At 53.6% G+C, this 130,159-nt stretch overlaps 13 protein-coding genes, 1 non-coding gene and 1 pseudogene across 15 annotated transcripts; 7 read left to right on the top strand and 8 right to left on the bottom strand.

Annotated features, from left to right (window-relative positions):
• Positions 1–21,578: 21,578 nt before the first annotated feature.
• On the top strand, positions 21,579–27,897 carry SYVN1 (synoviolin 1). Its single transcript, XM_049780124.1, has 16 exons — positions 21,579–21,716; positions 22,655–22,803; positions 22,980–23,072; positions 23,157–23,309; positions 23,399–23,447; positions 23,777–23,880; positions 24,321–24,447; positions 24,537–24,636; positions 24,807–24,872; positions 24,971–25,087; positions 25,177–25,340; positions 25,531–25,659; positions 25,737–25,865; positions 25,950–26,136; positions 26,590–26,747; positions 26,833–27,897. The coding sequence occupies exons 2-16, from the start codon at positions 22,672–22,674 to the stop codon at positions 26,976–26,978; spliced, it is 1,854 nt and encodes a 617-aa protein (XP_049636081.1). The 5' UTR covers positions 21,579–21,716; positions 22,655–22,671; the 3' UTR covers positions 26,979–27,897.
• Positions 27,898–28,621: 724 nt separating this feature from the next.
• Positions 28,622–32,980, bottom strand: MRPL49 (mitochondrial ribosomal protein L49). Its single transcript, XM_049780144.1, has 4 exons — positions 32,848–32,980; positions 30,651–30,801; positions 29,090–29,214; positions 28,622–28,997 (listed from the first exon to the last, which is right to left on the bottom strand). The coding sequence occupies exons 1-4, from the start codon at positions 32,923–32,925 to the stop codon at positions 28,851–28,853; spliced, it is 501 nt and encodes a 166-aa protein (XP_049636101.1). The 5' UTR covers positions 32,926–32,980; the 3' UTR covers positions 28,622–28,850.
• A 104-nt stretch (positions 32,981–33,084) lies between these two features.
• On the top strand, positions 33,085–34,557 carry FAU (FAU ubiquitin like and ribosomal protein S30 fusion). The gene is made up of 5 exons (XM_049780145.1): positions 33,085–33,173; positions 33,765–33,847; positions 33,951–34,095; positions 34,219–34,274; positions 34,386–34,557. The coding sequence occupies exons 2-5, from the start codon at positions 33,773–33,775 to the stop codon at positions 34,509–34,511; spliced, it is 402 nt and encodes a 133-aa protein (XP_049636102.1). The 5' UTR covers positions 33,085–33,173; positions 33,765–33,772; the 3' UTR covers positions 34,512–34,557.
• A 2,864-nt stretch (positions 34,558–37,421) lies between these two features.
• On the top strand, positions 37,422–38,762 carry ZNHIT2 (zinc finger HIT-type containing 2). The gene has a single exon (XM_049780128.1). It carries the CDS (start codon positions 37,422–37,424, stop codon positions 38,712–38,714), a length of 1,293 nt encoding a protein of 430 aa, XP_049636085.1. The 3' UTR covers positions 38,715–38,762.
• A 412-nt stretch (positions 38,763–39,174) lies between these two features.
• Positions 39,175–44,007, bottom strand: TM7SF2 (transmembrane 7 superfamily member 2). Its single transcript, XM_049780129.1, has 10 exons — positions 43,818–44,007; positions 43,478–43,674; positions 43,307–43,361; positions 42,772–42,966; positions 42,584–42,687; positions 40,440–40,559; positions 40,197–40,365; positions 39,952–40,032; positions 39,756–39,878; positions 39,175–39,536 (listed from the first exon to the last, which is right to left on the bottom strand). Exons 1-10 carry the CDS (start codon positions 43,867–43,869, stop codon positions 39,376–39,378), a joined length of 1,257 nt encoding a protein of 418 aa, XP_049636086.1. The 5' UTR covers positions 43,870–44,007; the 3' UTR covers positions 39,175–39,375.
• A 165-nt stretch (positions 44,008–44,172) lies between these two features.
• Positions 44,173–57,899, bottom strand: VPS51 (VPS51 subunit of GARP complex). Its single transcript, XM_049780122.1, has 10 exons — positions 57,643–57,899; positions 57,056–57,185; positions 47,555–47,701; positions 47,249–47,468; positions 46,452–47,169; positions 46,010–46,225; positions 45,673–45,891; positions 45,075–45,196; positions 44,909–44,996; positions 44,173–44,522 (listed from the first exon to the last, which is right to left on the bottom strand). Exons 1-10 carry the CDS (start codon positions 57,871–57,873, stop codon positions 44,262–44,264), a joined length of 2,352 nt encoding a protein of 783 aa, XP_049636079.1. The 5' UTR covers positions 57,874–57,899; the 3' UTR covers positions 44,173–44,261.
• A 3,280-nt stretch (positions 57,900–61,179) lies between these two features.
• Positions 61,180–61,755, top strand: TMEM262 (transmembrane protein 262). The gene is made up of 3 exons (XM_049780146.1): positions 61,180–61,353; positions 61,479–61,578; positions 61,679–61,755. The coding sequence occupies exons 1-3, from the start codon at positions 61,180–61,182 to the stop codon at positions 61,753–61,755; spliced, it is 351 nt and encodes a 116-aa protein (XP_049636103.1).
• A 43-nt stretch (positions 61,756–61,798) lies between these two features.
• Positions 61,799–67,492, bottom strand: ZFPL1 (zinc finger protein like 1). Of its 2 annotated transcripts, none has more exons than XM_049780135.1 (8): positions 67,382–67,492; positions 67,006–67,115; positions 66,571–66,682; positions 63,144–63,337; positions 62,901–62,973; positions 62,684–62,830; positions 62,438–62,564; positions 61,799–62,181 (listed from the first exon to the last, which is right to left on the bottom strand). In XM_049780135.1, the coding sequence occupies exons 2-8, from the start codon at positions 67,105–67,107 to the stop codon at positions 61,995–61,997; spliced, it is 942 nt and encodes a 313-aa protein (XP_049636092.1). In that variant the 5' UTR covers positions 67,108–67,115; positions 67,382–67,492; the 3' UTR covers positions 61,799–61,994. The 2 variants fall into 2 exon arrangements, with proteins under 2 accessions (XP_049636092.1, XP_049636091.1); XM_049780134.1 differs by having other exon boundaries at positions 67,366–67,486.
• On the top strand, positions 67,438–71,956 carry CDCA5 (cell division cycle associated 5). The gene is made up of 6 exons (XM_049780872.1): positions 67,438–67,653; positions 67,787–67,922; positions 68,040–68,263; positions 68,358–68,396; positions 70,999–71,451; positions 71,557–71,956. The coding sequence occupies exons 1-6, from the start codon at positions 67,438–67,440 to the stop codon at positions 71,635–71,637; spliced, it is 1,149 nt and encodes a 382-aa protein (XP_049636829.1). The 3' UTR covers positions 71,638–71,956.
• A 1,331-nt stretch (positions 71,957–73,287) lies between these two features.
• LOC126018777 (ATP-dependent 6-phosphofructokinase, muscle type-like) lies at positions 73,288–74,410 on the bottom strand (annotated as a pseudogene).
• A 16,131-nt stretch (positions 74,411–90,541) lies between these two features.
• On the top strand, positions 90,542–97,321 carry NAALADL1 (N-acetylated alpha-linked acidic dipeptidase like 1). The gene is made up of 18 exons (XM_049780123.1): positions 90,542–90,726; positions 90,821–90,993; positions 91,087–91,208; positions 91,363–91,485; positions 92,255–92,538; positions 92,632–92,736; positions 93,075–93,160; positions 93,245–93,364; positions 94,338–94,423; positions 94,512–94,575; positions 94,659–94,726; positions 95,164–95,255; positions 95,375–95,465; positions 96,156–96,237; positions 96,326–96,499; positions 96,590–96,674; positions 96,775–96,867; positions 97,135–97,321. The coding sequence occupies exons 1-18, from the start codon at positions 90,542–90,544 to the stop codon at positions 97,319–97,321; spliced, it is 2,220 nt and encodes a 739-aa protein (XP_049636080.1).
• A 414-nt stretch (positions 97,322–97,735) lies between these two features.
• On the bottom strand, positions 97,736–101,284 carry SAC3D1 (SAC3 domain containing 1). The gene is made up of 2 exons (XM_049780132.1): positions 100,668–101,284; positions 97,736–98,263 (listed from the first exon to the last, which is right to left on the bottom strand). Exons 1-2 carry the CDS (start codon positions 101,212–101,214, stop codon positions 97,761–97,763), a joined length of 1,050 nt encoding a protein of 349 aa, XP_049636089.1. The 5' UTR covers positions 101,215–101,284; the 3' UTR covers positions 97,736–97,760.
• A 1,853-nt stretch (positions 101,285–103,137) lies between these two features.
• Positions 103,138–112,390, bottom strand: SNX15 (sorting nexin 15). Its single transcript, XM_049780133.1, has 8 exons — positions 112,228–112,390; positions 109,954–109,989; positions 109,668–109,788; positions 108,460–108,575; positions 108,204–108,366; positions 107,253–107,396; positions 104,398–104,637; positions 103,138–103,385 (listed from the first exon to the last, which is right to left on the bottom strand). Exons 1-8 carry the CDS (start codon positions 112,324–112,326, stop codon positions 103,279–103,281), a joined length of 1,026 nt encoding a protein of 341 aa, XP_049636090.1. The 5' UTR covers positions 112,327–112,390; the 3' UTR covers positions 103,138–103,278.
• Positions 112,391–116,929: 4,539 nt separating this feature from the next.
• On the bottom strand, positions 116,930–123,786 carry ARL2 (ADP ribosylation factor like GTPase 2). The gene is made up of 5 exons (XM_049780142.1): positions 123,683–123,786; positions 121,632–121,742; positions 119,641–119,803; positions 118,255–118,335; positions 116,930–117,351 (listed from the first exon to the last, which is right to left on the bottom strand). Exons 1-5 carry the CDS (start codon positions 123,745–123,747, stop codon positions 117,217–117,219), a joined length of 555 nt encoding a protein of 184 aa, XP_049636099.1. The 5' UTR covers positions 123,748–123,786; the 3' UTR covers positions 116,930–117,216.
• A 5,291-nt stretch (positions 123,787–129,077) lies between these two features.
• On the top strand, positions 129,078–129,210 carry LOC126019307 (small nucleolar RNA SNORA51). Its single transcript, XR_007499035.1, has one exon. It is a non-coding gene; the product is annotated as a small nucleolar RNA SNORA51 (small nucleolar RNA).
• Positions 129,211–130,159: the final 949 nt, after the last annotated feature.

Genomic DNA, 130,159 nt, shown 5'->3' with positions numbered 1-130,159 from the left:
ATTCATCTTACTTGGGGTGGGGGGATGCAGGGGGCGGGACCTGCAAAGGAAATGATCCCAGGGCTTACACCTTCCTTTCACCCACCTTCATCCCACCCTGCCAGGAGTGGCTAGACCTGAAGGGGTTTCCAGAAAGCCAACAGCTGGTCACTTGGGGCGCAGAGCAAAGGCAACCGGCATCAGATGAGAGGGGAAGGCAGAGAAGAAGCCAAGTCCTTGAGGGCCCCAGGCACCCCAGACCAGGCCAAAAGGGCAGCCCCAAGTACTGGGAGGCTCCTAAGAGTTGGACCCACAGAGTCTCTCTGTCAGCAACCTCAGGTGCACTTCTTTTTTTGTTTTTTTGGGTCACACCCGGTAATGCTCAGGGGTTACTCCTGGCTCTGCACTCAGAAATCACTCCTGGCAGGCTCGGGGGACCATATGGGAAGCCGGGAATCAAACCACCATCTGTCCTGAGTTGACTTCCTGCAAGGCAAACACCCTACCGCTGTGATATCTCTCCGGCTCCAGGGGTGGGGGGTGGGGGGTGCCTTTTACCCCAGACAAGCCTGCAAGTCTCCAGGCCAGAAACTGGATCCTGTAGGTGGACCCCCAAAGTCAACAAAAGTCCTACAGTGCCACTTCCACCCAGTGACCCGCACTAGAGCGGCAGACTGGCAAGGACCCTTTCAAAGAGGGGAAACTGAGGCCCAAGAGGGAGGAAGAAAGGGCCATCTGGCAAATGCTGGGGTTAGGGGCAAATTGGGGGTGGCGTCCTTGAATCTTTGAAGCTACTTGGAGACAGAGACCTGAGCTCAGGGACCAAGGGACCAAGAGACCCAGGGACAGACGCCCAGAGACACAGCTGCCCGCCCGAAGCCTACCTGGATGCCGGGGAGCTCCCGCTGCGGCCTTCCCCATCGGCAGGTGTCTCGGCCCTTGCGCTGCCCAGCTCCGTCCTGGGCCTCCACCAATCAGATCCCTTACCTGGGCGGTGGGCATGGCTTTCTCCATCAGCTTATACCTGGACCAAACTCACCTCCCGCACATCTGCAGCTGCACCTGCTCTGAGTCCCACAGATTGGGGCCAGCAGCTGGACCCGGGGCCCAGATGGCCGCAATGCCCTCGCCCCGCTTCCCCAATGAGCCAACGGGTGAGGCTGTGAGGGGCCTCAGGTGCATGCACCGTACTAGGAAGGGGCCCGATCCTGAACCCCAAATACCCCAAACTCCGGGATCTGGAGATGGAAGGTCTTGGTTGATCTCAGCGTGAGAGCTCTGGGGGGCTCACTCCCTTCCCAATTCAAGTAGCAGGTTGGGGGGTGCTGGGGTGGGATGGAAGACCCTGGGTCAGGCCCGAGAGTGTTCCCTGAGTCCCCTCCTCAGCCTGTTACCCTGGGAGTCAGTAACAGCCCCCCACAGTTCACCCCAGATTTAAGGGTCACCCCCCTCCAATGTGGACGTTGGTGATGGGTGTGTGTTTCCAGAATTATATTCACGAGAAACCATTATTCATAGTACTGTAAGACAAATAAATATACATGTATGTATATATATATATATATATATATATTTAACTTTGGGGCCAGAGAGATAGCACAGCAGTAGGGCGTTTGCCTTGCACGCAGCTGACTCAGGACCGATGGTGGTTCAAATCCCAGCATCCCATATGGTCCTCTGTGCCTGCCAGAGGCGATTTCTGAGTGTAAAACCAGGAGTAACCCCTGAGTGCCACCCGGTGTGACCCCCCCCCCAAATAAACAAATTGGGGTTTGGGACCACACTCGGCGGTGCTCAGTGGTTACTCCTGGCTCTGCACTCAGAAATTGGTCCTGGTAGCTCAGAGAACCATATGGGATGCCGGGGGAGTTAAACTGGGGTTGAACCAATCCCTGGTTGGCCGCGTGCAAGGTAAACACCTTACCGCTGTGCTATCACTCCAGCCCCCCAAAATAAGTAAATAATTTTTGGTTTGTTTTTGGTCACACCTGGCAGCACTCTGCACTCCTGGCAGACTCTGGGGACCATATGGTATGCCGGGAATCGAACCACCTTCTGTCCTGGATCGGTCGCATGCAAGCCCTATTGCTGTGCTATCTCTCCAGCCCAAGTAAATAATTTTAAGATTTAAAAATAATGTAAAAGTAATTGAGTAAACTGCACCCCCAATTCCACTCACCTTGCTCTTCAACTCCCACCCCTAAACCAAGTCTCTCTACCACTGAACACCACTCACTTTGTTCTGTCTTGTTCTGCTTTCTGTGGGGTCCGACATGGACTCCTCTGTCCTTTGGGGGCCTCAACACATCCTGAGGATTCCCTGAGTGCTGACACCTAAGCTCTGCTAGTGTCTCTTTTTTTTTGGGGGGGGGGATTTTGGGCCACACCCGGTGACGCTCAGGGGTTACTTCTGGCTATGCGCTCAGAAGTCGCTCCTGGCTTGGGGGACCATATGGGACGCCGGGGGATCAAACCGCGGTCCTTCCTTGGCTAGCACTTGCAAGGCAGACACCTTACCTCTAGCGCCACCTCACCAGCCTGAGGAAAATTGTTGACATTGGTGGTGGTGAGAAATTTTATTTCCTCTTTTCTCTTAATACAATGTATTTACAAGAAAGGGAGGCGTGGGTGGGAAATGGGACCCCCTGGGTTCAATCCCATCGCCAGAAGTGGCATCGCAAGTATGTAGCTACCTCATGGAAACTTGTCAACCGTTTACTCCAGTGAGATAAAGTTTCAGCACTGGCAGCAACAGACAGGTCACACACAGCAAAGGAACATTTATTTTTTTGCTTTGTTTTGTTTTGGTTTTTGGTTTTTGGGCCACACTCTCTGTGATGCTCAGGTGTTAGTCCTGGCTATGTGCTCAGAAATTGCTCCTGGCAGGCTCAGGGGACCATATGGGATGCCAGGGGATAGAACCACAGTCTGTCCTGGGTCACTGCGTACAGGCAAATGTGTTACTACTGTGCTATGACTCCAGCCCTGTTCCTTTTATTTATGTATCTATTTTTTTGGTTTTTGGGCTACACAAGGCAATGCTCAGAGGTTATGGCTACGTGCTCAGAAATTGCTCCTAGCTCTCGGGACCATATAGGACACCGGGGCTCCAGCTAAGGTCTGTCCTGGATCAGCCGTGTACAAAGCAAATGCCCTACGGCTTTGCAAGTGGGTCTGTGTCTGTTGATGTAATGGCAATTGGACTTGGACACGCCCTTTGGATACCCTCACTGTAATGAGGGATGAACATGGTTATGCCCCTGGACATGCTCTTTGGACACGCCCCTTGTCATGCTGGGGATAAAAGGAAGTTGCTGCCTACTTTGTATCTCTCTCTCTATCTCTTTCTCACTCCCTCTTTCTCTCACCTGGGACTACGGGCCTCCCTTAGCCACCTCTGGCCTGTGAATTTCAATCTCCCTCTCTCTGAACTAGTGGCAGGCCTCAGACTACAGAAGGAATACAAATGGGCACTTGGTCCTCAGGTTCCCCCCTCCTTCCGTACTCCAGGGGGGAGGTGCATGGGGAGGAGGGCAGGCAGACATCTGGCTTCGGGTTTCCTCTTTGATTCTGGAGACCAGCTCTTGCCAGGTATAGGGTTTTTCTCTCCTAGATTTCAGTCTTTCCCTGGGCACCGGTCTAGGTGGACTCTATAGGGGTCAACAGGCTTTCTTTCCCCTTATCTCTCCCTACACTAATGGGAATGTGCTCTGGGAGGTGGGCAGGCTGTTCTAGCACTGGTTTATGTTGGGACAGTCAGTGGAAATTTTTTCTCTTTGTTTTCATATTGATAGTATTGTGTGCATTTATTCTATATATCCATAATATCCATCTTGTATTGGGACCTTGATACTGCCCTACTAAGCTCATTTCTAATATTTTACTGCCTCAGTCCCCACCCTTACTTCCCCCCATCCTCCCATGTAGGTGCAGCTAATGACATGAAGCTCACCACATAGAGTGATAAGTGCAGTTAGAGAAATAACTACACTGAAAACTATCATAACAATGTGAATGAATGAGGGAAAAAGAAAGCCTGTCTCGAGTACAGGTGTGGGTGGGGTGGGGAGTAGTTAGATCTGAGAAATTGGTGGTGGGAATCCTGCACTGGTGAAGGGGGGTGTTCTTTACATGACTGTAATCATACAACTACAATTATATTTGTAATCACGGTGTTTAAATAAAGATAATTAAGAAAAGGGGGCACTTGGGGGGGGGGCGGAGCAATAGCACAGCAGTAAAATCTTTGACTTGCACGAGACCAACCCAGCAGGACAGACCCAAGTTCGATTCCCAGCATCCCATATGGTCCCCCGAGCCTGCCACAAGTGACTTTTGAGCGCAGAGCCAGAAGTAACCCCTAAGTACCACCGAGTGTGACCCAAAACAAAACAAACCAAAAAAAAAAGGATGCTTGTGTAGTGTACCCAAGACCCACCCATTTCTGGGAGGGGTCTTGGGAACCGGATATAGGTGTAACCCTACCTGCAAGATCCGGCCCATTCCTGGGAGGTTCCTGGGAGGGGTCTTGGAAAGAATAGATAAACCTCTGAGCCAGGGGATTCGGCCTTTTGCCGTTCCTCTCTTTGCCCGGCTGGGCTCCCTGGCTTTTGGACCTTGGCCCTTTGGCTCTTTGGGCCGCATGGAGCCCAAAGGGAAGATGGCTGAAAAGAGGATAAGATGCAGGGCAAGCCTAGAATGGCTGAATGCTTGAAAGGTTATGAATAGGCCACACACATGTGGTGGCTAGGGCATGAATAAAGCTGATGCTTCCTGAAGCCTGCGTGTGAGTGAGTGATTTCACCTGGGCCTGGAACCCGCTGGCTAAATGGGGATGCGGAGCCACGTGGCCTGGGATGGCAGAAAGAAATCCATCGCCATCCACCGCCATCCAGCCCCATCCTTAATTATGTAATACAACATGCTTGGTTTTTAGCTCGATTTCTGTCTGTCGTTCTCTCTCCTCGCTTTCTATCTTCTCTGTCTCTGACTCTGTCTCTCTCTCTTGGCGGACGGTTGCTACAAGTTGGCATCCCCCACTTGGAATTCCAGCCCCACGAGCTCCTGCCAGCCTTGTAGCACTGGACCCTAACAGCTTCGTGTGCCTGCAGTCTTGCAGCAGCCTTGCAGCAGGTGGACTTGCATCTTACTGCAGTAACCTGCAGATGCCCAGCAGCCTTGTAGGTTATGGCAGTAAATCCTACACACGTGCAGGGGGGCTTAAAGCCACTGGTCTACCACGGCGGCGGTTCGAGGACAGTCTGGACCGGCACAAGGGGTGGACACAGGCCCATACAAAGGAAGGTGGAGGACCCTGTGCTCACAGCTCCTGGTCCATCCTGGGCCAGTGCTTTGCCTCCCTCTGGAGGCGCTCAAAGCTCACCGCACCCACTGGCTGCCTCTTTTTCCTGAAGGTAAGAAGGTCGGTTATTGTTTAATCAGCTGCAGAAGAAGAAAAAAAAAAAAAAAAAGGCTCTTAAATATAACAAGAAAGCAAGTTGGGCCACAGAGAGAGATAGCACATCTGGGAAGGCGTTTGCCTTGCACACAGCCCACCCAGGTTTGATCTGGGGCATCCCATATGTTCTCCGGAGGACTGCCTTGAATGACCCTTGAGCACAGAGCCAGGTGTAACCCCTGAGAACTGACTGGAATGGCCCCAGAACCAAAAAAAAAAAAGGAAGGAAGGAAGGAAGAGAGGGAGGGAGAGAAGGGGAAAGGGAAGGGGAAGGGAAAAAGAGAGAAAGAAGGAAGGAAGGAAGAAAGGAAAGAAGGAAGGAGAAAGACAAAAGTCATCTTGGGCCGAAGTGATAGCTCCAAGGGTAGAGCATTTGCCTTGAACATCCCATATGGTCCCCTGAGCCTGCCAGGAGCTGTTCTGAACACAGAGCTAGGAGTAATTCCTGAATGTCACTGGTCCTGTCCCAAAAATCAAAATGAAAAATAAAGTCGGGGACGGAGAGATAGCATGGAGGTACGTAGAGCATAGAGCCAGGAGTAATCCCTGAGTGCTGCCGGGTGTGACCCAAAAAAAACAAAAAAATTAAAATGAAAATGAAAAAAAAAACAGTCTTTTTATAATTAAAGTCCAGGTCAATTAGAGGCCATCCAATGAGCCTTTTAGTTTTTGGGTTTTTTTGGGGTCACACTTAAGAATACTTAGGGTAACTCCTGAGTGATTTTGCCCACTTCCACTTGTAGTTTGGAGGTTTTTGTTGTTGTTGTTGTTGTTTGCCACACCCAGAAATGCTCAGGAGTTACTCCTGAAAGTGCTGGGACACTATATGGGATGGCAGGTGGGCCACAGCAAGGCAATCGCTCTATGTGCCGTGCTATTGCTCAGCCCCTCCTTTTTCCACTCTTTAAGAACCTTGTGATGGGACCCTCCTGGATAGACCAGTTTCTCCCCCACCCCCAAGCTCTAGTATCTTCAGTGAATTACTTTTTTTTTTTTTTTTTTGGTCATACCCGGCAGCACTCAGGGGTTCCTCCTGGCTCTACGCTCAGAAATTGCTCCTGGTTGGCTCAGGGGACCCTATGGGATGCCGGGATTTGAACTACCGTCCTTCTGCGTGAAAGGCAAATGCCCTACCTCCATGCTATCTCTCCGGTCCCTTTTCACTAAATCACTTCTGCAAAACCCCTTTGACCACATTCACAGGCTCCTTAAATTGGGGTTTGGACATTTCAGGTCTTACTCCTGGTCCTGCACTCAGGAATTACCATATTTTTTGTACCATAAGACTCACTTTTCCCCAAAAAAGATGGGGGTAAAGTATCATGCCCCCTTATCGCACAGACAGAACACTCAGTACGAGCAATCAGATTAACGCATTTTCATCATCACATATAGAGCTTTTGTTTAAGACCATTTGAGCGTGCTGCAACTTTTTTTTCTTATTTTTCTCGTCTGAAAACCATGTGTGTCTTATGGTGAGATGTGTCCTATAGAGCAAAAAAAAAAAAAATACAGTACTTCCTGGTGGTGCTCACAGCACCTTATAGGTTGCCTGGAATCGAACCAGGATCTTCTGAATGCAAGGCAAGCATCTTACTTGTTATACTCTCGCTCCTGCCCCATGTGAGCTTACTCTTGTGCCTGGAACAGCACTGCAGAACTTTGTTTTCATTTTTTGGGGTGGCCACACTGGCAGCATTCAGGGGTTATTCCTGGCTCTGCACTTAGAAACTGGTCCTGGAAGGCTCTGGGGACTACTATATGGGATGCCGGGGATCGAACCCGGATCCATCCCTGGTCAGCAGTGTGCAAGGCAAATGCCCTACTGCTGTGCTATCACTCCGGCCCATTGCAGCATGATTTTTTTTTTTTTTTTTTTGGTTTTTGGGCCACACCCAGCAGTGCCCAGGGGTTACTCCTGGCTGTCTGCTCAGAAATAGCTCCTGGCAGGCACGAGGGACCATATGGGTCGCCAGGATTTGAACCAACCACCTTTGGTCCTGGATCGACTGCTTGCAAGGCAAACACCGCTGTGCTATCTCTCCAGGCCCTGCAGCATGATTTATACTATCTACAAAATAGTCCAACCGATTCTTCTATTCATAAAAGAGGTATTAACAAGTTAGTGGGGCCGGGCGGTGGCGCTGGAGGTAAGGTGCCTGCCTTACCTGCGCTACATTTGGACCGCGGTTCGATCCCCCGGTGTCCCATATGGTCCCCCAAGCCAGGAGCGACTTCTGAGCGCATAGCCAGGAGTAACCTCTGAGCGTCACCGGGTGTGGCCCAAAAAACAAAAAAAAAACAAGTTAGTAATACAGGGATAGGGGAAATAAAGTCAAACATGAAAGAGGGGCTGGAGAGATAGCATGGAGGTAAGGCGTTTGCCTTGCATGCAGAAGGTCAGTGGTTCGAATCCTCGCATCCCATATGGTCCCCCGAGCCTGCCAGGAGCAATTTCTGAGCATAGAGCCAGGAGTAACCCCTGAGCACTGCTGGGTGTGGTCAAACTGCCAGGTTTGAAAGAAAGAAGAAAGAAAGAAAGAAAGGGAGGGAGGGGGAGAGAGAGAGAGAGAGAGAGAGAGAGAGAGAAAGAAAGCTGGAATAGCAACATTGATTATCAAGAAAAATAAAGTGTGTTTGATTCAGAACATTCTAAGTGGGTCAGAGAATGTCACATAGGTCTGAGGCCCTGGGCCCAAGCTTTGACATAAATAATAGAAATAAAGGTCCGTAAAGTTTTCCCTGTCTATGAATAGAGCTTCAGAAAGAGAGTGAGATCCAAGTCACAGATGTGATGATATCTATAGGCAAACAAACAGCAGCTAGGAATATAAAGGAGAATAAACATATCAGCAGTGGCAAGACGCATAGTACAACAGGGAGGGTTTTTGCCTTGTACACAGCCAACCCGGGTTCAATCCCCTATATCCCACATGATCCTTTGAGCACTGCCAGAGTAATCAGAAGTAATTCCTGAGAGTAGAGCCAGGAGTAAACCCCTGAACTTTGTCAGGTGTGGTTCAAAAACAAGAGAGAGGGCTGGAGCGGTAGCACAGCGGTGGGGCATTTGCCTTGCACACAGCCAACCTGGGACGGACCCAGGTTCAATCCCGGGCATCCCATATGGTCCCCTGAGCCTGCCAGGAGTGATTTCTGAGCACAGAATCATGAGTAACCCGAGTGCTTCCACACTGGGTGTGACCTAAAAACAAACAAAGACCACCAGGGAGACAGGCAGTAATGTAAATGCAAGGGAGTTTATTCCACCATGCTGGGATCCAACATCCCTTAAGAAATGAGGACGTTGGGGCCGGCATGGTGGCGTTAGAGGTAAGGTGCCTGCCTGCCTTGCCTGCGCTAGCCTAGGACAGACCGCGGTTCAACCCCCCGGTGTCCCATATGGTCCCCAAGCCAGGAGCGATTTCTGAGCTCAGAGCCAGGAGTAACCCCTGAGCGTTACCAGGTGTGGCCCAAAAAACAAAAAAAAAAATGAGGACCCCAAGAATGGCTCATAGACCAAACTGAACACAGTGTTGTTTTAAATATTAAATATAGAGTCCTTGAGTGGTGCATGGAGTCAGCCTGCCTGGCTGAATTTGGTCTGACAGGCCTAAGGGTTCAGGGTGATGGCGAGGAAATGACCCACAGCAGTCATGAAGTTTTAGGAGACAAGGGTTTTTTCTGGGTCACACCGGCAGCGCTCAGGGATTACTCCTGGCAGGCTCGGGGGGACCATATGGGATGCCGGAATTCGAACCACCGTCCTCTTATATGCAAGGCAAATGCTTTACCTCCATGCTATCTCTCCAGCCCATTCTTTTTTTCATTTTTTTCTTTCTTTTTTTTTTTTTTTTTGAGGAGACAAGGTTTTATTACTAGGCCCTAACTGAGATGGGCTTCTCTCACAGAGCTAACCCTTTTTTTGTTGTTGTTGTTTTTAGGTCACACCCAGCAATGCTCAGGGGTTACTCTTGGCTCTGCACTCAGAAATCGTCCCTGGCAGGCTCAGGGTACCATATGGGATGCCAGGATTCGAACCACCTTTGGTCCTGGGTAGGCCACTTGCAAGGCAAACACCCTACCTCTGTGTTATCTCTCCAGCTCCCTAAACTAACCTTTTAAGCAGCCTCCTTCAGCTGCCCTTCATCCATCCTGTCTCTGATCTCTCCCTGTAGCCACTTCTTGCTCAGTACTCCTCTTACCCCAGTGGCCACCCTTTTATTAGCCACCACAGACCCCTCCCACCCAGGTAAGATAAGCAGGAAGTTGGGGTAGGGGTTACATCCAGGGCTCACTCCAGGGGATTCCCGCTTCTGGGTATTGATCTTTTTTTTTTTTTTTTTTTTTTTTTTTTTGGTTTTTGGGTCACACCCGGCATTGCTCAGGGGTTACTCCTGGCTGTCTGCTCAGAAATAGCTCCTGGCAGGCACGGGGGACCATATGGGACACCGGGATTCGAACCAACCACCTTTGGTCCTGGATCAGCCGTTTGCAAGGCAAACGCCGCTGTGCTATCTCTCCGGGCCCGGGTATTGATCTTTTAAAATGATTGGTCGAGGGCCCGGAGAAGTAGCACAGCGGCGTTTGCCTTGCAAGCAGCCGATCCAGGACCTAAGGTGGTTGGTTCGAATCCCGGTGTCCCATATGGTCCCCTGTGCCTGCCAGGAGCTATTTCTGAGCAGACAGCCAGGAGTAACCCCTGAGCATCGCTGGGTGTGGCCCAAAAACAAAACAAAACAAAACAAACAAAAAATAAATAAATAAATAAATAAATAAATAAATAAATAAATAAAATGATTGGTCGTAAAAAAAAAATGATTGGTCGTTCAGCAACAGTCTGCATGCAGGGCAGACCGCTCCGCATTGAATGGTATGCTGAAACTAGAGGATGCTCCACATCAGCCTGAAATCGATGAAAGAAATGCACAGAATTCAGAGTCTTTAAATATAAGAATCTGATACCAACAATAGCTAAAGTGTGAAAAAGTTTCACCGGGAACTTGAGAATGACTGGAGTTGGATGGACTGGTATGCCTGGAACCCAGAGTCTGTCTTATGTCAATAAACTTCTGGAGTGAGGCCTTTTTGTAATCAGGTCAAGGATTTTTTTTTCATTTTCCCCATTTTTTGGTGGTTTTTTGTTTGTTTGTTTGTTTGTTTTTGTTTTGGGGCCCACAGCCACACGGCAGGCACGGGGGACCATATGGGATACCGGGATTCGAACCAATCACCTTTGGTCCTGGATCAAGGACCTGGATCAAACAAGGCAAACGCTGCTGTGCTATCTCTCCGGGCCCCTGATCCTGTATCTTTATTTAGTTAGTAATTTACTGCTTTGGAGACCACACCTGGCAGTGCTCAGGGGTTACTCCTGGCTCTCCACTCAGGAATGGCTCCTGGTAGGCTCAGGGGACCATACGGGATGCTGGGGATCAAACCCGGATAGGCTGTGTGCAAAGCAAGCGCCCTCCCCACTTCCCACTGTACTGTCTCTCAGCCCTCTTCCTGTATGGATCAAGAGCTGCGCCCATCTCCAGGAGTCACCTCAGGTCACTCTTTGTGCCTGATATGCAGCAAGCACAGCACCGACAAGAGACTAGAATGTGGTGCACGAATGTCTAATGCAACCTGGCTGCCACATTCCTTCATAGGGGTGGTCAGAGAAGAGACACAGAAATACATATGGATTGTCCAAACTTTAGGTTCACCTGGGCAGTGGTCTCTCAGTGTGCCTTTTATTTATTTAGGTTTTTTGGGGTCACACCAGGCAGTGTTCAGGGGTTATTCTTGTCTCTGCACTCAGAAATTACTCCTTGCTCAGGGGACCATATGGGATGCCGGGATTCCAATCACCATCCATCCTGGGTTGGCTTCGTGCAAGGCAAATGCTCTACCACTGTGCTATTTCTCTCTGGCCTGGCCTTTTAATCCATTCATTATCCTCCCCTAACTGAGGCTCCCAACACCACAAGCCTTTGCTTTATTAGAGCAAAGAGACATTAAGGACTTCAACAGATCATGCATACCTGATGAGCAGAAGCTGAGAGCATTTCACAGGCTAATCACCTTGAAAAATAAATTCCTGGGGCCAGTGAGGTGGTGTTAGAGGTAAGGTGTCTGCCTTGCAAGCACTAGCCAAGGAAGGACCGTGGTTCGATCCCCCGGCGTCCCATATGGTCCCCCCAAGCCAGGGGTGATTTCTGAGCACTTAGCCAGGAGTAAGCCCTGAGCATCAGATGGGTGTGGCCCAAAAAAACAAAAAATAAATTCCTCGGGACCGGAGAGATAGCATGGAGGTAAGGCATTTGCCTTTCTTGCAGAAGGTCGTTGGTTCAAATCCCATATGGTCCCCTGTGCCTGCCGGGGGTGATTTCTGAGCATAGAGCCAGGAGCAATCCCTGAGCACTGCCTGGTGTGACTCAAAAACCCAAAAAATAAATAAATAAATAAATAAATAAATAAATAAATAAATAAATAAATAAATAAATAAATAAATAAATAAATAAATTTCTGACCATTTCCTATTCATTTGTTTTTGTTTTGGGGTCACACAGGCAGTGCTAGGAGGTTACTCCTGAGCTCAGGAATTACTCCTGGCAGGCTCTGAGGACCATATGGGATGCTGCGGATTGAATCCAAGTAGGTCGTGTGCAAGACAAATCTGCTCCCTGTTATGCCAGTCTCCTATTTGATTTTTTTTTTTGTTTTGGTTTTTTGGGCCACACCCTGTGACGCTCAGGGGTTACTCCTGGCTATGTGCTCAGAAGTCGCTCCTGGCTTCTTGGGGGACCATATGGGACGCCGGGGGATCGAACCGTGGTCCGTCCTAGGCTAGCGCAGGCAAGGCAGGCACCTTACCTCCAGCGCCACCGCCCGGCCCCTGATTTTTTTTTTTAAGTTTTTTTTAGGTCACACCCGGCTCGTGCTCAGGGGTCACTCCTGGCTGTCTGCTCAGAAATAGCTCCTGGCAGGCACGGGGGACCATATGGGACACCGGGATTCAAACCAACCACCTTAGGTCCTGGATCGGCTATTTGCAAGGCAAATGCCGCTGAGTTCTCTCTCCGGGCCCCTCCTATTTGATTTTTGCCCCTGTTGTTCCTACATCTAAAAGACCATAAGCTGTCTTAGTTTTCTTCTCTACTTGCAAGGGGTGTACATTTGCAGCTATTTATGGTCTATTTTTTTCTGCTTTTCTATTGTTTCCTGGAGACTTTTTTGAAAACCTTTTGTATTTTTTCGTTTTGGTTTTGTTTTTGGGTCACACCTGGCAGCACTCAGGGGTTATTTCTGGCTCTACACTCAGAAATCGCTCCTGGTAGGCTCGGGGGACCATATGGGATGCCGGGATTCGAACCACCTTCCTTCTGCATGCAAGGCAAACACCTTACCTCCAGGCTATCTTTCTGGTCCCAAACCTTGTGTATTCTAAGAAGCTAAACTATTTTACCCAGAGAATATACAATCTCAAGGTTTTCTGCTAAGGGGAAGTATTCCCGGATAAAATAAGACAATTAGGGGCCCTAGAGATAGGATAGTGGTAGGGCGTTTGCCTTGCACGTGGCCAACCCAAAAGGGAAGGTGATTCCATTCCTGGCATCCCATATGGTCCGCTGAGCAGAGCCAGGGGTAACCCCTGAGCACCGCTGTGTGACCCCAAAAAAACAAACTACAAATTTAAAAAAAAAAAAAAAACAGAAAAGAAAATTCTAGGGTCCTAAGCGATAGCACTGCAGGTAGGATGTTTGTCTTGCATGCAGCCAACCTGCTGCATCTAACCAAGTGCTGGTTAGATCCCCAGCATCCCATAATATTCCTGACATCCTGTCAGGAGTTATTCCTGAGTGCAGAGCCAGGAGTAACTCCTGAGCACCACTGGGTGTGACCCAAAACCAAATAAAAAAAAAAAAAGAAAGGAAAAAAAAGAAGAAGAAGGGCCGGAGAGATAGCATGGAGGTAAGGCCTTTCATGCAGAAGGTCATTGGTTCGAATCCCAGCATCCCATATGGTCCCCCAAGCCTGCCAGGAGCGATTTCTGAGTGTGGAGCCAGGAGTAACCCCTGAGCACTGCCGGTATGACCCAAAAAACCAAAAAAAAAAAAAAGAAAGAAAGAAAGAAAGAATAGACAACTCTAAGAATCAGAGCAATAGTATAGTAGGTAGGGCAGGTAGGGTGTTTGCCTCGAATGTACCTACCAAGGTTTGATTCCCTGGCACCACATATGGTCCCTGAGCACTGCCAGGAGTAATACTTGAGTGCAGAGCCAGGATTAACTCCTGAGCATCAGCTGTGGCCCCAAAATCAGAGTAAAGAAACAAACAAATGTAGACAGGCAAAAATAGAATAGGAATTTGTCCTGTTTGTATTATATACTTCTAGGATGTTTGCTGGTTGTGAGAAATGTCCCAGACATTCGATGTTCATGTACTTCTTAACTATCCTTAATGTCAATGTAAGCAATGACTCATGGGATGGGAACCAGAATGGGGGAACCATCTTGCCCTGAAGAAATGACCAGCCTGTGACCTCACGCAGGGCTGCCCAAGCCACCCTAAAGTTTGGGCAGTCCTTATGACTGTCTCATTCTCTATGACCAAGCCCCGTTGGACAGAGGTTGAAGATGCCAATCTGACTGACTGTAGTGGTGGTGAATGCAGTAAAGTTGTTTTTTGTTTTTGTTTTCTGAGCCACACCCAGCAGCATTCAGAGTTTCCTTCTGCCTCTGCACTCAGAAATCACTCCTGGGGGCCAGAGAGATAGCACAACGGTGTTTGCCTTGCAAGCAGCCGATCCAGGACCAAAGGTGGTTGGTTCGAATCCCGGTGTTTCATATGGCCCCTCGTGCCTGCCAGGAGCTATTTCTGAGCAGACAGCCAGGAGTGACCCCTGAGCACTGCCGGGTGTGGCCCAAAAAAACAAAACAAAACAAAAAAAGAAATCACTCCTGGCAGACTCAGGTGAGCATATGGGATGCCGGGGATCAAACCTGGTAGGCCATGTGCAAGCCAAATGCTCTACCCACTATGCAATCACTCCAGCTCCTATGTAGTAAAGTTTTCACCCAAAGCAAAAAAACGAGAAATTGCAATGAGTTCAAGAACAAAGGATAGGGGCTGGACATACAGTACAGCAGGGACGAGAGACTTGCACAATATTTGCCTTGCACATGGCCAACCTGAGTTTGATCCCTCAAGTCCCATATGGTCTCCTGAACCTGCCAGGCCTGATACCTGAGTGCAGAGCCAGGAGTAATCCCAGAGTACTGCCAGGGTAACCCAAAAAGAATAATAATATAAAAGAACAAAAATTTGGAGACATAGGACAGTAGATGAGAAACAAGTCCTGTACACAGTCAACTCAGGTGCAATCCATCACCCCACAGCGTGAACAGAAGTGAATCTTGAGCACAGCTGGATGTGGCCCCAAACAAAAACCACAAAGCATGGTCATTTTTTTTGTACTAAGGTGTTGAAAAAAAAAAAGTCCTAGATAAAAGAAATCGATTAGAAGCATAGTCAATGTAGAAAAGACACCAGAGATTTACTATTTGCAGGTAACAGAATACATCTGTAAGACCCAAGGGAATTTATGATGAAACAGAGACATAACCTAGCTCAATAAATTGACAGGATATAAAGAGCACAACAGAGAGGCTCACAAGTAGGTAGGGCACTTGCTTTGCATAGGCGAACCTGAATTTGATTAGAGTTTCCCATATGGTCCTCATCCACATTCTCCTGGGGCTGGCTGAGGTTGGTCTCAAGCCCAGGGCATATAAATCTCATAGGGTTTCTATCTGGGGCTAGTCTCCCTTTCTCTCTTGGATGGCTAGTTCCCAACAAGCCATAGGATGAGCAATCCCCTCACGGGGACAGGGGCTCCAGGGAAGAGCTGAGACACAGCTCACAGCCACCGAGGTCCACAGAGGTTGCTAGAAGGTGGCAGGCTGCAGTTGCAGGCTCCTGGGAACATGAAAGGCTGCAGCTGTCTGAGGTCACCTGCTTCTTACTCAAGAGTCAGATTTCTAGGTCACGCCTGTGGCCTGGGGCTGCTAGAAGCTGGATCAGATACTAAGGATTGTTGAGTTGCTGACACCACAGCAAGCCTTTAGTCATTGATGGTTCTACTGAGACCTAGCCTATAGATTCTAGAACATTCCAGCAGGTGTCTGGCTCTTTTGTTTTACACCACTCCCTGTGGAGTTCAGGGGGATCTGTGCTCAGGGGTTGTTTCAAGGATGATTGCAGGGATTGAACCCAGAGCTTCTGCATGCAAAGCTCCTATTCTAGCTTTTTTTTTTTTTTTTTTTTTTGTGGTTTTTGGGTCACACCCGGCAGTGCTCAGGGGTTATTTCTGGCTCCAGGCTCAGAAATTGCTCCTGGCAGGCACAGAGGACCATATGGGGCGCCGGGATTCGAACCGATGACCTCCTGCATGAAAGGCAAACGCCTTACCTCCATGCTATCTCTCCGGCCCCCTATTCTAGCTTTTAAGTGATAGCCCGGCCCTATTCAGTTCTGGAGCTCCAGGACAGTACAGTATTTCATAGTCTACTACATAATTGGGGACAATGAGAAGTTCCCCATCCTGAATTTCTTCTTTAAAAATGTCTTATCATGCTTTATGGGTCAAGAGAGTGAGCTCAGAGGACTGGAAATCAACCCTGGCATGCCGGAGTGTTCTTCCAAATTGTTTTGTTTCTAAGATATTTTTATTTATTTTATTTATTTTGATTTTTGGGTACCCAGCAGCACTCAGGGGTTATTCCTGACTCTATGCTCAGAAATCCCCCCTGGCAGGCTCGGGGGACCAAATGAGATGCAGGGATTTGAACCAACGACCTTCTGCATGCAAGGCAAATGCTTACCTCCATGCTATCTCTCCAGTCCCATTGTCTCTAAGATCTTTTGGTGGGGACTAAATGTGGTGCTGGGAATCAAATGCCGGCAAGTCAAGTGCCTTACCTGATCATATATATATATATATATATATATAAAACGTGTGTGTGTGTATATATATATATATATATATATATATACTTTTTTTTTTTTTTTTGGTTTTTGGGCCACACCCAGCAGTGTTCAGGGATTATCCCAGCTCTTCACTCAGAAATCACTCCTAACAGGGTTGGGGATGCCAGAAATTGAACCCAGGTTCGTCTCGGGTCAGCTGTGTGTGCCCTACCACTATGCTATTACTCCAACCCCCCTTACCTGATCTTTTGCTTATTTGTTTTAGGGTCACACCGGTAGCGCTCAGGGGTTACTCCTGGCTCTACTCTCAGAAATAGCTCTTGGCAGGCTCGGGGGACCATATGGGATGCCAGGATTCGAACCTCCATCCTTCTGTATGTAAGGCAAACGCCCTACCTCCATGCTATCTCTCCGGCCCCTTACCTGATCTTAACTCTAGTTCAACATTAACTTTTGGGGTCAGGAGAGATAGCACAGCAGGAGTATGTTTGCCTTGCACACAGTCAATCCAGGTTCCATCTCTGGCATCCCATTTGGTCCCCACAGCCTGCCAAGAGTACAGAGCCAGGAATAAGCTCTGATCTTTGCCAGGTGTGGCCCCAAAACAAAACAAAACAAAACAACAAAACTGTTGGCTTGTTCTTTAAGCCCATTTTCCCTGGAACAATTGTTTGTCTGCTTCATTGCTGTTTTCACTCTGGATAGAACATGTCAGTCTTTCTCTCCCTCACAGCTTTCTAAATAGGTTTCAGTAAAAAGTACCTTGCTTTATTCTCACATCCCCCAAAATATATATGCTATTAAGTGTCATTTAAAAAAATTTGATTATGGAGCTAGAGCAATAGTATAGTGGGTAGGCTCTTGCCTCATATGTAGCTGACTTCACTTCGATCCCTGGCATTCCATATAATCTCTTGGGTCTGCCAGGATTGATTCCTAAGCATAGAGCCAGGAAGGAATGACCCTTGAGCATCACTGGGTATGCCCCCTCCCCCACAAAAAAGCCTTTAGATAGTGACTGTTTTTTTATTTTTTATTTTTGGATTTGGGTCACACCTGGCAGCGCTCAGGGGTTCCTCCTGGCTCTATGCTCAGAAATCGGTCCTGGAAGGCTCGGGAGACCATATGGGATGCAGGAATTTGAACCACCATCTTTCTGCATGCAAGGCAAACACCCTGCCTTCATGCTATCTCTCCGGCCCCTGTAACTGTTTTGTCTTTTTTAGATTAGTCTGGATGGGGAAAGATTGAGACTTTAACAATACTGAAACTTCTCGATTCTGTGAACCTGACAGACTTGTGTCCTCTAGCATAGAAGGAAGAGCGGAAATTAACTGCTGGGCCATATTAAAAATAGGTATTGCTGCCTGTAACAGATGAATGGCTAAAGAAACTGTGGCATATATACACAATGGAATATTATGCAGCCATCAAGAGAGATGAAGACATAACATTTTTCATATATTTTACATGGGTGTACATGGAATCTATGATGCTTAGTGAAATAAGTCAGAAGGAGAGAGATAAGACACAGAATAGTCTCACTCATCTATGGGTTTTTGGTTTATTTTTTATTTATTTTTTATTTTTTGGGCCACACCTGGTGATGCTCAGAGGTTACTCCTGGCTATGCACTCAGAAATTGCTCCTGATTTGGGGGGGCATATGGGACACTGGGGATCAAACCGTGGTTTGTCCTAGGCTAGTGTGTGCAAGGCAGATACCTTACCGCTAGCACCATTACTCTGGCCCCTCATCTATGGGTTTTAAGAAAAATTAAGGACATTATTGTAATAATGCCCAGGGACAATAGAGATGAGGCTGGAAGGACCAGCTCACAACATGAAGCTCACTGCAAAGAGTAGTGGTGCAGTTAGGGAAATAACTACACTAACAACTATCATGACAATAAAAAAGAATAGGTATTGCTTATAAAAACAAAGCAAAATAAACCACATAAAGAGAGCTAGAGCAGTAATACAGTAGGTAGGGTGCTTGTTTTGCATGTAGATGACCTAGGCTCATCCTTGGTACCATATAGTGTAGCAGGTCAGCCCCTGAAGAGGTTGACTGATGGAGGGATGGAGAATGAGGCCCTTTTCTTCCAGCTCGGAGCACGCGTCTGCCACCCTGTCTAGCCCACGGTTCTGAGGTGAAACGGCGGGTAAACAGCTCGCAGACAATCAGGCTCGTGGAAATATTTGCTTTATTCGGATGGACAAAACTGAAGTCCAAAGACTCAGATTCAGTTCCAGCCAGCAAAAGGCCTTCGCCTTCCACAGACCCTTGCTCTTATAGTCCAGAGTCAGGTCCCACCCAATGGTGGGATCAGATACCAACCAATGGTGGAAGCAGAATCAGGTCCTACCCTAGGGTGGGGGCAGAATGCCAGGTCACACCCTAGGGTAGGGCACAATCACCTAATCAGATTAGGGTGAGCAACATAGTAATCCCCCAAAATATTTACATACACAACAATATAGGATCTTCCAAGCACTGCCTGGAGTGATCCCCAAATGCAGTGCCAGGAGTAAGGCCCTGAGTATTTCTGGGTGTGGCCCCCAAACAAACAAAACTAAACAAATAGTTATTGCCTAGGGTGTGTGAGGCCCTGGGTTCGATCTCTGGCATCACAAACTATATATACATATAGATTTTTTTGTTTGTTTTTTGGGCTACACCCGGTGACGCTCAGGAGTTATTCCTGGCTCTGCACTCAGAAATCACTCCTGGCTTGGGGAACCATATGGGACGCTGGGGGATCAAACCACTGTCTGTCCTATGTCAGCGAATGCAAAGCAAATGTCCTACTACTTAAACCACCACTCCAGCCCCTAGATTTTTTTTTCTTGTTTTCTATTTCATGTTATGCCAATTTGGGCACTTTATTTTGTCAGGGGACACATCTTTTACTGTCAAGGGATTTGTCCCATGCACCTAAGTTTCAAATTTATTGCCAAAAATTTATACATTTCTGCTATGACTATGTTTTGTTTTCTGTTTCCCATTAAAGATATTGTGGGGTTTTATCATAACTTAATTTTTTTTACAATCTTGCCAGAGACTTGTCTATCTTATAGTCTTATAAAGAACTTGCCTTCAACCTTAATTCTATTGTATTTATTTATTCATTTATTTACTTTCTTATTTGGTTTATGGGTTACACCCGGCAGCGCTCAGGGGTTACTCCTGGCTCTATGGGTTTGTTTGTTTTCATTTTCTTTTTTTGTTTTTTGGGTCATACCCAGCAGTGCTCAGGGGTTCCTCCTGGCTCTACGCTCAGAAATCGCTCCTGGCAGGCTCAGGGGACCATATGGGATGCCGGGATTCGAACCATCGACCTTCTGCATGCAAGCAAACGCTCTACCTCCATGCTATCTCTCAGGCCCCAACAATCAAGTTTTTAAAAGGATGGGAGTCAGAGCGATAGCACAGTAGAAAGGGCGCTTTCCTTGCATGTTGTTGACCTGGGTTCGATTGCCTGCATCCCATATGGTCTCCGGGCCTGCCAGGAGTAATTTCGGAGCGATGCCAGATGTGACCCCCCCAAAAATAATAATAATCAAAATAAATGAATTAATGGGGACGGAGAAGGAGCATCGGGAGAAAAGTGGAGGACTATGGGATCACAGCTGCTCAGAGAGGAAAATTTCCAGGAGAGGGAGGGCAGTGAGGCAAGAAGGGAAATCTGCCCCTAAGTACAGTCATCACTAAGTCAGAGACGCCACAGGAGATGTCAGCCTAGGAATCAGTTATAAACCAAAGGGATCCAGCCAATTCGGATCAACAGGTGTGTGGGGCCGGAGCGATAGCACAGCGGTAGGGCGTTTGCCTTGCACGCGGCCAAACCCGAGATGAACCCGGGTTCGATCCTCAGCATCCCATAAGGTCCCTCGAGCCTCCCAGGGGCGATTTCTTGCGCGCAGAGCAGGAGTAACCTCTGAACACTGCCCCCCCAAAAACAAAAATACAGAATGGGGGGTGTCGGATAGCCAATGCCCAGGGAAAGAAAGGAGGAGAAAACCACCTAGCTCGGAAACATTAAGGCCTGCACTGCAGCTGGCTCAGTAAGAGGGAGGGCGGCAAGGAACCAAGCGGCGCCTTCGCCCCAGGGGCCCAGAAGACACCAAATGAGGGGCCGGAGAGATAGCATGGAGGTAAGGCGTTTGCCTCTCATGCAGGAGGTCATCGGTTCGAATCCCGGCGTCCCATATATGGTCCTCCCGTGCCTGCCAGGAGCAATTTCTGAGCCTGGAGCCAGGAATAACCCCTGAGCACTGCCGGGTGTGACCCAAAAACCACAAAAAAAAAAAAAAAAAAAAAAAAGAAGACACCAAATGAAACCCTGAAATGCTGCCTAAGAGCATCCTAGCTGCTGACCAGCAGTCATAATGGGGGGGCAGGAGAGGCACCCCATGAGGTCCAATCTTTTGCACCCAACACTGGCTCCTCAGCATCAGCCGGAACCGAAAAGCCGGTCTTCTCTCCGGGGCGTGGCGCAGCGTAGCCAGTTCCAAAAGCCGCTGACCGGCTCCCCTAAAAATTTGGGCCTTTCTCCTCCACGGGCCGCGCTCGGAGTGGTCCAGGCGGCGCGGCCTTCCTTCCTTCCTTCCCCCTAGCAACCGTCGTCGGCGTCTCTCCTCCCGATTGGCCAGCCGCCGAGCTTCGCGCTCTCATTGGTCCGCGTCACTCTCCGCCGGCCAATCAGGAGCGGCCACGGGGACCCAACTCACTCCTACACATCCCGGAGGGGGGGATGCCGGAAGAGCCCGGAGCATCTTCTCCCGCATCCCGGATGGTCCCCGGAAGAGCATCTTTGCAGGCGTAAAGATGCTAAGGAGGGGAAGGCGGCGCGGGGCAGGGGTCCCCCCAAAACGTCCAACGCCCTTTAACCCCGACATGTCCCCGCCCCCTCCCGAGTGGTACGGCCCGGGTCGTGGCCACTCAGCGGCCGAGACCACACCACAGTGCCCCAGATCTAGGGGGGCTCCCGATCTGCACCCTCAAACTCGTAACTGTCAAACTGTCAAACTCCGCTCCGGCCCCTGGCAGCGCGCTAGGCCGGAGCTGGGGCCCGGGATCGGCGTCTGTGGTGACCCGGTCGGCTCGGGCCCAGGGAGGCCTGGCCTGCTGACTGGGCCGCGCACTTGGTACGGGCCGGACGGGGCCTGGCCGCGCCCGCGCCGCCGGAAGTGAGGTGTCCCCCCAAGTTCCGGCCCGCCGGGGGTGGGGAGTGTTGTTAACCGGAGCCGCCTCCGCAGTCGCGGGGGATCGAGCGGGGCTCGCGGGCGCTGGGCTCCTCCAGGTGAGTAGGCCCGGGCGTCAGGGTCAGGCTGGGGTGCAAATGGGGTGCCTGGATCCGTCCCCCCGCTTCCACGCACGCAGCCCCGAATCCTTCCAGCCTCCGTCTGCGGCCCGGCGCGCCCCCCTGCACCCCCTTTTCGCCTGGCAGTTGCCCCGACACCCGGAGCCAGCCCACCACGGCTGGGCCCCGGCCGCTGGCGCCTCCCGACCGTGCAGCCACCACCCCGGGCGGCTCGGGGTCGTCTGCGTCCTGCCGCTGCAGCCCCGCACTCGGGGCGACCGTTTCTCCGGGGCCCCAGGGCTGCACAGGGCTGGGGGAGGGGGTCTCGGGGCCCCCCAGGGTTCCAGGCTGACGTGTCTGCTCGTGCCGGGCTCCCCACCGCACCCCACCTCCGGGCGCGCGTCCGAGTTGAGCTGCCCACCCGGCCGAGCTGTCACCTGCGCTGTCAGCCCGTCCCAACTGCGCCATCCCCTGGCGCCCGGACTTTCTCGCACCCGGGCCCGGCCTTTCCCGCGCCCCCCGAGACGCTGCATTTTTTGTGCACCTGGGAAGCAGCTGGGGCTACAAACCCTCCGCGGCTCGCTGATCTCGGGCCTGGGCCGTGCTGCCAGGTCTTTAACGAACCCTCCACCTCAGCCCCCAAAAAAGTGGGTTGAAGAATGCGCGATTCGATCTGAAACCAGATGGAACCGGGCTCCCGGGCCTTGGAGGGCTGTGCTGCGTGGCCTTGGAAGCCCGCTGAGCCTTAGTTTCCCCTGCTGTGAAATGGGACAGCTGCTGTCATTCTTGATGAGATCCCTGTGGCTTTGGGGCCCTGGCGTGGCATTTACCTCTGCCCTTTACCAACTGTGGGATTGCTGCCTGCGTATTTGGGGGGGACAGGGTTCCCCCATGCCCCCACTCCATTTTCCCCTCCTGCCACCCCTCTGCCCAAGCAGGTCCCCAGGCCGGGGCAATGTTCCGCACCGCCGTGATGATGGCGGCCAGCATGGCACTGACCGGGGCCGTGGTGGCTCATGCCTACTACCTCAAGCACCAGTTCTACCCCACCGTGGTCTACCTGACCAAGTCCAGCCCCAGCATGGCCGTGAGTTCCGGAGGGGGTGGGACAGAGGGAAGGGGCGGGGCAGGGCAGGTAAGTGGGGAAGTGGGGTGGCCCAGCTGGGCCCCATTTCCAATCAAGGGTGATGAGGCGCTGGGAGGATTCCTAGAGATGAGCGGGCCCCAGAGCGATCTCAGCCCACCACCTCCTCGCTACCCCAGGTCCTGTACATCCAGGCCTTCGTGCTGGTCTTCCTCCTGGGCAAGGTGATGGGAAAGGTGTTCTTTGGGCAACTGCGGGCGGCAGAGATGGAGGTAAGGGGTCCAGGAGGAGGGGGAGCAGGAGCCGGGGACCCCGCAGCTGGCTGGAGTTCCTCAGCTCCCTTGCCCACCTCCCAGCACCTTCTGGAACGTTCCTGGTATGCTGTCACCGAGACATGTTTGGCCTTTACTGTTTTTCGGGACGACTTCAGTCCCCGCTTCGTGGCCCTCTTCACCCTCCTCCTCTTCCTCAAGTGTTTCCACTGGCTGGCTGAGGACCGCGTGGACTTTGTGAGTGGGGCTGGCACCTTCTGGAGAGGGGGGAGTCTGGAGCAGGCGAGCCCCGGCATTCCCTGATGCCTCCTTGGTTCCAACCACAGATGGAACGAAGCCCCAACATCTCCTGTCTCTTTCACTTCCGCATCCTGTGTGAGTGAGACACGGGGAGGGCTGGGGGGGTGCGGGGGTGTCGGGTGGGGTCAGCACTGTAGACACAGCCCCGGGGCCCCAGGTGGACAGGAAAGATAATTTAGGAAGTTTATTTGCATTGTCTCTACCCTGTTCCACTCCAGGACCCTGCCAACAGTCAGGGCCCCAGCCCCAGGGCTAGAACCCCTTCTCAATGGGGGGACTCAACGAAGCACATCCACCATGCCTGGGCCCCTGGGGGCTTGTGGGTGGGCTCTGGCGTAGAAGAGGAAGTGGCTCTTAGGCCCTGGGCTGACCCCACCAACCACCACTTCGGGGGGTCCCCACAGCCCTTATGTGCCTGCTGGGTGTCCTGGACTTCTTCTTCGTCAGCCATGCCTATCACAGCATCCTGACCCGGGGGGCCTCTGTACAGCTGGTGTTTGGCTTCGAGGTAAAAACTGGCTCCGGGAGGCAGGGGGGACAGGTCCAAGGGGCGAAGAACCCAGCGGCTCCCCACTTGCTCTGCACCCCCTTGAGCACCCAACCCCGGAGTCTTCGCCTAGGCCAGTGGCCTTGGTGTGTGGGGGGACAGGAAGGAACTAGTTTGATGAACTGCTGGGGGGCAGGAGTGTCCCGGAAGAGGAGGGTTGGGCTCTGTGAAGGCCCTTCAGGACTACGCATGCTTTCTGTGTGTGCCAGCCCCAGGCAGAGGTCTTGGCAGCATGAGTGGTTAGCTCGGATGGCCAGGGTGGCTGGAGAACGTGGGGTGCAGCCACAGCCTTGCCTCGATGCCAAGTCCCAGCCCCTAGCCCCATGCTGAGCTAAGGTAGGGGGAGCAGACCCGGAACCCCGGAACGGGGGGTGTGCTCACGCCCTCTGCCCTCCCCGCAGTACGCCATCCTGATGACCATGGTCCTCACAATCTTCATCAAATACGTGCTGCACTCGGTGGACCTGCAGAGCGGCAACCCCTGGGACAACAAGGCCGTTTACATGCTGTACACGGAGTTGTTCACAGGTGAGAAGGGCCCCCAGCACACACAACCCAGGGAGGGGTCCTGGCCTGCTCCGCCACCAGTCTGTGACAGCCCCTTTCTCTCCCCCAAGGCTTCATCAAGGTTCTGCTGTACATGGCCTTCATGACCATCATGATCAAGGTGCACACCTTCCCGCTCTTCGCCATCCGGCCCATGTACCTGGCCATGAGGTGAGCGGTGGCCACGCCCCCTTCTCAAGGCTGTCCTGACCACACCCCCTTTCTGACTTCACTCCTGACCACACCCCTTCCCTATAGTGACCACCTTCCTAGCCACGCCCCTACACACAACTCCTCTCCTGCCATGCCCCTTACTAAAGTCATTGCCACTGTCCTTCCAGGCAGTTCAAGAAAGCTGTGACAGATGCCATCATGTCACGCCGGGCCATTCGCAACATGAACACACTGTGAGTGTCTGTGGATGTGTGTGTCCCCCCCTACTGCCCCCCTCCTCCCCAGTCTCCTGTTGGGGGGGTCTCCTGTTCACATGCCACCGGGCCCCCAGGTATCCCGACGCCACCCCAGAGGACCTGCAGGCTATGGACAATGTCTGCATCATCTGTCGGGAGGAAATGGTGACGGGGGCCAAGAGGCTGCCCTGCAACCACATCTTCCACACCAGGTGGGTTGTGGGGTGCTACATTGGTGGGGGGCCAGCTTTGAGGGATGCCTTGGGCTCTCTGACTTCCTCCGCCTTGCTCTGGCCTCCAGCTGCCTGCGCTCCTGGTTCCAGCGGCAGCAGACCTGCCCTACCTGCCGCATGGATGTTCTGCGGGCCTCGCTGCCCTCGCAGTCGCCACCGCCCCCCGAGCCTGCAGAGCAGGGACCACCCCCTGCTGCTCATCCCCCGCCCCTCCTGCCCCAGCCCCCCAATTGTAAGTGCCCTTCTGCCCCTCGGCCGTCCAGCACTGTGTTGAGATCTTGCCCTTGGCTGGGTCTGGCTGGGGGAGATGGCGAGTCCCTGAGCTCAGTCCTGTCAGTGCTGTGCCTTGCTCCAACCCCACACCCCTGTTTGGGTCGCTCCCTGTGGGCCCCTCTTCTCACCACCCCATCTTCTCTCCGCAGTTCCCCACGGCCTTCTGCCTCCCTTCCCTCCAGGGATGTTCCCACTGTGGCCCCCCATGGCTCCTTTCCCTCCTGTCCCACCTCCCCCCAGCTCGGGAGAGGCCGCAGCCCCTCCGTCCACCGGTGCAGGTGAGTCCAGGGATGAATGCGGGGAGGAGGGACAGCAGTGGAGGCGTCCCCATGACCTGGGCCTCTCGCACCCACAGGAACGCTCTCTCGGCCTCCCAGTGCATCTGCTTCTCCCCCTGGCCCCGAGGCCAGCGCCACCGCTGCGGCCACCGCCGGGTTCCCCTTCCCCCCGCCCTGGATGAGCATGCCCCTGCCACCACCTTTCGGTGAGCTGGGCTGCACCCCTGGGTTCCTGGAGGAGTGGGCTCAGGCCCTCGGTGCCTCCTGCTGAGCTGGCCGCCTCCCCACAGCCTTCCCACCAATGCCGGTGCCCCCCGCTGGCTTCGCTGGGCTGACCCCGGAGGAGCTGCGGGCCCTAGAGGGCCACGAGCGACAGCACCTGGAGGCGCGTCTGCAGAGCCTGCGCAACATCCACACGCTGCTGGACGCCGCCATGCTGCAGATCAACCAGTACCTCACTGTGCTCGCCTCCCTGGGGTATGCAACACCAGGCCTGTGGCTCTGAACCCTGACCGAGGTGCCTCTCAGGCACTGCAAAGGACTCTTGGGTTTTCGTTGGGTTCAGTGGGGAGCACCAGGGTGGGAGACACTGGGTCTGGCAGAGCAGATAGACTTGTTAGGCGGCAGTGGGGCAAGGCTGGACCTGTTAGTCCTTATGTGAAGGGGCCCCCCTCTCCCTAAGAGACTCTAAGGGGTGCTGGGGGTGGTGGTCCGAGGTTTGTGTGTGTCCCCAGAGGTGGCTGATACCCCAGGGTGAGCGCCTGGCCCAGAACAATATGGCCAGCCCTCCACATTCCCTGCCTGCCCGAAGGTGGTTTGGTCGCCCTGCAGTGTAGCCTCAAGAGGTCCTGCCTGTGGTCTGTCTGGGATCCCTGGCCCCAGAGCAGACTTGGCCCTTATCCCTGATGTACCTTGGCTCTCTCTTCCTAGGCCCCCCCAGCCTGCCGCCTCCGTCCCCCCGGCTGAGGAACCTGCCCCCACAGCGGTCCCAGCTGCCGCCTCCACCAGCACCCCCAGCACAGAGGTTGCCACCTCACCCCCAGGAGCATCCCCGTCCCCGTCCACCGCAGAGGCCGAAAAGCCCCCAGGTGTGTAAGGGTCCTCAGCTTACAGCGTCTGGGGCCGGGTGGGAAGGGGTCAGGGCCAGGCCCCTCCTCATCCGCCTGTCCGCAGCCCCTGAGACAGTGGGCGCCACCGAGGGTGCCACCGCGGGTGCCACCGCAGTCGCCACAGAGGAGCAGCTGGAGGACGGTGAGCCGGATGCCGCCGAATTGCGCCGCCGCCGCCTGCAGAAGCTTGAGTCACCGGTCGCCCACTGACAGCCAGTGCCCCCGTCCTGGCCCTGCCCCCCTGTGAAACAGCCCCCGCTGGAGCACGTCCTGCCACCAAGTGCCAGCTCCCTCTCTGTGCCAGGGAGTCACCCCTGCGAGACCCAAAGGCGTGAGGGAAGAGGCCCGAGGCCCTAACAGCCTTGGGGATCTGGGGTGGGTCTCCCTCCGCCTGCCTCTCCAGCCTTGGGGGGTACCTGAAGGCAGAAAGGTGCAACCTCCAGGAGGGTCCCGTGTTGCCCACCCCTAGGGGCCAGAGCAGTGGTCCCCTCCGGACCCCCTGGTGTGCGCATCGACACTGTGCAGTGCCGGACAGTATTAGAGCTGTTCCCATGTGGGGACCAGGGTGGAGGCCGGCCAGTACCGAGTTCCTGTCCACCCCCAAGACGGGTACGTGACGTCCTTCTGACCCTCACCATGTCTTAGTGACAGCCACACATCTCGGGGATGTGTTCCTGGGGTGGGGGCCCTGCCCTGCTGCTCCCCCCAGCCCGGGCCCTCTCATCCCCCAGCAGACACTGCCCAGCACCCTCCAGGCTGCGGGCGTGTATCTGCGCTTCAACCACTGTGGGCGCCGAACCTAGGGATGCCGCTTTCTCAGCTCCCCGAATCTTTGGGGGGGCTCAGAAGAATTGGAATTACTTTCTTGCTGTATTTGTCTTTTGGCTTAAATTTTGTCCTTGACTTTGAATGCTTGAACCCAGGGGAGAGGTAGAGGGGCTGGGTGGGGCCCCCTGGAGCCGAGGTCCCCTGCCCATGTTACCATCTCCTTCACATGTTCCCACAAGCACCCCAGTTTTGTGTTATAAGAGTTGCTGGAGACAGTTTCAGATAATTATTTAATTTGTAAATACTGTACAAATTTTACAGCTTGAATTGTATATACGGCGGAATAAAAACTTGCATTACAGATTTGTGGAGCCAGTGTGGGCCCGCGGGCAGCTCCCTGGCTGGGTTGGACTGTGGCTTGAGACCCGAGAACAGTCTGGAACTTAGGAGGGAGGAAGCACTTACTGAGCCTAGCACTCTAGTGGGCTAATCTATCTCTGCTCAAGTATCGGGGTGCATTAGTGGTCTGGCTAAAACTGATCCAGGGGGCTGCAGGGTGTAGTGGGAACTCTGGCTGGGGTCTCTAGGAACAGAGCAGGAGCGAAGGTTGGCAGGTTTCTGCCGGAGCCAGCCCAACCAGAGGAAGGACCTGGAGACTTTCAAGTACCCCACTTCCATCCTCACTGGGCAAAGCCATCCCTGAGTTCTGCCACTGCTCACCAGTGACACTCCCTCTGGTCTGGCACAGAGCAAGCAGCAGGCCCTCCAGCTTTTAGGGCTGACAAGGGCACCCCATGCCCAGACCTGGCATTGGGACTAAAGACCAGAACCACCGTGAGAACAAGAGCTGGGAAAGGCCCACTGCAGCAGGGCCGAGGAACTCGTGTCACCCTGGGCTCCTTTCCACTGAACTGGGCGGACACCCACCATCTTCCCCAGAAGGGGAATATAAGCTAGGGAAGTGCAAATGGAGACAGGCCAAAGCTGGAGGTTAGGACAGACAGCAGCTCGGCTGTTTTATTTTGGGGGGGGGGGGGGTTTCCAACGTTTTTTTCTTTGGGGCTAAACCTGGTGACATTCAGTTCACCTAGTTTAGCGCTGGGAATTACTCCAGGCAGGGTCCGGGGGCCATATAGGATGCCAGGGATCAGACCCAGTTTAGCAGTGGTTATAGGCTGCCCCACTCTGCCCTGTACCGTGTGGGCTAATCTGCTCACATCTTTGATCTCTGCCACAGTCCTAGCTGTTCCTACCCCCAGTTCCTCCTGAGGCTCCCAAGAATCTGGGGCATCCATGCAGCCGCCCCATGAGGCCTCAGAAGCCTTTCTCCAGCAGCCAGGCTTTGAGCTGTGTGTCAAAGTAGCCTTTGACCCGCAGGGTGCCTGTCACCTCATTGACCTGAGTGATCGGCTTCTTGCCCAGCTGGGGGAGCAGAAACTCCTCCACGTCCTTCTTCAGGGCCTGGATGAAAAGGAGACAAAAGGCCGGGTCAGGGGGGCCAGTCCCTCTCGGGGCCCCGCCAACCTGGAAAAGGGTCAGGATTAAACACTCACCCAAATGTCCCCCTCCACCTTCCGGATCACTGTCATCTCTCGGTTGCCATGTGTGATGTCCGTGTAGACAGGGATGTTATGCATTCGAGAGCGCCTCACAAAGTAGGGCAGGTTGGGGGGTGGGTCTGCAACAGGGAGGGCGGTGGTGAGTAGACCCTGCCCAGGTGTACCCCACTCCAGCTTTGCCCCTCAGTCAGCCAGTAAGTACACTTGCCTGAACAGTGTACCTTGTTCAGGGATACCTGGTCACTGGACACCCCCTCCCCCCAAACCTGTCCTAGTACAGGGCCTGGATCCAGCAGGTGTTGAAGACTGGAAGTTGGGGCCAACAACTCTGAATCTTTGGGTCCATCAGCCTGGAACCAACCCACAGGCTTCTTAATGGGTGGAGAAGCTGGAACTGACCTCTGGTGGGAAGTGGTGGGTTTATAAGCCCCAGGCCCCCGCTTTCCTGCTGAACTCTGTGCTGAGGGGTGGGGAAAAGTTCCTTTCTTTAAGGTGTTCCTTCTCTTACCCTCATTTCCTAGACAAAACTTTACTCAGAAAAAAAAGTTCTGGGCCCGGAGAGATAGCACAGCAGCGTTTGCCTTGCAAGCAGCCGATCCAGGACCAAAGGTGGTTGATTGGAACCCGGTGTCCCATATGGTCCCCCATGCCTGCCAGGAGATATTTCTGAGCAGACAGCCAGGAGTAACCCCTGAGCAACGCCAGGTGTGGCCCAAAAACCAAAAAGAAAAAAAAAGTTCTAGGGGCCAGTGGGCCCCTATATACAGGGTTCCTGAAGCACTCCCAGGAATGGGCTGAATACAGGAGTATCCCTTGACCACTGTCAGATGCAGCTCCCAAAACACATGGTAAAGCTCAATGACTATCCCAAAGATCACACTGGCAGGGAGGCCAGAGCGATATTACAGTGGGTAGTGCACTTGCCTCGTTCAGGAATGAGATGAGCTCAATTCCTGGCACCCAAACCAAGCCAGGAATGGTCTCTTGAGTGGAGAGCCAGGAGTAAGCCCTGAGCACTGCTGTAGCTCCAAAACAAAAACAGTGGCAGTGAAAGAGCAGATCTCAACCTTTTTATTTTTAATTTATGTTTTGGGGGGATTGTTGGGACACACTCCTGGCTCTGTAGTTACAAATTACTCTTGGCAGGCTCAGGGGACCATATGGGATGCCAGGGATCGAACTCAAGTTGGCCACATGCAAGGTAAATGCCCTCTCCACTGTGCTATGACTCCAGCCCCTGCAGAACACAATGTTAACACAGAACCACTCAACTTCAATGGTTATGGGATCTTATTGGTCTCTTGGTTCTGCTCTAAATCTCAGCTTCCTTGCAGTAAGTCTTTATCCAACAGTACAGACAGATCAACATAGTCATGCTAAGCTCCAATCCTGGGGTATTCCTCCAATATGAGACATGCCCTCCAGCCCCAAGGATCTCTGGCCTGAGTCTGAAGGCACAGGGGAGACCAGATCTACCCCCCAACCCCTAGACAAATGACCTCCATGTTAGGGATGGTTATTCCTCTGTAGCAATCCCTCCAACACCTAAGCTCACCTCTGGGGGGCTGCCAGCCACTAGCAGTTGGATAGCAGTCATGCTTGGCGGGCTTTGGGATGCTGGTGGGGGGGATCAGGCGTTCCACAAATTGATATTCATCCACAGACTCCACGAAACCAGGGTAACTAGGAGGCCCCTGCATCTGGCTCTGGAGCAAGAATTAAAAAAATAAGTGTCACCATCAGCCTTCCCACTTAACCCACCCAGAATAGGCAGAACTTAAGTGTAAAGAGAAAGAAAACATAAAGCAGGAAAGTGGATAAAAAAAAAAAAAGGTCGGGGCCAGAGAGATAGCATGGAGGTAGGGTGTTTGCCTTGCATACAGAAGGATGGTGGTTCGAATCCCCGCATCCCATATGGTCCCCCGAGCCTGCCAGGAGCGATTTCGGAGTGTTGAGCCAGGTGTGACCCAAAAACAACAACAAAAAAAACCCCAAAACCAAACCAAACAAAAAAAGGTCAACCATAGTTCAACCAGTTAAGATGCTTGCCTTACACTCTGCCAGAGTTCGGGAATCCCAGCACTACACAACACAAGTGCCAGCAGAAGTGATCCCTGAGCCCTAACCCAGTGGGCTAAGAGGGAGAGAGAAAAGGGAGGGGAAGAGAGGGAGAGACTCATTCTTCTGTCTTCCAGGGTGCAGGCTTTCAGGGCCTCTGGAAGACCAAGGAAAGAGTGTTGTATATTCATGAAAAGCTAAAAACTAAGTCGGACAATACCATATTTTGTGTATTTTATTTATTTATTTGTGGTTTTTGGATCCCACCCGGCGGCTCTCAGGTTGTTTCTGGCTCTACATTCAGGAGTCGCTCCTGGCAGGCTCAGGGAACCATATAGGATGCTGGGATTTGAACCAGGGTCGGTCCTGTGTTGGCTGTGTGCAAGGCGAACGCCTTACCACTGTGCTATTGCTCGGCCCCTTTGTGTATTTTAAAACATCCTCAAAATAGGGGCCAGAGCAGTGGTGCAACCAGTAGGGCATTTGCCTTGCATGCAGTAACCTAGGACAGACCTATTGGTTCTATCCCCAGGTGTTCCATATGGTCCTCCAAGCCAGGAGCGATTTCTGAGCGCTTATAGCCAGGAGTAACCCCTGAGCATCACTGGTGTGGCCCCAAAAAACAAATATCCTCTAAATAATCTATTTAAAAGGGTTGGGGAGAGAGTACAAGGATTTAGTCACTTGCTTCTAGTCTACCTGCTTAGATGCCAGGCACTGCACTGGTAAGTCAGTCCCCTGGAGTACTGTGAAGAGTAATCCGGGGACACGGAGCCAGAAATAACCCCGAAGCACCACCAGATGTGCTGCCAACACCTCTCCTCCCCACTTCCTACAAACATCAACATTCCAGTTTGGGGTGGGGGAGGCACTTTCAGCAGGAGCAAAAAAACTCCCCACTTACATTCATACATGACAGCCTCCATTAGTTACCTGGAATATTCTGGTCTCCTTATAGATACCACCCGAGCATGGTGTTATGATATTACAACTTTTTCTTAGTTCTCAATGTAGTTATTTCTCTAACAACACTCATCACTCTTTGTGGTGAGCTTCATGTAGTGAGCTGGACCTTCCAGCCCTCTTCTTTTTTTGTCTCTAGGAATTACTGCAAAAATGTCTTTTATTTTTCTTCATGGGCATTACAACTTAACCCTTAAGATGCAACCAACGGGGGCCGGAGAGATAGCATGAAGGTAGGGTGTTTGCCTTGCATGCAGAAGGACGGTGGTTCGAATCCCAGCATCCCATATGGTCCCTGAGCCTGCTGGGGGCAATTTCTGAGCACAGAGCCAGGAGCGCTGCCGGGTGTGACCCAAAAAAAAAAAAAAGATGCAACCAACTGGGTACTTACTTAATTCACTCCTTTTTCCATCCAAGGAAAATAAAGGCATCGGTCATCTCTACCTAAGATCAGACTCTGCAGTCTGTCCTATCCTACAGCTCTTGGCATCTCACCCAACTCAAGGTGCCCCCACTCCCAGGAGCGATGCCAAAGATCAGGGTTTGATCCCTGTCCTGGCAAGCTGTTTCCCCTTCAAGTCGCAGCCTCCCTGGGATGACTCCAGCCAGTTTCCAACAACCCCCAAATCCCAAAGCTACACCCAGACAGTTCTGGCAGACACGCGAGTTCCAGATTACGAGCCATTCCACACCCATCCCTCTGCCCTTCGCCCCTGCCTCAGTGCTCTCACCAGCGGCCGTAACCCGCAGCCCGGCAGGAGGCCTGTTTTCCACCCTCGCAGCGCAGCTTGGAGCACGGCGGCCGCCATTTTCTTGTACGGCCACTTGACATCAGCTCTCTGCGCGCGCAGCTCTTAAGCCACGCCCATTTCCGGCGCGCGTTGCTTACGCAACGGGGCGTGGCCCCGGCTTCTAGAGCGCTATATAAGTGCCAAGCGGCCGGCGGTCGTTTCTTAGTGACGCAGCACGCTAGGAGCAGCGAGGACGTGCGCGCTCCCGCTTCTTCCTCTTTCTCGACTCCATCTTCGCGGTAGCAGCAGCGGTTCCCGCTGTCCAGGTGAGATCCGGGCTGTGGCTGCATCTGGGTGGCCTAGGAGCACCGTTTTGGGTGTCAGGGCGCGGGGAAGACGGGGGAAGAGGGGCTGCCGGTGGGTTAAGCTTGGTTTCCCGTCTGATCTCGTCCCCCGGTTCTCCCCACGTGATACCCCGACACCTATGCACCCTCAAAGAGATCGTCTTCCACCTCCACCCCGTTTCATTTAGATGTGATAAGGGGCCGGAGAGATGGCATGGAGGTGTAGGGCGTCTGCCTCGCATGCAGAAGGACGGTGGTTCGAATCCTGGCATCCCATATGATTCCCCCCAAAGCCTGCCAGGAGTGATTTCTGAGTGCAGAGCTAGGAGGGACCCCCTGAGCGCTGCTGGGTGTGACCCAAAAAACAAAAAAAGAAAAGTTCTAGGGGCCAGAGAGCTTACTCAGTGGGCTACAGGATTTACATGCAGGGGGTTCCCCTAAGTACTCCCAGGAGCAGGGGCTGAATACAGGAGTAACCCTGGAGCATTGTCAGGTGCAGCCCCCAAAAACTAAAAAAAAAAAAAATTAGAGTATATAATAAACACAAACTTTTCTTCCTGCCTCCCCTTTCAGTCGCCGACATGCAGCTCTTTGTCCGCGCTCAGGAGCTCCACACCCTCGAGGTGACTGGTGAGGAGACTGTCGCCCAGATCAAGGTAAGCCTGCGAGACAGACACCCCTAAATTGGTCCTCCAGGGGTGGATCCTTGGCGTTTCTCCACCGCGGGAAGTCTTAAGGTGCCGCTGTTTCTCGCCCTAGGATCATGTGGCTTTGCTGGAGGGCATCGCCCCCGAAGATCAAGTCCTCCTTCTGGCCGGCACACCCCTGGAGGATGAGGCCATCCTCGGCCAGTGTGGGGTGGAGGCGCTGACAACTCTGGAAGTCGCAGGCCGAATGCTGGGAGGTGAGTTGATGGGCAGAGCTACAGGCGCCTTGCGGGTGTGGGGAAGTGGTAATCCCATTAGTGATTCCACCTGGTTAGCTTTCGAGGAGACAGAACTAATAATTCCTTTGCTCTTGCCCACAGGGAAAGTCCACGGCTCTCTGGCCCGTGCAGGGAAAGTGAGAGGCCAGACTCCCAAGGTAAGCAAGGAGGACGGTGGGTGGGGAGTGGCTTGATTGTACAGAAACATCCTTAGCTCTTGCCTGTCTGAAGAGGTGAACCGGCCCTGATCACCCACCTCCTTTTCCTAGGTGGCCAAACAGGAGAAGAAGAAGAAGAAGACTGGCCGGGCCAAGCGACGGATGCAGTACAACCGGCGCTTTGTCAATGTGGTGCCCACTTTTGGCAAGAAGAAGGGGCCTAATGCCAATTCCTAAGTCTGCAATCTTGGCTTTCTGGAATAAAGCCACAGAGCCCAGCTGACTCCGTGTTGTGTCTTGTTTGTGCAGGGTTAGAAAAAGGTAGAGGCCCTTGGATGTGGGGGGAAGAAGTGGAAAGCTACAAGAAAAGGCTTCTCTAAGGAAATTGCTGACCAGATGTGTGTTGGGGAAATTTCCAGTCTTGTACAGTATGGTAATTTTCCCCCAAGTACTTGTTAAAATCAAAGGAGTAACTTTATTTTTTGGTTTTGGAGGTCACACATGGCAGGACTCAGGAGTTACTCCTGGCTTTACACTCAGAAATCCTGGTAGCTCGGGGGTCCATATTGGGGTCTGTCCAGGGTTGTACGTGTGCAAGGCAAACGCCCTACCATTGTGCTATCTCTCTGACTCAAAGGAGTAACTTGAAAAATTAAAAATTATTGGGGCGAAGAAGTCACACAAGGCACTGGGCTGTATTCAGAGTTAAATTCTGGCTGGACTTGGGGTGCCAGAGATCAAACCTTGCATGCAAAACAAATGCCAGAACCACCATACTATTGTTCCAGCCCACTCCAGATAATTTTTGTCTTTTGGTTTTTGAGTCAGACAGTGGCGCTTTTTCACCTCAAAACTGTCGGCTAGACAGGGTGGCAGATGCGTGCTCTGAGCTAAGGGGAAAGACCTCATCCTCCATCCCTCCATCAGTCAACCTCTTCAGGGGCTGACTTGCAACACTACCCACTTTACTAATAATCTAGCCCTTCCCTACCCATTCCTTGAAGCAGAAAAGAGCCTATCAGGTGTGTTCCCCATCTTTTTTTTTTTTGTGGTTTTTGGGTCACACCCGGTTGTGCTCAGGTGTTATTCCTGGCTCCAGGCTCAGAAATTGTTCCTGGCAGGCACGGGTGACCGGGACGCCGGGATTCGAACCGATGACCTCCTGCATGAAAGGCAAATGCCTTACCTCCATGCTATCTCTCCGGCCCCGTGTTCCCCATCCTTGATAAAGCATCAAGCTATATTGGACTTTTTCTTTTTTTTTTTGTTTTGTTTTTTTTTTTTGGGGGGGGGTCACACCTGGTGGTGCTCAGGGGTTACTCCTGGTTGTCTGCTCAGAAATAGCTCCTTATATTGGACTTTTTCAAGGCTACCTCTGGTGATATCCCTCAGCTTGGGTTTGTGGGGCTGGTTGGGAAGTCCAGCCAAGGACCCTTGGCTTTGACTGAAGGGACTGCATTTTTGTGAAGTTATCTCCAGAGTTTGCATTATGATTAGACTGTTTAGTGTCTAAAAAACAGCTTCCTGTCACCAGGCAATAGCCCTGACACAGGGATTGTCCTAGGAAAGCTAGTGACTAGTAAGAGACTTTAAGAGTGTTTTAGCCGGGCGGTGGCGCTAAAGGTAAGGTGCCTGCCTTGCCTGCGCTAGCCTAGGACGGACGGACCGCGGTTCGATCCCCCGGTGTCCCATATGGTCCCCCAAGCCAGGAGCAACTTCTGAGCACATAGCCAGGAGTAACCCCTGAGCGTTACCGGGTGTGGCCCAAAAACCAAAAAAAAAAAAAAAAAGAGTGTTAATGAGGGCCCGGAGAGATAGCACAGTGGTGTTTGCCTCGCAAGCAGCAGATCCAGGACCAAAGGTGGTTGGTTCGAATCCCTGTGTCCCATATGGTCCCCCGTGCCTGCCAGGAGCTATTTCTGAGCAGACAGCCAGGAGTAACCCCTGAGCATCGCCGGGTGTGGCCCAAAAACCAAAAGGAAAAAAAAAAGTGTTAATGAAAAAAACAAGTGTTAATGGGAACATAGTGGGCAGATACTGCTTTTTAAGGAGGGATGACACCTAAAATGAGCTCCAGTGGGGTGGGGGTGTGTGGGGAAATGAGCCCCAGTGCAGTCCACAGAACTGGCCACTGTGGATCAGAGTCCAAGGCCAAGAGGAAGGGATTCTGTGTAGATAGAACACTGTGAGGCCATAGTTCAAGGAGGTGGAGCTAATTGTGGGGACAGGGATTCCATCCACTGTCTGAAACAAAATATTAACGGTACATGGAACAACTCATTGAATAAGTGGCATTTTGGAGGATTCGACAGTAGGTAGATGAAGTCAAGATTTGGAGGTGGGAGTTGAATTAGACCTTTGAAACAACTGTTGATTTTAACTTTTCCTGACAAGGGAAATCAACATTTGTCATTCACATCTTGGTTGTACTTCCATTCGTTTTGCGTTTTTTTTTTTTTGGTTTGTTTGTTTTTTTTGGAGGTGGGGACACACCCAGAGACGATCAGGGTTTGGCTGCTCCTCACTCCTAGCAGGCTTAGGGGGGAACCGTGCATCAAACTCGGATCGGCCTTGTGCAAGGTCAACGCCCTACCGACAGTGCTACCGATCCAACCCCTCATTTTTCTCCTGGTCCAAGTCACCCTATTTGTGCAAGGCTTGGCAAGCATATGTGGTGCAAGGAAACAAAATCTAGTGAGCCGCATGCTGAGCAAGCGCCTTGACTGCCAATTCCAATACTCTTGATGATTTCTAGTTACCTGTGGTCCCTACAAGGGTCCCCATCTCCTCTCCTATCTGCCCAAACAGTCCCAGCAAAGATGAGTCCAGATGAATTTTCCCAGATGTGGGAGAGAGTGGGGAGGAAGAAGGGCGGCGGCAGCAGCAGCACCACCACCACCACTAGGGGGCGATCTGGTCCCAGCACAGCCTGCCTCTCCACAAGGAGCGGGGCTGGACCTGCACCAACTTCTGCGCATGCCCAGTTGGGAATAGCGGGCAGCGACTGGGGCGCGGCCTCCGCTGGAGGCTGGAAGTGGCCGGAGATCACGGTGGAATTTTCCTAGAGCGCCGCCTCCGGCGCGCCAGGAGGCGGAAGTGACCGAAGAGAAGCGCCGGAAGTGGACGAGAAGCGCGCGCCCAGTTGTCATGGAGCCGGCCGGGCCGTGCGCCTTCTGCCCGGCGGCCGAGGAGCCGCAGCCGGCGCGCTACACCTGCCCGCGCTGTAACGTGCCCTACTGCTCGCTGCGCTGCTACCGGGCGCACGGCAGCTGCGCCGAGGCCTTCTACCGGGACCAGGTGCTGGGCGAGCTCCGCGGCCTCCACGCCTCGCCCAGCCGCCTGGCCTGCGCCCTGCGCCGGCTGCGTGAGCAACGTGAGGCCGAGGACGAGGCCGAGGACGCGGGCCTGGGGCCCAGCCCGGGGCCCGGGGCCTTGTCGGGGCTCTGGGGGCGCCTGGGCCCCGCCGACCGGGCGGCCTTCGAGCGGCTGCTGAGCCGGGGCGAGGCCGGCCGGCTGCTCCCGCCCTGGCGCCCGTGGTGGTGGCGGCGCCGTGGGCCCGAGCGGCGGCTTCTAGAAGAACTGGGTGATGCCCCAGCAGAGGACCCGGCGCTGGCACCGACCCGGGACCCCCAGGAGCCTGCGGCAGCCGCCCCGGATACCCCCATCACCGGGGCCGAGGCGCAGCTTGGAGACAACCCCGTCACTTTGGGGGATGCACAGCTTGAAGACACCCCCGTCACCTTGGCCGACGCACAGCTCCGAGACGCCCCCTTGGCCCCTGCGCCCCCGCTGCCCACCCACCTGCCCTCGCTGGCCAGCCTGACCCGCGGCCCTGCCTCGCCGCTCGTTCGCTTCCAGCTGCCCAACGTGCTCTTCGCCTATGCGCACGCCCTGGCCCTGTACCACGGCGGCGACGACCCCGCGCTGCTGCCCGACCTCTGCGCCACGCTCCTCGGCGTGTCCGGGGCCCTGGGCGCCCAGCAAGTCTTCGCCTCCACCGAGGAAGCCCTGCAAGCCGCCGTGCACGTCCTGGAGGCCGGCGAGCACCCTCCGGGACCCCTGGGCACTCGGGGAGCCATGCGCGAGGCCGCCCGCATCCTGCTGGGGGAAGGCCAGGCCACCCAGAAGAACTACACGCTGGCGGCGCTGGGCCACCTGGCGCGGACCCTCGGCCAAGCTCGAAAACTGGCTGCTGCTACCGCTGCCGGGGAGGAGCGAGATCGCCTGTACCGGGCGCGGAAGAAGTGCCAGTTCCTGCTGGCCTGGACTAACGAGAACGAGGCCGCGCTGACGCCCCTGGCACTGCAGTGTGCCCAGGCCCACCGGACCCAGGTGGCTGCTGCCCAGGAAGTGGCAGCGCTCACCGGGGAGCTGGAGCGGCTTTGGGGGGGCCCGATGCCACCTGCACCCAAGACTCTCATTGAAGAGCTGCCCGGTTGATCTAGGAAGCCCCGGGCTTGTCTTTAATAAAACTGACCGCGTGTGGCCGCTCCTGAGTGGCAGCTGTGTCCTAACCACCACCTGCCTCATCTACACCGATGCAGTGTGTTTGTGGGCTTTTATTTATTTTGGGTGGGTGGAGAACTTGGGCCACATTCTACAGTGCTCAGGGCTCCCTCCTGGGGTGCTCAGGGGACCATATCCAGTGCTAGAAATAGAACTGGGGTCAGGGGGCCGGAGTGATAGCACAGCAGGGAGGGCATTTGCCTTGTACACAGCTGACCCCATCCCAAGCCTGCCTGAAGTGATTCCTGAGAACCACCGGGTATGGCCCCAAAACAAAAATTAATATAGAGTAGGTCAGTCTGTGAAAAGCTGGAGTCCTAAACTAACTGCCCCACCCCCATCCCACTCCAAAGCCTTTGTTGAACCCCCAGCAAGGAAGAAAAGCTTCCAGAGAGAAGGTTCTAGATGTTTATCCACCGAGAGAGCCTATCTGGTGCGCTGCACTTTTTTTCTCCTGGTGCCAAGCCTCGCTGAGGCTGATGTGTTCCTTCTTTGATGTGTCCCTAGGGGCTCAAGTCAGGTAGCCCCCCCCCCTCAAGAATCTCAGGATGAGGGTCTGAAGTATGCTCGTGCCCCTCCTGGGGCAGGCGCTGCCTCAGTAAATAAAAGGTACAATTCTGTAGGGCACCCTTTGGCAGTATTGGTGCCAGGCCTTGCCATACTTCTGTCGGCAGTTCCTCTCATCACGGGCCTCCCGGTGGACCAGCAGCACCGTCATGTAGAGGATGTAGAAGTAGGGCACCAGGTGGGAGACCCCTGAGGGGAGAGGGGCATTGTCACCCTACAGCCAGCTGCCTCGAGGCGGAAGCTCCTACATTAATAGTTCTTGGCAGCTGAAGAGTGGCAGTCCTGGTCGCAGTCCAGGACTCCGTCCCCTCTCCCTGAAAATTCCCTCCACCCTTTTCTCATGCCACACCCCACCTGGGCATCACTTCCTGCCCCTCACATGCACTACCCCCCACCCCAGCCACTCACCGCAGGGTAAGGACCAAGACAGAGACATAATGAGGTCCCCGAGGTAATTGGGGTGGCGGACCAGACCCCACCACCCCGCCACCAGTAGCTTCTTCCCTGTAGCTGTGGGGATGGTCTCCAGATCTGGTGAAAGACAAGACAGTGGGCGAGGGGGCCCGGCTGCCCTGTCACCCTGGTCCCTTAGACGCCAGCTCACCTGCCACCCTGGGGTCAGAGGGATTCTTTCGGAAGATGCTTTTCTGGGAATTGGATGCCCGGAAGATGTAGTAGCCAACAGCTGGGGGGACAGGGATGTGGGCGGAGGGTCAGCGGGAAGTGAGAGCCTACCTGAGGATTCTCCCCCAGCATAGCTGGAAGCTTCCAGAAGCCCCTGCCAGCCTCAGTGAGGGGACTCAGAGGAATGGAACGGTGGGAGGCAGGCCCCCAGTGGCCCTCACTGACCCTTGGTGAGGCAGATGATCAAGGCCCGGGGCAGCTCTAGAGGCTGCGGGTGGTGCAGCAGGAACTGGGCCTGAAGGCTGTAGGTGAAGGGCACCCAGGCCAGGTCCCCGAATGCCAGCATGAAGCCAAAACCGTCGTGGGTGATGTCCATGGTGCTAAGGACCATTTCCTGCAGGGCCGGCATTCACTGAGTCCCCGAGAGTGCCTGCGACCCCTCGCCTGCCCTGCCCAGCCCTGCCTCACCTCGCACCAGAGGGCATCGCCGATGTAGAGGAGCTGGAAGGCGTTGACCAGGCACATGGCGAGAGAGGGGCTGCCCCGGAGCTGGGCTTCCTTTACCAGCAGTGCCAGGTTAACGAGTGCCTGGGGAGGGAGTCCCAACCTAACCACCAGGAACCCTCACATCCCCTTCAGAAAAAGGAGGGTTCAGCCCGGGCACCCCCCATTCTCTCTAGTGTATCTTGTGAGTGCAGCCTTGTGCCCATTGAACAATCCAGGTCCAGGGTTATACCTGGTGTTGAGTCAGTGTCCTTAGGAAGGCAGGTGGCTGGCTGCCCTTTGCCAGAGCCATCTGCCCCAGGGTCTGTCTCAGATCCCCCCTCGCTTCCAGGGAAAGACATGGCAGAGCCCCCTCCCTCCCCTGTGCAGATCTTCCGTATCACATGTGAAGATAAGGACAGGTCAGAGGGGAGGGAAACTTAGGAACAACTAGTTTCTGAAATGTCGAGAGGAGCCTTGACTCACACCTGCTTTGGAAAGGGACCAGCCACAGGGGTGAAGCTGAAGCACATTTGGAAAGTTGTCAAGGCTGCCAGGACAGACCAGCTGTGGAGCCCGCCCTGGGTTCTAGGCACTGCACAGCCCCCTACTCGTCCAGAAATAGATTTTGCACTCAACTGGCTTAATTTACAGCTGCACCTGCTCAGCGCCCCACCCCCTTCTCCTCCAGCCCATAGTACCCTGTCTTTAGCTCCTTTTGTTGTTTTTGTTTTGGGTGGTTTGTTTTGGGGAGGGGCACACCTGGCAATGCTCTGGGGTTAACTCCTGGACTGGACTCAACAGCAATTACTCAGGGCAGTGCTCTAATGAGGACCATATGGGATTCTGGGGATCCAATCTAGATTCCTTGCATGCAAGGCAAACTCCCTCCCTGCTGTACTTTCATTACTAGCTGGCCCCTTTTCTTTGTTACTTGGTAATTTGGACCAAATTCAGCAGTGTTTTACACTTAGGGATCACTCCTTATTTTTTGTTGTTTTGTTTTGGGGCCAAACCCGATGGCACTCAGTAATCGCTCCTGGCAGGCTCAGGGGACCATATGGAATGCTGGGGATGGAACCCGGGTTTGTCCTGGGTTAGCTGAGTGCAAGGCAAATATCCTACAGCTGTGCTATTATTGCTCTGGCCCCAGAGATCACTCCTTATATGCTTGAGGGACCATTTGGGGTGCGAGTAATTGAATTTTGGTCAATGCAAGTACCCTACCCAAAAATCCTTTTTTTTATTTTTTGTGGAGTCACATCTGACTGTGCTCAGAACATGCTCCTGGGCTTACCATGTACAAGGCAAGATTCCTACTTGACATGCTTCAGCCCTTTAGTTCCTACTCCTCTGCCCCATTGGATGGAAACTGAGGTGGCTGGGGGCCAAACGTTCTTTTTTTTTTTTTTTTTTTTTTTTTTTTTGGTTTTTGGGCCACACCCGTTTGATACTCAGGGGTTACTCCTGGCTATGAGCTCAGAAGTCGCTCCTGGCTTGGGGGACCATATGGGACACCGGGGGATCGAACCTCGGTCCGTCCAAGGCTAGTGCAGGCAAGGCAGGCACCTTACCTTTAGCGCCACCGCCCGGCCCCCAAACGTTCTTTCTTTCCTATTTAGTTTTTGTTTTTGTTTTCGGATCACACCCACCTATGTTCAGGAGTTACTCCTGGCTCTGCCCTCTGCTTAGAGGACCATATTGGGAACCGGGGAATGAAACCTGGGTCAGCTAAATGCAAAGCAAACACCCTCTTCACTGTTCTATCATCCCTTGGGCCCCAAGGGTTCTTTTTGTTTGTTTTGTTTTATTGGGGGGCACACCAGAAACAGTGCTCAGGATTTACTTCTGGTTCTGCACTCAGAAAAATCACTCCTGGCAGGCTTGGGGACCATAGGGGATGCCAGGAATTGAACCTGGGTCGGCTGTGTGCAAGGCAAATGCCCTCTCGGTTGTGCTAGTGCTCCAGCTTAGGATTCTTGCTTTCTTTTCTGTCACTTATTTCCTTTGCCTCCCTGTATCTAAGACACATGCACTCGACTCGGCCAACGCTGTGGAATGTATTTCTGCCTGATTGGGTTCTGTGTCCCACTCCTGGCCCTCGGCCCGGCCTCACACGCCCAGCATACCCAACCGATGAGGCCAGGACGCAGCTCACAGAAATATTTGAAGTCAAAGGAACCGATGCGTGGGTTGAGCTCCCGTCCCATGAAAAAGTCGTAAATGGGATTGCCTGGAGAATAAGGGGTGTGTGTGCAGTGGCCATCAAACACCTCGTCTGCCTCCCTCCAACCACTATCGGGCCGGCCCCTCTCACCCGAGCTCCCCACGGGTGCTAGGTCTTCGACAGGAGCAGCCAGAGCCTTTAGATAGAGGAGGACGCTGAAGATGACGGCGATGAGGGTGGCAGCAGATGCCAAGGGCAGGAGCATCTCCGCCAGGGCGCCCAGCGGCAGCCCCAACAACACCCCCGAACCCACCAGCAGGGCTGTCAGCACCAGGGCCTGGAAGCCTGATGAGCAGCACAAGATGAGTCCTAGGGAGCTGAACCCCGACCACCACCACCCCCTCCCCAGCCCATAGCCTGGGGCGTCACTGAACCCACCCCAACCATTGGCCAACAGAGGATCAGCGGTACTGCTGATGAGGTGCAGTCATATAAAAGGGGGGGCAGGTGGGACAAGGAGGGTGCAGAAGGGGAAAAGGTGTTTCATGGAGCAGGGGTCCCGGGAGCAGGTGGGACAAGGATGCGCAAGGGGAAAAGGCATTGCACGGAACGAGAGTCACCATGCATGGGGCCCCGCCCCCCCAATCTGACTCAAGGGGTTCCCTGTTGTCCCTCGCCCAGGCACCGTTAATAGGATAACGGAGGCGACGCTTGTCCTTCAATTCCAGCCCCTCGGCCACCTGCAGGCACAAAAGCCTCAGGTGAGGCCCGCGCGGGCTTTTGTCCGGGCCCAGCCGCCGCCTCCCCTCCGCCCCTGCAGACAGACCCCAGCCTCGGCCCAGCGGCCCGCACACACCTTGCGCGCGGGCAGCAGGTAGAAGGCCGCCTGCAGGCCGAGCCAGGAAAGGCACAGCAGGAGCGCGCCGGGGCTCCAGAGCTCCTGCAGCCCGGGCAGGGCGGGCGGCGGGGCGAGCAGGCGCGCGGGTTCGGAGCCGGCCACCAGGACCAGGTGGACCATGGTCGCCGGGAGCAGCAGCGTCATCAGCGCGACGCCTGCGAAGGGACGATGGCTTGGGCGCCCCCTTCCAGCCCCCCAGTCCCCAGATCGAACCCCTCCTCGGCTCTCCCGCCCGCCCATCTTCCCGCATCCCCATCGCAGCGCCCCGCTCCAGCCCCCAGCCCCCCGGCCCCGTTACCCAGGGGTCCCCCGAACTCCTGCGGGGCCCGAGAGCCCTGCGGAGGGGCCATGGCGTCTACTCCGCCGGGGTGCCGGGGCTCCCACAAGCCGGCCGCGTCTGAGTCCGTCCCGATCCCCGAGGACGCGGCCCCGCGGCGCAGCACCTGTCATGGACCGGCGGCGGCCGCGGCCCCAGGTCTTTAACCGGGCCCGCCCCCGGCCCACTCTGGGCCCAGCCGGGCAGCCAATGGGATCCGGGGGCGGGGTCCACGCGGACTGCTCATTGGCTGCCCCGCACCCGAGCCCCACCCAGCCAGGCACGCTGGCAGCCGATTGGGCGCGGCGTCGCCGCCTGACATCTTTATTCACAGGCTGGGAGTGGGGGGAGGCTGGACCACGAAGCCCTCCGCCCGGGAGGGAGGGATGCAGGGATGCGGGAGGGATGGAGGGAGGGAGATCGGGGCTAGCCGCGCTCGCAGATGACTTCGACGACGCTGGGCTCCATGGGCACCGGGTCCGGGCAGCGCAGGGCGGCCGAGGCCACCACCTCGTCCAGCAGCAAGTGCACGAGCTCCTCGTCGGCCACGAAGCGCCACAGGTAGAGCTGCAGGAAGTGACAGTCCACTTGCACCTGCTGCAGCCCGAAGCGCCCGAAGGTGCGCAGCCGCACGCACTCCAGCAGCGTCTTCAGGCTGATCTTGATGATGCCCGTCAGCACCGAGACCTGCAGGCGGGTGGGGGTGGGGACACACACACACGGGGATCAGGGTCGGGGGCTCGGTGTCCCCGTCTTCTAGGCAGGGACTGGGACTGGGAGGAGGTGAGGTGTGGCAGCTGGGTTGGGAAAGAACATTCCAGACAACGGGGAAGTGGGCGTAAGTGGGCGAGCGAGAGACAAGGCACACCAGCTCTTCGGCTGAGCTGGGGCAGAGCGTTATGGAGAGCGAGGGGACGCCCTCCTCAGCCCCCAGACCCAGGGCAGGGGGCTCCGGACCACCATACACGCCGAGAAATAACCAGCGCAAAGGGGACAGTGCGGGGGTTCCACTGGCTGCTCTGGCCACCTCTCCCCCGGGCCCCAGGCAGGCAGGGTCAGGGAGGCCTTTAAACCTTGTTGAATTCCACAGGGCTGAACACATCAATTCGCTCAGAGAACAGCTTCTGGATGTTGCTCAACAGGTTGGTGTCCATCGGGGCACTGGAAAGGGGGTGAAAAGCAATCAGCACGCCTGCACATCAGTCCTCCCTTGGCCCTCGCCCCCGCCAGAAGGCAGACCTCGGAGTGTAGCTGGGCGCATAGCGGCCCTGCTGACGGGAGCTGCTGTAAACCGAGAAGGTTCTCTTGCTGGAGTCGCTGCTCTGGGCCTTGCGAACACCCTCTTCATACAGGAGCCCCACCTGGTTGCGAGAGAGGAGGTACTGCGAAGTGGCCGGACCCAAGGGCCAAACGGCCACCATGAGTGTGACCAGTGGGGCATAACAGTTAATACTTAGGGCTGGAGAGACGGTAAAAGAGGTTTGTTGTTGTTAGGGCGCTTGCCTGGCATGGGGCAACACAGTCTTTCTCCCTGGTACCACATAAGGTGCCCCAAGCCCCACCAAGAACGATTCCTGAGCACAGAGCCACGAGTAAGCGCGGAGCACCGCCAGCTGTGGCCACTGCACCCCTCCCCCAAAACCAAATGTTGGTACTTAAGGGTAGATGATGTGGTTCACACGTCACCTGTTGGGGGTCCTGGGCTTAGCGCCCCCAGAGCCGGCACAAGCCCATCTGCAGAACCTATACCCAATGACTCCACAGCCTGGGGCCGGGGAGAGTCAGGGCCCAGGTGCCACCCACAGCCCCACCCAAGCCCCAGGCTGCAGCAGGGCACCTGCACGTCAATGGCCGTGGTGTCCTCTACCACCCGCTTCATGACAGCCCGCACGTTGCGGGGCTCCAGGGTGCTAAGCCAGTCCCGAGTCTCCACACTCTTGCGCAGCATCTGGGAGATGACCAGGCCCTGCACTTTCACGTAGTGGGTCAGCAAGCAGCGGGCCGTCTCCCTGGCCTCGGCACACAGCATGCTCACGGGTGTCACAGGAGACGGGTCCTTGGCGGAGGAGGACGACACAAGGGCAGAAGCACGGTGGGTCCGGGGCCCGCCGCCGTGTGTGGGATTTGGGGGCCCACCATGCCGACCTCTGTGCTGCCCCAAGTTGGCGGCTCACCTGCACCAGGAACTGCTCGTCGGTGAGGGTGAGGATGTAGGAGATGGTGGCCGTCTCGTAGTCCAGGCACAGGCGAGAAAGCAGGAGCAGCAGGGCAGGCGGTGTTGCACCCCCCTTCTCCCCGGGACTGTCACAGAAACTCTGGGCTGTCTGGCACATGGAGCGGATGAAGCCCACGATGAGGCCCTCCCGGACGCCCTGGCTGCAGAACTCACCCTGGGAGAGGTGGGGAACACAGTCAGCGGCCCCTTCTGGGGGAGACCCTGTGGGCTGCACTCTGTATTTTAGCACAGGGAGGATTGGGCAAATGCTGGGGGACCCTCTGTATCTGCCTCCATCTCTCCAGGCTGGGACAGCCTTCAGGACTGTCAAATCCAGAGGCCCTGAATCCAGCCAGCACCCGGACTACTAGGACCAGGAAGAAAGAAGAGCAGGGGCGTACCCTGAAGTAGGGCGTGTTGGAGAAGGACACCTCCTTGGCCGTGAAGAGGTGCACGGCGGCCAGCGAGGCCTTGATGTGGCTCAGGACGGAGCTGGCCACGGTGCTCAGCAGCTCGGCCAGCCCGGGGCCTTCTTTCCCCGCCAGGCGCGGAGCGGCCAGGGCCTGGCGGACGTCGGTCAGGCAGCCTAGGAAGGCGGCCCGCAGGCCCTGCAGGTGGTGGCCCAGGCGTTCGCGGGCCACGCGCTCCACGATCTCCGTAGCAGCCTCGGCCAGGCGGGCGGCGGCCAGCAGGGACCCGGGCGCGCGGAGGCGCCGGTGGAAGCGGTCGAGGGCGCGCACCAGCAGCGAGTTGTCGCTGCCGCCCTGCTCCTGGGCCAGCCTCCGCTCCACCAGCGCGAAGTAGCGGCCGCCCAGCTCCCGGGCGAAGGCGGCCAGCTTGGCGGCGCCCTCGGGGCCCTGGGCGGCGAAGAGCTCCTGGTAGGCGGCCGCTACCTGGCAGAGGCCGCCCACGAAGCCGCTCCCGCCGCGGTCGGTGAACTCCAGCACGTCGGGGGCCGGCGGGGACGGGCCCAGCTCGGCCTCCAGGCGGCCCAGCTCCTCCTCCAGCCGGCCGCGCGCGTGGGCCAGGAACTCCTCGCACAGGTCGGCCGCCGGCTCGCCCAGCGCCAGCAGCAGCTCCACGCACTCGGCCTGCTCCGGGGCGCCCGAGCCGCCCTCCCTGCGGGGATCGGGAGGTGACGGGACTGCTAAGTGGGCACGGGGCGCGCGGGGCAGGCCAAGGCGGCATCTGGGCGCACCTGAAGCGCTGGCGGAGCTGCTGGGCCAGGCGGGCCGTGATGACCTGGCAGTCGTCCTGGATGGCGCGGAAGGAGGGCAGGTGCTGGTACTGCTGCAGCACGGCCCGCGCCCGGCCCTGGTAGCGCACCGCCTGCCCGTAGGCGCCCAGCTCCACGCACTTGGTGAGGCGCGACGGCAGCTCGAAGAGGAACTGCAGCTTCCTCAGCAGCGCGTGCACCCCTGCAGGGGAAGGGGTCGGGATGCTAGTTCCCGAGCCCCACCGAGACCGGGGGGAGCACGGCCGGGCACGCGATGGGGGCGCCCACCTGCCAGCTTGGTGATGCGCTCGTGGCGGTCCTGCAGGGTGGAGCTGATGCGCGCACTGAAGTCGGTGATCACGGCCATGTTGGTGGCCAGCCGGTCCATCTCGTCCTCCATCTTCCGGAAGTCGTTCTTCATCTTCCGGATGGTGTCTGCGGGGACGGATGCAATGGAACGAGTGGAGTGACCCAGGGCGCCCTTGGGACAACCCAATGTGGTTCCCTCGCTCGCCCCCCATCCCCAGCGGCCATTCCTAGTCCTGTCGGGGGCTTGGTGATACAGGTTGGTCAGTGTGACTGTGCACTCTGGGGTGCCCCTGGATCTGAGGGGTCACAGTCTGGCCACCCAGGCCTAGACTCCAAGGAAGCACCGGCTCAGGACCCTGCAGTCCTGGACAGCCTCAATCTCCGTCCAGATTCCTCAACCCTGATGTCATGTATTTCCTCTTTCCCATTGGGGTGCTGTTCTCCAGCAAGTTCCAGCCTTGGCAGCACCCAGAGGCCTATTTCCCGGCCCCCCTCCACACTCCAGCTTCAACCCCCCCCCTCCATGTTCTTTGCTGTTTTCCCCCCTTCCCGAGTCCTCACCTCAGTACCCTGTCAGGCCTTGACTCACTCTGGCCTCCGCGCCTTGCTAGTCTCTGCAGGGTCTCCCCAAGAACAGCCCCCCTGCAATGCCAGGCACTCATCCTCTTCCGACTGACACCCTTTGGCTGAACTCTCGATCTTTGTCCTCCTAACATTCCTCACGGCTACACCGTCTCATTCACCGCCACCCGAGTCTCCTCCACTACTTATTAGTGACTACAAAACGGCCAAGCAGGAGGCAGAGCGATAGTAGAGTGGGGTGGTGGTGGTGGTGGTGGTGGTATTTGCCTTGCACACGGCTGATCCAGGCTCGATCCCTGGCATCCCACGGGGTTCCCAAATCCTACTAGGAGTAATTTCTGAGAGCTGAGCCAGAAGTATCCTCTGAGCACCCCTAGTTGTGGCAAAAAATAAAAAATAAATAAATAAAAATTACGAGATGGCTAGGCACTGGGACAGCTGAGAGCTGTCTACAGAATCCTGCCAACTAGAAGAAAGAAGGGGCTGGAGTGATAACTCAGAGGTAGGGCATTTGTTTGCCTTGCATGTGGCCAACATAGGATGGACCCTGATTTGATCCCCAGCACCCCATATAGTCCCCCGAGCCTGCCAGGAGCAATTTCTGAGTGCAGAGCCAGGAGTAACCTGAGCACCGCTGGGTGTGCAAGGCAGACACCTTACCTCTAGCGCCACCTCTCTGGCCCCATCTCTTTACACTTTTAATTTGGCTCTTCTGTGCTGGGCGGCCACTCCAGGAGTCAGGACTCTGCTCCTAGCCTCTGTCAGTGCACGCCCTGTGTGGTCCTCAAAATAAATTACAATCGTGGTTTTGGCAAGATTTGGCTCAGTTGAATAAAAAAGGTTGCTGACCACTGAGGTAGGGCATTTGCCTTACATCCAAAAGGACAGTGGTATGAATCCCGGCATCCCATATAGTCCCCCGTGCCTGCCAGGGGCAATTTCTGAGCGCAGAGCCAGGAGTAACCCCTGAGCGCCACTGGGTGTGACCCAAAAACCAAAAACCAGGGCCGGAGAGATAGCATGGAGGTAGTGCATTTGCCTTGCATGCAGAAGGATGGTGATTCGAATCCCGGCATCCCATATGGTCCCCCGAGCCTGCCAGGAGCGATTTCTGAACATAGAACTAGGAGAAACCCGAGCGCTGCCGGGTTTGACCCAAAAACCAAAAAAAAAAAAAAAAAAAAAGAATCCTGTGATTAGGCTACAAGGCCTGGCGATAGTACAGTGGGGAGGACACCTGCTCACAACTAACCTGAGTTGACCCCTGGCATCCTGTGTGATCCCATAACACTGCCAGGACTGATTCTGACACGCGTTAGCCCTTAAGCTCTGTTTGGATACGGGGCACCCACTCTAACTTGGCTTTCTCTTTGTCAAGATCCCTTCATCAGTCTGTTGTTTTGCTTACTGAGACCAGAAAATGCAGGGGTGGCATTCATAGTAGTGACCCATCACCATGCTGGATCAGGACCAATTCTGCATGTTCAGCCCTGAGCTCATTCCCTGGCCCACCCAGCCTTTGTTTTCAATTTTCTGTATCTTTTTTTTTTTGTTTTTGGGTTTAGCCTGGTGATGGTCAGGGGTTACTTCTGGCTCTGTGCTCAGAAATCGTTCCTGACAGACTCAGGGGACCATATGGGATGCCAGTGATTGGATGCGAAAGGCAGATACCCTCCCCACTGTGCTATCTATCGCTCGGCCCCCAGGTGGTGTGTTTTGGTGGAAATACAGGGTGAGAGTTGTTAGGCACATCGGGCTGCACAGATGGCTTCCGCCTGACTTTCATCTCAGGGTTTACTCGTGGCCGTGCTTGAGGGAGACAATATATGGTGCCAGAAACTGAACTGGGATGATCATATCCCTTGGCTCTTGTACTAGCTCTCTGGCCCCTTTTATTGTTTCTTTTTTTGTTTTGTTTTGTTTTTTTGTTTTCTTTTTTTGGGTCACACCTGGCAGCGCTCAGAGGTTACTCCTGGTCTAAGCTCAGAAATCGCTCCTGGCACGCTCAGGGGACCACATGGGATGCCAGGATTCGAACCACTGTCCTTCTGCGTCTAAGGCAAATGCCTTACCACTGTGCTCTTTCTTCGGCCCCTTTTATGTGTTTCTTAATGTTTGCTCTGAGGATTATCACAGTATCTTAACTTATAAAAATGTGGGTCAGGAAGGTAGTTCAAAGATCTGGGCCCTGGCATGTTCATGGGCCGATTTCAACACCTTGAACTGGGAATTCTGGTCCAAGCGCTGCCAGCCCAGCAATAAACCATCCAGCCCAGTTGGCTGAGCATTGCCAAAGTGGCTCCACGGGCCCAACAAGAATCTCTTTTGGGGTCGGAGAGATAGCATGGAGGTAAGGCGTTTGCCTTGCACACAGCTGACCTAGCACAGGCCTGAGTTCAATCCCCAAGATCCCATATGGTCCCCCAAGCCAGGAGAGATTTAATATTTTTTGGTTTTTGGGTCACACCCGGCAGCACTCAGGGGTTACTCCTGGCTCTACACTCAGAAATCACTCCTGGCAGGCTCGGGGGACCATATGGGATGCTGGGATTCGAACTACAGTCCTTCTGCATGCAAGGCAAATGCCCTACCTCCATGCTATCTCTCCAGCCCCAGGACAGATATCTAAGCACAGAGTCAGAAGTAATCTAAGAGCTGCCAGGTGTGACCAAAATAAATAAAAAATCATTTGGGAGGTCTCCCAAAGACTGAGGTTTGGGTAAAGGCCAACCTAACTTTTTTTTTTTTTTTTTGGTGGGGAGGCCACATCTGGAGGTGCTCAGGGGTTACTCCTGGCTCTGTGCTCAGAAATTGCTCCTGGGGCCTGGAGAGATAGCACAGCGGCGTTTGCCTTGCAAGCAGCCGATCCAGGACCATAGGTGGTTGGTTCAAATCCCGGTGTCCCATATGGTCCCCCGTGCCTGCCAGGAGCTATTTCTGAGCAGACAGCTCAGGGAGTAACCCCTGAGCTCCACCGGGTGTGGCCCAAAAGAAAAAAAGAAAAAAAAGAAAAAGAAATTGCTCCTGGCAGGCTTGGGGGGCAACATGGGATGTCAGAAATCGAACCTGGGTTCATCCCAGGTCAGCGTGCAAGGAAAGCACCCTATCACTGTGCTATCACTCTGGCCCCAACCTAATGTTTATGGTGTAAAAACTGCTCCAATACTTCCCTCATTCCATCATACTGCCATAATCACAAGTTCCAACTTTTTAGATTGTTTTGGATCATATCTGGTGGTGATGGATATTCCTGGATGTCAGGGATCAAACCCAAGATAACTTCATGCAAAGCAGACCCTCCAAAGAGGGTTTTTTGTGTTTTTTGTTTTGTTTATGGCCACACCCAGGTACCAAGGGATTACTGTTTTTTTTTTTTTTGGGGGGGGTCACACCCAGCAGTGCTCAGGGGTTACCCCTGGCTCCATGCTCAGAAATCGCTCCTGGCAGGCTCGGGGGACCATATGGGACACCGGGATTCAAACCGATGACCTTCTGCATGAAAAGAAACGCCTTACCTCCATGCTATTTCTCCGGCCCATTTTTGTTTGTTTGTTTGTTTGTTTTTGGACCACACCCAGCAGCACTCAGGGGTTATTCCTGGCTCTCAGCTAAGAAATCGCTCCTGGCAGGATGGGGAACCATATGGGATGCCAGGATTTGAACCACCCTTGGTCCTGGTTTGGCCGCTTGCAAGGCAAACATCCTACTGCTGTGCTATCTCTCCGACCCCATAAGGGGTTACTTAGCACTCGAAAAATCACTTCTAGTGGGCTCAGGGAACATATGGGGTGCTGGGGATGGAACTAAGGTAAGCCATGTGCTTAGCAAGTGTCCTAACCAATGTACTATCACTTCAGTCCCTCCAGTCTCCTCTTTCTGGTTCATGATAGATTTTTGGTGGTGGGAGTGAGGTTAGGCCATACCTTGTAGTTTTCAAAAATTTTTGTTGTTGTTGTTATTTTTGTTTTTGGGTCACACCTGGCAATGCTCAGGGGTTCCTGCTGGCTCTATGCTCAGAAATTGTTCCTGGCGGGCTCGGGGGACCATATAGAATGCCAGGATTCGAACCACTGTCCTGCATGCGCAGCAAATGCCTTACCTCCATGCTATCTCTCCGGCCCCTTCATGATTGTTTTTAATAAGAATATAATTTGTTGGGGCCGGAGAGATAGCATGGAGGTAAGGCGTTTGCCTTTCATGCAGGAGGTCATCAGTTCGAATCCCGGCGTCCCATATGGTCCCCTGTGCCTGCCAGGAGCAATTTCTGAGCGTGAAGCCAGGAATAACCCCTGAGCACTGCCGGGTGTGACCCAAAAACCAAAAAAAAAAAAAAAAAAAAAAAGAATATAATTTGTTTTTGTGCCACATCCAGCAGTGCTCAGGGGTTACTCCTGGCTCTGTGCTCAAAAATTATTTCAGAATATGTTCAGGGGACCAGACTGGATGCTGAGGATGGAGCAAGTCAGCCTCATGTGAGGCAAGGGCCTTCCCTCTGCCCTGAGGGATAGAAATCCTGACTGGCCAATGTTTTACCTAGACGCACTCTGAAGTCCACTGCCTTTTGAACATCATGGTTTCTGGTAATAAATTAACTGCTTTTGCTTTGTTCTGTGGCTATACCCAGCTCTTCTCAGGAATCGCTCCCAGTGGCGCTCTGAAACCCTATGGTATGGGTGCGAGTGGAAGTGGGGAACTGAACCTAAATCAGTCACATATAAAGCTAACACTTTCCCCACTATACTACCTCTCCAGCCCCTCTTTTCTCCGTTTTGTAATTTGACGGGAGGGGGCCTGATCATTAGCTGTCCTAAATATACCAAAATTTTGAGTCTCCTGGTGTTGATTCCACAGTGATTAAGGTGCTTTAACTGCCACTCACATGGAAGCCCCTAGCATGCACCTTTTTTAGGATCGCCTCTGTATATCTGAGGTCTGAAATGACTCTTCCAGCACTGCTGACAGTGTCCAGTTCTTAGCGCAGTGCTTTCAGTACAATTGCCACCTAACACTAAACATAGTTATGATTTGCTCCATTTGCTAAATTTCTGTGGCAATTTTTTCTTCCTTCACATATTCACGCATAAAATGTTCTTTTGGTTTTGTTTGGGAGCCGCACCCAATCCCTCCCAGGTTGCTTAAGGGCCCTATGGCACAATGTGTAGAACAAGCCTGGGCAAAAAACTACTACCAGCAAGTAGTACTTTCTTTTGTGTGTGTGTTTTGTCTTTGGGGCCACACCTAGCAGTGTTCAGGGGTTACTCCTGGCTCTGTGCTTAGGAATCGCTCCTGGCTCAGGGGACCATATGGGATACCAGGGATCGAACCAGTGTCTGTCCTGGATCAGCCGCATGCAAGGCAAATGCCCTACCACTGTGCTACCACTGTGGCCCCCAAGTAGTACTTTCTGTTTTGTTTAGGGGCCACTTTCAGCGGTGCTCCAGGCTTCTCCTGGCTCTGGAATCATTCCTGGTAGTGCTTGGGGGCCATATGAAATGCTGGAGACCAAGCCTAGGTCAGCCACATGCTAGGCTAGCGCCCTCTGCACTGTGTTACAGTTTTGGCCTTTCAGTTTTGTTTTGCTTTTTGGGCCAAACTTATTGCTACTAGGGGTTACTCCTGACTATGCGCTCAGAAATCGCTCCTGGCTTGGGGGACCATATGGGACGCTGGGGGATGGAACTGTGGTCTGTCCTAGGTTAGCACATGCAAGGCAAATGCCCTACCACTTGTGCCACCGCTCCAGCCCTGTCTTTCAGTATTTTTAACTGAATGTTTTTACACACTAAAGATTCTAGAGACTGACTCCCAGGTCCCAACTTTTCCTTTTTCTTTCTCATGTTGCTAAAGATAGGAAGGAGCTAAGGAGGCACAGAGCCGGAACAGGCCAGGCATGTATTTCTTCAGTCACTCTGGTCATGCCACCAGCATCCGCCCACTCACGAGAAATAGCTGAGTAACAGCTATGCGCTACTGGCTCAGGAGAGATAGTACAGGGGATCTGATCTGCCTTGCACACACTGATCCAGACTCAATCCCTAGAATCCGAGCACAGCCAGGAGTAATTCCTAAAGGCAGAGCCCGTAGTAATCTCTGAGCATCACTAGTTGTGCCCTCTAGCCCCCCCCCCCCCCAAAGCAACTTCACCAGAACAGCTCATGTGGATGATATTTAGCCATTTTCTAGTCTTGACTATGAAATAAAGGAAGAAAAAAATGAGTTATTTAAGATCTTTGGAACCCCGGACATAATTCTGCTTGTTTTGGAACGTCTGACCACGCTCTGGGCTTACTCCTGGCTTCGTGCTCAGAAATCACTCCTGGTGGTACTTGGGGGGGGGGGGGTCCATATTGGTGCTAAAGATCATACCCAGGTTGGTGTGTGCTAAGGAAGCACCCTACCCACTGTTCTCTTGCTCCAGCTCCAGAGGCTTTATTTTGTCTCTTTGCTTCACTGTGGCTTGAGGGCTGAAATACAGCTTAGGCACAGGGAGGCCCCAGGTTCAATTCACAGCCCTGCCTGTCCCCCACATACAAACTGGCTCCACTAGGGCCCTGCCATGCTGAGTCGGAGCACTGATCCAGCTACTAACTAGCTCCAGAATTCTCTGAACACTGATGAGTGAACCCTCCTTTCCCCAACAAAAAAAGGGAAGGATTTGAGGCTGGAGATGTAGCTCAGTGGCTCAGTGGTTGAGCATGTTTCTCATGGATGGGGCTTTGAATTCAGTTACCTCACCCCAACACAAAAGGAGGGGAGGCAGGGCAGGCGGGCAGGAGGGCTAGTCTGCTCATCATCAATGGAAAAGGGGGCCAAAGGGGGCAGCTGGGCACCACAAACGAGACTAACTGCCCTTACTTGGGTTTTCTTGGTATCATGGATACTGTTGTGAACTCAGCTAAATTTCCTTTAAAAACTTGAAGACTTGGGGCTGGAGAGATAGCTTGGAGGTAAGACATTTGCCTTTCATGCAGAAGGACGGTGGTTTGAATCCTGGCATCCTATAGGGTCCCCTGTGCCTGCCAGAGGCGATTTCTGAGCATAGAGCCAGGAGTAACCCCTGAGCGATGCCGGATGTGACCCAGAAACAAAAACAAAAACAAAAAAAACTTGGAAGACTTGGCCGGAGAGTTAGCACAGCGGCAGGGCATTTGCCTTGCACACAGCAGATTCAGAATGGACAGTGGTTCGAATCCTGGTATCCCATATGGTCCCCTGACCTGCCAGAAGCAATTTCTGAGCACAGAGCCAGGAGTAACCCTGAGTGCTGTTATGCGTGACCACAAAAGAAAGGAACAAACAGCAAAATAAAAAACTTGAGGGCCAGGGCTGCAGTAATAGTACAGTGGGTAGGGCACTTGTCTTGGATGTGGCTGGCCCAGGCTTGATCCCTGGTACCACATATGATTCCCACAGCACCAAACAGGAGTGATCCCTGAGCACAAACCAGGAGTAAGCCTGAGCACTACTGGGTGTGACCCAAAAATACAAACAAAATCAATAAGCAAAGAAAGACTAATAAAAAAACTTGGCCATGGGGCCAGAGAGATAGCATGGAGGTCAGGTTTTTGCCATTCATGCAGAAGGTCAGTGGTTCAAATCCCGGCATCCCATATGGTCCCCTGAGCCTGCCAGGAGCAATCTCTGAGCAGAGCCAGGAGTAACCCCTGAGTGCTGCCGGGTGTGACCCAAAAACAAAACAAAACAAACAAAAAAAAAACTTGGTTAGGTGGGGTGCACAGAGGGGACCCAAGGACACTAATGGAAGTAAGCAGACCCCCTGGTGGAGGGTGTAATATGCACAAAACCCTATCACTGGCAGTCTTATAAACCATGGTGCACCAAGTAATTTTAAAAACAAAACAAGGGGCTGAACGGATAGCATGGAGGTAGGGCATTTGCCTTGCATGCGGAAAGATGGTGGTTTGAATCCCAGCATCCCTTATGGTTCCCCTGAGCCTGCCAGGAGCTATTTCTGAGCGTAGAGCCAGGTATGACCACCCCAAACAAAACAAGGAATATCAAAGTGTCTTCAGGCCAGAGAGAACACATGCTCAACAGGCAGAAGGACACAGTTTGCATGCAAAGGTGTAAGTTTGATCCCTTGCACCTCATTGTCCACATAGCACTGCTTGGAGTGACTCCTAAGCTCTGAGCTGGGAACATACTTGAGCATTGCCAGGTGGAACCCCAATAGGAAATAAAAATTCAGGGCCTGCGAGGTGGCGCTAGAGGTAAGGTGTCTGCCTTGCAAGCGCTAGCCAAGGAAGGACCGAGGTTCAATCCCCCGGCATCCCATATGGTCCCCGCAAGCCAGGGGCAATTTCTGAGCGCTTAGCCTGGAGTAACCCCTGAGCATCAAATGGGTGTAGCCCAGAAAAACAAAAAAAAGAAAAAAAATTCAGGGCCAGAGCAATAGTACAGAAGGTAGGATGCTTGCTTGCCTTGCATGCAGTTGACCCTGATTTGATCCCTGGCATCTCATATGGTCGCCTAAGCACTGCTAGAGTAATTCCTGAGTGTATAGCAGGAGTAATCCCTGAGCATTGACTAGTGTTGTCCCCATCCCCCCAAAAATTTCATTTTGTCCCTTTTCCCTTGTCAACACAATCCTAAGGACTGAGAGAGTTCAAAGAGCTTTGCATGCAGGGGCTCTAGTGTGCTCCCCAGCCTTGCATGGCGCCCCCGGTACACCCCAAAATGCCCTTGGAGTGCTGAGCCAGCACCGCACGATGTGGCCTCCAAAACAGGTGAAAACAATCCTGGGGGCAGATTCTTCCACCATTCTGCAACTGCAGATGCTCAGGGAATAGTGTTGAGCTGAGCCAGAATGGGTCAAGGCCAAGGTGGGGTCCAATACACGTGGGGTATGGGGGGGAGGCGCGGCCCGGTGGGGATCACCTGTAGCTGAGATGAACTTGTTATAATTCTCATAGACCAGAGTCTGCATGTCGCTGTCTAGAGCCCGGATCTGCCGCACCATGTCGGTCTCACTGTCCATCAGCTGGGCCAGGGGACATTCTCTGCGCAACTGCAGGAAATCCTGGGGTTACTGCTCCGATCAGGAGTGGGGGTCACCCAGCTTGGCGGGTTGGGGTGCCATTGTGAAGAAAGAACAACTGCTAGAGGGAGGGGTCAGTCCCCAGAGCCATCTAATGGCCCCCCAAGAGCCCTGCCCTGGGTGATCCCTGAGTAAGGATACAGGAGTCAGCCCTGGTGTTTAGAGAGCCGGGTCAGGACACACCAAAACGAGCGGAGACCCAGTAGAATAGGTTCTGTTAGTTCAGATCCGAAGGGTGGGAGCAGCACTGGACCACGCCCCCCTATGCCATCTGCTCCAGGCACACCGAATTCCAGCTGTGCCCTTCCAGCCAGCTGGGGTAGACCCGTGAGCTTCGGGTAGACCCTCCCAGGACCCCCCCAATCCTGCATCTAGGGGTGCAGGGACTCCAGGTGGGCCGGTCCCCGCCCCCCCAGCAACCACAGACCTTGTCCAGATACACTTCCGGGTCAAAGTGCGCCCCGTTGAGGTCTGTGGGGTCCAGGGGATCGGGCCCCGCGGGCCGCCCCGCCGCTTCTCCCTCCGACAGGCCGTAGTAGAGCTTCAGCATCCCGTGGGCTTTCCGCCGGGGCTCCGGGGCCTCCGCCTCAGCCACGTCGGGGACGTCCTCGAAGCCGGAGCCCGGGACGGGCCCAGCGGCCGCCGCCGCCGCCGCCATGGCCGCCCCCTGTACCCCGGCGGAACGGGTCGGGGAAGAGGCATTTCCGGTCCCTGTGCCCCGGCGGAGCGGGTCGGGGAAGGGGAACTTCCGGTAGTCGGCCGGTCCTGCAAGGAAAGTGGCCCCCTGCGCTCCGGTCCTGCAGGACTGCTGTTCCCACCCCCGCTGCACCCTGCCACTTCGAGCCATAGGTTCCGGCGACGGTGCCCCTGCTTAAGCACCCAGGCTCTGGAGATGTATCTAGTCTTGATCCCCCATATGCGGTGGACGGAGGTGGAAGGCTTGTGTTGGGATCTGTCTCAAGGCTTTTTTTTTCTCCCCACAGAGGCTCAATGTCCCCCTTCTAGTACTCATGGGGTACCTGTTTGGCAGGGAGGGTCCTCTAGGATAAATGTACTCAGGATGCATCTCAAGAAGTGCAGCAAAACCACCTTCTAAATGACTTTGGGGAACCTTGGTTGGAATCGTCAACCCCAGGCTGCACCCCACTCACGGCTTCTGGTTTTAAAAGTCCATGTTCAGGTGCAGCTAGACCTATCCCGTGCAGGCTTGGAGAAATGGTAAGGCAGGTATTTGGCCTGGGTTCGATTCCCTGCACCCCATATGGTCCCCTGAACACTGAGTGCAGAGCCAGAGCACCTCTAGGTTTGGCCCCCAAACAAAAAATATTCCTAAAAAAAAAATCCTTTTTTTTTTTTTTTAATACTCCTATATCTGTTTCCATACAAACGAAGCCCACTTTTGTAGAGCAAGTTCAGTTTTCAGTATTTGCTACAGAAGTTGTTCTGTTTTGTTTTGGCAGCGCTCAGGGGTTATTCCTAGAGGTGCTTGGGGCATCATAAGAGACACCAGGGATAGAACCTGGGTCAGCTGTGGCTTGAGGCAAACACTCTATCCACTGTACTATCACACCCCAGATCAGAATCTTGATGAAAGGACTCAAGATTTAGATCTTGCACAAAGAAGTATATATATTTTAAAGGAAAAAAGAATGTTGGCGGAACTGGAAAGAGAGCTCAAGACTGGAGTTCATTCTTCGCATGCCTGGGTAGTTCCTGAACTTTGCCAGGTATTGCCTCCAAACAAATGACAATGGCAACAAATTTCAGAGGTCAGGGATGTGGTTCAAATGGCAAAACATGGTCCTTGCATGCCCGAGGGCCTCCGTTTGCTCTACTGAGGGATGATCCCAAGCACCATCACCCGGCAGAACTCAGGGGTTACTCCTGGCTCTATGCTCAGAAATCGCTCCTGGCAGGCTTGGGGGACCATATGGGATGCGAGGATTCGAACGACCATCCTTCTGCATGCAAGGCAAATGCCTTACCTCCATGCTATCTCTCCAGCCGGGGCACCCTTAATTTTAAGACAAGTTGAGTGTGCCCTTTGTTCCAGAGCCTTGCTCTAGCCAGCAGAGGTGACATTAGTTCCAGCCCACCAGCCACAAATGTCCCTTATGTGTGGGATGCTCCAGGCTGGCAGGATGTGTTCTGATTTAGCTGTACCTGACAGTGGTCAGAGGTCACACCTGGCAGTGCTTGGGGACCATGTAGAGTCAGGGATAGACTCTGGGCCTCCTCCATGCAAAGCATGTGCTCAGTTTATGGAGGTATTTTCTTTTCTTTTTCTTTCTTTTCTTTTTTCTTTTTGGTTTGGCCACACCCAGTTATGCTCAGGGGTTACTCCTGGCTATGTGCTCAGAAATCGCTGCTGGGACGCCGGGGGATCAAACCTCGGTCCATTCTAGGCTAGCACATGGAAGACAAACTAATGCCCTACCACCTGCACCACTGCTCTGGCCCCTATGGATCTATTTTCTGTCTGGTTTTGGGATTTCTCTTGGGGTGGGAAATGGTACACTTGGCTGATCCCAGCTCACTTCCTTTAGTGCTCTGGCAATTCATAGGATGGTGGGGAAGGAACCCCACAAAACATGTGCTTTCTCTCTGCCAGTTAGGACTTTAATAAAAGTCTTATCAAGTAAGCATATGTGTGCACCTCAAATAGATTTTGAAGTGATATCAATAAAAGGAACCCAGGAGCTGGAGAGATAGCACAGCAGTAGAGCATTTTGCCTTGCATGCAACCAATCTGAGAAAGACCCGGGTTCAATTCCTGGCGACCTATATGGACCCCCGAGCCTGCCAGGAGCAATTTCTGAGTGCAGAGCAAAGAGTAACCTCTGAGCACCACTGGGTGTGACCCAAAAAACCAAAAAGGAACCCAAATGGTTCCCCCACTAAAGGGGTGAAAAGGTGACCCCAGAAGGGGCATGGAGAGAGGTACTTTTGTTTTCCTTAGCATGCAAAAGTATTACAAGTTTTAGTCACACCCTATAGTGCTCAGGGCTTACTCATGGCAGTGCTCTGAGGCCCATGGAAGAACTTCTCTCAAAAAAAAGGAAGGGGGAAGAGGGCAGATCATACCGGCCCCTGGTGGCCTGGGGCATGAGATGCTTCTATTCTTATTTTGGGGAGAGGTGTTTGGTTTTGGGGCCACACCCTGTGACACTCAGGAGTTACTCTTGGCTCTGCACTCAGAATCGCTCCTGGCTCGGGGGACCATATGGGATGCTGGTAATCAAATCCAGATCCATCCTAGGTCGGCAACATGCGAGGCAACCACTCTATTACTGTGCTCTCTCAGGCCCCGACATGGGATGTTTCATTTGGTTTGGGGACCATAACCAGCTAAGGGGCTACACCCAGTTCTGGTGATGCTAGGCCACTCCTGGCAGTTCTTGGGGCCTCAAGGGTGCCAGGGATCCAACCTGCCCCCCCTCCAGCATGTGCCATGGACTCCTCCCTGGCTCAAAGCCTTCTATGGGCCCCAGGAAGCAGTGTGTACTTGACCAGACTCTGTTGGTGGGGCCTCTCCTGGCTGCTTTGCTGCTGTTGGTGGGTCTTTTGGGGAGCTCTTGAGCCCTCTTCCCTGCAAGGGGTACTTTACAGTGACCACCTGGTCGGGCAGGATGGGATCTGGTCTCAGGACTGATTCCTGATGACAAAGACAGTTGGAGCAGAAAGTACTCAGAGCCCGAATCCTGTGGAAAGGATAGCTCAAACAGGCTGTCCCCAGGCTGTCGGGACAGAAGGTGTGGGGCTGAGGACACAGCACCCCACATTTCCAGCTCCCCTTGGGCCAGTCCATGCCTCCCCGGATTCTGGAATCGGTGCCTCCAGTGTTCTCTGGCTTCTAGAACATGCCCCAGGCCAGTGGACCATAAGTGCTGCAGAAATGGCTCCCCCGACGGTGTTCCCCATGCCCATCCCAGGGGACCCAATGTCCTGGGGCCTGAACAAGAAGATGGCATGGCGGGAACGCATCATGGTCCTCTTCCTCCCCCAAGGCATGATGCTCACGCTGGCAGCGGCTGTGCTCCTGATCCTCCACCTGGGTATCTTCGCCAGTGACGTGCATAACTTCTATATCACCTATAACTATAACCTCATGACCTTCCGCTATACCACTGTCCTCATGGTAGGCCTGGGGAGCCTATGGCGAGAACAGGGACACTGGGGGAGACGCAGGAACAGGGCCTGCTGGGACCAGCACCCCACTCCATCACTGTGCTGGGAGGCTGCTCTCCCACTGGGGGCCCCCAGTTCTCTCAGGTCATGAGCATCTGCTGGGCTGCTATGGGGTCCTTCTACGCCGAGATGGCAGATGACAAAGCTCGTCGGTACTTTTCCCTGGTCATCCTGAGTGAGTGGGGTTGGGGGGAGGAGCACCTGGGGAACCCCTTCCCTCCCCCCTCCAGGAGGCCACAGGGCCGGCTGACGGGGTCGCTCTGCTCTGTTGCCAGTGCTCAACGGGATCATGTTCTTCAACCGCCTGTGGCTGGAGTTCTTAGCCATCCAGTACCGCGAGGAGTACCACTGAGGTGGGAATGGGGGCTGTGAGGGGCAAGAAGAGGCCGCTGGCAGCGATTAAATAAAGTCCTTTTTTTTTTTTATTCCCATGTGTTGGGGCTCAGTGGGAGTGGATGAGAGGCTGGGCCCGGGGCAGAACCAGGCTGGAGTAGAGGGAACCCTGGTCGGGGCAGTTAGTGTCACAGGCTAGGGCGACAGCACCCCAGGACATCCGGACTAGTCTTTAGCAGGCGCAGCCAGGTGTGGGGCTCAGGAGGGGCCCACGCGGATGTGGGGGTTCAGGAGTGGGTCCAGGTTGGGGTCGCTGTCGGCTGCCGCTCGGCCCAGGCGGGCCAGCAGGGCGAGCAGGGCCAGAAAGCCGAGCAGGCCCAGAAGAAGCAGCAGCCCCGCCCGCTGCAACAGTGTCAGCGGCCGCTTCCGGGGCCCAGCCCGACTCCTGGGGATGAGGGAGTCAGGTGAGCCCGGGCCTGGGCCCTGCTCGGGCCTCTGTCAGTCCATGGCCTCCCACCCCTCTCTTGCCCTGCACACCCACATCAGGTGGCATTGGAGCAGTAAAGGGTCTGACAGCCAACTCCCAGCTTATACCTGGAGTAAACAGGAAGCCAGCTCCGAAGGTCCCCAAGTTCCCTCACTGCACCTGCCACCTGGGACCCTCAGATCCCCCCAACCCTGAATTCTTGGGGCCCACGTACCGGAGCAGCTGGGCCAACCAGCCTAGGGCAGGCCGGCGGCGGTACTTGTCGTCATCACAGTCGGCCTGGCCGCCCAGCACCAACCGGTCGTTGTCCCTCGTGTCATACACTTTCCTCGGAGCTGGTGCTGTGGCAGAGTCCCCGGCACCCAGAGGTCAGGGAGTAGGGCGCAGGTGGGAGGGCAGGAACCTCCCAGAAATGGGGGGCAAGCATCCCACCGCTCTGCCTGGACACAGCCCAGCTCACCATGGGCCGCAGCCTCGGGGTTGCCCATGTGGATCACTGTGTGCTGCTCAGGCCGGCTGGAGGTCGTGGGGGGCCTCGGGGCTTGGTTGTAAAAGGCAGCGGCTGCTGAAACACCGGCCTCCTCCTCTTGGTCAGGGCTGCCGCTGGCTGTGGGTGCGAACACTGTGAGCGGAGGAGCAGGGAGCTTGAACCCCACTGCCCAGGAGATAACACTTACTGTTAAAGCTGGCCCAGTCTGAGAAGCCAGAAGTATTAAGGGCCTCGGGCTCCGGGATCCCCGACTCTTCAATCTAGAGAAAGGAAGCATGTGGGCAGTTGCTCAAGGCTCTCCCTATCCACCAGAGTGGGCCCCATGGCAGAGACGGCTCACATTCACGGACACACAGGCCGACAGACATTCATTCATAGTCGCAATTAGACAGAGGGACACTCACGATCGCAATTACAGAGGGACACTCACCAGAGGCAGGCCCAGTCCTGCCCGGGCCCAGTTCACCGTAGCCAATTTGTCTCTCAGTGCAGAGGCCACGGGGCCAGCGAGGTTGGTTGGTGGAAAGAGGGGGCCGTTGCAGTTGGGGCACTGGTAGCCGGCAGGAGCTGTGTTTTCAGGGAGTTGGGCAGCATGTGCGTTGAGGCAGGCCCAATGGAAGAGATCTTTGGAGACAGAAAGAGACGTGAGGAAGTTGCCACAGAGCCCTGCAACCAAAGCCCCAGGTCCAGATCACATGACGCTGGCATCCCAAATTCACCCTGGCTCCCCGGCCTCTGTGTCCTCCTCAACTGCTGACTAGTCAATGCAGCTGCCACTAGGTAGCCTGACCCACTAAGGGGTGCTGGGAGAGCTGCTGGAGTCCACTCTGGACCCATGTGCATTGCCAGCTCAGCGGATCCCAAAAAAGAGAGTCTGGGAGAAGGATCTTAGATGAGCCCACGGAGGCCTGAACCTGTCTAAGGTAGAAATGCGCTGTGCTGGGGCCAGAGAGATAGCATTAAAGCATTTGCCTTGCATGCAGAAGGCTGGTGATTCGAATCCCAGCATCCCATATGGTCCCCTGAGCCTGCCAGGAACAATTTCTGAGCAGAGAGCCAGGAGTAACCCCTGAGTGCTGCCGGGTGTGACCCAAAAACCAAAAAAAAAAAAGAAAAGAAATGTGCTGTGCTCATGGTCCATCACACCAGTCTCATCTACAGTATCAAAGCAGAGGGGCATGCAATGCTTCACCTTTGCATAATCAAGCACCCCACAACACAGCTGCATTCAAACATTCACATGTGTTTACCTTCACTCACCACATGCTTACAAATGCACGGGGGTTTCTGGAAGACACGGACATGGGCCAACTTGCCCTGAGGGCTGACACGCGTGCACACAGACACTCAAGAGAGTGAGCTGCCCCTCACACCTAGCTTTCAGGGCTGAGTGCAGCTTAATGTGTCGAAGCATTGAGTTGATTCTGGCACTGGCTGGCCCTGCTCATGACCAGAAGAGGTCCTTGGCATTGTGCTGAGGTGGTCTTCAAACATCACAAAGTATGGTCACCTCACACCCCCCAAATAAAGGTGAACTCATGCTAGGGTGTGGCTCAAGCCGTAGTGCAAAGCCCTGTGTGTTTAAAAGCATTGACTCGGGGCCAGGTGGTGGCGCTAGAGGTAAGGTGCCTGCCTTGCCTGTGCTAGCCTTGGATGGACCGCGGTTCGATCCCCCGGCGTCCCATATGGTCCCCCAAGCCAGAAGCGACTTCTGAGCGAATAGCCAGGAGTAACCCCTGAGCGTCACTGGGTGTGGCCCAAAAACCAAAAAAATAAAATTAAATTAAAAAAAATAAAAGCATTGACTCCTAGCCCTTCCTGTCCCCCAAGTCACCAGCACAACCAGGTGTGACCCCTCACAAGAGCAATTAGCAAAAAGTGAAGAGGGACTAGAGCAATAGTACAGCAGGCAGGGTGCTTGGCTTACAAACAGCCAACCCAGGTCTGAGCCCCAGAATCTCAAATGGTCCCCAAAGCCCGCCAGGAGTGATTCCCTGGTGCAGAGCCAGGAGTAACTCCTGACATCGCTGGGTGTGGTACAAAATCAAAAGTAAAATGAAAAGAAAAAAGAGGCTGGGGAGACAGCTCATAGGAGTGTGTGTGGGTGCCTTTCATGCATAAAGCCTGAGTATGATCCCCACCATCATGTGAACCCCCACACCACAACCAGCAGTTCCTGGTCGCCTGGAGCACCACCATGCCATGGGGGTCCTTGTTGAACGATGCTGTCCAGTGCAGACTGGGATTATCACTGGGATTAACACAGCTCAGAAACCTCCTAGCAGAACTGTAGAGCTAAGGTTCTAGCACCAGAGTCAGTCTAAGGCCACTCACGATTGCCAAGTTCTTGTGAAGAATCATGAGGACGTGGCTTCTCCTACAACCTGGAGGCTGAAGCCTGAGGTCACTCTGGAGCACAGAGCACACACCAATGTGATGCTCAGCAGTGCTGTAGGGTATCCTGAAGCACCTCACACATACATGGTACACATCTGTTTGTGTGTCCTACAGCTTGAGCCCCATCTCCAACCTGATGACTTGATTTTTTCTTTAAGATTTCAGGGTCTTGGGGCCGGGAAGGTGGCACTAGAGGTAAGGTGTCTGCCTTACAAGCGCTAGCCAAGGAACGGACCGACCGAGGTTCGATCCCCGGGCGTCCCATATGGTCCCCCCAAGCCAGGGGCGATTTCTGAGCACATAGCCAGGAGTAACCCCTGAGCGTCAAACGGGTGTGGCCCAAAAACCAAAAAAAAAAAAAAAGATTTCAGGGTCTTGGGGTCGTAGAGATAGCATGGATGTAAGGCATTTGCCTTTCATACAGAAGGACGGTGGTTCACATCCCGGCATCCCATATGGTCCCCTGTGCCTGCCAGGGGCGATTTCTGAGCATAGAGCCAGAAGTAACCCCTGATGCTGCCAGGTGTGACCCAAAAACCACAAAAAAAAAAAAAAAAAGATTTCAGGGCCTGGGGACAGAGAGATAGCATGGAGGTAAAGCATTTGCCTTGCATGCAGAAGGATGGTGGTTCGAAACCTGGTATCTCATATGGTCCCCCAAGCCTGCCAGGAGCAATTTCTGAGCCTAGAGCCAGAAGTAACCCTGAGCGCTACCAGGTGTGAGCCAAAAAAAAAAAAGATTTCAGGGTCATATCTTACAGTTCTCAGGGCTACCCTCAGCTCTGAGGACTGGTAACTCCTCAGCAGTGCTCAGAGGGGACCATGTGCTGCTGGAAATGGGTCCCAGGCCTCCCACATGTTCAGCAGGCGATCCATCCTGTCTATCTCTCTCTGGCCCTCTGCTGACCTCACCAAATTAAATTTCTGGGGGAAATTCATTCCTTTGTTTTTTTGTCTTGTCTTGTTTGGTTTGGTTTGATTTGGTTTTGGAGCCACACCTAGTGGTGCTCAGAGGTTATTCCTGGCTCTGTGCTCAGAGATTGCTCCTAGCAGGCTCAGGGAACCATATAGGATGCTGGGATTCAAACCACCATTCATCTTGGATCGGCTGTGTGCAAGGCAAACGCCCTACCGCTGTGCTATCTCTCTGGCTCTGGAAATTCACTCTTCTGTTCAGTCAGGGAATCAGGAGCAGGTCCTTAAAGCCCCCAACCTCTAACTTCGTAACAGACACCACCTCACCCACTGTCAGACTGTCCAGCAATGCTCAAGCCCAGCAGGAAATGAGCGAAAGGACACACTGAGGCCTAAAAAAAGGAAAAAATGGCTGACATGACCATTAGGAACAGGTAAACCCCACTCTCCTAGACTTGGGTGGGGGCGGGTGTCTTACTGAGAGCCCTGAGTAGGATGGGATCATCTAGCTGGGTCTCCTTCTCCCCCAGGTGCCTGGGCCTCACCATAACAGATGAGGCGAGTGGTCTCCCGGCTGGTCAGGGGTGCGTTACACAGGCGGCAATTTGGGTTGTAGTCACTGTCTTGAAGCCACTGCAGGTAGGACTGGACGATGCACTGGAGTTGGGGGGAAGAGAGAGGTCACAACTCGATCAGGCACCATGAAACCCATCTCCCTAAGACCCGCCTATCTCTTATTTCTCATCACAGAGATGCAACCTTTGGATTATCCAACCCATCAGCAGTTATGAAAGTAAATGCTGTTATGTCGAGTTGTCTTAAAAGGCAGGGGGATGGAAAAGTGAGCACACACACCAAGTCCTTGCCCTCACGGAGCGCCTGCTCATTCTAGCGGAAGGCTCTTCGTGAACTGGGAGAAAGCTAATCCAGGGCACCCCGCCCTATGCCCCTGTGTTCCCTGGAATCCTTAGAGGCCCCACCTTGGCGTGATTGGCTACCAGGCAGTGCTCGCAGACATTGACCCGGTGTTCGAAGCAGAACAGGTTGGTCACTTTCCTCTTGGGGCACTTGCAAAGCCCCATGGTCGACCCTGGGGAAAGAAGAGGGGCGCCTCAATTATAGGGGGGCCAGACACGGGCAAGTCCCACCAGCCCAGCTCGTTTCCCCTCTTCCCTCTCACAGACACCCCTCAACTCAGACTCGCCTCAAGCCCGGTGGGTGCGCCGCCCCGCTTCGTTCGAGGACACCCCAGAAACATCCCCACCCCTCTTTACTCCGCCTCCAGGATCCAGGCCCGCCCCCAGCCCCTGGAGCCCCACCTCCCCCGAGGCCCGACCCACCTCCTCCAAGGTTCACCCCACTCTCCGGGTTACAGATCGGCGCAGAACCTGTCCCTCCGGGGAGCGGCGCCGATGGACAGACGGCGGGAGCTCGGCGCTCAGCCCGGGGTCCCCAACTCGGCTCCTGCCCGCTGCCGGCAACAGCTCCGATTAGCCCTACGGCAAGAGCTGCCACGTCTCTTCCGGGTGCGGCGCAGGCTGATGACGACACGCACGCTGATGACGGCCCCGCCCACAGAGCGCGAGCCGGAGAGGGCGGGGCTGCGCGACGCAATCCGAGCGCGACAGGTCGCGTTTTCTTGACGTCTCCGCCACTTCCGGCCGCGCGGGACCGGGCGGGGCGGCGTGACGTCACCACGGCGCGACGGTCGCGTTAATCCGCCGTCTTTGTCCGACGTCACTTCCGCTTCCGGTCGCACAGGGCGGGCGATTCGAACGTTGTTGCGGGAAGAAGCCGTTTCCTGGACGGCGCGAAGCCGAGCTGCAAGCGGCGGCGGCGGCGGCGGCGGCGGAGGAGGTCGCGACCGCAGCGGATAATGAGCGCGAGGCCAGCGCGGGCCTCCTCGGGGGCCGGGCGGCGCTCGGGTGAGCATAGCGCGCGCGGGAAGGGAGCGCGGGTCGAGCCGGTTGGCGCGCGCGGGCCTGGTCCCAGGGGTCACTTTCTTGCGTCCCAGGGCCCACGACGAGCCCCGCCAGGCCGCTGCGCCGGTCGCTGCGCTTATCGGGAGCCGAGCTCCGCAGCCTCCAGCCCGGGGACGGCCCGCAGGAGAGCCCGGGCGCCCTCGACGCCGGGCCCCACGCCCAGAAGAGGCTCGCAGCGCCCCCACCCCAGGCGCCCCCGGCACCCCCGGGCCACAAGGAGATCGTGCTCAGGAAGATCGTGCCCCGAGCCGCCCAGGTGAGGACCCGGAGGCGTGGGGCCCGCCAGGCAGGCAGGCAGGCAGGCGGCGGGCTGGGGCCTCTCTCTCATCGCGTTCCTCTTGTCTCCGCAGACCCCGAAGGGCCGCACACCTTCCTCCAAGAGCCCCAAGGTGAGTTGGGGGCTCCCCCCTCGTCTTCGGCCCGTGCTGGGGTCCCGGGGTGGGTGGGGGGAGCCTCCTGCCCGTGTGTCCGCCCTCCTACCGGTGTTGCCGAGTGTCGTGGCCACTCCCAGGTTCTCGAGTCAAGGCTCCAGGCTTGGAAGCAGGAGAGACTTTGAGGCAGAGAAGGGCAGGGCAGGGAAGCTGGGCATGGGGTTCCCTTAAGTCAGCTGCTGGGAACGGTGATAAGACTTTTTTATATATTATATCTATAATTATGTCTATTCCATAATATGTTTACATGTTTTGTAGTTGATGTAATCTTAACGAAAGGATGGGTGAGCCTTGCATCGATTTGGTTTTGGTTATCGCTTGTTTGCTCGAAGGAAGGTGGTTTGGGGGCCACACCCGGCTCTGCTCAAGGCTGCTCTGGGATCACTCCTAACAGGGTTCAGGGATTATATGTGACACTGGGGATAAAATCCAGGCAAGCACCCTCCCCTCCCTACTCTCTCTTTGGCTCTACTTAAGTCTTTTTTTTGGTTTTTGGTTTTTGGGTCACACCCGGCACGCCCAGAGGGGCCACTCCTGGCAGGCTTGGGGAACCACATGGAATGCCAGGATTTGAACCACTGTTCTTCTGTATTGATGTGAGCCATCCTCACTGGTGTAAGGTGGTACCTCATTGTTGTCTTTATTTGGATTTCCCTAATGATGAGTGAAGGAGAGCATGTTCTCATGTATTTGTTGGCCATCTTTCGGTCTTCCTCAGAGAAGCGTCTATTAATTCCATCTTCCCATTTTTTTATGGCTTTATTTGGTTTTGGGGGGCTCAGCTTTCTGAGTGTTTTGTATATTCTGGATATCAGCCCTTTATCTGATATGATGGGTGAAAAGATTTTTTCCCAGTTAACTGCCTTTTTGTGTTAAGTAGGGTTTCTTTTGCCATGCAGAAGCTTTTGGTTTGATGTAGTCCCATTTGTTTATGTTTGACGATAAAGTTCTTGCCATTGCTGCTCCATCCTCGAAGACCTTTTTGATATATAGGTCTTCAAGTGTTCTGCCTATTTTATTCTCTATAAGCTTTATAGATTCGGGTCTAATTTCGAGGTCTTTGATCCATTTTGAGTTGATTTTTGTATAAGGAGTGAGATATGGGTCAATTTTGAATTTCTTGCATGTGGTTTTCCAGTTGTACCAACACCATTTGTTGAAAAGACTTTCTTTGTCCTATTTCAAGTTCTTGGCTCTTTTGTCAAATATCAGTTGACTGTTCTTCTGTATCGAAAGGCAAACGCCCTACCTCCATGCTATCTCTCCGGCCCTGGAAGTGCTACTTCTGACTCAGTGTTTGGGTGCTGCACCCAAAAGAACTGGGAACCATGTAGTGCCAGGGATTAGACCCAACTACCCTGCATACAGAACCTGTGTTCAGCACATCGAATGATCTCTCTAACCCTAGTGTTCATTTGGTTTTGGGAAATAAGTTTGGGATGTTTTTGTAGTTGACAAAATACTCAACTGAATTATTTTTTGTTTCTTTTTTGTTTTGGGGCCACACCTGGTGGCGCTCAGGGATTACTCCTGGGTCTGTGCTCAGAAATTGCCCCTGGCCAGGGACCTATATGGGATGCCAGGAATTGAACCTAGATTGACTGAGTGCAACGCAAATGTCCTACTACTATGCTGTCGCTTTGGCCCTCAACTGAGTTGTTGTTTTGCCAGACCGAGCTCTGTTTGGGTTGCATCTGGGTCAGTGCTTGGGGGCTCTATGGGATACAAGGGCTCAAGCCCAGCTCTGCCTCGTGCAAGGCAAATGCTCTACATACTGGCCCCTCAACTGAGTTTTGATTGACAAACTGACAAGCCACTATGCGCAGTATTCTGAGGTCTGCAGTAAGGAAAGTGTTAGATGCAAAGATACCAAATACAAACTAGGTGACTCAGGGAAAAAATAAATATTGAGGTTGAGTCTTTAAAAGTGCATGCATGGACTGTTTTAGACCAAGGAAGCTGCATTGGCAAAGACCCAGAATCCAGAAGAAAAGCTGTGTTTTTGGGTGTGTTGGGAGTGAGCAGAGTTGAACCTCACAGGACTGAGGTGAAAGCCACATTCAGGGGCCGGAGAGATAGCATGGAGGTAAGGCGTTTGCCTCTCATGCAAAAGGTCATCGGTTCGAATCCTGGCGTCCCATATGGTCCCCCGTGCTCGCCAGGAGCGACTTCTGAGCATGGAGCCAGGAGTAACTACTGAGCACTGCCGGGTGAGACCCAAAAACCAAAAAAAAAAAAAAAAAAAGAAAGCCACATTCAAGCATGGGTTTGAGACTTGTCTCAAGCCTGGGTCTTTTAGGAAGGTCTTGGGGTTATGGGGAAATTGGAACTCCAAGGCCAGGTATTATTTCTTTTAGGTCTGGGGGCATTTGTGCCATACCAGATGGTACTCAGAATATGCCTAGCTCTGATCTGGGGGATGAGGGAGAGTCACTCCTGGCCGTACTTGGGGGTTCTCATGCAGTGCTGAGAGTCATCCCAGTATCAGCACTCCTGATTAGTACCATCATTATGCGTCATTATGGGGTGACTGGGACACTCTGCACTCTTGTTCCCCCAGATCACCTTTTTCTTGGAGAAGGAGAACCAGTCCCCCATCCCTGAGCCCACCTGGGAGAGCCTCTTCAAGCCTTGCAGCGGGCCCAGCACCCCGGATTCCCTGCCCGCTCCACTCCCCCCAGGCCCCAACTCTACCTCCAAAGTGGACTTAGACCTCAGAGACTTGGAGATGTCCAAGAAAGTGAGGCGCTCCTACAGCCGCCCGGGGACCCCCAGCACCGCCAACTTGGCCACCACTTCCACCCCTGCCGCTGGCCGCCCCTCCTGCTTCGGCTTTGAGGGGCTGCTGAGCACCGAAGAGCTAACCAGGGTATCACCTGTGGTGTGCCCCAAGACCACCGAGCCGTCTGAGGTGTCCGCAGTGCCCTGGCTCCCTGACACCGCACTCCCCGGCATCTCGCCCCCCATGGCAGCACGAGAGAAACGGAAGAAGAAGAAGGTCCTGGGGGTCCTGGTGAGTGGGAGCTGGTGGGCTGGTCTTGGCAATAAGTCTTGGGTCTCCGGGGTTCCTCTCCCGGCCCTGCTCTGCTCCCCTCACCTGCCGCTTTCTCTTCCCCAGAAATCAGAGCTGGATGAATGGGCTGCGGCCATGAATGCAGAGTTTGCCGCTGCTGAGCAATTTGATCTTCTGATAGAATGAGATGCTCTGGGGGTGCATCTGGCCTGAATCCCCCCACCCCTATACATAGTTCCTCACCCTCATCCTGTGGAGAACACCTGGGGTCCCCTCCCTGGCCTAGTTTCCAGTATGTGCTATGACTGTGACTGAAACCTGCTGCTCAGCTGTGAGAAGGGGCTGCATTTGCACCTCGAGAGCCTGGTACTCCCAATGCCTCCCATGCAAGGGGGCTGTTCCCCAGCACGGCTTCCTCTGGTCCCTCCTGTTGGCAGATCTGAGCCTGGAGACCTTTTGGCAGATGCACAGGAGAACTGAGAATCCGGCTGGGGCAGCTCGGCCTTTTGGAAGGAAGGAGAGGCCTGGGCTGGTCACAGGGTGTTTCCTGCTTAGAAGATGCTTATAGTTCGTTCTGTTGGGTGTTTACTTTGGGGGTGCTCACGGTTATTGCAGACCATTTGCCAGGGAACTAAATAGTTTTGGGGATACAGGGGTGATTGAGTTTGTTGAGCTCTGCACTCTGGCCCTGGGGAATGTTTGGTTTTTTTTTTGGGGGGGGGGTGTCTTCAACCACCACCACCCTGCCTCAGGCTCCCTGTTTCCAATGGAGGGACCTGCCCCATGTCTCTTCCCAGCTCAGCTTGGTGGCTGGCTGGGCACGGGCCTTACCTCTTGGGCCTCTGTGCTTAGTTATTTGCTCACATGACAGTGGTTTGGCCTTGAGCTCCTGGCACCTTCTTTCTCTAGTGGAGAATGTGGCCCGAGGTCGGCACTAGAAGCTGAAATGGCTGATTCCTAGAGACCCCCCATTTCTCAGTGCCAGTGAGGATTCCTTATCCAGCTGCCCCAGCCCGGGCTGTTGGTGGGCTGTGACCTGCTAGTTCACAGTTGCAGAGGCTGAGCGGTGGATGTGCTGCTTTGCTCAGGTACTCCCAAAGTTTGGGAGCTTCCCCAGGGGGTCGAGTCAGTGTCAATGCCCGAACCTTGGCCCTAAAAGGCTGCAATGCGGAAATTTGAGGAAATCTGGGTGTTTGTTGTTTTTGGTTTGGTTTGGTTTTTTTCCCCCCACAAAAGAAAATATCCCCACTTTTTATAGCGTGTGAAGTATAGAAGAAATTGAGAAGAACTCTGTCAGAAATTGAGATCATGGGGCCGGAGAGATAGCATGGAGGTAGGGCATTTGCCTTTCATGCAGAAGGATGTGGTTCAAATCCCGGCATCCCATATGGTCCCCCGAGCCTGCCAGGAGTGATTTCTGAGTGTAGAGCCAGGAGTAACCCCTGAGTGCTGCCAGGTGTGACCCAAAAACAAAAACGAAAAAAAAGAAATCGAGATCATGGAATGATAGGAAGGCAATTCTGGCTAATGGGTTTAATGATCAAGAGGTCAAATACAATTTTTTATGTTTAAGGGAATTAGCCATAGAGGATGCAAGTGGGACTAGTATGGAGTGAATTGTCAAGACAAGCCAGTATACTATTCTAGAACTCTGTACTGAGCTCAGGGATGCTGCGCTGATAATGTTCCATGTTCTCCTTGGGCAGGGTCCGTTAGTCCCAAGTTTAGAGCCACCTTGGCCAGGCCCTATAAGCCATTCACAACCAGCATTCCGTTGCCCTGGATGAGACGGACTCCACGGGTTGAATGGACAGCAGCATTTATTCATTCCAGCAGCTAGGGCCCCATATTCATCACAGCCACTATGTGAAGAACCCTGGATACTGGTGATCTGACAGGAGCCTGAAGCTTGTAGATCTCCCAGTTGTTCACGAAGCTCTGGCCTCTCAGTTTCATGGCTTCCTCAAATTTCTTCTCATCCGTGGCCTTAGTATTTTACATCTTTAGTCGCTTGGACACTCCATTAGAGGCAGACATACAGCCTGGTTACCAGAGAGGCCCACCACACAGGCTGGGGTGTCTGGGATCCCCTCCAAAAGATCCATCACTGTTTTCACACCTATCCTGCTACCAAGATTGGGCCCAAAGCTGACGGCGTCCCACCCCGCTGAACATGTCCCAGGACAGTGACCCGTGTGTCATCCCAGCCACTTGACTACCAGGTTCTTGCTGTCTTCCAAGGTGATTGGTGTCCCATTTTTTACCATTGGCCCCACAGCTGCAGTGATGATATTGAGACGAGTACCACGGGCCCTCGTCTCACTAAGTCAACAACCAAGATGTTCCTCCCAGTTATCTGCTGGACATTCAGGAATAAAAATCCAGTGTATTCCACAGGAAAGAGTGACAAGAGCCAGGTATCCACAGTGCCAGCCCATAACTTCTAACACAAATGTCCTCTGGTGGCTTTGAGCAAGAGTTGTAATATCTCCAGTTTCTATGATCCTGTGCAGGGCCGAATCTGTGCCCCAAAAGTCATTGTCATTGAGCCAACCAGGCCCACGATGTTCAGGTATTTGGACTTGGCCTCAGCTGTGATCTCACCTGATTTCCAAAGGTCACCAGTAAGTCACCTCATTCAGGATGAAAGATGTCAGTTCCAGTGAGGCTGCCAATAACAGGTTGTGCTCCCATGCTTCACCAAATTGTGGGCAGTGCAGAATCTTGCCTCTGGTGCCCAAAAGTTCTTGCACTGGACACTTCGATTACTGTGCCTCTCAGCTGAAGCATCCTGGGAACAGTTCCAGGTTGCTTCCCTGATGTTATCTCCATCATCTACCAGTCCTTGGTAAATAACCCTCATGGACGAAGAAGACCCGGGCTCCAAAGATGCCAACTTAAACCACTGCCCTGACAGCAGCATTCATATCAGAGGCTAACAGCGATGCCTGTGCCAATCCCCAGAGTTTTGGTGGCCTGATGCTCTTCATGGGTCATAATACTGTCTTCACTCTCCTTGGTGGTGGCTTCCTCATAGACTGTCTTTGGGGACTGTTGTTTTTTTTAATAAAGCACCTACACACTGGTCAAAAGCCTGAGTGGTTGGTTCCCCAAATTCAGAATCTGCTCCCACATGCATGGGCTTGCCTACTGGGCCCAGAGGCAGCTCCTGGGGGCTGTCCTCCCTCTTGAGTGCTCACCCTGCTGCCACCCATTTCCTGGGCTTCTGGAACGATCTGGACCTGGAAAGAGTTGGGGGAAAACGAGGTGCTTTCCTGGTACACACCAGAAAACCAAATTTACACATTTCTGTGAGAAACTGCCTTTGCTGGGTGGACCTCACCTCTGACACCCCCTCTTCAGGTCCAGGCACAATGGATGGTGAGGTTCACCCAGCCTAACATGAAGTGGTGGGGCAGCTCACTACAGCCCCCCCCCCCCCCGATACTGGAGAGGAATCAGTTCATGCTTCCTTAGAGATGATTTCCCTCAGCCAGCCTTGCCTCTGCTGATGAGGCTTTGGCGCCAAGCCTGAGGAGACTTGCAGTTTCTGGGCCTGGAGCAGCCTCCCTCCCCTTGGGTGCTGCGTGGCCCGATTGCTGAGCTGTCACATTTATTTCATTGTCAAATCGCTGCGTTGTCCCTCCTGAGGCCTGTTTTCTTTCCAGGTTTTGTAGCAGCTCCTGCAGAGGGCGTTGTCGCTCCACCAGGGGCTGGTCCCAAACGCCCATCTCTTCCCCTTTGCCTGGGAGCTGCAGAGCCAGGCTCCTGCCGTGCCTGGGTTGAGCTTTCTTCCCCCGAGTGGGAATAACGCCCCTGTCTGTGCTTGGTCAGTGGGACTTGGCACCAGGGACAAGATCTGCGCAGAGGCCAAATGCCACAGTCATGACCGAGAACTTCCTGCCTGTCCAATTCCTCCAATACAGAGGGCACTGGGCTGCCTCCTTCATGCTCTACCCCAGGAAGCTCTGCCCTCTGCTAAATTCCCCACTAGGCACCTACGGGCGGGCATGCGGCAGTCACCTGGCTTCCAGGATGCTTGGTTACATATGAACGTTGGGTAAATAGGCCCTTAGGACGTTCCAGCTTGAATAAATGAAGGGTCTGTTCAATAAACGCATGCAGTCTGGGGGCCCCTGATTCGAGTGACTCACTAATATTCTCAAGTTGTCAGGCAGCTGGTAATTTTTTTGGGGGGGAGGCATAACCAGCAGTGCTTAAGGATTAGATTACTCCTGGCTTTGTGCTCAACGATCTCTTTGGGGATTTAGAGTCGGCAAACACCCTACCCATTGTACTGTGGCTCCAGCTCTTCATCTACTAGAATATTTGCTGTTTTGGTTTTGGGTCACACCCAGCGGCACTCGGGTTCCTCCTGGCTCTGTGCTCAGAAATCTCCCCTGGCAGTTACTGGGGACCATATGGGATACCGGGATTCCAGCCACCATCCATTCTGGATCAGCTTCTTGCAAAGCAAACGCCTTACAGCTGTGCTATTCTGGCCCCTGTGAATTTTGGTTGGTTGGTTGGTTGGTTGGTTGGTTTTTGCCTGTCTGTTTTTTGGATTTTAGGCCATACCTGGTGGCACTCTGGTTACTCCTAACTCTGCACTTAAATTCCTCCTGACAAGGTAAGTGGTTCAAATCCCGGCATTCCATATGGTCCCCTGATCTGCCAGGAGCGATTTCTGAGCATAGAGCCAGGAGTCACCCCTGAGAGCTGCCGGGTATGACCCCCCCCCCAAAAAAAAAATTCCTCCTGTCAAACTCAGTAGACTATATCGGTTGCAGGAGATCAAACCCGGGTGGCCACATACAAGACAAATGCCCTCCCCACTGTGCTATTGCTCCAGCCCCATATCTATTTTTGTCTACAGATCACACCCAGTCGCTCCCAGAGGCTATCCTGGTGCTGCTGGGAGGGGAGGGGGAGAGAGCCTGTACCAGGAATGCAGGCCATGCTCTCTGACCCCTTAAGCACCTTCCTGTCCCGGGGCCCCTTTTTGCCTTTGCCACCCCTCACGGCAAACGTGACACCAATCCTGCCCTAGTGTGCAAGAACTCGGCACCGGGAGTCCCGCCACTCCAGAGTGGAGACGCTTGTCACTGTCTTCCCCCACCACCACCCGCTTTCCCAGTGACAAGGGGCCTCAGCGATGGGTGTGTATTTCTCCATGTGCTGTCTGGGCACAGCAGGGTACACCCAAGTTCAACCCTTCTGCACCCACCGCTCAGGCTCCTTTCCCTGGGAGAAGAGACCCTGCCAGGACAGTACTGTTGACCCAACCCCGTCCAGAAAGTGGAGCTGGTGTAGGCTCGGCAGTTGCTCCCTGTTCGTTGCCCTCCCCTGCCTGCCAGGCCTCATCCCACCACTCGGCCCTGGGAGTTCTGGGCTGTTCTGCTGTCCTGCTGGCAGGAGCTGGCCAACAAGAACTTGCAGTGGTGTGGACTGCATGGGTGAAGCTGGTTCTAGTGGATTCGAGAGGCATCATGTAGCTTGTCTTATGCTTGGTTCCCATTGGCTGTTTCCAGGTCTAGTGAATCAGTTTACCATGGTACCCTCTGACTCCTTTCAGGTGGTTTTCTTTTCTTTTCTTTCTTTTCTTTTCTTTTCTTTTCTTTTCTTTTCTTTTCTTTTCTTTTCTTTTCTTTTCCTTTCTTTTCTTTTCTTCTTTCTGTCTTTCTTTGTTTTTTTGTTTTTTTTTTTTGTTTTTGGGCCACACCCGACGGTGCTCAGGGGTTACTCCTGGCTGTCTGCTCAGAAATAGCTCCTGGCAGTCACGGGGGACCATATGGGACACCGGGATTCGAACCAACCATCTTTGGTCCTGGATCGGCTGCTTGCAAGGCAAATGCCGCTGTGCTATCTCTCCAGGCCCTTCTTTCTTTCTTTCTTTCTTTCTTTCTTTCTTTCTTTCTTTCTTTCTTTCTTTCTTTCTTTCTTTCTTTCTTTCTTTCTTTCTTTCTTTCTTTCTTTTCTTATTTATTTTGTTTTTTGGGTCACACGCTGCAGTGCTCAGGGATTACTTCTGGCTCTAGGCTCAGAAATTGCCCCTGGCAGGCACAGGGGACCATATGGGATGCTGGGATTCAAACCACTGTCCTGCATGCAAGGCAGAACCTTTCCTCCATGCTATCTCTCCGGCCCCTCATGCCTGGTTTTGAGAAGAGGATGCTGGGAAGGCAATTAGGGATGGGTAGAAACCAAAGTCCACACTTCTGCTCAAATGCTCTGACATTTGACAAACAAGGGGTTGTTTTCCCTGGTTTACAGGACAGTCCCTGAGCCCCAGTATCCTGCCACCAGTGTTTAGGCCTGCCACCCACCATTTACGGGGGTTCAACCTAAGAAACCTTAGCTCGTCATGTTGGTGGTTCACTGGTAACAGGCAGGACAGCAATGCCCAAGCATTTCAGGTCCTCACCGCTTACTCTCCAGAGAGTAAATCCTGGACCTGCGCTGGTCAGGGGTCATGTGGTTTGGAGCAGGGGAGAAAAATTCTAAGGGCTGGTGCATATACTTTGCATGCCAGAGCCCGGGTTTAAGACTCTGGTAGTGTAATTCCTGAGCATGAACTCAGAGCTGGAAGGAATCCTCTGATCACTGCTGGATGGGGGATCCCAAAACAAAATAGAAAAGTATCAGGTTGTCACCTGAATTGTCACTTCTTCCTCCCTCCCTCCCTCCCTCCCTCCCTCCCACCCTTCCTTCCTTCCTTCCTTCCTTCCTTCCTTCCTACTTTCCTTTCCTCCCTCCCTCCCTCCCTCCCTCCCTCCCTCCCTCCCTCCCTCCCTTGTATCTGGGCCACATCCAGTGCTGCTCAGGGCTCATACCCGAGTACACTCAGGTATCACTTCTGGAAGACTCAGTGGATCATATGGAGTCTTAGGGAATCAAGGCTTCAAGGCAGGCACCCTACCCACTATTCTTGTTTTCTTTCTGGCCCCTATCAAATAGACTACTCCAGCTTTAGGGGAGGTACCATAGGTTGGAAGCTATTCCAACAGGGCTTCTATCTCCTCAGCTCCCCCAGGATAAGAGCAGCACCTTCTGCAAGCCCACCAAGAAAATGGGGGTGCAATGCCAGGAGAAGGAGACACTGCAGGAGTCTGAGGTCTGGGGGCCAGGACTGGGTGGGGTGGGGTGTGATGATGAGAAGCATCAGGGCCTCCCAAAGTGGGCAGGAGGCAAGGGGACTGAGGAGTGTTTTTTCTCTTACCAAAAGAGCAGAGCTGACAGGGCATTGGTCTGGTTGTTAGGTTTGGAGGGACAGTGGCCACTCAGGCCCCCAGTCACCTGCACTGCTGACATCGTCCTCACAGCAAATGCTAGACCCAGAGCCCGAGCCCAGAGTCACTTTCCTGCACACGCTCCTAAGCACAGAGGAGTTGGTCGAGCCCAGGACCTCAGACATGTAAGTGGGGGGCAGAGGGGCGCGCTTCTATTGAGTCATCACAGAGAACCCTATAGAGGAGGAGGGTGAGTTAGAGCACCTGGGTTTTGAGTGGGACCCTTTATGGGGCTTCCCCCAGCCTCTGCACCAACCTCACTGCAACCCCTCAGAGACCTGGAAGTGGAGGAGAGCAGCTTCCTGGATGAGGTGAACTGGAACCCCCAGGAGACAGCTGAGGAGTTTGGGCTTCTACAGGAACATTGCAGGAGGTGAGCAGGGGAACCAGGATGGGGGGCAGTGGGTCAGGGCTCGGGCTGGATAAGGACAGCTCCGATTGACTCACCCTCTCTCTGGAGGAGCTTCCAGGCCAGCAGAGTCAGTGACCCCCATGGGCAGGACCCCATCCTCCACATAATGCCATACTCTTCTTATGAGTCCCTTGGGTGCTCTCTGTTCCTGTAGGAACCCCAAAATGATGTCCTTTTTTCAATGTGTGTTCCCACCCTAACTGGATGTGTCCTGGCCGCCTCACTGGGGTGCTGTGTATTGAATCATGATGTCAGACAACCCCTGCAAAGGCTCAGATCCACAAGAGTGGTTCCCCAAAAGGCCAGGTAGCATCCCCATGTGTGGTTCCTTATCGGGGTCCACAGCCAAAAGGGTCCTTAAAGGCCTCGTGGCTCACAGGTTTCAGGCAAGACTCACTAGATGCAGCTCAGGAAGAGCAGCTGAGGGGGCAGGTGGAGGAAAAGATTTCACTCCACCGAACCCCCAGCCCATCAACCCAGCTCTGTCAACCACCCCTATGTGGGCATGCTAGAGGTTTCCTGAATGTTGGCCTTGGCTTTTGATGACTGATCTGCCCTCTTGTCCTCCCCCAGGGGGTACTGAAGGTCCATCCAGCCCTCTGTGGCTCCCCAAATAGCAACAAGTTGCTTTCCCTAGAAGCAAAGTTTTCTAGGAAAAAAAGCGGAGGCTGGAATGATAATACAGCAAGGAGAGTGCTTGCCTTGCACGGGGTCAATACCTGTAGATTCAACTACAGCATCCATAACACACACACACACACACACACACACACACACACACACACACACACACACACACACACACACACACACACACACACCAATTTCAGCCAGGAGTAAGCCCTGAGCATTACCTGGTGTGGCCTCCACAAAACAAAACACCTCATGTGAATTTAAGAGGCCATAATGGGAACCAAGAACCCAAGGGCAGGAAACAAAGAGTGTGGTATAAAAAGTTGGGTATAGAGCCTGGAGAGATAGCACAGCGGTGCTTGCCTTGCAAACAGCCGATCCAGGACCAAAGGTGGTTGGTTCAAATCCCGGTGTCCCATATGGTCCCCCGTGCCTGCCAGGAGCTATTTCTGAGCAGACAGCCAGGAGTAACCCCTGAGTATCGCCGGGTGTGGCCCAAAGACCAATAAAAAAAAAATTGGGTATAAAAGATTTCCATGTATCTGCCTCTCATTGGCTGAGCCGTGCCTGGGGCAGACATGGGAGAAGTTAAGGATGGTTCTCAGCGAAATGTTGGGATGTGTTGAATGTGCCCAAGCCAGCAACCTCCCTCCATCCCTGGATACCCAGTTCCCTGGTGTAACCCAGAGGTCATCTTGCTAACAGGGCACAAGAAGATGTCTCCGTCATGCTCCTCACTTCAGAAACCCAGCAGGTCTTAGCTCTGTGCCAGACTTCCACGTTTGTCACAATGTCAGGTCACAACGTCAGTAAAGGGAAACTGTCCACAGCCTCTTCTCATCTCTGGGCTTAGGGACTCATTTCCTTCCACATCCCAGAGCTGTGCCCAAGGTTCTCCAGACCACCTGAGCTACATCCTGGCTCTAGGACTCTCCTCCTCGGTTCTCTCAGCCTCTGGGCAAATCGGTTCCTTTATGTCTTTTCACAGCCTGTTGAAAATTCCAAGGGCTCTGAAGTGAGAACTCACTGTGTGCGGTGGGAACTGGGGGGATCTTTGAAGGGGCCTTGGAAGCACCTTAGCCCAGCCCACCCTGACCACCCTCTGGTCGGGGCTTGCACTGCTCTGGGCTCCTGGTGAGGCCCCAGACCTGGTCCTTGGTGCCTGTGCCTCATCAAACAACTCATCAGGGGGTGTAGAGAGTATGTGATGGGATTGCTGCAACAAGAATCTGGGGACTTGGGGCCGGGCGGTGGCGCTAGAGGTAAGGTGCCTACCTTTCCTGCGCTAGCCTTGGACAGACCGAGGTTCGATCCCCCGGTGTCCCATATGGTCCCCCAAGCCAGGAGCAACTTCTGAGCACATAGCCAGGAGTAACCCCTGAGCGTTACTGGGTGTGGCCCAAAAAACCAAAAAAAAAAAAAAGGATCTGGGGACTGAGAGGTGCTCTTTTGCTTTCACCATAGGCTGTGGGAATCAGTCCATACTAACCTCAAAAACAACACAGCCCTGGGGGTGAAGTTGCAGAGCCTGGTGAGTCCCTGGGCTCCACCCCACTTCCTTTGCTTGCTGCCCTACCTCCATTCTCCCATCCACCCACCCATCACTCCATCCCTCCTTTCCTCTAGCTGTTCATCTTCCCATCTGTATTCTTATGTATCCATTGGTCCATTTATTCACTTCTTCCCCCATTTGTCAACTCATCCATCTATTCACCCACCCACGCACCAACCCATCCATCCATCCATCCATCCATCCATCCATTCACCCATCTACTCATACATCTACTCATCCATTCATTCTGTCACCTATTCATCCGTCTACCCATCTATCCACCCACCCATCTACCCATTTATCCACCTGCCCATCCACCTACCCACCAATTCATCCATCCATCCATTTCCATCCATCCATCCCATCTGTCCATCATATCTGTCTGTCCATTCATATATCTCCTCTTTATTGTGCCTCCTCCTGTTGCCCAATCAAGTGCCCCTGATGAGGGCCACAGCTGGGCTCCCCACCTCTGAGTCCCTTGCCCTGTGTTCCAGTCCAATTCGATGTGTGAGTTTCTGAAGCAGGAGGTGGCATCGGTCCAACAGGAAATGGCAGCCACCCAGCAGGAAGTGGCAACTGCCCAGCAGGAAATGGAAGCCATTGAGCAGGAAGTAGAGGCTCTCCAGGTGGGAACAGAGGCATACCTGGAGGAGATGGACGAGTGCCAGGAGAGAGCTATGGCCCCCCAAGAAGATTCAGGGGTTGAATGCAGGGACAGAGCTGGAGGTCTCAAGGGAGGAAAACAAGTTTCGGCAGGAGAGGCTGGTGATGTCCCAGGGACCAAAGTCGCTGTGACTGGGTAGGGTGCCTGGAGCACCCTTCATGGATGCTGATGGGCTTCTAGGTGGCATCCAATACCTTGTGTACCCCATAGTTACAGTAAATCGAGTCAAGATTGGCCATGAGCCAAGGTCACCTACTAATTCACCAATAAACTCTGCTGCCACTGAACCTCGTTCTTACATGTCTGGGAAAACTTAGGAATGGGGTGTGAACAGAGAGCTACCCTCTGACATGAACCCCACATTCCTCTGAGCTCCTCCCTTCACAGTGGAGGTGCCAAGTGCCAGCCTCATGGGCAAAGTCTCTGCGATAAGCCCCAGGGTGGGACTGGGGCGGTAGCCCCCCCAAGTCCCTGTTTTCCGGCCAGTAGAGACACCTGCATTAACTCTAAAGGGCAGAACTGGGTGGAGAGCACTGAGCCCGTCCCCTTCCCCATCCCCTTCTTTACTCAGCGCTCTGGATGGGGGATGATGTAAAAGAGTACGTAACCTGTACTCACAGGCATTAGGGCCCTGAAAAACCTTGGTCACCTCTTCATGAGGCACCCTAGTTTTTGCAATTTTCTAGAATTGCATATAGTCATCCAAGCATAGATCTTTATATTTATTTATTTTGTTTTTTGGGTCATTTCAGGCGGTGCTTAGAGGTTACTCCTGGCTCTGCACTCAGAAATCGCTTCTGGCAGGCTCGGGGAACCATATGGGATGCCAGGAATCAAACTGAAGTTGGTCCATCATTGGCCACTTGCAAAGCAAACTCCCTACCACTGTACTATTGCTCTGGCCCCAAGCACAGATCGTTCAGCCCCTGAGTACCACTTGATGTGGCTGGACACCCTCCCCCAAATTGTCAACTGTGTGGTTTACCATCTTCTGACTCAGCTGAGCTGGGGAGAATGCTTCCATGGGGCTAGGCTGGCAGAACCCAGCTCCCAGCCACACACTTGCTTAAGTAGCCTCCCAAGATGGCAAGTGATCCAAGTTAAATGTCTTTAGTGCCCTGACTTTAGAAGTCAATCTTGATTTCCTCGGTGAACTGGGGGACCAGGTTGATGATCCACCATGACTGGTTTGATTGACTTTTGTGGTGCTGGAATTTGAACCCAGGTTTCCTACATGCAAAACACTTGCTTTATGACTGTAGCACATCCTGCCTCCTGGCCCCCCACCAACCCCAATACTGTAGAGTCCTAATATATATATATAGGAAAGAACAGAATGAAACACAAGTAGATAGAGATGGGATAGGGGTTAAGGCTCTTGCTTGGCATGTGACTAATTCAGGTTTGATCCTCAGCACCTTATATGGTTCCCTGGAGCACTTTCAGCCCAGGAGTCATCACTGAGCACCCCAGGTGTGCCCCTATTCAAAAAGAATAAGACAAGGAGCTAAAGTAGATATTCCAACAGAAGGTTTTCCAGGCTAGTTTAAAATAGTGGCAGGGGCTGGAGTGATTAAGGTGTTTTCCTTGCATGCAGCCTACCTGGGATGGACCCCAGTTCGATCTCCAGTATCCCATCTGGTTCCCCGAGCCTGCCAGGAGCGACTTCTGAGTGCAGAGCCAGGAGTAACTCCTGAGCACCGCCAGGTGTGGCCCACAAACAAACAAACGAACAAACAAAAAATAGTGGCAAAGAAGGATTTTGAATTTATCTAGTCTCATGGACAAATGTCCTTAGCAATTGCTTCTACAACCAGCTGGAGACCTCACAGTGCAGTTTCTTCTCCACAGAGATGGGAAGGCCAGTGGGACAAATAGAGATGGAGAAGCTGTCTTGCCCCAAGCCCAAACCTGCGTGGAACCCCACTCAAGGCAGCTGTGACAGTGGGGAATATCTCACTGAGAAGCAGGGGGCATGCGGCTCATCTCCGGCCTCACAAACCTGAATACCTGCTTTAGGGGGATGAAGCTCTGAAACACTGGCTCAGAAAACCAATGGACTGGAGGCCACAGAGATGACACAATGGGTAGGGCCTTGTATGCAGCTGATCTGAGTTCAATCCCTGGCACCACATACCTGAGCATTGCCAGGAGTGATCCCTGAGCACAGAGTCAGGAGTAAGCCCTGAACACCACCGGATAAACCCCTTCAAAAATAAGAATGAGGGGCCGGAGAGATAGCATAGAGGTAGGGCGTTTGCCTTTCATGCAGAAGGATGGTGGTTCGAATCCCGGCATCCCATATGGTCCCCCATGCCTGCCAGGAGCGATTTCTGAGCGTGGAGCCAGAAGTGACCCCTGAGCGCTGCCGGGTGTGACCCCCCCCAAAAAAAAGAATGAAATCTGAAAGTAGCCCCAAAGAAAGTCCTCTATAGGAAGAAAACAGGAAAGAAGAAGGGAGCAGAGTGGAAAACAAAAACAACCAGATGACAGAAAACAAAGTGGCAATAAATCCATATCTATCAATGATCACTCTCAATGGAAACAAACTGAATTCTCCACTTAGGAGACAGAGTGACTGAGTATAAAATGATATAAAATGAATGTGGATATCCCCTCCCCCAACTTTTTTTTTTTGGGGGGGTCACACCCGGCAGTGCTCAGGGATTATTCCTGGCTCCAGGCTCAGAAATTGCTCCTGGCAGGCACAGGGGTGGGGGTGGGGGTACCATTTGGGACGCCAGGATTCGAACCTATGACTTCCTGCATGAAAGGCAAACACCTTACCTCCATGCTATCTCTCCAGCCCCATGCTATCTCTCCGGCCCCTTCCCCCAACTTCTTATTTATCCCACCTGAATGATCAGAACTGCCCACACCTGGAATGGGCGGGTAGAAGAGTTTGCAGGGGAAAGAGGGAGGGACTAAGGAGAGTTAAAGAGAGGAAGGAGAGGCATCATTGGGAGAGAGCCATCGTCATCAGAGATACAACATCAGATTCAGCATCAGCAATTCAGTATCATCAGGGAAGCAGCAGCAGGAACATCACCAAAGGGAGTTGGTCTGCCTGGAAGCCAGTTAGGAAGCCTGGCAAAAGCAGCAGAAAGGGAGGTAGAGGCCGAGAGAGCCCAGTAGCAGTAGAGAAGTAGCTTCGAGGAAAAGGCTTAGTATGGAGGCCATGTGAGGAGGTGTACATGGTGGCAGGGACTATGAAATCAAGCTGGCTGACTCCTGAAACTTCATCTGACTGCTTTGGGAATCTCTCCACCCTCACCCTGCAACCTTCAGACCTGCCAGACTGTAGGGGCTGCTGGAGCCGGGTCGAGTCCAGAAAGGCCTCACCATCCCCACACCAACCCCAGGACTCTTTAATTTTTATTAATACAACAAATGAGGGGCCAGAGAGAAAGAATGGAGGTAAGGTGTTTGCCTTTCATGCAGAGGGTCATTGGTTCGAATCCCGGCATCCCATATGGTGTCCCGAGCCTGCCAGGAGCGATTTCTGAGCGTGGAACCAGGAGTAACCCCTGAGTGCTGCTGAGTGTGACCTAAAAACAAAAACAAACAAACAAACAAAAAAGACAACAAATGAGGTACTAGCATGACAGCACAGTGGGGAGGGCATTTGCCTTGCACAGGGCCAACCTGGGTTCAATCCCCGACATCCCATATAGTCCGCTGAGCCGGCCAGGAGCAATTTCTGAGAGCAGAGCCAGAAGTAACTCCTGAGTGCTACCAGATGTGACCCAAAAACAAAAACAAAACAAAAATAAATGATCAATCTGCCTGTAAATCCTTTATTGCATGTCCTGGGTTAAACTCTGGACATAGCACAATCCACTGAGTAATACCGAAACAATTTTCAAGCACCAGCAGGTGTGGTCCAAAAATAAAAGAAAATAAAAAGGATTTATCTATATTTTATCTATGAGGTTCTATAAGGAAACACTGACACAAGAACCAAGGGATGGAGAAACGTGTTTCATAGAAAGGAAAACAGAAATAAAGCTGGTTCGTGTATCTCCAAAAATAGAGAGAGCTCAAACCACAAACCTGGAATAAGAGAAAAAGTAGGACATAATAGAATGATAAAGAGGGAAGTTTATGGACAAGAGCAATAGTACAGTGGGGAAGACGTTTACCTTGCATGCAACCAACCCAGTTTGATCCCCAGCATCCCATATAGTCCTCTGAATCTGACAGGAATAATTTCGGAGTGCAAAACCAGGAGTAACCCCTGAGCAACATGGGTGTACCCCCTATAAAAACAAAAACAACAAATAAAAGTCAAGTCCAACTAAAGAATATAACCATGACATGCATATATGCATCCTATAAGAGGGCACCAAAATATTTAAAGCAAATGTAAGTGAGTCTAAAGGAATTAACAATAGAATAGAAAAAATAAACAAACAAAAAACAGTAGAATAGAGTAGTGGACATTATGATCCTTAGTTATATCAATGAGAAGATTATCCAGACAGAAAATCAACACAGAAACATTGACCTTAAAGAATATACATAGTTATTTAACATACATATATATTTAAATAACATAACATAATTCAGATAGACTTAATAGATGCACATAGAACATTCCACCCCAGGGGCCGGAGAGATAGCATGGATGTAAGGCGTTTGCCTTTCATGTAGAAGGTCATTGGTTCGAATCCTGGCATCCCATATGGTCCCCCAAGCCTGCCAGGAGCGATTTCTGAGTGTGGAGCCAGGAGTAACCCCTGAGTGCTGCTGGGTATGACCCAAAAACCAAAACCAAAACAAAACAAAAAAAACATTCCAGCCCAAAGAAGAATATATAGAATGTCTATAAATTCTACTTTTTGCATATATATTTATATATCTGCAAATTTTAAGTGCTTATGGAACATTCTCCAAGAGAGATCAGACAGAGTTTCAATAAATTTAAGATTTAAATCATATTAAATCATATCATTTTCTGGGGCCAGAAAAATAGTACAACAGGTCTTGCATGCAGCTGACCCAAGTTCAATTCCCAGTACTTAAAATGGTCTCCTGAGCACCGCCAGGAGTGATCCCTGAACTCAGCCAGGAGTAAAACCTGAGTGTTACCAGGTGTGGTTAAAAAATAAGGCATATGGGACACCAGGGGATTCGAACCAACCACCTTTGGTCCTGGATCGGCTGCTTGCAAGGCAAACACCACTGTGCTATTTCTCCAGGCCCTCATTTATTTTTTTTTTGCCACACCAGGTGGTGTTCAGGGTTTACTCCTGGCTCTACCAGGGTTTGTTGTTGTTGTTGTTGTTGTTGTTGTTGGGGGGGGTTTATGGACCATACCTGGTAGCACTCAGGTGTTACTTCTGACTCTGCTCAAAAATTGCTCCTGGCAGGCTCCAGGATCTTATTGAATGCTGGGATTGAACCCAAGTTGGTCGAGTGCAAGGCAAGCACCCCTGCTTCGATTTATACAACCTTAGACTTAATCATGAAAAAATAGAAAGTATAAACATCCATAATCACTAAGGAAACTGAATCGACAAGCAAAATAATCTTTGCCTGCAAATCTCATATTAGACAGTTTTCACTGATAAAATCTACCAAACACCCAAAGATTGGATCCCTGACCTCAAACTCTTCCAAAGCTTTAAAAGGAGAGGACACTTCCATGCTCATTTTATGAGGCCCATATTACCCTGATATCTGACAGATTGTGTCCACACCCCAGTAGGTGCCTGCCATGGGTTCTGATAAGCGTCAAGGTTGTGCTTCAGGAAAGAGTAATTGCACCATTGAGGACTGTGACTTCCTGTTACCCTCCTTGGTGTCGTTGATCCCGAGACCTTCACCCATCGTCCCCCCTCCCTCCACATGCTAACACAATAATCCAGAAGTACAAGGGGGGGCTGGGGGTGATACTGGCCAAATGGGGTGAGAGAAGGGGATGCTCTATGAAATATTTCTCTTACATGCATGCATGCGCACACACACATACACAAAGGTATGGCTCATCCTCCAGTTTCTTTGACATTCTGGAACAATTAGAAGGCTGCAGCTGGGTGGAGACCCAAGGAAGGACAGACTCTGAAGGGTGGGGCAGTGCAGCTTCTCACAGATACTGTCCCAGCCCTGCCCAGCTCTGTGCCAACGTTCTGGAAGAACTTCAGTGTTTGGACTGATACGTGGTGTCTTTCCCCTTCTGCTTTTTCTGCACACACTGGCGTTTAGCACAAAGTGGGCCCCTGGCCTCTGTACGCTGAGTGCCTTCTCCCTGGACAGTGCTCAAGATGAGCAGAAACCTTTCAGGAGTTTCCCTCCTTTGCAAAATTATTGATTCCCCTCATGAGGAACATGCAGGTTTTCCCTCTGAAAGGGGCACTTGCCTCTCAGATGACCCAACCCTGTCTGAGTTCCTTGAAACCTTGGCTTCCACTTAACCTGGTTGATAGAAGGTGTGGAGTTGAATGAAAGAATGAGATTTGTGGGGCTGGAGCGATGGCACAGCAGTAGGGCATTTGCCTTGCAAACATCCAACCCAGGATGGATCCCAGTTTGATTCCTGGCATCCCATATGGTCCCCTGAGCCTGCCAGGAGCGATTTCTGAGCATAGAGCCTGAAGTGCCGCTGGGTATGGACCCCCCCCTCCAATGAGATTTGCAGCTGTAAATGAAGATGTTAACAGATACAAGGATGGGTTAACAGTGACTGGCTGGATAAGCTAGGGGATCACAGAGTAGGTGTGTGGGAGATAAATGGACAGATTGCTGCAGGAATGGCTGCACAGATGAGTGTATGGGTGTATAGCTGGTGGGTGACAAGATTCATGGCTGCTTGCAAGGATGCAGGCATTGTTGTATAGCTCTATGAATGGATGTATGTATGCATGGATGTGAAGATGGAAGACAGAATGTGAACATGAATGCAAAGATGGCTGGATATATGCATAGGTGGATGGGTGGACAGATGAAGAGCTGGATGGTGTCCAGACAATTTCAGGGACTAGAAAAGAAAACATGAGCCAAGGAGCTGCCTGTTTTGCCCTCTGTGCCCTCTCTTGGATGAGAAGATTCTCTATAGGTGGTTTTATTTTTGTTATTTTTATTGTTTTTTGTTTTTGGGTCACACCCGGCAGTGCTCAGAGGTTACTCCTTGCTCTATGCTCAGGAATTGCTCCTGGCAGGCTCGGGGGACCATATGGGATGCCGGGATTTGAACCACCATCCTTCTGCATGCAAAGCAAAACACCCTACCTCTATGCTATCTCTCCAGCCCCTACAGATGGTCTTGTTGCTTGTTTGGTTTTGGTTTGGCACTATACCCTCCAGTGCTCAGGAGTTATGCTCTGCACTCACACCTGGTGGTGCTCAGGGGACCATATGGAATGCCAAAGATCGAACTTGAGTCTGCCACATACAAGGCAAGTGTCCTCCAGCCCCTGTAGAAATGGTTTTATGAATGAAGAGTATCACAGTTTTGTGGCAAGTGTTCCATTATTCTTGTTTTCCAGCTAAGAAATTCAATTCCAAGAAGCAAAGGGAATGGTCTATGGCCACTGATAGTTTTGAGGATGGGACTGGAACTCAGGACTGAGAGTGTTGGTGACCCAGTGGCCCTAAGGCCTTCGGGACCTCCCAGCTCCATTCTCAGAGACCCTGGGTGGAACCTCAAGATCCTGGCTAGTATTACATTTCCTGGAGCTTCTTTCTTGCTTCTGAGATGGATGTGACCACTCATCCTCTTTCCCAGGACACCCCCTCATGGTCCCTGCTATTGAGGAACCAACAGGCAGAAACGGGGCTGGAAAGACTCCTAGCAAGTGTTGCACCCTGATTTTCTTCTCTGGCACCCTGTGATGCCTGAGCACAGCTGGGCTGGAGCTAATGTCAATTTGTGTGTGTGTGTGTGTTTTGTTTTTGTTTTTGTTTTTTGGGCCACACCCAGTGGTGCTCAGGGGTTACTCCTGGCTGCTCAGAAATAGCTCCTGGCAGGCATGGGGGACCATACGGGACACTGGGATTCGAACAACCACCTTTGGTCCTGGATCTGCTGCTTGCAAGGCAAACGCCGCTGTGCTATCTCTCCGGGCCCACTAATGTCAATTTGTATTAGGCTAAACTCTATGCCTCTGAAATAGGTTTGCCCAGTGCAAGCCCTCCACACACACACCCCAAAAAAGCTCAGAGACCCAGGAAAGTGGCTCAGCAGCAAAGCATATGCCTTTATGCAAAAGACCTGGGTTCGACCCGCTGGCATTGATCATAAAAGAAGTGCCATGGGCCCGGAGAGATAGCACAGCGGTGTTTGCCTTGCAAGCAGCCGATCCAGGACCAAAGGTGGTTGGTTCGAATCCCGGTGTCCCATATGGTCCCCCGTGCCTGCCAGGAGCTATTTCTGAGCAGATAGCCAGGAGTAACCCCTGAGCACCACTGGGTGTGGCCCAAAAACCAAAAAAAAAAAAAAAAAAAAAAAAAAAGGGCCATGACACTCTGGCTATTCTATTAATGGTTAACCAGGGGGCATCTATAAGGAGCCTCTCCCGCCAGCCTGGGCACCAATGATGCAGTGGGTTAAAGTGCTAGGGGGGATCCTAGGGGCTACTGCCCTTTTAGGGCTGGGGATCATTCTGGGCCACTTTGCTATTCCTAAAGGGGACAATCTTCCAGCCCCCCAAGACCTGGATCTGCAGCTCCTAGACACCGTGATGGGGCAGCTGAGTGCCACCAGGATCCGGGATAACCTCAGGTGAGGGCCCTGTGTGCCTCTGAGCCTTCAGCACACTCCCTGCCCCCCAGTTCCAGCCAGCCTGACTCAGGCCTGCTCCACCCTTGCCCCGCAGAGAACTTTCCAAGGAGCCACATCTGGCCACCAGCCCCCAGGATGAGAAACTTGTACAGTTGCTACTACAGCGCTGGCGGGACCCAGAGTCGGGTCTGGATGCAGCTGAGGCCCCCCAGTACCAAGTGCTGCTGTCTTTTCCCAATCAGAGGCAGCCAAACCGCGTGTCTGTGGGTGAGGGCCTTAGGGGCAGGGTGTCAGGGGCAGAGTGGATGCCGTGGGGTGGGGGAGCAGCTAGATCAACCCTGACCTGAAATCTCTCCGCAGTGAATACCGCTGGTCAAACCCTCTTCTCATGCCGCCAGAGCGAGGAGACTCTAACCGGGGATCAGGGGGACCCCAATGTGGTGCCGCCCTATGCTGCTTATGCTCCAGCCGGAAGCCCACAGGTGAGTCGACATGTCCCCTTGACACTGTGCTCTGGCCAGCCCCAGATGAGACAGGAAACAATGAATCCAGCCTCCTGCCCCTCCTCTCTGCCCCCCCCCCCCCGGCCGCCGCCCATTCCTGGGCCAAACCCTAAGCTCATCTCTTTTGGACTAGGGTCTCCTGGTCTATGCCAACCGGGGTACGGAACAAGACTTCCAGGAACTCCAAAATAAAGGCATTGATCTCTATAACACCATTGCCCTCACCCGCTATGGGGGTGCTGGGCGTGGGGCCAAGGTGAGTTGCCCCACTCATGCCTGTGCTGGAGAGGGAGAGGGGCCCTGGGTGAATGGGTGGAAAGCAGGAAGGGCCCTAACCGCTTGTGCTATTGTTCTGGCCCCTCTGCGGCTACTTTTGCCTGTGGGAACTTGGTGTTCCACACCGAACTCATCTGTGACCCCCCCTTGGGTCGCTCCCACCTTTGGACTTGGAGAACAAACACAGCTGCGCATACCTAACTTCCTTTGCCCATGGCACAATGGGGGTGCGAGTCTTTCCTCCCTGAGGAACACAGCCTATACCCCATGTTCTCTGACAGGGGAAAGGGGACACTACCTGATGGTGCTTGGGGGATCCTAGACTTTTCTAGGGATCAAACCCAAGGCAGCCATCTGCAAAATAAGCTCTTTCCCCTCTTGTACTCTCTCTCTCCAACCCCCAGCACTTTAAAAGTTTGATCTCATGGGGCAGGAGCGGTAACATAGCAGTAGGGCATTTGCCTCACACGCAGCTGCCCAGGGCTGACCTGGGTTCAATCCCCGGCGTCCTATATGGTTCCCTGAACTAGGAGCGATTTCTGAGTGCAGAGCCAGGAGTAACCCCTGAGCATCACCAAGTGTAGCCCAAAATAAATAAAAGTTTGATCTCAGGCAGTATCTAAACAGGCAGGCCACAATACGCTGGGGGGACAGGTATGGCATGTTTTTCCTTCATCTACAGGAGGAAGGGGGTTAGTACCATCTTCTGCCCCCCCCCCAGTGACAGCCCCCTCATCCTCCTCCCCCAGGCTATCAATGCTGCCAAATTCGGGGTGGCTGGGCTATTGGTCTACACGGATCCTGCTGACATCAACGACGGGCGAAGCCTCCCCAATGAGACCTACCCACACTCTTGGCACATGCCGCCCTCCGGGGTGGAACGAGGCTCCTACTATGAGAACTTTGGGGATCCCCTGACTCCCTACCTTCCGGCCACTTACTCATCTTTCCGCCTGGACCCAGACAAGGTCCCTGGATTTCCTCCAATTCCCACCCAGCCCATAGGCTTCGAGGATGCCAAAGTGCTTCTCTGGTGAGCTTGAGCCTTGGGGTGCCCTGGCCAGTGGCCTCCCAACTTCATCCCAACACCCTTGCTGACTCTAAGGGGCCTTCCCATCATCCACAGTAATCTCGAGGGAGCTGTAGCTCCTGCTGCCTGGCAGGGCGCCCTGGGCTGTGACTACAAGGTGGGGCCTGGTTTCAGGACCGGCAGTAACTTCACAGCAGATAGGTGAGGGGGTACCCCAAAACCCAGCTCCCCTTCCTTTCTTTTTTTTTTTTTTTTTTTTTTGGTTTTTGGGCCACACCCGTTTGACGCTCAGGGGTTACTCCTGGCTATGTGCTCAGAAATCGCCCCTGGCTTGGGGGGACCATATGGGACGCCGGGGGATCGAACCGCGGTCCTTCCTTGGCTAGCGCTTGCAAGGCAGACACCTTACCTCCAGCGCCACCTACCCGGCCCCTCCCCTTCCTTTCTTAGGCTTTCTCTACCCCTTTTATTTTCCTGTGCATACAGGGCAGGGATTGGGGATACATAACACCCCACCCTCAGGTGCTTTCCCTTTGCAGCCAGGTTAACATGACTATTGGCAACCAACTGGAGCTGCGGAACTCCTCAAACGTCCTGGGGATCATTCGGGGAGCTGTGGAGCCTGGTGAGCACACCACCCCTTCCCCCTCCTGCCCTGCCCTGCAGTGCCCCCCTCCAGCTCCTGTCTCACTCACTGTCCCTCCCCCAGATCGCTATGTGCTTTACGGGAACCACAGAGACAGCTGGGTACACGGGGCGGTGGACCCCAGCAGTGGCACGGCTGTCCTTCTCGAGCTCACTCGCGTCTTGGGGACCCTATTGAAGAAAGGTGAGGCCGCCCCCCCCCCCCCGGGTCCAGGGATTCCCCTCCTGGTGGGGGTCACTTGCCTCAGCTGGGCATTCCATCTTCCTTTCTCCTTCCCTCTTTCCTTTTCCCTCCTTCCCTCTCTCCTTCATTCATTTCCCTCCTTTTGTTTCCTCTTTCCTTCCCTTAGTCCTTTTTTTCTACTTCCTTCCCCATTGCTTCTTTTCCCCCTTCCTCCTATTCTTCCCTCCCTTTTGGGCCACACCCGGTGACGCTCAGGGGTTACTCCTGGCTATGTGCTCAGAAGTCGCTCCTGGCTTGGGGGACCATATGGGACGCTGGGGGATCAAACCGCGGTCCATCCTAGGCTAGCGCTGGCAAGGCAGACAGACACCTTACCTCTAGCGCCACCACGCAGGCCCCTCCTTATTCTTTCCCTCCTTTCTTTTCTTCCTTCCTTCCTTCCTTCCTTCCTTCCTTCCTTCCTTCCTTCCTTCCTTCCTTCTTTTCCTATTTTACTTTGTTTCCTCTTTTCCTCTCTCCTTCCTTTCTATTTCCCCCTCCTTCCCTTCCTTCCTCTTCCAACACCCACATAAGTCAAAGTTGGTATAACTGGGACAGAGAGCCAGGACAGTCATGCAACAGCTCCTGTATCTCTGGTATCCTTGGATTGGAGCCAGACCCTGGAGTCAGGCTATTCCCACAAACTAGAGGAGGAAACAGAATCTTAGACCCCGAATTAATGTCGGGGAGCACATTGTTTGGGCCACGCCTGAGTGCTGTGAAGAGAAACTTTTGGTGCAACCTGATGGTGCTGGGAGCAGTGCAGGGAAAGGGGGTCCTGGGAAGGAGGGTCTGCACTGGGGAGCAGGGCAGGCAGGATCAGCCCTGGGGTCTCTCTCATCCTGGATAAAGCACAAAAAAAGGCGCCTGGCAGCTGTCCCAGGTGCCCGACCTTGCTCCCACTTCCCCACGACGACCCTCTCTCCCTGCCTAGGCACCTGGCGCCCCCGAAGATCAATCGTGTTTGCCAGCTGGGGGGCAGAGGAGTTTGGTCTCATTGGTTCCACGGAGTTCACGGAGGTGCGTGAGCCCCTCCCTGGGTCAGGGACAGGGTGCTGGACGGGATGGGGGGTGTTGGGGTCTGGGCTGATGGCACACCCGGCCCCAGGAGGCCTTCCACAGGCTGCAGGAGCGCGCTGTGGCCTACATCAACGTGGACATCGCGGTGTTCGGTAGGCGGCGAGGCCGGCGTGGGGTGTGGTGGGAGCAAGGGGGAACCTGGGTGCAAACTCTCTGCGCCCCCCCACCTCCGCAGCCAACGCCACCCTGAGAGCCCAGGGGACGCCCCCCGTGCAAAATGTCATCTTCTCTGCAGCCCAGCAGGTGGGACGAGGGACCAGGGGTGAGGTCGAGTGGGCGTGACCAACAAGTGGGCGGAGTTTCTGAAGTGGGTCTCTATGTGGGCGTGGTTAGTCGGTGGGGCGGAGCCACAGGCGTGGCTAGCCAATGGGCGGTGTCTCCGGGGGCGGGGCCTGAGCTGGCACTAGGTGAATGGACAGGTTGGAAGTGGGCGGGGTCGAGAGATAGTACAGCGGTAGGGCCTTTGCCTTGCACGCGGATGATCCAGGACAGATGGTGGTTCGAATCCCGGCATCCCATATGGTCCCTCCGTGCCTGCCAGGAGAGATTTCTGAGCACAGAGCCAGCAGTAGTAATCCCTGAGCACCACAGGGTGTGACCCAAACACAAACAAACAAAAAACAAAGATAAAGAAGGTTGGGTCTGGGGACTGGCAAGCCCAAGCCCAATTCTCTCCCTAGGTCCAGGCTCCTGGCGCTGGCAGCCTCAGCGTCTATGACAACTGGATCCAGTATTTCAATCGAAGCAGCCCGGTGCATGGCCTGATCCCCAGGTGAGGGCAGGGACCACCAGAGAGGACCCCCCAGAGGGGTGTGTGTGTGTGTGTGTGTGTGTGTGTGTGTGTGTGTGTGTCCCCTACAGTCCTCTTCTTACCCTTCTTCTTACCCACAGCCTGGGCTCTCTGGGCGCTGGCAGTGACTACGCACCCTTCGTCCACTTCCTGGGCATCTCCTCCATGGACATCGCCTATACCTATGACCGGGTGAGCTTGAGGTCACTGTGGCTTGGTTCTTTGCCCCTAAAGTGGTCTATTCAATCCGCTGGGCCACTCACCTAGGCCAAGTTGCTTTATCTCCCTGAACATCTGCTTGGGCCCATGTGTTATTTTATCCAGTTTAAGAGGCTGGGTTTGTTTTTTTGTTTTGTTTTTGATTTTTTGGGCCACACCCAGTGATGCTGAGGGGTTACTCCTGGCTATATGCTCAGATATTGTTCCTGGCTTGGGGGGCCATATGGGACGCTGGGGATCGAGCCGCGGTTCATCCTAGGTCAGATGCGTGCAAGACAAACGCCTTACTGCTGCGCCACTGCTCCAGCCCCAAGAGGCTAGCGTTGTAAACTGCACCAATCTGATGTGCATAGAGGAGGGAGACGAGAGGAAGGATAGAGGGCCCAGCCTGTCTCTTTGGGCACAGACCCTGCCCTCCTTCCTGATCACACTGTCTTCGTGTTGGGTTGACATTTGTATCATGTGAGCAATACCAGAGCCGGACTGAGCTGTTCCATGTTCTCTATGGAGGCATGATCCTGACCTGTTTGTGCTCTCTGAGCTGTAAAGGGAGACTTCTAAAAGCAGCCAAGTGGACAAGAGAGCGACTTAGCAGAAATCATTCACGTGGTTTCGCCTCTTCTCACTTCCACAAACCCAGCCTCCCTGGCCTTCTCCCCACAGAGCAAGACCTCAGCCCGGATCTACCCCACCTACCACACAGCCTTCGACACCTTTGATTATGTGGACAAGTTTGTAGATCCTGGTGAGGTGGGGTTTGGGGGTGCCACGAGACCCCCAAAGGAGGAGGACGGGCTGAAGGTTGAGCGGCGGTCTTGGTTTCCTCCTGGCAGACTTTACCAGCCACCAAGCAGTGGCTCGGGTGGCAGGAAACGTGGTTCTTCGACTCAGCGACAGCCTCTTCCTGCCCCTGAATGTCAAGGACTACAACGAGACACTCCACAGTTTCTTGCAGGCGGCCCAGGAGGGCCTGGGGGCAGTGCTGGAGCGAGAGGGAATTAGCCTGGGTGCGGAACCCACCGGACTTGGGAGGCTTGGGGCCCTCGGGTGCAGGTAGCCTGCAGCCCCAAGACTGAGCGGCAGGCTATCCCCTACAGGGCCTCTGGTGAGCGCAGTGGAGAAGTTTGAGAAGGCTGTCGAGACGTTGAGCCGGCACCAGTCAGAGCTTCAGGAGAACCCCAAGTGAGGGCAGCCAGCAGGTGTAGGGCAGGTGGCACAGAGTGGGGCACGGGGCAGGGCACGGGCTCCAAATTAGGTGCCCCATTTCCCCCACACCCTCCAGCCCTCTGCAGGTCCGGATGCTCAATGACCAGCTGATGCTCCTGGAACGGACCTTCCTGAACCCACGAGCATTCCCACAGGAGCTGTACTACAGGTGAGTCTGGCCCTGGGACAGGGGGATGAGAGCTCAGCCTGGATCCCTAAGAACCAGGCGGGATATGGGGCCCCAGGTGAGGGGCAGTGGGCCAAGGTCACTTGGGCACTAGAACTGACCTCCCTCTTGGCTGCCAGAGTCCCCACTTCTGGAGATAGCAGGGAGGTATTTTGAACTATGGAAGGAATTGAGATGTTTGTTCCAGGCTGAAGAGAGGACCCTCCCTTTTCTGGTCTCTGCATGACCCTGCCCCCTTTCTTCTGCTAGTCACGTACTCTGGGCACCTCGCAGCGGCTCAGTCCCCACCTTCCCAGGCCTGTCCAATGCCTTCTCTCGGGCCAACAGCACTGGCGCTGGCACTGCAGAGTGGAAGGAAGTACATCAGCAGCTTAGCATTGTGGTGGCCGCCCTGGAGGGTGCAGCAGCTACTCTCAAACCAGTGGCTGACCTCTGACCCCCACCCTCCTTCAGTGCTCCCTATTTTCCTGGGGGTGCAGGAGAATGTGAGCTCTCACCTCTGCTGTCACCAATTGTGGACACTTCAGAGGTGACAAACCCTGTATGGTCATTTGTGGCCCTGGCTGGCAGAAGCTGGAGACTAGAGCCTGGGGGTGGGCATGGAGACCCCCCTGGAGACCTGAAGGGCAGATGTGGATGAGAAGCATCAATGTTGGGGAGGTGAAGAAACTGAGGCCAGAGTGGATAGGGGCCTGGCCAATCTGTGTTCCTCTCCTTCATCTCTGCCACCCCTACAATAAATGAAGCCTCACTCTGGTTCAAAGAGAAGAACCAAACCCAGAACAAGTTATTTTATTGCCTTGAGGATGAAGAAAAAGAACTAGGGTGTCCAGACCAGAGGCCTTTGGGGGCTGGGTGGAGACCATGGGTCCTCTTCACACTGGGGATGTGGGTAGCCCCAGACATTCATTTTCCTCCTCGGTCATAACCATCTCCTCCACTGTGCGCCCTTCAAGTTTGTTCCCCACTAATACTGTGCAGGCCCCGGCAGGGGGTGGCCCCTTCTCGGTATAGTGCCCCCGCAGGAACACGACTTTCTCCTCTCCATCCAGCGGCAAGTCGTGGGCCTGGCACAGGTTCTGGGCCTCCTCGGGTCCATCTAGTGCTAGCAGGTGGATCATGAAGCTCAGGGGCACGGTCTGGCCCTTTGGGGTGCTCAGGGCCCGAGCCATCCGGGCCAGGGCCTGGCGGCGAGCGTGGCCCACGTGGCATTGCACGGCGCAGCTCTGCAGGTAGGGTAGGGCACGGAGCAGCCGGAAGAGACGGGCCGCATTGCCTTCCCGGAAGGCCAAGTCCACGGCCAGGGCCGTGTGCAGGGCCGGGCAGGCACGCAGGGCCGCGGGCAGCTGCAGCACTTCGTGGAGGGCCTGGACTGAGCCTGTGAGAGCAGGAAGCAGGGCTGCGATTGAAGTTTTTCCAGGGTCTGGCTCATTCTTCAGCCAGCCCCATGGCCACCCTGTCTCAGCGCTCAGCCTGCTGGCCTCCTCTAAACTCATCTCCCAACTCTTTTTTTTTTTGGTTTTTGGGCCACACCCGGTGACGCTCAGGGGTTACTCCTGGCTATGCGCTCAGAAGTCGCTCCTGGCTTGGGGGACCATATGGGACGCCGGGGGATCGAACCGCGGTCCGTCTCCTAGGCTAGCGCAGGTAAGGCAGGCACCTTACCTCCAGCGCCACCGCCCGGCTCCTCATCTCCCAACTCTTATTAGTAATAAAATAGAACATTTTTCTGGTGGGAAACCACATCTGGCAGTGCTAAGGGGGTTATATGTGATTCTGTGGGACCCAATCAGGGTCAGCCTCAAGTAAGGTTAGTGGGGTTTTTTTTTGTGTGGTTTTTGGGTCACACCCGGCAGTGCTCAGGGGTTATTCCTGGCTCCAGGCTCAGAAATTGCTCCTGGCAGGCACGGGGGACCATATGGGACGCCGGGATTCAAACCGATGACCTCCTGCATGAAAGGCAAACACCTTACCTCCATGCTATCTCTCCGGCCCCAAGGTTAGTGTTTTACCCCTGTACTATATCTCTGGCACTCACATAGGGTTTCTAATGAGAAAACAGGCCAGTATAATTTAACCATTAGTCTATCCATATAGAATTGTACAGCACCGATCCATCCACAGCCTAGGGTGGGTCATTTCTTTCAGAAACCTCTGCCCCAGCTTCATGTCTAGCAGAAGCAACCACTGGGGCCTTGGAGCTAACTGACACTTCTGTGGCTTATGAAAGTCAACTACATTTATTACAATGAAATATGAAGTCATTAGATTGCAGTGCACAGCCACAGAGAGGATCTAACATCTAGGAGCCGATGAGTTAGTACAATGGGTATGGCCCTTGCCTTGCACTTGCATGTTGGTTAACCTACGGTCAATTCCCCCAAAACCCATATGGCTCAGGTGTAAGCCCTGAGCACTGCTGGATGTAACCACCCAAGGTTTTTGGGTTTTTTTTTTTTTTTTTTTTTTTTTTTTGGTTTTGGGGCCACACCCTGTGATGCTCAGGGGTTGTTCCTGGCTATGCACTCAGAAATTGCTCTTGGCTTGGGGAACCATATGGGACTCCAGGGGATCGAGCCGTGGTCTATCCTAGGCTAGCTCAGGCAAGACAGACGCCTTACCCCTTGCCTTACCCCTTGCGCCACAGCTCCGGCCCCAAAATATGCCCCAAGATATCTAAAATCTAGAAACTTCTGGCTTGGATATATCCATGGATGGATGTGTGGGTATGTACTCAACTTGCTGTCTGGCAGATATTTTAAAAAGTTTGCAGGGGCCGAAGAAAGAGTAAAGCAGGTAGGGTATTTGCCTTGTGGACAGGTTGATCCCTGGCATTCCATATGGTCTCCTGAGCCTGTCAGAAGTAATTTCTGAGCACAAAGCCAGGAATAAAGCCTGAGCACTACCAGGTGTGGCCCAACTAGTGGGAGTCCTTGCTTTGCACACAGGATGCCAGAACTAGACTCAGCACAGTTAGGTCCTGAGCATCAAGCATCGAAGGGAGCATCACTGGGTCTACAGCCTAAATACAACTAGCCAAAAACGGCTGGAAAAATCAGTGCAATGGGCTTGGGCTGGAGCACTTGCTTTTCTTGCATGCTGGGAGCCCGCACTGCCTGGTCCCCCAGCACCACTACGGGCAACCTGAGCAAAGCCCTGAGCTGTGGTGGGGTTTGGCGACAAAACTTAAGTGTGTTTCATTTCGTTGGGGATAGCTCTGGTGATGCTTGGAGCTCTCCCTGGCTTTGTGCTTAGGAGTGACTGACTTCCTATTGAGGAACCATACCGATTGGTACAGGCCTTGGCAGGTCACAAGGCAATCGTAAGAACCTCGTGATACTATCTCAGGTTTCCCTAAGTTTGCACATCACTCTCGAGTGCCAAATTTCCTTTCCCAAACTTAACTATTCTCCACTTTTCTCTGCAAAAACTGATATCCTGGGGCCAGAGAGATAGCATGGAGGCCTTGCATACAGAAGGACAGTGTTTCGAATCCTGGCATTCCATATGGTCCCCTGAGCGAGTGTGCCAGGAGCGATTTCTGAGCGTAGAGCCAGGAGTAACCCCTGAGCGCTGCCGGGTGTGCCCCCAAAACCAAAAACCCAAAACAAAACAACAACAACAAACAAACAAACAAACAAAAAACAACAAAAAAACGTTGATACCCAGAAAGGGCTCCACTGATGCGATTCGTTGACTCGACACACTTTCGGGAGGCCGAGTGGGGTTCGGAGCTAACATGGCTCGCTCTCGGCTGTCCCCACGGAGGGGCTGGGACTCACCGAGGTTATAAAGCAGGAAGAGGCTCTGGAAGGCGGCCTGGCGGGGCCGGGGCCCGGGGGCGCCCTGCGCGTAGCAGCGCCGCAGCGACCCGAAACCCTCCTGCACCTGGGCCTGCAGCAGCACGGGATCCACGACGGGGCCGGGGTCGGGCTCGGGTCCGAGGCGCGCCACCACGGCCAGCAGCACGGCCTGTGCCGCCTCGAGCACCAGAGCCGCCTCGGCGAGGCCGGAGCGCTGCAGGGCCAGGTCCAGGCGCACGGCGCGCAGCCGGTCGGCCACGAAGCCCGCCACCTCGGCGCGGGGAGCGTCGGCGCGCTCGGCTACCAGGCGGGCCAGGTAGCGCACGGTGTCCAGCAGCACGGCGGGCGGCCGCAGCTCGCTGGGCCGCGGGGGCGGTTGGCCGGCGGCCGGCCTACGGTACTCCTTCACGGCGCGCCCCGGCGCCACCTCCAGCCGGTGCAGGCGACGCTCCTGCTCCCGCCGAGCGCGCTCCGCCGGCGGGCACAGGTCCCGGCACGTCCCCACCGGCAGCTCCAGGTCGCGCATGGCGGCGGGGCTGCGGGGCACAGGGCGGGCACTCAGCACCCCGCCGCTGCCCGCCGCCCCATGGGCAGCGCCATCTTACCTCACCTGTCAAAACTTTCCCTTCCCACAAGGCACCTCGGCGCGCCTCCCGACATGCACCGCGTTTGTAGTTTCCTGCCGTGACGCCGAGCGCACGTTGACGCACTTTTGTAGTCCAACGCCCCGGCAACCAATCAAGCGCCTGCTGGGTTGGTGGGCGGGGCTTACGTAACCACGACGCCTGCTGGGTTGTCGATGGGCGGGGCTTATGTGACCACGCCTCCCGCCGCAACAGGCTCCGCCTCCAGCAAGCACCGACTTTGATTCGCCCCCCTTCTCCCTCCCACTTACTCCCTCCCTAGCCCCATAGAATGGGTATCTTCCTTTTGGGTTCTCTTTTCTCTTGAATTTTTTCACTGTTTTCTTGGTGGCCCACGGTGTTCCCCATTTTTCTTGATCAGGGTTCTGCAAACTATCAGTAAATGTGCAGGAAAGTTCGTTTAAGGACTTGTTCTTGCAGGCGGCAGACCCAGTTCCACGACCCAGCACCACATATAGGCCAGGGAGCATTGCTAAAAATCATTTCTGGTGTGGCTCAATAATTCTCCCCAGTTTCCCACCCTCCCAAAAAACCACCAAAGCCCATAGTGGGGCCACATTACTTGCCTTGCATGAAGCTGACCCAGATTTGACCCCTAGAGGCCCATATGATCCCCTGAACACCTCTGGAATTCCTGAGTGCAGAACCAGGTGTACTCCCTGAGCATCACTTGGTATGTATACACACACACACACACACACACAGTGATAGGGTGTTTGCCTTGCAAGCGGCTGACCCAGGACAGACCTGGGTTCGATTCCCAGCATCCCATATGGTCCCCCAAGCCTGCCAGGAGCGATTTCTGAGCCCAGAGACAGGAGTAACCCCTGAGTGCCATCAGGTGTGACCACTCCCCCCCACCACACACACACAAAAAAGGATGGGAGCTGCTGGAGGAAGGAGTCTGACCACCACATAGTGACTGTGAAGTCCTAGTTGACTTATTAGAGGAATTGTCAAAATGGATTTTACAAGAAAGTACACAGTCAGTCGAAGAAAAATTTTAGGAGCTTGACTAAATGAGGCCAAGAAAAGTAAAATCTTTGTCAGATCCATAAGTCAATGATCCAGAAACAGTTTTAGGCATCTGGAACATGTCTTATGGTAGCGGTAAGAAAACTTTTTTTTTTTTTTTTTTTTTTTGGTTTTTGGGCCACACCCGGCGGTGCTCAGGGGTTACTCCAGGCTCTCTGCTCAGAAATAGCTCCTGGCAGGCACGGGGGACCATATGGGACACCGGGATTCGAACCAACCACCTTTGGTCCTGGATCGGCTGCTTGCAAGGCAAACGCCGCTGTGCTATCTCTCCGGGCCCAAGAAAACTTTTCAAAGGAAAACGTATGGATGAAGTGATAGTACCGTGGGTGTGGTGCTTGCCTTACACTTGGCTAACCTGGGTTGGGTTCCTTGTACCCCATCTGGTCCCCTGAGCCTTGCCAAGAGCTCCTGAACCTATACTAAGTCTTTAGCACCATCAGGTGTGGCCCTGCACCAAAAAAAACCTTGCACTCTTCATCAATTTAGATAAAGCCCCTCTCTCTGTAAAATTTCTCGATAAATGAAAGTTAAAATCTAGGGGCTAAAGCTATAGTACAGTAGAGAGGCCGCTTGCCTTGAACTATGCTTCCCAGGGTTCAATACCCAGCATCTCAGATGATTTCCAGAACCCCACCAGCAGTGATCCCCAAGTGCAGAGTCAGAGTCCTGAGCGTTGCCGGGGTGTGGCCCAGAAATAAGAAAATAAATAAAAATAAAAAAAGAGGGAGATAAGATGGGAAGTGCAAAACAGATTCCACAGCTGAGGGTGAGGTCAGGAAGGTAAGAATTTCATTGTTCTCATTCTTGGTCCAGTTACAGAAAGAAGCGCCTCTGGAGCCAGAGGGCCAGGGGCAGGGAGAAGACAAGTGTGGATGGCAGTGCTGGCACTGGGTCGGGGTAGGCTCAGGTCAGGGCGGGATCTCTGACAGGTGCCGCTGCAGAAGCTCCTCGGCACGCTTCAAGTACTCGGCTGCCTTCTTCTTCACGCCCTCCCGCCGGGCAGGGCATGGGTCACCTAGGGAGAAGCAAAGGTGTCGTGTGGGTGCCTGTAGCCAGGTGGTGAGTCTCGAGCCCCAGCCTGAGCCCTATTGGTTCACTGAGTGTTCAGGCTTCCACTTCCTGGGACTCAGAATCTACTGGCCCAAGAGATAGATGGGGTACACCTGTCTCATATAGGGTACAGCCTTGTGTACGGTGGACCCAGTTTTGTTTCAAGGCACCGCAGAGGGTCCTCTGAGACCTACCAGGAGTGCTTTCTGAGTGCAGAGCTAGGAGTAAGTCCTGAATACAGAGGGGGTGGCCATCAATGGGAAGGAAGGAAGGAAGGAAGGAAGGAAGGAAGGAAGGAAGGAAGGAAGGAAGGAAGGAAGGAAGGAAGGAAGGAAGGAAGGAAGGAAGGGAGGGAGGGAGGGAGGGAGGAGGGAGGGAGGGAGGGAGGGAGGGAGGGGAGGGAGGGAGGAAGGAAGGGAGGGAGGGAGGGAGGGAGGGAGGGAGGGAGGGGAGGGAGGGAGGAGGAGGAAGGAAGGAAGGAAGGAAGGAAGGAAGGAAGGAAGGAAGGAAGGAAGGAGGAAGGAAGGGAGGAAGGGAGGGAGGAAGGGAGGGAGGGAGGGAGGGAGGGAGGGAGGGAAGAAGGGAGGGAGGGAAGGAAGGGAGGAAGGGAGGGAAGAAAGGAAGGAAGGGAGGGAGGAAGGGAGGAAAGAAGGGAAGGAGGAAGGGAGGGAGGAAGGAAGGGAGGAAGGGAGGGAGGGAGGGAGGAAGGGAGGGAAGGGAGGGAGGGAGGGAAGAAAGGAAGGAAGGGAGGGAGGAAGGAAGGGAGGAAGGGAGGGAGGAAAGAAGGTAGGGAGGAAGGGAGGGAGGAAGGAAGAGAGGAAGGGAGGGAGGAAAGAAGGGAGGGAGGAAGGAAGGAAGGAAGGAAGGAAGGAAGGAAGGGCAGAGACTCAGCCACTTAGTGAGGTGCAATCCTGACCCCCGAGCACTTCTCTTCCCTTTTCCCTTCCCTGCCCTCTGTCCTCCTCATCCCTCCTTACCTGAGACTCCCTGAAGCAGCACATGCACCCCATCCCGGTAGGCCTGCAGTGCAGTTGGGTAGGCCCCAGCCTTCTCGTCCCGCAGAGCCTGGGTGATGAGCGTGGTGGCCTGGCTCAGGTAGGCTGGGATGGGCCCCGTGTCCCCGTCCTCCTCTTCCTCCCCACCCGGCTCCCAGGGTTCCTGCGTGGCTGTCACTGCTGTCAGCTCACTGCTGTGGGTTGGGCTAGGACCGGCGCCTTCTGCGATGAGAGATGGAGAATGCACTCAGCCTAGGTCACCTATCAGAGGGACAACCTGTCCCATGCAGGACAGCAGTGCCCGGGCCATCAGGAAGGTGCCTGAGTCAACCAGCCACCATCCAGCTGATGATGGAACTCTTTTTTAAAATATCTGTTTTTATTTATTTATTTATTTATTTATTTATTTATTTATTTATTTATTTATTTATTTAGGCTTTTAGGCTACACCCAGTGATGCTCAGAGGTTACTCTTGCTATGCCGCTCAGATATCGCTCCTGGCGTGGGGACCATATGGGATGCCAGGGGGATCGAACTACGTTCTGTCCTAGGTTAGTGCATGCAAGGCACTTGTGCCACCTCTCTGGCCCTCCTCTTCTTTTTTTTGTTTTTGGGTCACACCTGGTGGCACTCAAGTCTTACTCCTAACTCTGCACTCAGAAATCTATCCTGGCAGGCACGGGGAACCATATGGGATGCTGGGATTCAAACCATTGTCCATCCTAGATCGACTGCTTGCAAGACAAACGCCCTTCCACTGTGCTATCTCTCCGGCCCCTCCTGACTCTACTTGACCTAATCCAAGAACTCCCAATGTCTGACGGGAAGAAATGAGCTCAACTAGTCAGGTTAAGGTAGAAATGGCCTCAGTCATGGACTCCTAGAATCTTGGGGACTTTGGAGGAGTCTTATAACTTTCACAGAGACCCTAAAATTAGAAGTAATGGGTAAGGACTCTGTTTTTGGAGGGGATCACATCAGGCAATGCTCAAAAATTATTCCTGAGCCTGTGCTCAGGAATTACTCCTTGCAGGCTTGGGGGACCATGTGATGTTAAGAATAGCACTGGCATCACCCCTGTCTCTCCCTTCTAATCCCTCCTGGTCCCTTCCCCAATCCTGCAGCAGGGAGGAGAGTGAGCAGATGAGAGGAGGAAAAGGAAGTGTCTATCACTAGAGTCAGCCACAGGCCAAGCCTGCACCAAATGGGAGATGCAGTGGAAGGCAAAAAACCAGATTGCAGAGCCCAACCTAGATCAGGATTGTGGGCAAACTCAGGGCCTAAGAAGGAACAGAAAGCAAAGTGCTAGGAGTGTGGGGCGGTGGGGCTGGGGGCTCCCCAATAATCCTCCCAAGAAAGGAAGCTAATCCAGGGACTAAGTGGTAGAGAGGCCTTGTTTTGTGTGTACAAGACCCTGAGTTCTAACCCAAAGAGAGAAAATGAAACTCTTGGTCAATTCAGCCTTTTTTTTTTTTTTTTTTTGGTTTTTGGGCCACACCCTGTGACGCTCAGGGGTTACTCCTGGCTAATCGCTCAGAAGTTGCTCCTGGCTTCTTGGGGGACCATATGGGACGCCAGGGAATCGAACCGCAGTCCGTCCTAGGCTAGCGCAGGCAAGGCAGGCACCTTACCTCCAGCGCCACCGCCCGGCCCCTGCCTTTTTTTTTTTTTTTTTTTTTTTTGGTTTTTGGACCATCTCAGGTGGTTACCCCTGGCTATCTGCTCAGAAATAGCTCCTGCAGGAATGGGGGATCTATATGGGACGCCGGGATACGAACCGACTACCTTAGCTCCTGAATCGGCTGCCTGCAAGGCAAACACCGCTGTGCTATCTCTCCGGCCCCAGTTCAGCCATTTCTATATCCAGCTGTAGAAGTAGCTCAGACTTAGAAAAGACGCAGAGGATGTGAAGTGCTGGTGCCCTGGGGTCAATCCCTGGCACAGCATGCAGAAGGACGGTGGTTTGAATCCCAGCGTCCCATATGGTCCCCCGAGCCTGCCAAGAGCGATTTCTGAGCAGAGTCAGGAGTAACCCCTGAGCACTGCTGGGTATGACCCAAAAACCAAAACAACAACAACAACAACAAAAATCCCTGGCACAACAGGGTCCCCCCAGCATTGCTGGGTATAGTCCAGAAAGAGTCAAAGAGAATGGGAAGAAAAATACAACAGGTAAGAATGACCCAAGTTGGGGCCAGGCGGTGGCGCTGGAGGTAAGGTGCCTGCCTTGCCTGCGCTAGCCTAGGACGGACCGCGGTTCCATCCCCCGGCGTCCCATATGGTCCCCCAAGAAGCCAGGAGCAACTTCTGAGCGCATAGCCAGGAGTAACCCGAGTGTCACAGGGTGTGGCCCAAAAAAACCACAAAAAAAAAAAAAAAAAAAAAAAAAAAAAGAATGACCCAAGTTCCGCAGTACCCCATATGGTCTCCTGAGCTTCCAGGAGTAGTTCCTGAGCACAGTGCCATGAATCAGTCCTGAGCACTGCCTGTGTGTGGCTGCAGGATCTCAGGGCCTGGTGTCACAGAACCAGTGGCTCTCAGAGGCATCAGCTTAGGGCCTGGACCTCTGTGTGGGCATCTCCCATCTCTAGGGGCTGCCCTGCACCCAGGATCAGCGCAGGAGGCCTCTCGGGCTGGCAGGATCAGCAAGGGATCCCAAGCCGGCCTACAAATCCCACCCTGAGTTTCCAATGAAACTGCTCACACCCTCACAGGGAGACACTGCACGGCCACAGAACCTTTTGCTGCTTCTCATCAGACACCAGTGGCCTGAGAAGTTTCCTCAGATCATGGGGATCTATGCATGTCTCCCCCTTTCACCCCAGCGAGTAGTTACCTTCCTTGGAGAAGGGGTCGAAGAGGGCCAGCTCAGCCTCGGAGAGGGGTCCTCGGGCAGGGGAGCCGGATGCCTCGTCGCTGCTCTCACAGTTAAACAGGAGGTCCAGGGCCTCTTGGGCTGGGCTGGACGGCGGGAAGTCCACTGAAGAACAGAACACAGGGGGCCGGAGAGATAGCATGGAGGTAAGGCGTTTGCCTTTCATGCAGAAGGTCATCGGTTCGAATCCCGGCGTCCCATATGGTCCCCCGTGCCTGCCAGGAGCAATTTCTGAGCATGGAGCCAGGAGTAACCCCTGAGCACTGCCGGGTGTGACCCAAAAACCACACCAAAAAAAAAAAAAAAAAAAAAAAAAAAAAAAAAAAGAACAGAACACAGGGACATTCAGGGCTGCAATTCCCCTCCCCTGGGTTGTTTGGCAATTACACCCTATGGTGCTCAGGGGTTACTTCTGGCTCTGCACTCAGAAATCACTCCTGGCAGGCTCAGAGAACCATATAGGATATCAGGGATGGAACCTGGGTCAGTCTGATGCAAAGAAAACACTCTATCCGCTGTACTATCTCTCTGACCCTTGGGTGGCTTTATGTGTGTGTGTGGGGCGGGGGGGGGGGGGGTGGCCCACACCCGGCAGTGCTTAGGTCTGACTCCTGCTCTCTGCTCAGGGATCATTCCTGGTGAGGTTTAGGGGACCAGGGATGGAATGTAGGTTGGTTGCATGCAAGGTATGAGCCCTCTCCACTGTACCGTTGTTTCACCTCCACCCCTATTTACAGGAAGGACCCCCCTTCCTTGCTGCAGCACTCATGGCCACACGTAAGCTCCTTTGAGGGCACATAGCACAGAGAAACTGAGAGTCTAGATTCTTAGGCTGTCTGGGGACCCCCACAATCACGGGGAGAGGAACAGGAACCCACAACCCATCCTGGGTCCCTCCTCCACCCCATCTACCTGGCACCTCCAACTCCTCGTGGCCTCTCCTCTCGGGGGGAAGGGGCTGGGGCAGCCGGGACTCAGTGGATTGGGGTTCGCTGGGGGGCAGTGTGGGGAGGAGAGGGGGCGGCAGGGTGTGTAGGTCCTGGGGCAAGTCGGAGGCTCGGGTCACCTCCCCACCCTGCAGAAGAGAAAAAATCAGAAAAGGGAGTCCAGGTGCAGCTGGTGTGAGGGAGTGTGGGGGCACTTAGGGGTGCAGTGGGGGGGTGGATACCCGAAAAAACTCCTTGAGCTGGGGGCTGTTGCTGAGCGCGGGAATGTGCACAGTGAAACGAAGCAGGGTCTCTGCCCCCTTCCGCCGCTCCTCGATCACCGGAGCTTCGAATCGGCCTGGCCCAGGGTGAGAGAGAAAATGAGCTGAGACCTTTTGGGGTGCTTCTGGTCCACAGGCCACTGTCTGGGGGTTAGCCAGGGAGGAAGGGAGCAGCCTCTGGTCCCTGAGCACAAGGCAGGAGCACTATCTTGGTGGATGGCAAATGATGAAGGAACCAGGATGGTGGGGACGACGCTGGCCTTGCTGGCAGCAAACCCTGGTTCAATGCCCGGCACTGCTGATGGTCCCCAAGCCTGGCCCCAGAAGTCATTCCTGAGCACAGAGCCAGCATTAAGTTCTAAGCATTGTTCAGTGTGGCCCCAAAGCAGAAACAAGAGAGAGAGGGAAGCAGAGACCAGCCGGGCTGTCTAGGTATCACATCAGGGTGACGCACCAACCAAGTGAATTCAGGAAGTTTCGGTGGAACCGGAGGAGGTTAAGGATCAGAGAGGGACAGTAAATGGCCCAGAAGGCAAAGCAAGTTGTTCCCTTTCTGTCCTGGAGAGAATACAGAGACTTTAGCTCTGTTTGGTTTTGTTTTAGGGCCACAGCCGCCAGTGCTCAGGGGTTACTCCTGGCTGTGTACTCAGGAATCACTCCTGGTGGTGCTCAGGGGACCATATGGGATGCCAGGGATCGAACTTGAGTTGGTCATGTGCAAGGCAAATGCTCTACCTGCTGTAGAGCTCCAGCCCTGGCTGCTCAATCTTAACAGGCCATGTCTCAGGTGAGATTCTGCCACTGTCCTAGTAGACCCCTTGCTACCCTCATCTTGAAAAGGGGGCACAGGAGAATGAGGCTTTTAAAGGGCCCCACACACCAGGTAGCTCTGGGCCTCAGTTTCCCAGAGTTACGTTATTCTGTTTTGGGGCCACACTCAACGGTACTTGGGGCTTATCTTAACTCTAAGCTCAGGACTCACTCCTGGTGGAGCCTCTGTGGTATCGGGGCTCAAATCCACGTCAGGTATCCACAAGGCATACCCACTGTGCTCTCTCTCTAGCCCCTAAGCTCCCCTTCTGTGACAGGAGCCATCCCTGGAGGTGTCTTTCTGCTCCTTCCAACATAGGACCTCCCCCACCTGCGTGTCCCCCCCATCCCCAACTCACCAAAGACCTGAGCTCGAGGGAAGGCAGGGAACTCCTCCAAGCGTCGGAAGAGGTTTCGGTGTGTATAGGCCAGGTCGGCGTGCAGTTTGCGGAAGTCACTGTACCTCTTCCAGACCACCACCTGCGGGGGTGCAGGGGGCCAGAGATCTGACCCCGTCCCAGCCAGCACCCTCACTTCCCAGGACCCAGGAGGAAAGCAGGGAGCTGGCCTTCTCTCCCAGTTACTGGCTGCCCTGTGCCCGGTTTGTGAATTGGGGAGTAACTCCTCTTCCTCCCTGGAACTCACCTCTTTGACATCTTCTGGATCCTTCTTTGAGATGAACTGAGGATGAAAGACAAGGGCAGATAAGTATGGGGAGCCCGTGACCCCTGTGCCTTGTATGATCCCAGGACCAGGCCTCTCCCTGCACACCCCCAGCATGGGCCTTTTGGCCACTGGTCCCCGAGATCAAGGTGTCCTGGTGTCCAGGCCATGCATGGAATTCTGAACTCCTCCCCCCCTGCTGTGTGCCTCAATTTCTTTCTGTCAAAGGGACATGTTCCCCTTTACGGTTCCCTAAGCCACACTATCCTCAGTCACATCTTCTGAAAGCAGAAAATGTCAAGCTCAAGAAAGAAATGAGGTTGAGGGGCCGGAGAGCTAGCATGGAGGTAGGACATTTGCCTTGCATACAGAAGGACAGTGGTTTGAATCCTGGCATCCCATATGGTCCCCCAAGCCGGCCGGAAGCGATTTCTAAGTGTACAACCAGGAGTAACCCTGGAGCGCTGCCAGGAGTAACCCCTGACCCAAAAACCAAATAAAAAAGAAATGAGGCTGTAGGGCCAGAGCGCTAGCACAGCAGGACATGGCCATCCCAGGTTCCATCCCCCGGCATCCCATATCCTGAGCTTGCCAGGAGCAATTCTGGAGCCCAGGGCCAGGAGTAGCTGCTAGTGTGGCCCCAAAACAAAATAAAACATAAAAGAAATGAGGCTGAGTTTCAGGAGTCTCTATTTTTTTGTTGGTTTGTTTTGGGGCTATGTCCGGTGGGACTTAGGGGTTACTCCTGGCTATGTGTTCAGGGATTACTCCTGGGTACTCAGGAACTAACTTTTTTTTTTTTTTTTTTGTGGGTCACACCAGGCGGTGCTCAGCGGTTACTCCTGGCTGTCTGCTCAGAAATAGCTCCTGGCAGGCACGGGGGACCATATGGGACACCGGGATTCGAACCAGCCACCTTTGGTCCTGGATAGGCAAACGCTGCTGTGCTATCTCTCCGGGCCCTAACTTGTACTTTCTTTCCAGCTCCATCTTTCTTTCCTTAAAGGAGAAAGCCCTGTGCTCAAACTGGAACCCTCAGCTACAAAACATCATCTGGGGACGTCAGGGGTAGAGGTTGAGAGAGGAACCTAGTGTGCTACAGTCTCATTGTGGATCCTGGGGAGCAGGTCCACTTCACGGTCCGTTTAAGAGATGAGGAAACAGAGGGCCAAGGGGTGTGTGTGTGTGTGTGTGTGTGTGTGTGTGTGTGTGTGTGTGTGTCTGTCTGTCTGTCTGTCTGTCTGTCTGTCTTTTTCTCAGTCGTGGCAGGGACCCTATGGGATGCCGGGGATTAAACCCAGGTCAGCCATAGGGTGGGGTTTGAACCCAAGACCACACACATGCAAGACTAATTAATGCTCTAGGACTAGAGCAAGAACACATTGGGTAGGGCATTTGCTTTGATGCAATGATCCCTGTTGATCTCGAGCCTGTCAGGAGTGATTTCTTAGTGCAGAGCCAGGAGTAACCCCTGAGCGCCACTGGGTGTGGCCAAAAAAAAAAAAAAAAGGACTAATGCTCTACAACTGAGTCATATCCCAAGCCTTAAAGCAAAGCAGCTTTAATAGGAACTATTTTAGAGGCCAGAGCAATAGCACAGGAGGGTGTGGCCCCTCCAGAAAGAAAAGTCAGTATTTTCAGCTACCTAATATAAAATTCCAAAGGGATCCATCTCCCAAAAGTCTTCACCCAATCCTTCTAACCTGCCATGCCACAGATAATCTAACGCTTTTCTCTTTCCAAGTTTCCCGCCCTTGCTTCCCCTCCTATGTTAGGTTGCTGCTTCCTCGGATCAACTCAGACCTTCTCCTGAAATCACCCTCCATCATGTGATCAAGTGCGTTGGAAGTCTAGGACTTACGGTAAAAAAAAAAAAAAAAAAAAGACCTCCTTAAAAGAAACTTCGGTAAATATCCAACTGAGCCCGAAACCAAACAAGCCCCAGGGGTTGGAGGTCGAACTCCTACTAGGGGCGGAGCCGCATTAAACCCTCAGGCGGCTTCCTAAAGGTGGCCCAGACACCTCCGCACCGGGCGTGGGCACCGCCCAGTACGCCGAGTGGGACGCAGCCTCCGCGCGCCCTTTAAAAAAGACGAGGCCCCGCCCCTAACCACAAAGCCACGCCCATCACCGCTCATTAGCTACCGAGGCCACGCCCCTTAAAGGGGAACCGCGCGTCCAGCGCCGCGCCTTAAGGCTCCCCAGGGGCCCCCCTCGCCTTAAGGGGGCCCCGCCTCCCGCGCGGCCCCGCATCACCTGCGCTGTCACTTTGTACTCGGTGTAGCCCTTGGGGTGCGTCCGGGGCTCGGAGACCGTGTAGTGCCGCAGGAAGTCGTCCTTCGCCTGGCGGGACATGGTGCCACCGGGCGGGCTCCGTCCGCCTCGGCCCCCGCCTCGCCGGCACCTGCGTCCTGCGTCCTCCGGCCCAGGGAGCGGCGCGCAAGTGACGGCGCGGTTGTGGGCCGGGAGCGCGCGCGGCCCAGGGAGCGTCTGCAAAGTTCGCGGTCGGTGCCAAAGCGTGAAGGAGGTGGCAGGCGTCTAAGGCTAGAGTGGGCAGGACTGGAAGCCTCGTCTTGGCCCAGAGGGGCAGCCATCAGCTGTCACTCCAATTAATTACATTTTAATGTATGCATTTAATTAATTAATTAATTATCCCCCAACCTTGCTTCGCTTCCCAGATCCTTCACTTCTGCCACTCAAGACTTTGACATTCCCATTTTTTTCCCTGTCTCCTACCATAGGCTTGGCTAATTGAGGGTTTCTGGAAGGGTGGGGGGAAGCAAATGAACCCTGAATGGGTGCTGGATCCTGAGGCTGCACCTCTTAGAAGCTGGATGCTCTTCCCGCAGCTCCAGAGCCTCAGTTTCCCCTCTCACATGGGGATGTTCATAAGGCCATAACTTCACTGAAGGGCTGGAGAGATAGCTTGGAGGTAGGGCGTTTGCCTGGCATGCAGAAGGTCGGTGGCTCGAATCCCGGCATCCCTTATGGTCCCACGAGCCTGCCGGGCATGATTTCTGAACACACAGCTACGAGGAACCCCCTGAGCGCTGCCGGGTGTGACCCCTAAACAAAAAAAAACCCAAAAACATAACTTTGCTGTACTGGGTGTTTATTTTCTCCCACTGTTGGCCTTCCAGCCTTTCCTCACATGTCCTTTCATTCACACCCCAGTTTTTTGTTTGTCTGTCTGCTTCTGGGCCTCTCCTGGCAATAATCAGAGGTCACTCCCTGGCTCTGCGTTTCAGGAATTACTCCTTGGTGTTCCTCTGGGAAACATATGGGATGCCAGAGGTTGAACCCGGGTCAACTGCGTGCAAGGCAAGTGCCCTCCCTGCTGTACTCTCTCTCTTCATTTGCAGGTAGTTCTGTAGCTCATGGAGGAAATCTGCTAGTCTCCTACTTCAGTAATAGAGGTGCCAAACGGGGTTTCTTATTCCTCAGACTTTTGCTCTTAGTGAAGGACTGAGTATATGCAGGCACATGCCCTGTAGTGGCCAGTAGGGACAGTGAGGTTGGCCACCCAGCTTCTGGAGCACTGTTTTCAGCCTGACCTCCCTTGAAATGTCTTTAGTCCCTTATCCCTATCCAAGAAACGTCCATCCTCCCGGGGCAACTGGCATCTGTGTGGGGTCTGACCATTGAGAACTGCCCAGCAACACCTTCCTGCCCCGACTGAGCCCAATAGGGACACGAACATGGGTGTTGGAGTACCAGTACAGCAAGGAGGTCGTTTGCCTTGCACGCTGCCAACCCATAAGGTTCCCTAAGCCCCATCAGCCCTGCCAGGAGTGATCCCCTGAGCACTGCCAGGTGTGGCCTCAAACCAAATAAACAAAAAGGCCCAAGGCTGGGTGTCCTAGCCCAGTGCACCCCTGCTTCCCAAGGGGCCCATGGTCATAGCTCCTGTTCTTAAAGGCACAAGGGGTAGGGCTGAGACTCTGGGGCTCCTGGTCCACCATCCCCAGCATCTCCCACCCTTCCCCTTCCTCCTTCCTTTCCCGCAGACCTGACCTTGCCACGCCCATACCTATCTAGATTCCAGGCCTGGTTTAGCACCCAAGCTGCAGATCACCAGTGCCAACGCCCAGTTCCACTCAGCAGAATTAGAGCCTACTTCGAAGGTGGGAGGAGAGAGAAGCTGTGAACACTTCGGCTCCCCATCTCCCTGCCTTTGCATGGTGTGGTTTCGGCCACTGCACTTTCTGCATCCTGCTGGCCTTGGGGAAGTGTGGAAACTTGGCGCTTTTGTCTCTCACTAGCCATTCTCTTTAAAAAATTGGTTGGTGGAGTCAGACAGTACAGCAGGCAGGCTGTTTGTCCTGCAAGAGTTCAGCCCGACTCAATCCTAGGATCCCATAGGATTCTCCAAGCACCACTAGAAGTGATTCCTGCGGCAAAGCCAGCTGCAGCCCCAAAACAAATAAATAAATATGGATTTAAAGTGCTTGCCTTGCTGATGGCTGATAGAGGTTTAGTCCCCTGGCCACCACCAGGTGGTGATCTCTGAGCACAGAGCCAGGAGTAAACGCTGAGAACAGTCAGGTGTAATTCAAATCTACCTCCTCAAACAAAAAGCTTAACATTTTTTTCTTGGGGCCAGAGTGATAGCACAGTGGTAGGGCATTTGCCTTGCATGCTGCCAACCCAGCATGGACCCACGTTCAATCCTTAGCATCCCATATGGTCCCCCGAGCCTGCCAGGAGCGATTTCTGAGCACAGAGCCAGGAATAACCCCCTGAGTGCAGCAGGATGTGGCCCCAAAACATAAAACAACCAAAAAAGAAGTGCTTACCTTGAATATGGCAGACCCGAATTCAATCCACAGTAAAACACAGGGTTCCTTGCGAACCCCAGGGTTGATTCCTGAGCACAAACCAGGAATAAATCCTGAGCATAGCCAAGTAACCCCACCATTTTATTTTGGGATTTGGGGCCCTATATAGGGCTAAGGACCCACCTAGGCTCTGCTACAAGCCACCTTAGTGCCTGGGCCACTTTCTTTTCTCATTGTCAGAGTTTTGTATCTGCTCAGTGGTGCCAAAGGTCAGAGCAGTGCTAGGATATGACGCGCCTCACATATGCAAGGCCCCACTACTAGCGCCTGAGCCACTTCCTGGGTCTATAATTTACTTCTTTTAAAAAATGTTATTTTGGGGCTGGAGCAGTGGCACAGTGGCAGGGCATTTGCCTTGGAAGGACTTCGGTTTGATCACCCGACTTCCCATATGTCTCCCAAGCCAGGAGCAACTTCTGAGCACAGAGCCAGGAGTAACCCCTGAGCATCACCGGGTGTGGCTCAGAAACAAAAAAGTTATTTTGGTGGCTGGAGCAATAAAACAGCAGGGAGGGTGCTTGCCTTGAATGTGGCTGACCTGATCTGGACATCCCTTATGGTCCTGAGCATCACCAGGAATGATTCTTTTTTTTGTTTGTTTTTGGGCCACACGCAGTAGTGCTCAGGGGTTACTCCTGGCTGTCTGCTCAGAAATAGCTCCTGGCAGGCAAGGGGAACCATATGGGACACCGGGATTCGAACCAACCACCTTTGGTCCTGGATCGGCTGCTTGCAAGGCAAACACTGCTGTGCTATCTCTCCAGGCCCAGGAATGATTCTTGACTATAGAGCCAGAATTAACCCCTGAGCATTGCCAGGCATGGCCCCAAAACAAATATTGTGGGTGTTTTTTGTTGTTGTTTTTGCCACATCCAGCTGCATTCAGGGATTACTCCTGGCTCTGCACTCAGAAAACACTCCTGGCAGGCTCAGAGGACCATATGGGATGCTGTCAGTCCTGGGTCCACTGCATGCAAGGCAAATGCCCTACCTGAGTGCTATCTCTCCAGCCCTAGAAACGTTATCTTTTTTTTTTTTTTTTTTTTTTGGTTTTTGGGTCACACCCGGCAGCGCTCAGGGGTTCCTCCTGGCTCTAGGCTCAGAAATTGCTCCTGGCAGGCATGGGGGACCATATGGGATGCCGGGATTCGAGCCACTGTCCTTTTGTATGCAAGCAAACGCTTTACCTCTTCGGCCCAAATTATATTATCTTAAGGTCAGAGAATTAGTACAGTGGATAAGGAATTTGCCTTGTACAAAGCCAACCTGGGATTGATTAGTAGCACCCCATAGCCAGCCAGAAGTGATCCTTTAGCACAGGAACAAGCCCTGAGCACCACCAGGTGTGGTCCCTTCACCCAACAAGTTAGACATTGTAATGTACCATATTGTCAGTGATAAAGCTTCAGTATACAACATGCTGATGCCACCTTCCCCTGCCCAGAATTCACTTGTGTGTGTGTGAGGGTTATTTCTTCCATACCCTGATAATGCTCACTCCTGGCACGGCTCAGGGACTATATGTAGTCTGAGGATGGAACAAGTCAGGAGCGTGCAAGGCAAATGTCCCACCTACAGTATTATCTCTCCAGTCCTCATAATTCAAACCTGTATGTGTGTGTGTGTTTTGGGCCATACCTGGTGATGCTCAGGGGTTACTCCTGCCTTTACACTCAGGAATCATTCCTGGTGGTGCTCAGGGACCAGATGGCTGTGTGCAAGGCAAGAGCCCTTCTCGCTGTTCTGTCCCTCTAACCCTGACTTCAATGTTTCCTTCTCCAAGAATCCCACACCTGGGGGCCAGAGTGATCGCACAGTGGGTAGGGCTATTGCCTTGCATAAGGCTTACGCAAGTTTGATTCCCGGCATCCCGTATGGTCCCCTGAACACATTAGGAGTAATTTCTGAATGCAGAGCCAAGAGTAACCCCTGAGCACTTCTGCTTCTGTCTCCCCACAAAATAACCTACTCCGAAATAGAAGCCCACCTGGATTCTTGCAAACAACTGAATTTTGACCCTTTCCTGTGATCTCGTAATTTCTGCATATCCCCTATGCCTTTCTGTCCCCCGGACTGTTCCAGGCCATCACTTACAGCCAAGGACTCAACCAACCTTTGGGTCACTGGGGTAAGGAAAGTTTTATTCTCACAGCGGAGCATAGGGTCAGACCCCCAGCTTGGGGCAGCAGAGACCAACCTCCCCTCCCCCAGCCTTCTCCCCCTGCTGCAGCAGCTGCCGATGGGCCAGGTCAGGTGTCTGGGGGACAGCTGGGGAGCAGAGGGCAGTAGCAGCAGCAGGTTCCGATGTGGGCTTGGAGTGTTAGTTGGCCAGGCAGGCCCCCATGGCCCAGGGATGGTGCTGGCAGAGGAGAGGAAGAGGGGGCTCTGCTGGGCTCTGCTTGGCGGCTCAGTCAGCAGTGAAGATGCGACTGGAGATGTCGGAGAGGAGCCAGTCGATGCCGGCCAGCAGGTTCTCGCCGGTGTAGGCGCTGCAGCCCTGGATGCACCAGTGGTGGCTGCGGATGGAGTCCAGCTCTAGGACCTGTGGTGCGGGGAGAGGCGGTGAGGTGAGGCCCCTGGAGGGGATGCCAGCATTCCGGGCTCTGTCTGAGCTCGACACCCTCATTCGGGAACCAAGTAGAAACAGTTGGGCCTAGGCCCTGCGTATGACAACTGGCATCTTGGTTCTTCCCTTAATACCCACACGACTCCCCTTCTCCAGTCATGGACAATATCAGATACTTTACTGAGGAGGATCTGAAAGCTCAGAGACTCTAGGCCACCTGCCTGAGGTCACACAGCTCAGAGGCTGCAGATCTCTGAGAGTCCCATCGACTGGTTCTCTTCCCGTTTCGGGGCCACAACCGGCAGTGTGCAGAGGCTCCTCTGCTTGGGGGTCGCTGCTGGTGACACTGGGGGACCATGTGGGACTCCCAGCCCACCCCACTGGCTCTTGTTCTGGTGCTCAGAGTCAAGGGCTCCTAGCTGGGCTCCTGGCTGGCTCGTGACCTCAGCGACTAGCTTCACCCCTCAAAGCCTGTGTGTGGGAATAGAGGTAATTCAAGCCACGGGCCCACCTCCTTCCAGTTGGCTGAACCCATTTTCCCTGGCTGAGCCCATTCCCAGGTCTGCTATCCTCCTTGGCCCCCGAACCCCTCCAGGCTGAGAGGCTCCCCTGTGTGACTGCTCTGTGCAGGCCCCTGCTCCAGAGCCCTCAGAGGTTCCTTTTAAGGGCCAGGGCCATAGCACAGCAAGGAGGGCATTTGCCTTGCATGTGCCCAACCCAGGTTCGATCCTCTGCATCCCATGTGGTCCCTCGAGCCTGCCAGGAGTAATTTCTAAGCACAGAGCCAACGGTAACCCCTGATCACCGCCTGATGTGGTCCCAAAACAAGCAAACTGAAGAAAGATGCCCTTAAGTCAGTGTACAAGAGCCTCATCTCACCTCCTGAATGGCTCCAGAGGAAAGTGCTCCCGGCAGGTCTTGCTTGTTGGCAAAGATGAGGAGAGTTGCTCCAGCCAGGCGCTGGGGAGAGAATAGGGTGTGAGAGTGGAGAGAGATGGGGTCAAAGGGCAGCCTGGGAGCTGAGGCAGGGGAAGAGGGGCATGGTTGGGGTAGTCCCTGATAAGCAGGACACATCTCTAGGTTTCGCTTTCCTTCGCTGTAAGCCAGGAGATGAGCCTGGAGTCCTCTGAGCTTCTAGCTGGTTCCACAGGAGGTGCAGGGCACCAAGGAAGAGGTTGTCCAGGCCCCACTGGAGGTGCCTGTCTCCACCCCACTAATGAGTCCCTGAAACTTCCCTGCTCCTAACATGCCTTACTAGGCCCCCAGTTCCTCTGGTTCTAGGGCTCAGAGCCCATCACCGTAGATGGGTGGCCCCAGCCCTGATTAAGGGCCTTGCTGTGAAGGCAAAGCCTGGTCTGGCTCTTCCACTGGGCCCTTGTGGTCCTGCTCTGAGTATGGGTTTGGGGGTCTTGTTCTCTTGGGGTCTTCCGTCTCACCCAAGATGGTCCCACATTGTGTCTGCACACGTATGAATTCCCTCTCTTGCTCTCACAAATGTTCAGAGTGCAGGGTTGGAGTGAAAGCACAGAGGGAAGAGTTTGCTTACACAGGGCTAACCCGGGTTCCATCTCCGGCACCCTATAGGGTGACCTTGCCAGGAATGATCCCTGAGCCAGGAGGAAGCCCTGAGCACTGTCAGGTGTGGCCCAAACACCTCCATCTCCAAAAAAGACCCTCAGATGGCCCAGACAACCAACAAATCATAAATTCATTCTAAGGCAATGCCAGCCTTAGTGGAGGGGTTGTGCCTTGCCTGAGGACACACAGCAAGAGAAACCTGACTCCTAACCAGGCTCCTTTGCTTCCTAAAGCCTCACACGCTGGCCCTGAGTCACCTTCCCAAAGCAGGGTTCAGGGCCAAAGTGATAACACAGCAGGAAGGGTGTTTGCTTACATGCGGCTGACCCAAGTCCGATCTCGGGCATCCCAGAGGATCCCCAAAGCACCGCCAGGAGTGATTCCTGAGTGCAGAGCCAGGAGCAATTGCCAAGCATTGCCAGTGTGGCTCAAAAACAAACAAAAATGCTAACCCCCAAAGTGGGGTTCAAGGTACAGGCATGGAGGCTCACAGAGACAGAGCAGTGAGGTCACAAGGTCTTGGGTCCCACATAAGGGTGGGTCTTGGTCTTTGATGACAAGCCTGCAAGGCGGTGGCCCTCTTGGTTGCCTCCCGAGGGTGAGGGTCCAGGGGCAAACCAGACCATGTGCTGTCACTCAAAGCAGGTGTCCCCGATGGACCCCGGGGCCACTCCCCACCCCGCCCACCTCCTCCACCAACAGGCTCTGCAGCTCCCGCTGACAGTCCTCCATGCGCTGGCGGTCGGCGCTGTCCACCACCCAGATGAGGCCGTCCGTGCTCTCGAAGTAGTTCCGCCAGTACGACCGCAGCGACTTCTGGCCCCCCACGTCCCAGATATTCAGCTTGAATCTGGCCAAGAGGTAGGGAAACCAAAAACAGTGAGTGGCCCACGGAACACTGGAACCTCCATGCCACACGAAAGACTCCGCCACAGCCATTAGGAAGAATGAAATTGGATCATTTGCTTCTATGGGGATGGAGATGGAGAGTATCATGCTGAGGGAAATCGAGGCAGAGGGAGCAGAACACACATACAATGATCGTGGGATAGTTAAAAAATAATTAATACGGGGGCCAGAGCGATAACACAGCAAGTCTCAAACTCGAGGCCTTCGAGTTGTTGCGGCCCTCCGTACAACATCTTGTGGCCTGTGGCCGGCCTTCAAATATGCGATTTTTTAATTCGGTAAGCGAATAAACATGAATACTGCGATATTTGAAGGCCAGCCTCGGGCCACAAAATGTTGTACGGAGGGCCACAACAACTCATGGGCCTCGAGTTTGAGACCCCTAGGTTTGCCTTGCACATAGCTGACCCAGGCTTGATCCCTGGCTTCTCATAGATCCTGAGCCTGCTGGGAGTGATTTCTGAGCAGTCAGGAGTAACCCTAAGTGCCACTGGGATCGACCCAAAAACAAACAAACAAAAATAGAGAATAATATCCAGAGACAACTGAAATTAGGGCCAAGAGAACAGGTCCAATGTAGGACATTTGTTTTGTTTTGTTTTGGTTTTGGTTTTTGGGTCACACCCGGCAGCACTCGGGTTACTCCTGGCTCCGTGCTCAGAAATCACTCCTGGCAGGCTCGGCGGACCATATGGGATGCTGGGATTCGAACCAATGATCTTCTGCATGAAAGGCAAACGCCTTATCTCCATGCTATCTCTTTGATCCCAATGTGGGACATTTGTCACAAAGGTGGAAGGGGTACAGTTAGAGCAGAAAAGGGACCACTCTGGGCCCGGAGAGATAGCACTGCAGCGTTTGCCTTGCAAGCAGCCGATCCAGGACCAAAGGTGGTTGGTTCGAATCCCGGGGTCCCATATGGTCCCCCGTGCCTGCCAGGAGCTATTTCTGAGCAGATAGCCAGGAGTAACCCCTGAGCACCGCCGGGTGTGACCCAAAAAAACAAACAAACAAAAAAAGGGACCACTCTGACCATGATAGTTGGAAATGAAAGGAGGAAAAGGGATATGCATGATACCCTTCATTAATAATAGTGCAAACCACAGTGTCTAAAAGAAAAAAAGATAGAGGAGAAAAGTATCTAGCATAGAGGCAGTAATGTGAGGGAGGGAGGCAGAGGGAAAATGGGAACATGGGTAACAGGACACAAAAACTGGTAAAGGAATGGGTGTTGGGACAGTGGAAGACTAAAATTTAATCATAAACAACTCTCTGACTATTATATCTCATGGTGATTCAATTTAAAGAAACTTCTTTTTTAAGAAAAGGGTTGCAAGAGGCCGGAGAGATAGCACGGAGGTAAGGCGTTTGCCTTGCATGCAGAAGGTCAGTGGTTTGAATCCCGGCATCCCATATGGTCCCCTGAGCCCGCCAGGAGCGATTTCTGAGTGTAGAGACAGATGTGACCCCTCAAAAAAAATTAAAAAAAAAGAGAAAAGGGTTGCAGTGATAGCAACAGTGGGGAGGGCACTTGACTTGCACACAGCAAGTCCAGGTTGGATCCCTGGCATCCCACAGGGTCCCTCACCCCCAAGCACCATCAGGAATAATTCCTGAGTGCAGAGCCAGGAGGAACCCTCGAGCAACACAGGCTTTGGTCTCCAAACAAAAACAAATAAAAAATGGGGGCACAGGGGAGGGGGGAATGCGTGGTGAGGATCAGCCTGGCTCTGCCCACTGTCCCTTCCGGACCACCCTGTTCCGCTCACCCACGGTGCTCTAGAGTCTTGATGTTGAAGCCCAGAGTCGGGGAGATGGTGTCAATATCTTCCCCGTTAAACTTCTTGAGGATGGTGGTTTTGCCGGCATTGTCCAGACCACTGGTGAGCACCAGGTCAAGGAGGAAGCCCTGGGTGGTCGTGCATGGAGGGGACAGCTTTGTCCAGTCCTTCCTCAGAGGAGTCACCATTTTGTCCCCAAATAACCAAGATTCGTTGGACATGGGCCTGGCCCAAGAGAACCGTGAGAGTATCAATGTCTTTTTTGTTTATTTTGTTTTGGGTTTTGGGGCCACACCTGACAGCTCTCAGGGGTCACTCCTGCCTCAGAAATCACTCCTGGTAGGTCTAGGAGACCATTTGGGATGCCAGGAATCGAGCCCAGGTCCGTCCTGGGTTGGCCACATGCAAGGCAAATGCCCTACTGCTCTGCCATATCTCCGGCCCCAGTATCAGTGTCTTGACATCTCTTCTTCCCCTTGATGGCAACTGAATCCCAACACTAGGCCCCACCTCTGGCGCCGTGTGGGAACCACCAAAGGAAAAAAAATCTCCCTTTGCACAGATCAATCTTGGGGCACATGAGAAATGCCACCAGAGGCTGTTGGTGGTAGGCAAAGTCTTTAGCTGAGACCTGAACCCCAAGGAGCCAACTTTCTGCAGGACTAAGGCAAGAACATTCTTGGCAAAGAGAACAAGATCTAAGGGCCCTGGCTGGAGGGACAGTACAGAGGGAAAGGCACTTGCCTTGCACATGCCGGAACCCAGTCCCACGCCTGGCATGGCACACGGTCCCTCAGCCCCAGCACTGCCAGAAGTGATCCCTGAGCAGAGCCTGGTACGGAACCCTCTCTCCACCTCAAACAAAGAACCAAGTGTCTGGGAGCAACAACCCTATTTTGCTGTTTTTAGAACATTCCAAACCCTTTACTGTTGAACTGCAGACAAATGCATTTGTTTGTTCCAACAACCCCTTCTCTTTCCTTCCACAAGGAAGGAGGCTGCCTGTCATCCCCCTCTCCCAGCCTGTCACAGCCAGGCTGCATGTCATCATTTAGTCCGGGGGTCTCGGGCCCCATCACCCGTTTGCCTGATGATGGGAAGGAGAAACTGGTGGGGACCCACAGCCACCAGAAGGGACCACCAAGGACAAAAGGGTCTGCAGAAAGCCACTAGCCCCCTTCAACTGCCTCTCTCCTTCCTTCTAGGCCTTTGCTCCCCCCAAAGCAGCTTCCTAGGGCCTCACCTAGATCACTCAAGTGCCCCCAATTTAGCTTTAAATCCTCCTCCCATCCAGTACCTGACAGCAACCATCAAGTCTGGAGTGTGTGTGTGTGTGTGTGTGTGTGTGTGTGTATATATATATATTTCTTTTATTTTCCCCTGAGAACAGAACAGAATACCTTAAGCTCAGCATCTATTCAATACTGAAAATTCTGAGCTATTTTTAAAGCACGCACACTGCTATGACTTTCACCTCTGCGTTAACTGTGCCCAGGGGGAAGGAGAAGAAGAAGGTGAGGTTTTTGGGAATCGCAGGCTCCCTAAAATGACAGGTACATGGCCAGGAGGAGGGAAGGGGTTAGCGGGGACCCCCCCCCCACCCCGAGGCTGGCTGGGCCTGCTGTCAGTTGCATCACTGTCAGTTGCTCCTCCGGATTCTGACCTTGCGAGGGGGGAACGATCGGGTCCCCCCGAGATCGCGAGTTTGGGGGGGGCCCAGCGGCCTCGGGGAGATCAGAGGCAGGATCAGAGCTGGGGGCACCCCAAGTCTCCTCCTATCCCCAGCTGATGAGCTTAGGCCGCGATGCCCAGGAGCCCCCCCCGACCCCCAAGCCCCACAGAATCCTTTCCCACCCCAGCCCACCAGGCCCGGCCAGGCAGGGTCCAGCCCATCGGCGGCCCCACGTGAGTGACGCCTGCGGGGCAGTTGGTGTTGCCGATCGCGCCCAGTAGGGGGCGCCCGACATCGGCCGCTCGGAGGGGACCCCCCACCCACGGGGCCCGCACCCCAGGGCCCCCCGGCTGCGGCGCGAGGATACAGCATAAGCAGTCGCAGCTCCCGCTCCTTCTGCTTCATCTTCTTCAAAATGGTCAGGAGCCCCATGGTCCCGGCAGCCCCCTGCCGGCCGCCGCTACTTCCGAGTCCCGGACCGCCCCCTCTCCGTCCCGATTGGCTCGCGCGCCCGCGGAAGGCACGTTCTATTGGTCGAGCTACTTGCTAGGAACGCCCTCTCTTTATTTCTATTGGCTCTTGCGCGCCTTGACAACACGTTCTATTGGTCGAGCTACTTTAGAGAACCGCCTCCTCTCCATTCCTATTGGCTCAAGATCCCACTGACGGCACGTTCTATTGGTCGAGATACTTCCAGTCCCACAGTCCTATTGGTTAATCCCTGCCTAAGCCCCGCCTCCCTGTCACTTGATCGCAGCGCGGACGGCGGGCGCTTGGTCCAGGTCCCTGCAGCGGGCCCCGAGCTCGGGTTTGACCCTGAGCGGGGACCTGCGCGCCCCCCGGACCCCAGGAATTGGCGGCGGGTGCTCTTGGGGTCTAGCTGGGCTGCCTGGCGTGGCGAGGCGTAGGCGGTGTGACTCAGGGCGCTGGGCCTCAAGGCCCCTGAGGGTGTGGACAAGCTCTTTACTGGGCCCACTGCAGGGCTCGGAGCCTCGGAAGCTTGATGCAGGCCCCCCCCCCCTTTTTGGGGGAGAGTTGGGGGGTCACACTCGGCAGCCCCCAGGGGTTCCTCCTGGCTCTACGCTCAGAAATCGCTCTTGGCAGGCTCGGGGAACCATATGGGATGCCGGGATTCGAACCACCGACCTTGTGCATGCAAGGCCTCAATGATCCAGGCCCCTTTTGAAGCCTCGGCTGCACCCCAAACCCGTCGGTCCCGGTCCCAGGACCTCTCCTTCCCCTGCGTGGGTGGGTGATGCTTCTTTCCAGGGCGAATATGTCCCAGCTAGCTAGGAGCCTGCCACACCGAGATGTCCTGGCCCCTAACGGGACATGGCCACAAGAAGACTGGTCCTGCCCTTAAGGGGTTGATCTATCGACAGGATCAGTTCTCAATGGATCAATCACAAAATTGATCGGGACAGGGGGCCGGGGAGATAGCACAGCTGTAGAGCGTTTGCCTTGCATGCACCAACCCAGGACGGACCATGGTTCGATTCCTGGCATCCCATATGGCCCCTCGAATCTGCCTGGAGCGATTTCTGAGCGCAGAGCCAGGAGGAACCCCTGAGTACCTCCAGGTGTGACCCAAAAAACAAAACAAAACAAAACAAAAAAATCGGGACAGTGGCGGGGTCCATACATATTTGTTGTCCCTTGTTTGCCTTTGCCCGGGTTTGGTTCTTATACCAAGTGCTGGAGTCCAGGACTGGGAAGTCTGGTGGTCAAAGCAGAACAGAAGGAAGAGGAGGACCTGGAGCAGCTAGCTCTGAAGGAGCCCGGCGTGTGCCCCAGACCTGCTGATTATTATTATTGTTGTTCTTGTTATTATTTTTTTAATGGTTGCTCTTTTTTTTTTTTTTTTTTTTTTTTATGGTTTTTGGGCCACACCCGGCGGTGCTCAGGAGTTACTCCTGGCTTTCTGCTCAGAAATAGCTCCTGGCAGGCATGGGGGACCATATGGGATGCCAGGGATTGAACCCAGGTTGCCCACTTTCAAGGCAAAACACCCTACTTGCTGTACTATAGTTCCAGCTCCTTTTGTTTTGTTTTTAATAAAATTTGTAATTGAATCACCATGAGATTCAAAGTTGTTCATGATTGGGATTCAATTATACAATATTCAACATCCATCTCTTCACCAGGGCACATTTTCCACCACCAGTGTCCCCTAGTTTTCCTTCTGCCGTCCCCCCTCCCCCGCCATAGCAGACCTCTCTCTCTCTTACTCCCTCCCCTCCTGTGACCTTAGTTGCCATTTCCATTATGAAAGTGCGTGTTGTGTGAGGGGTGTCAGAATTAGCAGGTTGTGGGCACCTGAGGGCAGGAGACTTGACACCAGCACACCCAGGGGAAGACAGTTCACTGAGCCTAACTCCTGTCCAGAAACTACAGGGACCAACAACAGCAATAGGAAATGCCCAGAAATGGGGGAGGGGCCAGGAAGCAGCCTGGCCCCCCATGTCCCGGAAAGAGACACAGATATGCACACGTGAGCACTGATGACAGATTCATGGTGGCCCAGTTGGGAACAATGAGAACAGGAATCTAATGGCCACATGGGGGTTATTTCCTGTTTGCTGGCTTGTCTGGGATGAGTCCATGAAACCCCTAAGTAGAGTGGGGTGGGTCCCAGATGATGCTCAAAGGTCTGGGGCACATGCTTCTATACAGGAGGAGCCCTGAGTGCCATCCCTGGCATCTCAGAGTCCCCCACACCAAGCTAGGAGTCATCCCTGAGTATCGCCAAGTATAGGCCCCCCTAAAAAAGAAGGGTGAGCTGGAGCTGGTACCTTCCAGTATATCCATGTCTGATTCAGTGAATGAATCAAATTTCAATACTATTTTAATGTTTAAAAATAGTAATATTGACCAAGTTTGATTTCCTGCATCACATGTACAGAATAACAGCAATAACAAACCAGTTGGGGCTGAAGTGATAGCATAGCAGATAGGGCATTTGCTTTGCATGCTGCCAACCTGGGTTTGATCTCTGGCATCCCATATGGTCTCCTAAGCCTGCCAGGAGTCTAAGCACAGAGCCAGGAGTAACCCCCTATGTGGTCCCCAAACAAACAAACAAACAAAAAACACGAGTTTAAGGCTGGAGCAATAGTACAGTGGGTAGGGAACTTGCCTTGCATGCAGCTGACCTGGTACCCTATATGTTCCCTTAAGCCTGCTAGGAGTGACTCCTGAATACAGAGCCAGGAATAAGTCCTGAGCATCACTGAGTGTGGCCCCCAAACAAAACAAAGCAAAAATATAAAAGCAGGAGTTTAAGGGCCAGACTGTTAGTGCAGCAGGTAGGGCGCTTGTCATGCATGAGACCCACCCAGGCTAGGTTCCCCAGAGAGTAATTCCTGAGTGCAGATCCAGAAGTGACCATGCATTCCCCCAGCATCATCAGGTATGGCCCCAAAGAAAAACAAAAATAAATAAAAACGAGTTTACTAAGCAGGGGAAGAACGGATTTGGGTGGAGGAATGGTCAAGGGTTAAGGTGTTTGTCTGCACGCAACTGATGATCCCTGAGACCTCCAGAGGGCGCTCCTGAACACAGGACTGGAATAGCCCCTTCACTGCCAGGTGTGGCCTAAACACCAATAACAACAACAACAACAAAGAAAGAAGCTCAGCTTCTTCCAAACTCCCGGGTGTGGAGTTTGGACCACACCCAGCTGTGCTCTGGGGTTACTCCTAGCTCTGCACTTAGGAATCAGGCATGGTAGTGCTGAGAGATGGATGGAGGAGCTATGAGAAACTGGGGATCAAACCTGAGTCACTAAATGCAAGGTAAATGTCCTCCCCTCTGTACTATCTCCCAGCCCCTGTTCAATCTTTTTGATATGACCTTGCCTCCCCATACATCTTTTTTAATCACAAAGGGGAAATAAACAGAATTCTTCTTGTTCTGGAATAAAAGCCAGAGGAAAGATAAAAAATAAGAAAAAAATTGATAATAAGAAAGAAAAAGTAAGAAATAATGGGCCGGAGAGATAGCACAGCAGTGTTGGCCTTGCAAGCAGCCAATCCAGGACCTAAGGTGGTTGATTTGGATCCTGGCGTCCCATATGGTCCCTCGTGCCTGCCAGGAGCTATTTCTGAGCATAGAGTCAGGAGTAACTCCTGAGCGCTGCTGGGTGTGGCCCACAACCAAAAAAAAAAAAAAAAGAAATTATAAAAATATAATTGCTGGGCCGGGCGGTGGCGCTGGAGGTAAGGTGCCTGCCTTACCTGCGCTAGCCTAGGAGACGGACCGCGGTTCAATCCCCCGGCATCCCATATGGTCCCCCAAGCCAGGAGCGACTTCTGAGCTCATAGCTAGGAGTAACCCCTGAGCGTGACCGGGTGTGGCCCAAAAACCAAAAATAAATAAATAAATAAATAAATATATATATATATATATATATATATATATATATATATATATATATATATATATAATTGCTGGGGGCTGGAGAGATAGCATAGAGGTAAGGCGTTTGCCTTTCATGCAGAAGGTCATTGGTTCAAATCCCAGTATCCCATATGGTCCCCTGAGCCTGCCAGGAGCGATTTCTGAGCGTAGAGCGCTGCGGGGTGTGACCCAAAAACAAAAACAAAAACTATATATATATAATTGCTGATCATTAAGTACAAGTCATGAAACAGCCAAGTATTTTGTTTGCACAAGCCAGTCTTTACTTTTTTTTTTTTTTTTTTTTTTGGTTTTTGGGTCACACCCAAGAGCACTCAGGGATTACTCCTGGTTCTACGCTCAGAAATCGCCCCCAATAGACTCAGGGGACCGTATGGGATGCCGGGATTCGAACCACCGTCCTTCTGCATGCAAGGCAAAGGGTCTGTGCTATCTCTCCGGCCCCTCTTTACTTACTTTTATTTTGTGTTTTTGTTTTTGTTCCCAGCCATATGCAAAGCCACATGCAAGACAAGCTTCTTTTTGGGGGGTGGGGTTACTCCTGGTTCTGCACTCAGAAATCACTCCTGGCAGGCTCTGGGTGCCAGGGATCGACCCCAGGTTGGCTGTGTGCAAAGCAAAGCATAGGGCCTCCCTGCTGTGCTATCCCCAAGACAAGCCTCTTAGCCCCTGTCCTAGCTCTCTGGCCCCAGATTAGAATTTATTTCTCAATTTATTCTAGTTCAATTTTTCCCAGAATAGCTAATACTGCCACGAGGGGGCGCTGGAATAATCCAGGGGTGACCACAGACTTGATGTGATGCGATTTAGGGGATGCCAGTTTCTGTTCGTTAAACTAAAGAAAGTAGATTTCCAGAGTGGCTTGGAGCATCTGTGTTTATTTGTTTGTTTTGTTTTTCTCTTTCTCACATTCTTTATATTCAGGAATGAGGGGGCCACACCTGGTTGTGCTCAGTGCTTACTCGTGGCTCAGTGCTCAGGCATCAGCCTCATTCTTGGTGGGGCTCAGGGGAAGTACGTGGGATGTTGGCAGGACTGAGTTTCCCTTTGGTTCTTTTCTGTAAAAGCCACGTTTTCTGTAAAAGCCTGTAACCTTTCTGGCTTTCTGGTAAGATGCCCCTTTTCCTTTTTCTTTTCTTTTCTTTTCTTTTCCTTTCTTTTCCTTTCTTTCTTTCTTTCTTTCTTTCTTTCTTTCTTTCTTTCTTTCTTTCTTTCTTTCTTTCTTTCTTTCTTTCTTTCTTTCTTTCTTTCTTTCTTTCTTTCTTTCTTTCTTTCTTTCTTTCTTTCTTTCTTTTCTTTCTTTTCTTTTCTTTTTTTGATTTTTGCTGCTCAGAAATTGCTCCAGCTTCCCAATGCTTACCAGAGGCTGTGTTCTTTACACTGACTGTATAGAAAGAGGAGGTACAGTAAATGCACCCCATATACACCTCAACCCAGGCCCTTTGCCTGGTCTGTATTGTGAATGGGGGGACAAAAAAAATAAATTGCTCCAGGCAGGCTTGGGGGACCATATGGGACACCAGGATTTGAACCACAGTCTATCTTGTGTTGGTTGCATGCAAGGCAAATGCCCTACCACTGTGCTATCTCTCTGACCCCAAGATGCCCCTTTTCTTTCTTTGATTTTGTTTTTGGGCCACACCTACTGGTGCTATGGAGTTACTCCTGGCTCTGTGCTCAGAAACCAATCCTGGCAGGCTTGGGGGATCATATGGGATGCTGGGGATCAAACCCAGGATAGCCCCATGCAAAACAAATGCCTCCCTGTTGTGCTCTCACTCTGGTCCCATGCTCCTTCTCTTTCTAAGACCCCAGGCCAGGGCAGCCGCTAGCACTGGCCAGCAACATGCCCAAGTGTCTGTTCTGTCCCGGTGAGGAGTAAACAGAGCTGGGAGAGTCTCTGAAGGGTCACAGCCATGATTGTTTTCCCTAGACCCCATTTTGCTTGGTTTGCTCCAGAAACCACCCATGCACACACACTGAGTTCAGCCCCTGAGTGCAGGCCAGTACTTCCAGGTCCCAACTCTATGGGGTTCCCTGGTGTGGGAGGCAGGGTGGCTGCACTGGGCTCTTAATACCCAGTGGGTCACCCGGGGTACCTAGTGTATTGGGGGGGTCTGCTTTCAAGAGCCTGGGGTATGGGAAAGTTCACTAGGTACCAGATCCCCACCTCACCTGTTCCTGCCAGCCACAAAGGAGACACCTTAGCAGGTGCCACCCACCCCTCAGGCGACACTTCTGTGAGATTCTTTTCCCTTGTCCCCTGCTTCCTACCAGGCCCTCAGGTTTGGGGGCGGTGTTCCCCACATGATCCCCGCGTCTGGGTCTGTCCGGAATGGGGAATGCTCCTTTCTTGCTTCCAAGGCTGGCTGGCCCTGGATCATGCCAACTGGGGAAGCTTCCAGAAAGTCCCTGAAGTTTAGGG

The sequence above is a fragment of the Suncus etruscus genome, chromosome 9, assembly GCF_024139225.1.
Source record: "Suncus etruscus isolate mSunEtr1 chromosome 9, mSunEtr1.pri.cur, whole genome shotgun sequence".
Lineage (NCBI taxonomy): Eukaryota > Metazoa > Chordata > Mammalia > Eulipotyphla > Soricidae > Suncus > Suncus etruscus.
The sequence above is the reverse complement of the archived record's forward strand: the minus strand, read 5'-3'. Positions and strand labels throughout refer to the sequence as shown.

Bases quoted from the DNA above. Each gene is read 5' to 3' on its own strand.
- NAALADL1 (XM_049780123.1), top strand. From the start codon at position 90,542: ATGCAGTGGGTTAAAGTGCTAGGGGGGATCCTAGGGGCTACTGCCCTT. The intron at 92,539-92,631 runs GTGAGCTTGAGC...CATCATCCACAG, and splicing joins GATGCCAAAGTGCTTCTCTG to TAATCTCGAGGGAGCTGTAG. The intron at 95,256-95,374 runs GTGAGGGCAGGG...TCTTACCCACAG, and splicing joins GTGCATGGCCTGATCCCCAG to CCTGGGCTCTCTGGGCGCTG.
- SYVN1 (XM_049780124.1), top strand. From the start codon at position 22,672: ATGTTCCGCACCGCCGTGATGATGGCGGCCAGCATGGCACTGACCGGG. The intron at 23,881-24,320 runs GTAAAAACTGGC...CCCTCCCCGCAG, and splicing joins AGCTGGTGTTTGGCTTCGAG to TACGCCATCCTGATGACCAT. The intron at 25,660-25,736 runs GTGAGTCCAGGG...TCGCACCCACAG, and splicing joins CCCTCCGTCCACCGGTGCAG to GAACGCTCTCTCGGCCTCCC.
- MRPL49 (XM_049780144.1), bottom strand. From the start codon at position 32,925: ATGGCGGCCGCCGTGCTCCAAGCTGCGCTGCGAGGGTGGAAAACAGGC. The intron at 29,215-30,650 runs GTGAGCTTAGGT...TCCCTGTTGCAG, and splicing joins TGGCTGGCAGCCCCCCAGAG to ACCCACCCCCCAACCTGCCC. The intron at 28,998-29,089 runs GTGAGTGTTTAA...CTTTTCATCCAG, and splicing joins AGGTGGAGGGGGACATTTGG to GCCCTGAAGAAGGACGTGGA.
- VPS51 (XM_049780122.1), bottom strand. From the start codon at position 57,873: ATGGCGGCGGCGGCGGCGGCCGCTGGGCCCGTCCCGGGCTCCGGCTTC. The intron at 57,186-57,642 runs GTCTGTGGTTGC...GATTTCCTGCAG, and splicing joins CGGAAGTGTATCTGGACAAG to TTGCGCAGAGAATGTCCCCT. The intron at 44,523-44,908 runs GTTTAAAGGCCT...ACCCGCCTGCAG, and splicing joins GCCCTGTGGAATTCAACAAG to GTCTCGGTGCTGACGGGCAT.
- TM7SF2 (XM_049780129.1), bottom strand. From the start codon at position 43,869: ATGGCCCCTCCGCAGGGCTCTCGGGCCCCGCAGGAGTTCGGGGGACCC. The intron at 43,675-43,817 runs GTAACGGGGCCG...GTCCCTTCGCAG, and splicing joins GGAGTTCGGGGGACCCCTGG to GCGTCGCGCTGATGACGCTG. The intron at 40,560-42,583 runs GTATGCTGGGCG...CTCCCTCCCCAG, and splicing joins GTCCTGGCCTCATCGGTTGG to GCACTCGTTAACCTGGCACT.
- SNX15 (XM_049780133.1), bottom strand. From the start codon at position 112,326: ATGTCCCGCCAGGCGAAGGACGACTTCCTGCGGCACTACACGGTCTCC. The intron at 109,789-109,953 runs GTGAGTTCCAGG...GCACCCCCGCAG, and splicing joins ATCCAGAAGATGTCAAAGAG to GTGGTGGTCTGGAAGAGGTA. The intron at 103,386-104,397 runs GTAAGGAGGGAT...GCTTCTCCCTAG, and splicing joins GCTGCTTCAGGGAGTCTCAG to GTGACCCATGCCCTGCCCGG.
- SAC3D1 (XM_049780132.1), bottom strand. From the start codon at position 101,214: ATGCGCGACCTGGAGCTGCCGGTGGGGACGTGCCGGGACCTGTGCCCG. The intron at 98,264-100,667 runs GTGAGTCCCAGC...CTGCTCTCACAG, and splicing joins CTTCCTGCTTTATAACCTCG to GCTCAGTCCAGGCCCTCCAC.
- ZFPL1 (XM_049780135.1), bottom strand. From the start codon at position 67,107: ATGGGGCTTTGCAAGTGCCCCAAGAGGAAAGTGACCAACCTGTTCTGC. The intron at 62,974-63,143 runs GTGAGTGTCCCT...TCCTTTCTCTAG, and splicing joins CAGGACTGGGCCTGCCTCTG to ATTGAAGAGTCGGGGATCCC. The intron at 62,182-62,437 runs GTACGTGGGCCC...CCTCATCCCCAG, and splicing joins TGGTTGGCCCAGCTGCTCCG to GAGTCGGGCTGGGCCCCGGA.
- ARL2 (XM_049780142.1), bottom strand. From the start codon at position 123,747: ATGGGGCTCCTGACCATTTTGAAGAAGATGAAGCAGAAGGAGCGGGAG. The intron at 121,743-123,682 runs GTATCCTCGCGC...GGTGCTCACCAG, and splicing joins GAGCTGCGACTGCTTATGCT to TGGTCTGGACAATGCCGGCA. The intron at 118,336-119,640 runs GTGGGCGGGGTG...TTCTCTCCCCAG, and splicing joins AGAGCCTGTTGGTGGAGGAG to CGCCTGGCTGGAGCAACTCT.
- CDCA5 (XM_049780872.1), top strand. From the start codon at position 67,438: ATGGACAGACGGCGGGAGCTCGGCGCTCAGCCCGGGGTCCCCAACTCG. The intron at 67,923-68,039 runs GCCTCCTCGGGG...CTTGCGTCCCAG, and splicing joins TGAGCGCGAGGCCAGCGCGG to GGCCCACGACGAGCCCCGCC. The intron at 71,452-71,556 runs GTGAGTGGGAGC...TCTCTTCCCCAG, and splicing joins AGAAGGTCCTGGGGGTCCTG to AAATCAGAGCTGGATGAATG.
- TMEM262 (XM_049780146.1), top strand. From the start codon at position 61,180: ATGGCATGGCGGGAACGCATCATGGTCCTCTTCCTCCCCCAAGGCATG. The intron at 61,354-61,478 runs GTAGGCCTGGGG...GGGGGCCCCCAG, and splicing joins GCTATACCACTGTCCTCATG to TTCTCTCAGGTCATGAGCAT. The intron at 61,579-61,678 runs GTGAGTGGGGTT...CTCTGTTGCCAG, and splicing joins CTTTTCCCTGGTCATCCTGA to TGCTCAACGGGATCATGTTC.
- FAU (XM_049780145.1), top strand. From the start codon at position 33,773: ATGCAGCTCTTTGTCCGCGCTCAGGAGCTCCACACCCTCGAGGTGACT. The intron at 33,848-33,950 runs GTAAGCCTGCGA...TTCTCGCCCTAG, and splicing joins AGACTGTCGCCCAGATCAAG to GATCATGTGGCTTTGCTGGA. The intron at 34,275-34,385 runs GTAAGCAAGGAG...TCCTTTTCCTAG, and splicing joins TGAGAGGCCAGACTCCCAAG to GTGGCCAAACAGGAGAAGAA.
- ZNHIT2 (XM_049780128.1), top strand. From the start codon at position 37,422: ATGGAGCCGGCCGGGCCGTGCGCCTTCTGCCCGGCGGCCGAGGAGCCG.